This window comes from Struthio camelus, chromosome 2 (genome assembly GCF_040807025.1).
Source record: "Struthio camelus isolate bStrCam1 chromosome 2, bStrCam1.hap1, whole genome shotgun sequence".
NCBI lineage: Eukaryota > Metazoa > Chordata > Aves > Struthioniformes > Struthionidae > Struthio > Struthio camelus.
This window is the reverse complement of record NC_090943.1, coordinates 24,462,052-24,583,947: the sequence shown is the minus strand read 5'-3', so window position 1 is coordinate 24,583,947 and position 121,896 is coordinate 24,462,052. Positions and strand designations below refer to the sequence as shown.

The window sequence follows — 121,896 nt, the reverse complement described above, 5'->3', positions numbered from 1 at the left end:
TATCCAGAACAGAGTTAGAAATTCAGTAATTAGCGCAGTTGCCAGTTGGTGAGTGTTCACATGCACAGAAAGCAGAGGCATAGCAGGAACACAGGTAGTTCTAATAAGCTCCTCTTATCCTTCTGTTTTCAGTTTGGAATAAGTATCACCGAACCTGGTTTGTGGGAACTAAATTTAAAAAGGAAAGTAGTAACGACTCCAGATTGCCATCAGTGCTAAAACCTGTACGATGGGCAGGAAGGAATGAGAAGAAGGAAATCTCTTTCAAGCTTCTCTTGCCCCCAGGGTGTTAGCATATTATTACATTTCCCAGTCCCCTTTTCCTTCATTTTCTCCCCGTGAAGGGAGAAGAGGCTGTGGGGTATTGTCTATCTCCCAAATCAATTAAAGCAGGTAACCAAAAAATCTATCTGTTGCATCTCTAAAGCAGACAAATAATTAAAACTGTATATTCTTTAGGTAACCAACAAACTGAATCATTTCTCCTGCGATCTACTGAGTAACAGCAGGGTTAGGATCTCCGTATATGGAGAAAACTCCTTAGGAGATGCCGAACAAGCAACATAGAACTGCAGCTGGCAGCTATTTCACTGGTTTCCTAATTACCCATCAATAATGAATTCAAAAACACAAAATATGTTGCCTCTGTTTTTCTCATATAGCTTGAGTTCTTGAACTCCAAATATACAATTTAAGAACACAAGTATGATGGCATTTGTCTTCATTTCTATTTTGTCTAATTCCAGTAATAACTGTCCTACCTTTTTTTCTCCAAGCGCTTAGCCCCATTAGATCTCAGCACAAGCTCTGCAGTTCTATCACAGTCCAACCCAAAAAGCCGTGCTGGCTCACTAGATCCTTCCCCAGGTGCTCTGAGCTGCAGGAGTCTTGATCGTGGCACACTGTAATGTCTGTATAGCCCCTTTCACCAGATATTTCACAAACCAGAATATGTCTGCATCTAAGTGTACTAGGAGTATGAAGTGTCATTATCTGTTGCAGCACAAACACCTAAGCCATACTTCACATCTCCAGATTTGAGCTAGTCACTTCTTCATTTAAAAAACTCAATAGACACAGCACATCTTTTCCTGGGTTCTTTTCAGGATACTATCCATCAGTGTAGCACCTGCTATCAAATAATTTTCATACTTACATCAAAGTCCCTTGTGGACTTGGACTATTTGATGCTGATAGACACTTTCTTTGGGAGGATGCTTTTTAATTTTCATATGCATTGCTGATTTTTTTCTTGGTTTGCTTCAGAAAGGGATGCTAGTGCTGTCAACATTGTTCTGATGGTAAAAAAGGTATTCTGAAGAAGGTTTTCCAGTGTTTTCCTAAATACTCTGGACTGTTCTGATCCTTGGAAGCGTCTTGGTTTCCCCAGACTTTAAAACCCTTTGGACCAGACTTTGTGATCTGCGTTGTTCAAGAGGTAAGCAGCTGTCCCAGTAATTCATAGACTGAAGTTTGGCCTCTTGCATACCCAAGCCCTGATGTGTTGAATATTGGCTTTGAATATTGAACTAAAAAGTCTTAATAAGCTCTGCAGACTGACTTGGAGCCAGGATAGAGAACATTTATAGGAACACTTAGCCATAGACTCCAAAAGTCATTGTACACCTATTTATCCTACACAATAACTGGAAGGTCAGATATGGAACCAAATAATTTATATAGACAAAATGCAAGATTCTTGGCATGAATTTTTACAGCTTATATCATATGCAGTGGGTGAAGTTAACAGATCAGTATGGTCTTTTCAACCTTAAAAATCAGTGAATGAAGCCTTTACCGAAATTTCTGCCAATATAAAACTTAAAGATTAATATCTCATAGAACAGTCTATTTACAAAAGCTTTTATCTTATTTATGCCATTATCTAGTAATCTGTCTGCTAGCAGAGGAAGGATAAATATTTCAAAGCATCACACAGGATTTTAACATCATGAATCTTGTTAAAATTAATGGCCATAAATCCTTCCAAAACACCTCAGTAACAAAGCACAGGCATCCAATCTGCATAGGAAAGCTTACCTGTTTGCCTTTGCTATTTCCTAGTTATGTTTCTGTAGTAAGGTGACCTTCTCCTGAACACTACTTATTAGAAGTAATTAATATATGAAAAGTATTAAAGCTAATTGGAGAAGGAGCAGACTAAGTCATCTAGCCATCTACGTCTACAGCCTCTAGAAAAATGTTTCCTTTCAAGAGATCTCATGCAGATACTATTTTTCTTGGTTTACAAATATTAACTAGTTTAATCACATAATATCAAAGGAAAACAAAAACTAATAAGCCAATCTCCCGTCTTCACGAAAACATAGGCTGGCTGCTTAGTGCATGAGACCTCAAAGGGTGAAACAGTAGGGATGCTGCAGGGGAGGATCTGAACCTGGCGTGGCGGGGGCGACCAGCCTGAAAGCAGTTTCGCAGAGAAGGCCCTGGGGGTCCTGGCAGACAACAAGTTAAGCATGAGCCAGCAATGTACCCTTGTGGCCAAGAAGGCCAAGGGTATCCTGGGCTGCATTAGGAAGAACATTGCCAGCGGGTGGAGGGAGGTGATCCTGCCCCTCTACTCAGCCCTGGGGAGGCCTCATCTGGAGTACTGTGTCCAATTCTGGGCTCCCCCGTACAAGAGAGACATGGAGCTCCCGGAGTGAGTCCCGCGAAGGGCTCCTAAGATCATTAAGGGACTGGAGCATCACTCATATGAGGAAAGGCTGAGAGAGCTGGGACTGCTCAGCCTGGAGAAGAGGATTGGGGTTGGGGTGTGGGGGAGCAGATATTATCTGTGTATATGTGTATAAATATGTGATGGGAAGGCATAAAGAAGATGGAGCGAGACTCATTTCAGTGGTGCCCAGCGATAGGACGAGAGGCAACGGGCACAAACGGAAACACAGGAAGTTCTGTCTGAACATGAGGAAAAACTTCTTGACTGTGAGGGTGACAGAGCACTGGAACAGGTTGCCTTCCAGAGGTTGTAGAGTTTCCTTCCCCGGAGATATTCAAAAGCCATCTGGATATGCTCCTGGTCAATGTGTGCTAGGTCCCTGCCTGAGCAGGGGGGTTGGACTAGATGATCTCCAAAGGTGCCTTCCAATCTCAACCATTCTGTGATACTTTTGTCTAGCAATACTACCGTTGCAGAAGTCTTTTACCACCAGAGACAGATGGAATACTTGTGTTCACAGAGACAGATGGAATACTTGTGTTCTAAGTAAAGTGAATCAGATAACATGACCTAAGAAACCTTTTCAAATTATTGTCTGTAAAGGAATTTTTTTTTTTTTTTTAGGAAAAAATCTTAAATATAAGATACACTACTGTCAGTTTCACATTCGGTAATGGTCATGGTAATTTCTGGAGTTACATTTTTAAACAACTAATGATTGGAACTACACTGTTCACCCATTTCCAGATGTAAATACAGTAGATATAGTCTAGAATCTTGCAGAGGAGATATTTGCAAGTGTTATGCAAAGGATTATGTTTTCTTTCTACCATTTACAGTGCAAATTCTCCAACAATTGTTCATCATCCCCACTACCTAGCTCATTTTGACCAAGGCAGTTTGTTTTCCTGCATCACGGTCATTCTAGTCTCACACTGTTATTTGCACAGAAAATGGAAGTTTTCGAAAAGAGCACATAAAGCTGAATGTGAATTCTCAGCCTTGCTGGCATTAATGTAAGCCCTGCATTCACAGTTAAGATACAATAAATTGTTTTTTTCTTTTATTTTTTCCTGAGATGCGTTCATTTCAAAAACTGTCATTTCTAAACCCAAGATCCCTTTTCATCCTATTACAGAAGCAGTGAACAAGCTGGACCAAAAGCAAACTTAAAACACTATATCATGAGTTGAGGAAAAGATTTTATTTTAGAGCTAACAAGTTGATAATAAATAAAGGAATATAATAATGTAATAACAGATGTTCTCATGCACTTAACACATACAATAAAGCTGGCTTACACTGCTGTTTGGACAAATTGAGAAGAGGTATTTGGCAATATTATAAATTTGAACAGTTTAAAGATTATAGAACAAGAAATTATTTCTGCTGTTGATTTTTTACATTTCTATTATACAAATTCAAATAAATATTAATATATCTATTTTTTCTTCAAATTTTGTATTCACTTTTAGCATGCCTGATAACAAAGCCACAGCAATATACAACTGCCAAGAAAGAATATTTATGAATTATACTTAGTAATAGTCCTAGAAATGTATCTTATTTATATCACATTGTGCAAGCTCTTTAGGTAGAACTGGATTTTAGGAAAAACTGCAGAAAGTTCAAACTCCTTTAAACATTTTCAGTGCAAAGGCCAGTCTAGTCCACAAATTATGGTACTGTAATGTAAGCCAATATTGTTTAAATAATAAAACATGCCTATATGATTCAGAGGAAGCTGAACGTGTTTTATGCTTTAAATTTTAAATATCTGATCTGATATGCAGATTCTGCAATATCAGACATTTTTCAAATCTTCACGAGATGGCAAAATAATTTTAAGACTTTATAAGTAGTTTTTTTTTTTTTTAAGATAACTCACATCAGCAGTACTACAGTGGCCAAAAGAGACAAACTATTATAATAGAAATCAATCTGATTAAAAAATTAAATATTCCAATTAACACTGAAAAAGTGTCTGTAATCATTATTTACAATTTGTCAATGATACCAGTGTATAACTTCACACAGTCAAAGTATACCACTTTCCAAGTAAATACCAATTCTTATATCCCCATTCAAGCATTCGATAGTAGTATGTTGTTTATCTATGAAACACATCAGTTTAAAGAAGGAGATCGATCTGTGGTCCAGAGTAATTCTATATATGGCCATTTGGTTTGCAAGCAGCGTTTTATGGGAGTATCATCAGTCTGTAGCATCGGTTCTTCAAAACCCATAACAACTGCTGTGCCTTCTACGTACATGACCTGTCAAAATAAACCCAATTATATCAGCCTACGTTTGTTTAAAACCTCTAACATGAGATGACTATTTTCACATGGTTAGGAAGTATTTGTTATAAAAAAGTTTTTACAACAACAATCAACTTCATAAAGTTTTACACATTTTCTTTTTTCTAAAATAAAATGAAATATGAAATCTAAGGAACCTAATCTCTTAGACTCTACTGTCTGAAAGTCCTTATCAGGCCATATCCACTCGATGGTTTACATGAATAGATTGTAACGTGTAAAACTGGAAAAAAAATCTAGAAAATGCAATACACAAGTTCTGTGACAATGGATCATCCAACTTCAATTTGCTTTTCTGCTTGTCAGAAAAAACAATGTAAAGATTATCAGTTAATGTCTAGAAAGTATTCCCCTATGATAGACTGTGCTTTAGGAAACACAAAGTTTTTGCTGTGAAAAGTATGGTTTTGAAATAAATATTTGTAGTGCAATAAATTGTCTCTGTTTAGACTATATAATTTCAAAAGTGAGGGACTTTTTGTACAGGCAACTACTACTAGAAGTTAAAAAAAATTACTGATTTTTTTTCCTATAATTTTCATCTAACTGGGAAGAGACTGAACATGCACAGAGGGCAATACAAAAGAAAAGTTAAGAAAAATAACTGCATGGAAGTTTTAATAAAGCAGAAGGCCAAAAAATTAAATGAACATTAATTTCATGTATTCATATATTCATATATGAATACATACATACATTCATATTGATGTGAACATAGGATGCAATTTCAGGACGTATAGATACTCAGCATTGCTGGATATCAGACAACTTGTTTAGATGCCCTGATTTAAGACCAAGAAGTTTGAAATGTTTTCATGTAAAGTAGACCAAAAGGTACTGTACAGAAATTATACCTTAGACTTAACTTTATGGAATTAATCCTACACAAAGTGAAACTTGTTTCCAGTAAGTCTATTCATAAAGCAACGTTTAAAATGGTGTAGGCAGAATTCCCTGAAAACAATACAGAAAATTTAAACAAAAGTTTATGTATACAAGTTGAATATTAAAAAAAAACGCTTCTTTGAATGTTTTTGCTTACATTTTGGTATACAAAAGTGCTGGAGATTTCACAATGGTAACTGTAATGACTTCGTAACTCCAAGCTATTCTGGTGTCTGAATATATCCATTTTCCAGAAGAGTTTTCCCACTTGTAGTCATTTCTTTGTTCCTTATGTCTATTCATTCCTTACACTCTTCTATACTAAATGTTTATTCAGAACTAATTTAGAAGTGGTCAAAACATGTCATGTATACCCCTTAAGAAGACTGAAACTGATTTTTTTTTTGTCCCCAACTAAGTGGTTCCAAAAAACTCTTGACTTTGGTGCAAGTTTGGAATACTAAAAATACTTCACAAAAAATTCCAAACATCTCAATTCAGTTATGTAGTTACTCAGAGAAGTTACAATTTGTCTGTGCTACACCTCCATTGCTGTATTTTATATCCCACTTCTCATGGATGAACTAACTGCTCTTATTGAAAAAGCATAGCTTAAGAGATGTGATCCAGCCAACTGATCCAGTATATGAGCTAAAATAGGACCAGGAGCACAAGGCAGTTTCCAATCCAAATATATCATTTTGGAAGAAAAATATCCGAAGAATGATTTTGTAAAAAGCCAGTTTCAAGTAAAAGTATTTTACCTGCAATTATGGCCATTTTTACATGTCAGTACAGGGAGTCAGTTTTCCACGCTAATTGTTATCTAAGGCTAGATTTACGTTTCTCAAATCTTACCTTTTCATTATAGTTAGATTGCTTCAGTCCATTGTAATGGTAAACAGTGAATGACTCTGAAACCCTAGAGTCCTAGTAGAGAGAAGATAGTTAATTTCATGTAATATATACACTGTGTCTTGGTAGTGTCTTTCTTGTCTTTACAACTACACAGAAGCATTTAAGCAGGAAGACATAAGCAGACTGTAAAAAAAGCATAATTTCTCTCAGGTGACATCTTGATGATTTTGGTGATCTTGCCTTTCTCACCAGAAATAAAAAAAAGATGTCAGTAAATTATCAGATAAACCCCTACATTTTCAAGAACAAGCTGTGATTTTCAGTGCTTGTCTGGACACTTGAAAATTATAACTTAAGCACTGAGCATGCAGAATCTGTCCTAGTTATTCAAGTTGCACGCTTTAAGTAGTAGCCTCACTTGTGTGTATGAATGACGAACTGCTTGGATGCTACTAAGTATTTACTAAGCACCAAATCCAATCCCCTACCCTCCATTTCAGAGCTACAGTAATTTACACCTTAGTCTGCCTAAACTAATTCTGAAAATACCTATTTAGCTGGTGCTTAACAGCAGAAATAATGCATTTGTCAAACAATCCAGCTGTTTAAATGCTTTAGTCCTAAAAAGATCTGAAAAGCTTTGCATTTAGCTGAATTGGGATACAGAACTTAAATGTTATACTATCTCTTTTATACCTACTGGACCAAGCTCCAAACAAAAGCTTATCTCCTTTTTAAAAACTTGGGGGTAAAGGCTGGAGTGAGGAGAGATCTGCTCAGGTTACAGTACATTCATGAGAATAAAAAAAGCCCTCATTTATTTTTTTCTTCTGCTTGGAGGGATTCAAAAACCTTATCTTGCTATGGATCTCATACAGCAAGCTAGGCTATTCAGTGCAGGAAGGGTACAGAAGAAAAAGGTAAGGGGGGGTAACTCTAACTTACAAAAGTTGCTTCACAGGGATAGGTAAAACTATCCTGTGAAGGAAAAAGAGCACATATTCTTTTTTGCGATGAAGGCATCATCACCCTGAAGGCTGAGAAGTGTTGTTTTCCATTTCTTGTCCCACTCATTTTGTGACTTTTGTGCAGTAATTTTTTCCAAAAAAAAGTGCATAGAGGGGAATTCAGGAATCCCTCTCTTCAGGTGACTGCGCTAAGCCCTAAAGAGTCATGATCGGTCTCTCAGCCTAAATGATCTTTGAGTATTTTTCTCCAAAGCCAACAGCTTCGAAAAGGAAAGCTGAGATCTCTTCTTTCCTTCAAGCTGGTATTCAGCACTTTTTAGGACAGTGAGAATTTGGATTTGAATATTCTCAGCAAAGGAGGAAGTGAATCTGGATCTCCCAAGCGATATGTAAGTGTTCAAACATCGTATGAAGGGGAACAGCAACAATTCCAACCGTTATTGGCATCCTCTCTTTCCTCACAATATTTTAAAGTAAGATATTGATCTTCACTTCTGAAGACTCTCACTTCTGGAAAGAATTCTGAACTAATTCTCAATATGGGGAAGGGCTCCTGCTATCTGATCTAGAGAACACAGATGATTTGACACATATCCTTGCCCTCAGTGCTAATTCACAAATTGATTCTGGCAGCTCCCAGTCCCGAGTGTGTTGATTATTCAGACTGTACTCTAAGGTAGAAACACTTCCCTTTTTTTTTTTTTTTTTTTTTTATCAGAGCTAGAGAAGGTTCAAAAGCACAAGCAAATCTCAGTGGTAAGTAAGCACGCTGCAACAGTCAATCTGTGCCTGATGGACAGGCCTCGACTTGGGGCCTCCGACTTCACAACAGGTAAAGAGTTCTTTCACCACCACTCTCTAGATTATTAAGGCAGGGATCTGCCCACGACTCTGCTATGCTTCCTTCCCTATTTCCCCTTATTCAGTCAGCGATCCACTCAGGAACAGGAAGTAGAGGCAGCAGGACCATGGCAACCCACATACAAAAGGTGCTTCCTCCTCCAGCTATGTGTGGCCCTCCGTACTGGATGGTTTAAACACAGCCAACTATGGAGGATGTACTTTGGCCTTCTAAGCGCCATTCTAAGCAGCTGGGGCCTAAAACTAAACACAGCAGACTTACCAACTTGCAAGTGTAAAATCATTGCAAGAAATAAGATTATATTCTATTGTAAAGAAGTTTTGACTTCTGGATGCAGAAACAAAAGGAGGAAGAAAGAGCTGACAAATAAGATGCAGACCTAATTCTGTAAATCCCAAAAAACCAAACACTACAACTCCTGCCTTTTTGTCTAGATGCTGAATCATCCCTTAATGATGTATTCAGTCCTTACCATCTTTAGCTACAGTATGCTGTACTTCTCTAACACAGATTCTTGTCAAAGGTATCTTAAAAATACTCGTTTCATGTTTCCTTCATTGTAAAAATTAGGCCATGTAGTTTCAATTACATGGTAAGCCAAAAAAGTGAAAAAAAGAAGCACTCCTCTCAGGCCTTCCCTTGCCACCACCAGCCAGTCTTTCTGCCCCTAGGGTAACCCCTCCCTTCTGCCAATACAAGCACTTGTATTGTATTGCCCAAGAATCTGCAAAAAGCGCTCTCATCTGGACCAACTCCCTGTTCTGCTTTATCACATGTCTCTGCAAAGGTGTTCCTGGTGGCGGAAGGCAGGCAACATGGGGGCAGGAAAATGCAACCAAGGGGAGAGGGAGGAAGAGGACAACAGTGCTAGGCTCACACTTGCTCTTTTCAGTGGTGTGGTGCTGTCTTAATGAGTATTTATAATAGACAGAGTTGTAAATAAATTTCCATAATCCTGGCAGATGCTGACTTTAAAGTATTCTAAATGTAACTCTCTAATAGCTTTTCAGTAAGCTCTCAAAAATTTTAAGTAAATAGAGATCTACACAAAAAATAGTTTTAGTTATGTTTGCAACCTTTTCCTATTTGCTAGCCACTTACAGCAGTCTTTTGTAACATTGATAAACGCAATATGGCCATTTCATTCTCATAAAAAAAAAACTCAGATAAACTTCCTTTTCTGGGTTCAATTTCAACAAGTTCAATTTCATATGCAAAACAATTATATATTTCCTGAAGTTAATTTTAGAACTTGTCACTACAATAGAGTTCCTTCCAGTGTAAAGCTTATAAAATCACGGACACCTTATGCAAATGGAATTCTACAATTCACTCTGTAGTGCAAAAAGTTATTTGCTGGTCATTTGCATCAAACAAAGGCAATACTTATTATTAAAAATATCTCTGTGATATTGAAACAAAAGTTAAATGAATCTCAATGACAGGCTGAATACACAATGATCTGCAGCAATAAAGCTGTAGTTATTACCTGCTCAGGGAAAAATTCTTGCAGAAAGGGACCCAGTAATATGATGCCCAGTCCTTCTGGGTCTAATTTGGTCTTCATGAGGTTTACGCTATGACAAAAACATTGGATATAAAAGCATGAGTAGGGCATTTTTGTTCTTGCATGATTAAGTTGTGCTATGCTACCATAGTACTGGCTGCCAAGTATATCAATACTATTCTATTTTTAAGTATAAGTGACAAATGCAGCAGAATGGCATGCAAGTTGCCAAAACATAGTTATTTTTAAATAAAAGTAATCTGTTATTTCAAATTAAATAAGTGGTAATTCTGAAAGACCACCGTATTTGGTAAAGCAATTTTAAACCCATATAATCTAAACCCAGGTTTTACAGTCCAAAAGGCATTTTGATGCCTTGTAAACATTCTTGAGCTTAGATACATAAAACAATCATCTTTTAAAAACAGCTCTGTTAACTGTCAAGCAACCTGTTTTTAAAGGGAGATTCAAAATGCCTCCAAGAAGTACTCAGTACATCGAAATAAAATTAACAGATACATTTCATATTTACATGGTGCCCTTGATATCAAAGAAGCCAAAAACTATTAAATAATGAAAATATTAACAATACACAGGACTAAGCTGAAAGCCTTACTGACATGAATATGGTATAACTTCAGGTCATTATAAATGAATGCCAATAAAACCTTTACGCTTCTATTTAAGCAGTATACTTCTACAGAAATTAGAGTGTTTAAAGATTTATTCATATTTGTCCTCTCCTTTTGCCTAACATTACAAGCTGTACCATACAAGAATGTCCACACTGGGTCAAACCAACAAACCATCTTGCCCAGTATCCTGTTTCTGACATTGGTCAGTAGTGAATGCTTACGATAAGAGTACAACAGGGCAAACATACAGTGATATCCTTAGTTTACCCTCCCCACTTCCAGCAGTCTGCTGCTCAAAGACTTCTTCAGTGAGAGGCAGTATCTAAAACACAAAGATATATATTTTTTCTTTCCGTGCATATGTCTAATTGGCTTTGAACCCATATACACTTGTGGCATCAATCAACTCCATTCACAAATTAAAATTTAACTACAGACTGTGTGAATAAGCATCTCCTTCAGTTTTGAACCTGCTACCTGATGATTCAATTTGATGACATCTTATTCTTGAATTGTGAGAGACAATGAACATTCATTTCCTCTTTTTTTTTTCTTTTAAATGAAAATCTTAATTTTGGAAAATGCTATTACATGCCAGCACAGCTGTGTCTTATTTCCAGGTCAGATAGTCCTAACCTAGTTCTTCCTTGAACCGCAGCCATTCTGCACCTTTGATTAGCCTTGCTGTCCTCCTGATACCTTTCTACAATATGCTTGTTGAGATGGGGTAGAACTAGAACTACAGAAACTGAGGGAATGTCACAGACTCATAGGATGGCTTAATTCCTAACAATTCCATTCCGTATGTGTGACTAAAAGGGCGTATCAGTTTAAGTCTGAGATCTCTTTTTTGAGTAGTAATACCCTAGTTCACAGCCCAACACTGTGCACATAAAATCAGGATAGTTATATTCCATGTGCATTCTATCTACATGTACTGTACTGGAACTTATCGGTCACTTTATCTCCCAGTAACTTCTGCTGCTCTTTCAAGCCAGTTTTCATTTTTATTACCTTGAATACTTTTGTATCAGCAGTTAACTTTTTCATATTGTTCTCTACACTCAAATCCACATCCATGCCATGACAAACTATACAGACCTAGTACAAATTCCTGTTAAGAGTCCTCTAATGACCTCCCTCCATTAAGAAAAATGACATTTATTTCTATACTTTGATCAGTTATTAATCTACAAGAGAAAACTTCCTTCTTAATCCCACGTTTACAGATAACTCATTCACTAGTCAATTTTCCCCAGATTAGCCTTCAAATCCTTCTCTAAGTACTGTTTTCCATTTGTCACCTTCTCATTCCTCTGGTATCGAGAGACTTTACAGTGGTATATAACTTAAAAACAGTACAGCAATTTCATACTGTTCTTTCCTCAGAATTCTGGGGTGAATATCACCTGGTGATGGCAATTTGGTATCACTCATTTTACTTACTAGAATTTCTTCTTAATGCTTCAGAGACTTAGCTCTTCTGACAACCTATAAAAAGGCTTAGGTATAGAAATCTCCCTATAATCTTCCACACTGAATACGGATGAGGAACAAAACTCCCTAGTGAAGCCTTCCCCAATGAACATGAAGAAGAATTCACCTCACTTTTCTTACGGACTTAAATTACTATTTTTAATACTGAGGTTCACCTATCAGACCTACAGACCTCTTGCAAGTCTCTTAATTCTGAGAAGTTTAAAAGAAAATATTATTAGCTTTTATTTCATATCTTTACAAAGATATGAAATATCTTTGAAATCTTTCAAAAGATTTTCAACTCTGCCTTGTTTTGTATTTACATTTAACTTTTCATAAATGTATGTTTTTCCTGTTTTCTTCACTTAGACATTACATTTTCTTTTCAAAAGACAGTCTTAGCCTCCTATTGCTTCCTCTATCCTGCTTTTAACCATTTAGGCTTTTTTCATTTGGGGGTAGGGAGAGGAAGTGTCCTTTTAAGGTCTTTTTTGGTTACTGCCGTATGTAGGCATCTTATCCTTTTCGCTTTCAACTATGTTTCTTCATTTTTAAGTAGCTCCCTTTCTTGACGTTATCATAGTAGTAGTAAATTATTTGCCTTCTTTTTGCTTTTGCCTCAATACACACAAATGTTATGCAATTGCTAAAAGAAGAGTGAATCTGTTAGGGCCCTTAAAAGGGCAATTCTATAATTCATAAAACTGAATGAGATCTCCTATAAACAATATTCATTTAATATATAAAAAAACGAATGTTCATGACTTAGGTGATATTACCACTGAGGATTTACATGATACTGGACTTTAAAACCTCTATTGCTCACTCTTGTTGCTTTCAAATTACAAAACTAAGATTTTAAAGTAGCTGTCTGCAATACGCTCAAAGTCTTGAAATGCTAGAACAGGCTCTAGGAACACTGGGATCATAACAAGAAATAAGATGTATTTAAGATAATTTTGAAAATGCTCTCAAATTAGGGTAATGAAAACAAAGTAATTTATGTACCCACTAATACAAAAATTGTTTAAAAAAGTAGAGTCTTGCTAAGCCTTTAAGTCTAGACAGTGTACAGAATGCAATCAATTAAGCTAGAAGGGAAAGTTAATAACATTTGACAGCTGAATATTTCAACTGAGGCCATCTTCTTCATTCAGCAAATAACTGGAACAGTTTAGACTGTTACTATTACTGACATTACCGCAGAGTTAGCAGAACAAGCGTGTGCACGTGCTTCAGTCACTTCAGTGCAAAAGTGTAGCATCTTAACTAAACAGGTTATGAATGTCAAGGTACTGATACTGATGGTTTTTGTACTGCAATGGCTGAGATGTGCGTGGGGTCAAAAACCTCCAGCAGAGGTTAGATGTATGGCTGGGCTAAACTGTTTTGAATGAGCTAAATCTAGAGCGTCCTAAGGAGTATCAGATAGTTTTTAGAAACAAATAGACAAAATAAATTGAGCAAGAGAACTGGGTCCTCAGATCTATTTACTAAAAGACTAAAAATTTTTACTAAAGTTACATGCCATTTTCCATAAACTGGCTCAGTACTGAAAGGGCTAACCCACCTCGTGAATCCATGTCTGCTCTGTAAAGTTTTCACTCTATACTTCTTAAACTCTAAGCAGATCTGACCGTTATTCACTTTCAGATTTTGAAAAGCTTAAAACCTCAGATTAGATGATCACAGAAAACGAATTTTCATTTAGTTCTCAAAATCAAAAGCACAAATAGCACACTTGCAAGCAATACCTTTAATTGTATTATAAATAAAACAACAGAAAAGTCTGTATCACCCTTGAAATGTGCTATTTATACTTCTGTTCTACATCAAATACACAAGACATCTAGAATCAAAATTGATAGGCCCTCAAGACAATAGTATCAGATATTTTTATTTAATAAGAGATGTTTCAAGGATGAATATTCTGTGGTTTGATTGCCAGTGAGGTCCTTTCAGTACAGCAGGCCTCCCGACTGACTCCTCCTACATCAATTTATATATGATGTCCTATGCACAATAATATAGGTCAGGGTTATGCCACAAGTGCCCTGAAGCCCAAACAGCCAACAGAAAAAAGGATGAATGCAGAAAAAAGATACTCTCAGATTTATTGAGGTAGCAGAATAAAGGCCAAAAGGAAGCTTTTCAGACCCTCAGTTTAACTAAGGCTTTTTTCTCTTATTAAACTTTTGCAAGTGTCACCATTTACTGACATGACAGGAATGCTAGCATTTTTGTCAGGTATTTTCTTTGGTTTTAGTTTCCTACAGTGTCTTTTGACTCCCGTTTTCACCCCTACTCTCGATAGAGAACAGATCAGTAACCCTAGCTGTACTTTATAATATTCGAAAGGAAAGAAAATTGAATCGAATTTCAGATATCTGTGCTAAGGAAACTTGCAGTCTCCAAAGCCATTCTACAGGAACAAGTGATTTAGACTATAATAAAGTACATCCTGAGCTTATGAAAGAGCAGAGTCATCTTCTGCAAAGATAAACCTAGGTTCAAACACATAGCTGCCCTTTCTGGGTTTAGCATTTAGTGGTAAAATATGCTTAGTAGGTAAGCTTTGGCACTGAAGATGCCACAGAATATTAGTCCTGCCTGTCCATATGAGAATAAAAATAAACTACCTTTCTCACTCAGTAGTTGCAACACTAATCCTAGGAATCAAGGATGCCATTTCTGGAAAGACAACTACAACTTGGTACACTAGGTGCCAAGTGTTGGTGGTAACAAAAATGTAAGTGGAGTAGTACATAGAACTGATGGTAATCTGCCTCAGTACGTGTTGGTTCTTCAGGTCTTTTGGCACACAGTCACACCCTGGTCAGCATAGGGGAATATATTCACATGTGATAATGCAAATAGCCTTTTTTCCTTTTTTCTTTTTCTTTTTTGGCTTCCAGTTATCACTACCAGAATTAGAGACATTTTAATTCCAATTCCTCCTCCATTTCATTTAAAGCTGACTTAAGCACTTTAAAATAATGTTTTGTGCCCAGACCACAATCCAGAAAAAGCTTAAATTATAACCAATATGTGGTTAATTAGAATATATTTATATTTATGCTATTATTATTTTAGAATATATTTCTGTAGTACTTAAATTTTATTACACTTACTATTCAGGATCTGAAACAAGGTCCAGAGCTTTCATTACATCTTCTAGGAGAGTGTCAGGTATAAAACCATTATCTGAAGAAGTAACAAAGGTTCTAATTAGGAAAAGAAACAATATGCTTTCCAGAAGTACAAATTTTACTCAAAAATAAAGTACTACACATCTTTATCTTCAAAATTTAAAAATAAAGGACAGAATTCTAGAATGAACACATGGTTTTCATACACTTCTTGCAATTTCTTTCTTAAAAATTGAGCGATATGATACAGAGACTGTGGTTTTGTTTATAATTCATGCACTCTGAAGTTCAATCCCTGGTCAGAATTCAACCTAACTATAGGTAGTGCCACTTGATACCACAGGGATAATGATTATAAAACCTTTTTTTTTCCTTTTAGCTGGTTAAAATTATACTTGAATGTCAGACATATTTTCCAAAACATAGTAACATTTTCAGCATGTGCCACATATATTCCAGAACAGAAATTCATAACTAATGCAATCACAGCTGGTTACATTTATTTTATGAAAATGTAATATAAGAGAAATTGTATATAAGCCTTATGTAAATTACAGATAACACTCCAAGCTTAAAAAGCTTGTGCTCCAAGAACTCTTCTTCCTATTGCACTGCTGTATTTAACCTCCTCCACTGCAAAGTTTTCAGAAAATTTCATTTCACTTGTGGATTGACTACTGTAAGGAAAATTTCTTGTCTTATTGAGCATTAAGCTATTGATCAGTACTGAGCCCAGGCGTAAACAGCACACACCTCGGCATGGAAAGGACAGTGCTTTTGAAAGTGCAATATTAAGAACTGTTTAAATAAAATAACGGTTCTGTTTTCTGAAGACATTAACGCTACACAGTGCAACATTCATTACTATTTGAAACTTATCTTTACTGAATAAGTACATTTCAATGTAAAAAATCTCACTTCAGCAAAAATTACAGCTCTTACCCTCCGGGTCATACGTTTGGAAAACCCTTCTGGCTTGTTCTGAAGGCGCTTCAGGAGCAACGAGAGCCGTATCCTTAAAAAAAAAGAAAACTTTCATAATATTCTTAATTCAGATACACGTTACTAAGGAAATATTTAGCTATGCTACACAGGGTAGGACCTTAAACTAACAAAAATTCAAATAAAACAGCAGAAAAATTAACTTTAAAGTTAATTCCAATACATTGGCCATAGTGACTTAAAAGGATCAAGGAGTATGTTGAGGATTAGTTAACAAATTTCTACACAAAGTCATAGCACAGAAAACATGGCACAGTCCGTTTCATGGAATGGCAGAACACATGAAAAGCTTGTTAGCTTCATGAAAAGGTAAGATTTCAATAGCAGCTGTTGTATTGCATTAATTATCCGTGACTTTTTTCAGCTCAAATACAATTATGCTTTCCAAAACTTATAGGCAGTGAGGCACAAGTCTACCCACTATTGTAAAACCAGCAAAAAAATAAAACCATCCCTCTAGTTTTATGCCAAAAATTTTTTAGGAAATGAAGTCAGTTAGTGATTTATGCGAAACAAAAGGTGGCAAAAGGGTAAGAAATACACATACTCAACATATACTTCAATTTAAAGAAAGTATAAAGCTCTGATGTTCCAATGGAACATGAAACTTCAAAACGGAACTCCAAACACTGCTTGTTAAGGGTACCTGAAATCCTACATCTCATCTGGCAAATTTGTGATCACCTAAGTTGTTTTTTTACATAGAAAGGAAAACAAAAAACTTGCACAGAGGGAAGCACTGCATTTGACAATGTTCCCTCTATAGTTTCTCCTACTGTCAAAGTGAAAAATGTTATTTAAGATACCTGCCGTGTTACAAAAAGTAAATAAAAAAAAAAAAGAAGTGGTAGAGTTGACATTACTCTGAATGATGTTACACCTTGGGAATCAACCTCTTGGTCACGTTGCATTAACTGTAAATCTATTTGTCACCAATTGAAAAGTTACCTCAAAATGTCCTTTAAAGTATACGTGATTTTTTTTCTTTCTGAAGATTACTCAGAAATATTTTCTTGAAATAGAAAATTGCAACATCTGCTCATTGTATCTGTATGTGGCAACACTGAACTTTGGTCTAAACTTTACAAGTCAGCACTACTTCATTTAAAAGAAGGCAGGGAAGAGAAATCAGAAAATGTAGAATTAAAATACGCATAGTGACCTATTGCTCTTTAACAGACAAAGAAAAATGCTTCAGGGAAAGACCAGAAGTAAATAATGCATTGGACTAGAATTCCACTCCTATCCAGTTTCTCTTAATAGCTGACTCCAAACCAGCCAAGAATTTTAAGTTTATACCTATTGAAAGCTGGTGTATACTTAAAAACTTTCCTGAATGAAAGCCAGCTGTCTGGGATGAACAAGCAGGTGTAACACTGAACACAACATAGACTTAAACAATAAGAGGCAACAGTTTTATTTTTAACACATAATGATACAACTATAACTGGCATATGCTGCATATAATAGGTGGTTACAGAGTACCCCTCATTTCCACGTACAGGAGAGACCAATATCTGGTCTTATAAAGGACTATATCAGACAGAAAGTTAGGATGAGATATTTGCCCCACTTTCCAAGGTTCTAGATCACCACTCAATTATATTTTGACTTGTAACGGCTACTCCATTGCCACTTGACCACAACATGGAAAATTTACATTATCAAGCAGAACAATGCAAGGAGGGCAAGACCAGGGTTCAGTCTGCTATGACCTGTTTAGAGATGTCTACATCGCATCTTCACTGGCAACAAAGGTTGCACCAAACATCAGTCCTAGATGCACACTGTGCAGAAGCAGAGCTAAGTGCTGGAAGACGCTGTGTCCATACTGCAGGTGAGGCACTCTAAAAGGTGTCCTCGTGTGTAACTTCAGTATTGGTTTCACCAGGAGAGAAAAAGGCTTGAGCACGTCTGTTGGGCACCTAATTGCATGCAAAAGGATTCAAAGTATAGATGTAATGCAAAATTGCACCAAAGAGCAGCTCTCCCACCTGCTAAATCACTAATGTAAGTGAATTAAATGAATCATGCCTGCTGGAACTCTCCTAGTTCCTGAGAAGTGACAGACTGATCAGCACTGAATTACTTCCTAGCTCCAGCTTACTGGCTCTTTCACAGCACAACTGCCACATTTTGCTGTGATGCGATTGCAGAGCCCATCCTCAGACCAGAAGCAGTCTAGCCTGCAGATAAACTAGGGTTATATGCCTTTGCACTACGCAACTTTTCCAGTCACCTTGTACCTGAGTACTCCAAGTGAGGAAGGGTACAGAGGAAACTAATTTGGGAGAAGCCCCTTTACCTGCTAGCCTCTCGTGGTGAGAGCAACTTTTAAGTTGTAAGTGACTGGACCTTTTCTAGGAGAAGAATAAACTGAGGGATGGAAAGATCGTAATGGCTATTTTCCTCTTACTTGGGAAAAAAGGTGTATCCATAAAGAAGGGTAGCCAAAGAGCTGGCTTACAAGGCACAATAACTATATAGCATCAGAACTCAACAGCATTTTATGGCAATTGAGAACTACTGTAATTAGTTCTCAGTTTAAAATAGATGATGCCATAGCATACAGAGCTTGTCAACAACAAAATGATCAGTGATTTCTATATTCAGGATATTCTCTCCCTAAATTATGTGGTTTAATGTCATACATTTCACAGTTCACATGATTCAAAACAGATTTTATTAAAAGAACAAAAAACCTAATCTCCTGCAATTACCCACATTTTTTTTGATATTACAGTTACAAACATTGTGTAGTTCTGTTGACATCTTAGTTTTTGCAGTCCTTAGTTGTTTTAGCACATGTGTATATGGGAAGAACTTAGAGAATAAGTCACTGAATGCATTACTTTTAACCTAAAATTCCCCGTTTTTCAACTGAGCATTTAAATGTCAAAAAGGCACCCAGTTACTATATATTAACAACTTTTTATTCATAAAGTGTGGTATGCTAATGCTCTAGGCAAGACATTTCAGGAAGAAAATCATAAGAGTTACCTGCCATGGAGAGATGACCAAAAAATGAACTAACTTATATCTTCAGAATAAGCCTAACTTTTCAGTGGGACTACTGTCCTTTAAAACAGCTAAAAATCCAAGATTTAAACCAGGTATATACAAATGCCACGCATCCCCTAACTTAGCACTATCATTCCTTTCCACTGCCCGGAAAACTTATAGTTCAAATAGTCCAAATATTTGCATTAAGGAAAAAATAAACAAGTAGCACACCTACTTCAGGCAGCAAAGCTGAAAACGTGAAAAACATTAACAAAAATGTACTTCAGCTGCCCAAACTGATTCTTCATCAGATGTGCCAAAATATGCACCCCCAGCCTTATAAATTAAATTTTGATGTATCCCCCACACTGAAACTTCCATATAAGGGAATCTCATCAACAGTTAATTATAATAATTATTTTCAATACTAAGTACACCATGTCCTAAAAATTTTGTTTCACTTGTTGGCTCCTGTGATATACAAACAAGCCATTTTACATTACTTTGAACAGTTGTTCTCTTGAGTAGTACCAGTTATTTTAAGATCCCATGTTTACCCTACGAGGCAAAAAATAGCCTTTGTAACTTTTAATGAAAACATTCCAGAAGTTTTCATTCTACAAATCAAAACCAGAACACAATGACTAAGCTACTTGACATCCTGGCCACGAATTTTCACAAAGATCCCTCATTGAAAGTCTTACGGTCTTTGAAAATGAAATCTATTTTCATATGGACTACCTAATAGTTATACACATACAACTGTTGAGCGATACATGGAGGAACTACACAATACAGTATTAACCTTCTTCTTAAAAGTTTGGCTAAATACCAGATACAAACACTGCAAATTTAACAATTATTCACCGAGTATATCTTATTCAGATCTACAAGCATGATGATTATTTAATATGGTCTTGTATTACAGAGAAAAGCGTACATTTATCAGCCCTATAATCAGTGGCTTTCAAACCAGTAATTTTCTCAAAATGGTTTCCTAAGAAAACAGGCTTGATGGGACTTCTGAAACCACTTTCCACAGCTCTACTGACTTCTGAATCCATTGTACAATTTCAGTTTTATTTGACAGTGGAATTGGAGTCTCAAGACCAGTTGCTGAAACTGGAAGCCAGGCACAGAGGAAATGCACAAATTTGCAATCCTACTAAGAGAGGAGGCAGAATTCACCTGTTATTTACTGCATCTGGCAAGAGGTAGGCAACCATTCAACCAACACGTGCCCAAGTTCAAGCTTGCCACTGCACGCCAGCTTGTTGAGTGGACTATCACAGAAAACAAGTGATGGGTAGGTATTTGTTTGGAGGGTGGGGGAGAAAGAAAGAGGTGCAAGAGAAAGGGAAAAGGAGAGAGTGAGGAAGTGTCTAGGAGACAAAGGCCTGGTGGAAGATGGGCTTCACAAGTTCTTGGTCTTACATAACATCCTTCAGCTTAGAAGAGCATTCGCACTATGGGATTACGTAAATCTGACTTGAACGTTCGTAGTGTACTACTTGCATCTTCAGAATGTTAAAAGTGTCAATATATATCACATTACCTTTGCAGAAAACAGTCGGGGGGTCCTCATAGACAACAAGCTGAATATGACTTAACATCGTTTCCCAGGGGCAAGGAAGGCCAATAACATATGGGTCTGCATTAGGAGGAGTGCAGCCAACAGGTCGAGGGAAGTCACCATCCCCCTCTTTGGCACCTGTATGGCATCTGGCTTACAGGTTTGGGCTCCCAGGTTGTAGCCATTTAGCCCCCATAGCCCAGAGAAGGTTCCAGTAACTGGCCATCAATCAGGCTGGCCTTTACGTGACCCCAGGGCTGATATCTCCAGCCTGACTGGCCAAGGGGCTACTCCGGGTGCTCTGCTATTTTGGAGGACCTTACATCCAAATCCTAAAACAGCTCTGCATTCAAATGAAGGATCGGCAACGGACCAACCAGCGCACTCCACATGCCTACAGGTCCGCCTACAGTCACCATATGGCTGCCTACAAAAGGGCTGCAGCCATGTAGGGTGTGTGTGGTGGTGGCAAAGTGGGAGGGAGCCAGGAAGAGAGCTGAATCACTGCAGCATAGCAGCCTGGTTAAAGGCTTGAAGGTGCTAAGCGCTCTTTTTCAAGGCCTTCACCAGAAGCTGCGGGATGGCAGATGGAGAGGCCGGGGCAGCCGCTCACCATCCTGATCCAGGATGCAAAACCAGGAGCTGCTGAAGGAGCCACCGGAGGAGCTGCAACATCAGAGCCAGTGGACATGCAAGAGCTGAAATGGGTGGGCAAACTACTGGGGGGCGGCATGCTTGAGAGCGTGGCCTGAGCAGGACGGCATGCCCAGAGGCATGGCCTGAAGGGGAAGGCACACCTGTAGAGACGGCCGGATTCACAGCAGGGACAGAGTTACTGGGGAGAGGCGTTTGCCCTGCGTGGCCTCTTGGGCACCCTTATTATTAGTAGTAGTACATACACCCATATATAATGTATATTTTACCTCAACGTTTCCTTTGAACTGATTTGTCATCCCCTCTATATGTGTATCTTTATATTGTCTTATGTGCCCTGCTGTAAGTATTGTACATATTCAGCTATCAAAGTTTCAAGGTTTCTAGTTATAATTGTTCCTGTTATTGTTAAACTGTCATTAAAGGGTTACTTTGTTATCGGTATCGTAAATCCATTCATTGACACACAAACACCTATACCGCCACCTCGAATCTGATTAGTTTGCAGTCCGTTATCTGCCATTTCCACCATGCCTTCTGAGGTGCCTGCCCCTCTGGGTCAGACCGGGACACAAGTACCAGATGCTGAGATGCTTCAGCAGTCCAGAGGAGGACAGCCAAAACGATAAAGGGGCTGGAGCACGCGAAGTAGAAGGGGCTGACAAAACTAGATTTGTTTAGTTTTAAGAGAAGGCTAAGAGAAGAATCTTAGTGTTGTCTTCAGCTACCTAACAGAAAGCCATAGAAATGAGAGCCAGACTTGGGGAGAAGCACAGCAAAAGGACAAGAGAAAAGGGACACAAGTCACAAAGGAAATGTTTATTAGGTATTATTATTTGGAAACTTCCTTTTTTTAAATGATAACGGAAGTCTAACACTGGAATAGATGGCCCAGAGAGGATGCAGAGATACTCAAAACTCAACTGGATGATGCCCTGAGCAATCTGACACATGCAGGCCCTGCTTTGAGCAGGGGGCTGAAACAGAAGATGTCTAGCAGTTCTTTCCAATCTAATTTATTCTATAATTCTAAGAAGTTCTGAGTTTACTGTTCTGAATGTATGACTTTGTCTGGTCTTGGTAAGTAGTAGACACTAAACTTCTGCTTAGAGGTAACAATCTCATTGTATAAATTACCTTTTCAAAATGGTCTCTTATTTCCTGTTAATTTAACCCAATAGCTTCAGGTCGATTGTTTCAATAACAGATCTAAGTATCAGAATATAATTCTCTGCCAGTGACAACCATCACTTGAACCCAAATACCGACCTTGAAATTGCTGTGTTGTTTCTGTTTAGAAACAGTGTCTAAGCAAAGTGTTAAGCAAGGGCTAATACTAACATCGACTGTAAAGTTATATCAAGACAGCAGGGAGACAGGGAGGCACCTTTTCCTCATTAGTTTCTGCTTTTTGGTAAGCAAAACAAGGCACAAAACTCTGGAAAATGAAATCAACTCGATAGCACGAAAAATCTAATGTGCTCCAACTTACAACTGTATTTTTCTGATAATACAGTACAGCTACAGATGCAATCTGTACCATTTGTTCCAAAATGCTGCAATTTATTACTGGAAAACATACCACCCAGAAGAAGGAGTGCTTTTATAAAGACTTTTGTTTCCTAGCATTAAATTTGCATGGGGCGCAGAGGGAAAGGGAAGGAAAAAAGGCTAACGGAAGTAATGCCGAGTAGAGTAAAAAAGAAGAAAATGTTAGCATTTCTTGTCCTGTGCATTAAAATAGTGGGCAAGTACTCAGACGCTTATGATGTAAATCCTGGAGTTCTAAATATTTTTTGGAACCTCGAACAAAAAAAAATTACGCAACTTCTCCAAGTATAAATAAGGTACAACTGAGGGAAAAGCTTACGAACTTGAACCTGAATTCTTAAGTTTAGGATTAGAACAAGGTATAAGTATCATCAAAAGGAACGTTATGCAACAAACTGCATCAAAACCTTCCTTCCAATTCTTTCAAGTTATCATCCTTTAAATGAATGAATAGCAATATTCATTTGAGGGGAAAAAATTCTGTTTCAGAACTCTGATAACTATGAAATAACAAAATTCAAAAGTAAAATCCATCTACTTCTCGCATTTGTCAGATTAGCAGTCTTTCTTACTGATGATGCTTTCACGGAAAGCATCTCTCAACAAAACTTAAGCGCTCCTTTTATTAAAACAATCAAAAACCTAAGAGCCATACAACACAGACTTACTAATGCTCTTACTAATGTCACAGAACCTATTCATTTTAAAAGGACAAACTGTTTTTCAAAATGCAGGAAACTGAATTAGACCTTTGATTTTTCTCTTGACATTAATGATTGATAAGTTGTTCACTGAAAAGGTGTTAAGAACAAAGACTTGCATTAGCACATTTTAATTTATTTACTAGAGGGGAATTTCTGATTCACAGAATTCTTAAGCAATCTATAACGATCCCCCTCCCTCCTAGCACATATCCCTGCTTAACATCAGTCATATGCTATCTGAAGTCTTCTGATATAAACAAACCAGCAGTTCTGGCTCTTGCTGAAGTAGATCACAGGAAACACTGGAGCACAGAACAAGCTGGAGACGCATTGATTCTGTGCAAATGAGTAAAATCCTTAGAATTAAGCACATAACTAATTTTGGGGTATATTTTTTTCCCCCCATCTTTACCTTCCGAAGGAAAGTTCAAGAGGAAGCCCACCTCCCAGTCCTCTTGTACAGATTTTTCCCACAGTAAAACCAAAAATCAAGATTCTCAATTCAAGCACAAGGTATATCTACTGGGTAAAACAGTTTGATTTACTTACTTGGCCTTTACAAAGTAGAAGTAGGATTACAGAATTGTAATGCCTAACATTAATAGTGTATAAGAGAGTAATAAAGCAGTATATAATCATGCAAAAGGATAATAATGTATTCCAATACCTCATGGGGACCTCAAAGAAATGACAGAAAACATGGACTTTTTTTCCCCCCATCCCTTAGTTTTTTTTACCCCTAAGAGATCTTAAAATGGCATATAGTACTACTTGGAACCTGAGAACTGTTTTTTCCTCCTTTGCAGTATCTACAGAGGACATGCTGAAATACTGTCATTTATATTCAACACAAGTATATAGTGGAGCATTCCCACTGCCTGTTCAATTTTCTTACAACTAGGGATACAAAACTTCCTCAATCTTCTTAACACAAAGTATAAAATAATCATCCTGGAATGCAGAAGATTCAGAGAGAGGTGGGAAAGTAGGCAAGAAATAGACAGTTGTGTATATAAACTTGACAGCTTTAAGAAATTTGATGATCAGCATGCAATCTATCATTAAGTGGCAATCCATCTGTATTTTCAATCTAGCTTGACTTACAGTAACTGCTAACTACCTAGTGGAGCAACTGCAAACTCCTTTGCACAAACAACACTGCTTTATTAAAGTGCACATCAGTCTTTGAGGCTTCAGAAAAGACAGAACATTTGTGGAAGGTACAGATGGAGTTCTGAGAGATGCTGGGAGCAGGGGAGACCACACCACAAATCCGATAATCATTTAGTAAAAATATAGGCCCAGGAAAGAGTTGAGCAGAATAATGGCTGGCACAGCAGCATAGCCTCTCCCTTAGCTCTTTTCTCAGCTGAAGTGGATATTCCAAATAATTGCAGTTGATATAAAAAGAACAGGCTGCTGGGCACAATAAGGTGAAATTTTGATCCATCTGGGACTCTGGAAAGGACTCTATTACATATTCCTATTATTTATGAAGATCTCAACCTGGAGAGGAACAGAGGTCCTCCTCCAAAGACAGCTATTCCCCTATCCAATGCTGCGGAGATTTTTTGAGTCCAGATGAATCATATAGTCTAGTTATTGTTTTCAGTCCAGGAGCAACAGTGGGGACTCGAGAACTTACTGAGGATCATAAGAGGTCCCAATATCAAAACTGTCCTGACCATGTCAAAATCAGCAGGGTCCTGTTCTACCTTACTTTCAACAGGACTCAAGGGACAAGTCAAACAGTGCAATTCAACATCTGTCTCTTCAACTAGAGATGCCATCAGAAACACAACCAAAAAAGAGGTGGAACTTCTTAACAGCACAGGAAGTAAACAGGTCAACTCAGATCAACCCTAGTATTGTGAGACTATCCAAGCAAGCATCCCATGCATGCTCTAGAAGCAAGAATCTCATTCATTTAATCTCCAGAAGAACCATACTGACATTTAAGGTCATTTTTATTTATGAACCAATTCCATATTGAGATCATCTTTTGAAAGGAGAAAAGGAACTTCATATGAATTTATTGATGTACTATGTAACTATAACAGCATCATCTGAACGTGTAGCTCTTTCACACATGTCCATAATGCATTTCAAATCCAGTACCCTAAAGCTTCAGTTCATCCTGTGGCTGTAATCCATTTGCAATAACTTTCCAGATGCATAAGAGCGACATCTAATGTCACTTCCCTGGGGGTCAGAGGGACATAGAGAAAGATTCTTTTTCAAATGGTGAAGGGATCCTGTTACTAAACCTAGAACTGATGAAATAGTCTTCACAGCCTGAGAAATAACAGCCTACCTACTGAGAGAGAATATACCGAGTGCAGCTCTATTTGGAGGCAATGAACAAAGCGTCACAAGTAGAATCACATATGCAAAAGAGGTCAGACTTCTTAAAAGTGATAGTTACTCTTATTCTTGTGGAGACTGGCAAGGCGGACAACCAAAGAGCACAACTTAATGTGGACTGAGATCAGTTCACAAGCAGGAAAGTTCTCATCACTAGAGAAGCAAAAATCAGTTCAATGACTTCCAGTGATTTAAAATTCAGCTTTCGACTGTTCACTGAGATAAAGTTTGTGAAACAGAACCCAGGCACAGCTTGGAATAAAATATCAGCTTTCACACAGGTCTTCCCAGGAGCCAATTATCAAATTAAGGAAAGAGTGACAGTCCTTCAGATTATTATCAAAATAGGAAGCATTGAACCGGTACAGAAAGTCCACAGGAATGGCTCCTGAATGGAGCAGTGACCCCTGCAAGAACAAAAACGGAGGCAAACTTGTGTTTCAAAATATGCAATGTGGATATTAAAAATAATAAAACATCCCCCCCCTTTAAATAGCCACAACAATACTGGATAGTGTCAATATTTGGAATTTGAATGCGCAATTATAGAAATCCAATTTGCTTAACTTCCAAATGTATCTTTGATCTTGCTTCCTCTCTGGCACCCCTAAATAGATGTTATTGAAGCTGTCAAGCTGTGGAGAACTTTGTTCTAAAATACTCACCAATAAAGCACCTACTGCCAATTTAAGAAGACTTCTGTCTTCTGTGAAAAGGGAGAGAGCTGGAGGACTATGATGAGGCAAAGCAAATTAAATACTAGAGCCATCGTCTATTATGTCCATACCAAAGCACTTGATGTCATTCGATACAAAAGTAGTTTAAAAGAATGCCAATCTGGCTCTAAATAGAGAGCTGGCCAACGAAGACTAGTTCATGACCCCCATACATACTGAAAGATATAATCCATGTAACCAATTGGCCGGAAGGGCCACTGCCCATGTTTGTCGCAGCCATCTAAGTACCCTATACAGACTGCTTACAACAGCTTCTCTTGTTCCGGTTGATGGAATATGAGATTGCTCTGTGGCACATTATCTTCCATGGGAGAAGGTATTAAGAGATGCCAAACAATAGGAAAATGCCTGTAGAATACTTAAAAGGAGCACAAGATTTCCTAGATCGAGAGCCAAACAGGGAGGAACTGAAGGAAAAGTCCTTAACTGATCTGACATTAGGCTGCAGCTCTGCAGCTACGACTGTTTCCACTTCAGAATGGCAAATGTCAAAGATCATGTATTGCTTCCTCCTCACCCCAGAACAGGGCTGGGGTCTATCTGGGATTCAGAAAAAGCCAAAAGGAAATCCTTTCCTGGACTGAGGGAGAAAGAGACACAAAAGGAAGTACGTCCCTCCCAAGGCAGCAGAAAGTTCTTATTATGGGTCAGAAAACAGAACATAGGCTTTATAATTCCGACCTGAAATGGCTTTATAATTCAGATATGAATGAAAGATGACACAACTTCTCTGAAAACTATCAAGGGGTAGAGGTGGTGGTGGTGAAACATTCACAGTGAGCAATTTGTTTCAACAAGACACTACTTCCGCTCTGCCTCACTTGTGAGTAAGGGTGAAATGCAAGGATCACATTTCTCCTAGCGGACCTGCAGTGCCTTGCTGGTACTGCAAATAGAAAAGTGGTCTCAACAGAGCAGAATGAAAAGGCATGGACTACTTATTCAAATCTGTTTTCACCTCCATCCAAACAACGCAGATAGAAAAGGGAGCCTGCTTGATCCAAGGGTAGGAAGAGGCTGGGGAGAGAAAGCAAACAGAAAACAAAGAGTAAGACTTCATAACAGAAATCTACAGTGAGCACCACGCTAGACTATCCATCCGGAAAGCAGTGCTCTTAACATGCACTCAGCTAAGTTATAGAAACCACAGTATATCCTCCATTCCTGTGGGAGAGGATGGTTTAGTAAGACAGGCAGTAGAAAAGCCATAGCATTGCACAAATTTTCAAACTACACTGAGTATACGCTTAACAGTTACACTGCCACAGATTTTAGTGTTTTGTTTCAAAACACTACTGAAGGCAACAATTCACTTGTTGACACATTAAAAAATGGAGCTTCCTCCTCATGTTTCCTGCTTTGAAGGACAGATTATAAGAGATAATTGTAAAACAGCACAGACTCAGTCATTGTCTTTTTTCCCCCACCTCTTGCCAGTTACTAAATTATTTTTCTAATCAACACAGAAGAAAGTCTTTGTTTAGAAAGCATAAAGACATTACTGGAATTACAGACCAGACATCAGCAAATTGCGTTTGCTGGAGTTCTTATTTAAATTCTAAATTAATTATCACCTTCCAGTCAGGATTTTAATCTGAAAGGACAGCTTTTGCAACTACCTGTTGCCTGCCATATTTAGAAATCCTTCTTTTATTTGAGCATAGACTACCGTGCCATACAAACACCAAACTTTATTCCTAAGAGAATCCAGATTGAATGTGGGCAAATTCTGCAGTTTGTAACCTGCAGATACTTCAAAATACACTTCACTTAAAATAAAATGGTAACTTTTACTATCATGCTACTTTTCTACTTTAGAAAACTCTTCTAATACTATTTCAGCCTATAGACATCAAGGATTTGCTACACAACCCTTGCTGGGCTTAATTCAGTCTGTTTGGCAACTATGATAAGTATGTGGGAGATGAATAAATGTGACAGATAGCAAAGTTCAAAGCCAGTGAAGTTGTACTTCAGAAATTCAAATCCTTTTAAATACAGCTGAGCTTGTTATATTACAGTTCTCACAGTAACGAAAGCTACGCGTCACACAGGAACCCAGCTTCAAGTGTAGGTCACTTTTCCACTTAGTTTTTCAAGTCGCATAATTCTCCCTTGAGATGATGAAAACCCTCTGGTTTGCTTCAATCCAGAATGATGAAATATTTTTGAAAATGGACCAGGTTAATTATTTTATAACTCAAGTATGACAAAATTATGTCTAAAGGAGAAATCTTAACCTGGCTAATTATCCTGCTAACCTTAATATATTATGATTTTACATGTGAAATATATGAGCTTTACAAAGTAATTAAGAAAACAGTACATTAATAAGGTCATGCAGTCCACTGCTATTTTGCACTGCTGAGTGATATTTCAGGGAATCTTTCTATGCACATGTGTTGATATATGTACAGTACAGAGAAAATACTAAATATCCAGAAACATCATAACAAATTCATTTTCACATATTACAGAAAAGAGTATTGCATTTAGGTTCATATTTGAATTTGGTATTCCAGGTAGATAATTCTGTAGTAGTGGAATTGAACAATTAGCTACTGAGAAAAACAGTTTGGTCAGTCTTTTAATTAATACAAAAATTGTGTTATTTCCTTCTTTAAAGTTGTATTACACACTAATGCCCATCTCACACCATACCAATTATCAGTACTTTTGTAACTACAGATAGGCATTACTCAACTTATTTTCCACGTACATCACAACTGTCCCAATATCTCCATATCAAAGTATCTTTAACTTATTCATATCTTCTTTTGGCAACCTTGGCAGCTCTCTATAACACAACAGTTATTTTTAAAGTACATATATAAATACATATGCATATAAAGATTCCCTAAACCATCAGTCAGTAGAGCAAAATGGCATGGGACTGCCTGGAATACAAACTCAAATGAGAAAACATGAATAAATTTCATAGCCTCCTCATGTAAAACAAAAGAAACCAATACTGGAAGATAATAACATTCAAGAAGTGAAATGAGGTTACTTCAGTTTTAAAAATACAAACATGTCATCCAAATACTTATTCAAATGTGACTTCTGATGTTACACAAGGGAGAAAGAAAAAACAGACATCAATAAATGTACTGCAGCTCAGCAAAGAAGGGTTAAAAGCTTCCTCTGCCATAGACCATTTTCTCTTTTCTTTCTTCTGAATTCTTTTTTCCCCCTCTCTGTCCATATTTAGGTTTACAATTTATTCATTCACATACCCTAACCTGAAAATAGAGCTGCCTTACCAGAGAAGGTCAAAGGTGTTATTCTGTACACAACAAAATTGCTATCAGCATGGAAGGAGAGAACAAAGGGATGTAAAACTCATTTCCTACCACTTCAACAAGGGGTTAGAAACAGATTTCTAAGGGTATTAGTGATCATAGCTGTAGAGATGAAATCAGAAGTAGTATACACGTTCTTTCTAATGTTCCCAGGGTTCAACAGCTGTCATATGCACTAAGGTTCTCTGAATCAAACAGCTAAAAATTAAATTGATTTTAATCCATTTCCTACCATGTGTAAAACTACCTAAAGTTTCCTGGAAACATACAGACTCTGCACACAAATTCAGTCTATCATGTCACATTTATTACCTAGTGGGAGAGTTTTGAGCAGAGTTTGACATAAAGACTCAGGACAAGACTACAACTGTTACTGTTTTAAAGAACATTTTTATTATTGAAGCATATGTTGTCACGTTGGTAGTCTCATTTGGTGTTTCTAGTTCCCTGCACCTAGCCCAGTAGGGTTGGGAGCATGGGGGTGTAGTAGGCTGAACAGAGACAAGAGTAAAAACGTGTGTGTGGGGGGGTGGAATCAGAGATAGAAAATGCTCACAAAATTATTTCCTTGCTGTTTACACTCCAAGCACAATTTACTTTAAAATATCTTGAATGGGCATTCAATAACTATATTTAAAGCTCTCTATTTCATAAGCTCTGTAATACATTTATGACTTCCAGGTGAAGAAAAATTCCAAGGGAGAGGAAAAGAATCTGAGGAAACAATCTGGAACATGTATTTATAAAAGGCAAGCATAGATTAACAGCCATTCACACTGACTCATTTTCTGAATCAAAAGACCTGGTTTAGACCATCAGTTCCCACATTAATTCTGGACCTGGTATTTGGTCATGTAGTGCATACTGGATTTCCATTTCTAAGCCTTGCTAAAAATTGGTAAGATAATATTCTTAATATCACTATACCGTAAACAATTCCGGCAGCTAGTGGGCAGTAATTAGACAAGAGAATAGCAAAGGAGGTAGTCTGTGGAACAAGGAATAGATGGCGTACGCCTGACACTACTGCACTTTGCAGTCTCTACATATGGCCTTGTATAAGGATATACGGAAAATGGGGAGAAGTTATACATTACACTTCACTTATCTCTCTTCATTGTGATACTACAAACACATTAGAATTCCATATTTTGGAAAACAAAACCAGAGTTTGGGACCTCCTCTTTTAAAAAAAAAGTACATTGCGTGTGGAAATATAATTTCGCTTTTAAAATTCCATCATCTGCTATGATTCCATGAAGAATTAATATATTGAATATATTGACCGACTATGAATATATTATTTGCTGATCTAAATCAGTTTATTTGTTGACTCGTGTTAGTTTAGCAACTTTGATAATCACGCATATACTTGTTGAAAAAGCATGCAGACTAAACCTAGCTTTTTCCTCTACATGTGCTGAGGCAGCATCTTATGACTGAAATAGTATCTTTCACCTCTGTCTTAACTCTTTCATAAATACACAGTCAAGTCAAAAACTGATGTGGAACACTGGAACATACTATGGCATTCATACACTTTATGAAAATGAGTATTCTACTGCATTAAATCGACACTTCTTTCTATTCTTTTCACTTGATGCCAATTATCTGCTAAGAAAAACATTATTTTCCTCATACTGCTCTGTGTATATGCAATAATTTGTAAACTAGCAGGAAATGAAAGCGTACTAAATTTATGAAAGCCATAGCTTTTGGGCTAAGGTTTAAGAAAGTCTTCTGAAGGAACAAAAGAGAATTTTATGCCTCTCTCCTCCGCCTACTCCCAAATACTGAATGAATTACAAATTCATTAGAGTTTAATAATACTTGCTCCATTATCAACAATAATACTTGCTCCATTATCAACAGTGCTCATGTAAGAAAAATGGCATTATAATTATTGTGGGTAAATTTGAAAAATATCCAAATATACTCAGAAAGCTAAAGTGTAAAGTAATTTTGAACACTAAAAAGCCAAAACTTAAACATACAAATGAGAGTAAGACTTTTGAAGCAGAGTTGTATTTTCAGGCCAAAATCTACTGTAAGCTAATCACAGAAACATATGCAACAACTCAGAAGCTGTCAAGACACCGAAAGGATTCTAAGCTGTGCTGCATAGTACTTGGTATCAACTAGCCAACAGGAAGAAGGGGTCTGTAAAACAATTACACAAAGACATAAATAAAACCTAGTTTCAAAATGTCACCTGCAAACCAGAACAGTTGCAAACAAAGCATGTGCCAAATGCAGAATCAAGATATCGGTACATGTTGATGCACTGAGTGAGGCGAATATGCTTTGCAACCAACAAGTAAATTTGTAATGCAATATATCAGAAGATATTTGTATACCATAAAATCAAGTTTCTACTTGCTGGTGGCTGAATCCTATTGCGTTGCTATCCAGGCAAGAGCATAAACAGTGCTTTGCTGTTTACCAATGGAAAATGGAACTAAAGTGGTAATTATTGTAGATTTGAATAGAATTTGTATCTGGAAAAGTCAGGGCACCTGTCTAGTGGAAGAAGCAAATGATAGAGAAAAAGCTATCAGTATTTTGTTTTTCACTGGCGTCGGAATTAGGAATAAAGCTTCATTTTTATATACCAAGTTCCTGTAAATATCAATTTGATTGATATTTTAAAAGTGCAATACTATAAACACTGTATCAGTTTATTCATCATATTTTAATAATGCGCTGGGATTCCTACTCCTCCAAATTTGAAAAATAGAATATCTACCCGTCATGTGATGGCTCAGGCCCAATGTCTTCTCTATTGTATCAAATATAGCTGGAACCAACATTGGTTTCACACCTAAAAGGGATAAAGATTGATACAATGACGCTCTCACCCTTTATTTCTATGAGGTATGTTGACTTTTAGAATTTACTTGATACAGTGACTTACAAGTTATAAAATTACATTTAGCAGTGGACTTTGTGTTCACTATTTGCAAATTATTCAGCATATACTACCCCCCCCAAACCCCACCCGCCTGAAATGTGTTTCTCTCAAAATCCAGCTTTTCTAACGAAAGGCTGAAATACAAGCTATGCCGCTCATAACCTCCCAAAATGGGAAGCTACAAATCCTCTAGACGCTAATAAGTATTCTTATGGTAAGAACCAATCCCTTACTTTCCACTCCCCAATGTCAGTTTATATATGAAAATCACATTCATTCTAACATGAATAAAAGGAGAACATAACCTTCAGGACCGCTTTGCCTATAAATGGGTAATAATTGACCCATGATTTCTGTACTGCTTTGTATTTATTTGACAGTAGTATCTTTACACATTCACCACTACAATCTATTGCACTTAACAAAACAGAATAAGTTTTGGAAACCACATATTTATGTTATAGTAAAAATAATTACTTTGTGGAGACGATTCCACACCAGTCTTAACTACATTCCCATAGGCTATTGCTAATCTTTAAAGCTCAGACAAGTTTATTTCTTAACCGTCTGAATTGCAAATTGAGACAATATCAACTGAAAACATACAACAATATACTTTGAAGAAAAACAGAAAGTTGGAAAACTGCATAAACAGATGACTACTATAATTATTTTTCTTCCTAACTGTATTTAAAATAGACTTGAAATGATTAAGGAATACAATTTTTCTAAAAATTCTTAGTGAAATATTCACAGTAATTAGTTAAGAACATGAAATTGATCACTTAGCAGTTCACAGGGAGTTTCTTCATTTTTCATACGTGGGTTACAAAAAGCTGTTTGTTGCTTTTTTTTTTTTTTAAAGGGAAAGGGCATCTCATGCAACAAGTGTTATAGTGTTTTATTTACTTATTTATTTTAAGATTAAATTTCATTGGATCAAAAGTTTCTATTGGAATTGTTAGGACTATCCCTCTCCCCCTTACTTTTACAAGTTTTCATCTAGGCTTGGAAGCAGTGTGGGAGGAGACAGTAAAAAGTCATTCTCTCATCTACCTTAGCACAAAACTATACCAAAATGCATAACGTTTAGGGAGAAAGAATTCAATGACACAGACATTTGAACAGCTCAAATACATACACATGAAAAGTAGTATCATCTAAGTAGTCCTACTCTCAACTCCTTGCACTTGAATTTAATGACTTCACACACAAAAACTAAAACTCCACTTCTGAATGAAAACAGATAGATGAGAAGTCTTTTCCTTCCTAAAATAATTTATTTGCTTAGAGACATATACAATCACAATTCATGGTCTATAACATCCAATCACAAGCACCGTCCTTAAATGACCATAGAGAAAGCTGTATGTAATGTGATGCATGTTAAAAATTTCTAAAACTTCAGAAAATTGATAAATACTAAGAACAACTTTTAAATGGCTGGAACTAGTCAGAGAATCACAATAAACACAGTGAATATATTCCTCTATAAGAATAAATCCCAAATAAAGGGTTAGCTCCATATTCAGAGCCTTATGTCCTCAGCTTAATGCTCTATATGTTACAATTTCTGTATCTGAACTTTAAGAATAAATGATACAAAAACCTGATAACTGAGTTACCTCTTTATGATTTAAGCCACGGTTCCTCATGATTTACTACTTGTTATTAGGGGATGCACAGCGCTTTTGACAATATAAGTGTTACAGTAACCTGACTTAATTCATGTAAGATCTCATTTCAGAGGGTTCGCTACTAATGCCCAAGATATCTACCACTGCCCAAAATTAATTTTCCAGTGTTTAGAGACATCAACTTCCTTAGTATCCAACCTCAGGAAGTGGAGGACCACCAGACTGCCCTTTAATTTACTTTTCACGTACTATCCCCTCAACATATATGGGTGTATTACTGTACATCAGTCTAGATAAAATTCATTCATGATAACCTTAGATTCCATGGTTATGATTTGCTCTTTCTAGTTTTTTTTTTTTTTTTTTTGGAAACTGTAGTAGGTTAAAGATCTATCTATATGGGTGAATCTCTGCTTCAAACCACTTTTATAACTGTGTCAGGGGGACTGAGATCATACTCTACCCTTCTAATAACAGCACAAAAAGGTCAAAAATCCTGAGTAACCCTGAGTTGTCCCAAGTTCCACTTGGCTCTGGAAGAACGACTGAAAATCCCATAACACCAACCCTAAAACTGCAAAATTCAAGTCAGGTCTTCTATAATCATGACAATTTTGGTAGACTCTCTTGACTCTTTTTATGTATCACAAAACAATGTATGTGGTAATTACTGTTGTGCTAATTACTTTTCAGTCCACTGCATTCGAAGATGATCTGGCCTCTGTAACATCTTTTACTGGATTTTATGGTGCAACGATCTGAGCCCTAACTTTCCAGCTCTGCTGTCCAGCCCTGCCTACCTATCACAGATGTGTACACCTCAACCTTCCCACTCAACATCTCTGTTGTCCTCTACACATCTCTGTCCCCCTTGGAAGTCCAGAGTTCTCCAAGATTCTTTGTAGGCCCAACGGGGTTTGGGGGAAGTGGGAAGGAAAAATTAGTCATTTATCTCTCTTCTAGGATTGGAAAGGGCACGACCAGCCCCTTCAGACCTTTTTCTTCTTTCTCAGTCCACGTGCAACTAAGATAAAGAGAGTATTTCCTGTAGAAAATTGGGAGAACCACTCCAAGGAACTAAGCTCTCTTTGGTTTCTCCACTATTTAAAAATGCTCTCAGTACAGTTAAAGTACAGACCACCAAAAACTAAGAGGAGGCAGACGGACCTGCTTTTTCCTTGCAGCAATCACAGCTGGCTGCTCATTCCAACAATCTGAGAAAAGGGAAAATGAAAGGAGGTAGAAGCGTTTCTCCCGAATGCCAAAAGCCAAAAATTATGCGATGGCTAAAGCTTCTCATGAAAGCTAGTCCCACTTAAAGCCAAAACTATATTACCAATGAAAAAAACTGAGAACGTAAAAATATCACAAACGACGATGCTCCAGATTTGTTTTTAGAGAAAATAAAGTTACCATTGTGTTTGGTACAATGATGTCATCAGCTTGTTTAATTAAAAACAAACCATACACTACTGCATCACATATAAGGTCTCTTTTACTACAATGAGAAGTTTAAATATTTTTCCTCCCACAAGATTATTTACTTCAAGTTGGATGGTTACAGTCTCATTTATAAAGCTAGTGCATAATTTATTGCAAGGCTGAACTAGACTGAGTCAACATTGTCCTGAGGTAAAGCTCCTTAAAACTCTTATGTTCCAAATACAGGCACACTTTCAGTGGACCAGAGCGGTAACTCTGATATATCATGGTTCAACATAGCGTGGATAGAGGTTATAGAGCAGTGTCTTCAATACTTTCCACAGTTCCTTTGTAATTTTCCCCACTATTTATTAAGATTTTAAATCAGCCCAGTTGGTTTACATCCCTGGATGCTTCCCTAGAAGCAATGGCCCTGTACCAGTACAGACCAGTATTTACTGAGGCAGTAAATTGTTATTTTCCATAGAAACACTCCCACAGGCAAAGCTAGCTGGAAAAACAAAACAAAACAAAAAAACCTCTGTGGTGGCACCATTTTCAAAACCTGTTTTTGCATAAAAGAAAATTTACTAGCATGCTAACATGTTCTTTACTAAAATTAAGTTTGCTCAAGTACCTTTGTAAAGATTTAGATGTGAAAAGACTCTGCAAAGAAGGTAAAACCTAAATTACTCAGCTAGCAACAATTTTTTAATTTAACAAATGTGATAATTCTTACTCTAAACATTCTTTGAATGGCAAGATGTTTAAAGCTGCTCAGTGAGCACTACAGCCAGCTATATACAGCATGGAGAGAGAATCAAATATACTAGTCTTTGACAGGAGGGAAAGCCTTATCTCAAGATGTTCTTCCACCAACGTCAAAGAAATTAAAATCTAGAATTTACCTAGGTAAATACTGCTGTGAGAATTATTTACCTGAATGAACAACAGGTTTCCCCAAAGAAAGCCTCCCAAACACATACAAAACTAAGAAACTCACCAGAAGGTTTAGTCTCAGGGAGAAAAATGCATCCATAGTAGGAACAAACTCACCGAAAAGTAAAATTGGAGTAGAACCGTGAAGAGCAGAATAAGGTGTCAAAGTCATGCTCTAAGATCTTGCAAAGTTAGAATAAGATAGATACCTTACAGAAATACTTTATTTTGAGGCCTCCCTGCCAACTGAGACCATTATTCTTAAAAGGCTTGGCCCTTTTGCTAGGAAACTATACAAAGCAATCCTTGTGAACTAGCGTGTCATTCACAAGAATTTAAACCCATTTGTTTAACAACAACATTTATACTACAAACTTTAAACCAACCAGCAGAATTACTCTCTCTTTCGAGCCCCACAGGCTCCACAGGGAACATCATGCTCTAACATTCACTTTAAGCGTTCTTCTTCTGCTGAAAATAACTCTTACATTAGCAGCTGACAGAGATATCTAAAGATGCACTGTTGATTTAATCAAGCGAGAGCTATTGTCTAAAACAGAACAGCATTTGTCTCTCTGCTGATAATCAGCATACAGAAAATTAAAACTCTCCTCTAGCCCAGAATTTTCTCTGCAGATGCCTTACCCATCTGTCTTTTCTCTACCAGATATCTGGACTGTCCCAACCAGAACAATCAATTCCACTACTCATTTAATTAAAAAGCTGCAATATCACAAGCTCCGTACAGATTTCCTGTGAACTGCAAAGACATCTTCAAAATCTGATTCCCTGCGTTCACCTGTCATGGGAACACAAAACAAAAGGAAGGGTGTGGACACTTTTCAGTACCTTCCTAAGGTAAAAGAGTTCCTAAGGTAATGGATAAGTATAATTCATTTGCACATATATGAGGCTACTTTTATGAAAGATCAGAATTGTTAACACACACCATTAATGGTTGAATTTTTTTACACTTCTGCTTTATGTTCCTTCGTAACCATCACCATTCTCTGTTGATGTTGTGAGACGAAATATTGTAGCCAATAATATTCCTCCTTAGCCCAGTTCTAGTAGACATGATTGACCCAAATTCAGTATCTCCTACAATAATATCAGTGTTTGCTCAGATCTCCCTCTACTGAACCTTGTTTAAAAAGATTGTTTAGGAAGAGAAGCAAATGTAGAAGTGAATGTCCTTTCTTCCGAGGGACAACATTATCAAGAATGCCGAAGAATATGGTGGACCCTGAGAATATGGTAGAATAGCTAACAGTGATTACAGTCAAAAAATCATCTGAAAACATAAGAACAGCCTGAATACAGCAAAGAGGGAATACTTTCCTTGGAAAACACTAATTTGCAACTTAGATGTCTCAGCTAGGAGTTTCCTCTGCTCATCTGATTTTTCAAGTCCAGAAATGCTACAATGCTGTAACTGAAAGCAGATAGCTGGATAGCTGATTCTGTCATGTGCTCCCTGAAATGGGTATGAAACAGGAAGTTTTTGAAAAATCTCACACAACTGAAAAGTAACCTCACAGACAGTTTGGATCACCTGAAGTCACTGGACACATTCTGTGTTGTCTTTTCATTTTCAGAAAACTTGGATTCAAACTTCCAGAACACGTAGGCTGGCATTTTAGCAGGCAGCACTTAGAAAGCAGTTCTTTCTATTAACTTGTTCTTTCCGTTGTCTGCGCTGAAACATTTTTTCATTTTATTTCACATAACATTTCAACCTGCTTGTATTCTTTTCCACAGTGATTGAATAGTCTCAGCTTGTCATAACTTCTTAGAATATCATTTAAATAACCAAGAACTGACTGGAGCATTTGATCCAAAGCATCATAGCCTTATTTCTATATTTAATAAAGCAGAATTGCCTCAATTCTCTCCTGCTCTTTTCCCTTCAATGGAAAAAAAATGAGACTGTAGTTTTAAAGTTCATTTTTAGAGGACATTTACAATATTGTCCCTTTGTGTTAGCACTATCTGACAGAGCATGTAGGATTCTTAGCATGTCAAATGAAAGCTTCCTTGTTTATTTTTGTTGGGCTGAGGCCACTTGAGAGTTTTCTTACACAGCAAAGGAAGGAAGGGCATAGAAGGGCAGAAACAATGTCTGCTTGGATTTAGCAGAACAATCTGCAGTATTTTTGGTCAAGACAGCCTATCTTAGAAATTAAAATGTGGTAGATGTGGGGTAAAACTTCATTTCAGGTGTTTCCAGAGAATTCTACTTTCTCTCCCCTAGAAAGAGTACTTCCACTGAAGTGGCTGCTTGTGGACCAAAACATGATGGGTATTTTCATGTTTCTGTGTTTTGGAGAAGAGACTATCCACCGCATTTCAACTCATTATGTCGGTGAGGTGGCCTCCAAAATATCTGAAGATAAATAATTGCCTGAAGATAGGCTTTCCAGAGCTGTAACCACACAGCTTAGGATGTTCAAAAATAATCTGTAAAAGATACATGACTTCTACAGATTTGTGTATCTTCTGTAATCTAAGAGTAAGTTTTTTATATTCAGAAAGAGTGAGGTAAGACGGGAGGGACTGCATTCACTCATGTCAGACCAGAATGGTCTTGGAAAACAGTTAAGGCTGCTTAAATTCCTGACTTTTGAGCCTAGCCCCAGGAAGAAAAGCAGTTTGCTCTTTGATAAAATGTGCTTGGATCAAAATTATTATTAAGGAATAAAATATTTCTTAAGTCATTTCTTTGTATCCCCTTTTTCTAGTAGTAAAATGGGAAAATAATACTTGTGTACATCCTCAATGAGTTTTGCTGCAAAACTAAAGATAATGATGTGGTAATAAAGACCATGTACACATATAAAAAAATATAATCTCTACTATTTTAAGTACCTAAAGTAATAGAGGAAACTGCTGACCCAGTGGTAGCTGGGTAGTTTTAAAACTAGGAATTGACTCAGCTGTCACTGTTTAAGGCTCTTTCAGGCAACAGCAGTTAGACAGCTTAAGCCCAACTATGCAAATTTTTCTTTTCACTTTAAGACACTAAGTGTGATCTTCAGCACAAAGATGCTGTGTCACATTCTGCTCATTCAGAAAAATGCACCAAGAACGTACAACGAAAGTTTTAGAGTGGCACCTATAGAAGACTATTTACTCTAGAAAGAATAACTGAAAAACATTTCTCAGCTACAGGAGAAAAGTTCAGATTTAGAGTAATACAAGTGTTACAGACAGCTGTTGCTGTCTGCCAGAAAATATTTTTAGTATGTAATCAAAAATGTTCTGAGGTAAAAAAACAGGGTGGCTGGTCTTTCATTCCACAGTTGAGAGAACACTGTTTACTGCTGTACTTCAAGTGAAATTTAAAATCTGAACGAAGCACCTCTGTACTGAAGGACAGAAGCCACCCTTGCTTGAGTAAGGTGGTATGCAGAACTGGAATAAAACATTTTGCTTGTTGAACTTCCGTTGTTCAAGGAAGGGCCCCAAGACAGGGGAACACGACAAAATCTTCATTACTATTTCCCACTACTAGTCTACAGTGACAGCATTCTAAGACTCTTTTCCACACTTCTTGGGTAACCTACTCAGCTAGCTACAAAAGCAACAGCTACTCTGCTTACTGCAGCCTAATGCTCTTGTACTTGAACATAAGGATTAGGCTCTTGTAAATCACACACAGCTTGAGAGAATTAAAGCTGTATTTGTTTTAATTTTTCCAAAATTAATCTGCACTGCTTTTGGCTCCTCTCTCCATTTTTCTCTTTCCATTCTGAAAGTCTGTCTCATGTAATTAAACTCACCATCAAGCTGGAAGTACCAAGCACCATCTAGAGAACTGCACATGCTCATCAACTTGCCCACTAACCCTTTGACAATCAGCTCAAATCCTGTGCTGTAGGTTTTGACACGCAGCCTCAACTGACAAAATAACACCTCACCAACACTGCAATTACCACTGTGACATCTCACTTTGACTTTAGAGAGGGTGAGATCAGACGTGCAAAGTATGCATTCAAGGACTTTTGCAACTTTCACACACCTTCAACTTAGCTCTTTAACAAAAGACTATCTGGGAGACTCTTTGCCAAGCTCATGTTGCTTATTTTTTTCTGTTTTATAATTCCTAAGATATTAATCATAAGGTGAAATTGCCCACAGTGTAAATGGAGTTTGGTGAAGAAACAGGAATCAAGTTGTATTGGAGATATCAAACACTGATGTCCAGTTACTTTACACCCAGCTAACACCCCTCAAAATCCTAAAAGAGCGAACATTATGAATAGATTTCTGTCTGGAAACGGTCACTGCAGATACAGAACACTGCAAGAGTAATAACATTCTGGACACATACAGCTGACTTGCAGAACAGAGTGATTAGGCCTATTTGCATCAGACTGGCATCTGTACAATGAGATATTAGCTTAGATGGTATAATTATTCCCTTCGGAAAAACTATAGATAAAATTTCAAAATCTGAAATCCAAACACTTCACTAGAAAAGATTGCCTCTGGTGAGATAGTAAAGCAGAAAGCCAATATTCAAGGGAGGATATAAATTCTTCTATTAGTACGGAATAGTGGAGAAAGAACATTTATCAGACACAAGAAATTTGCACAAATTCTAGTATGTCTTTTGCAGAAAATAAGCAAGAAAAAACATGGACTAATTCAATGAAAAGAATTTTCATTTGCTTTTTTTATTTGAAGTTATAGAAATAGTACTGCAGGAAATAACACACTGCTAATATGTATTTTTAAGAAAATCTATTACTTTCGTTACCTGTTTTTAAAGATTAGATAGGCACAAGTGCATATTATTTTTAAAGGAACTTCAACAGCTGAGAAAATTATAGCTTTAAATTTGTCACAGATTTTAGTATTTATTTTCAAGATTGATACCTAAAAATAGTTATTAATTTGTAAGCTATTGATGAGAGAAAAGTCTACCTCTAATAAGTACTAATAAATGTACTAGTAAGTATCATTTTTAATCTCAGTAAGTATTTTTTACGCAGAAAGAAGCTTGCAGAAAGAAAAAAGTTAAAAACATAAGGAAAATAATTTACTATCTGTGACCAGAGAAATATAAATCATTTCTTGAGAAAATTTGGTCTAGGGTTATAAATTGAGAACTTATCTCAAAGACTTTTTATATGATACACAGATTACAGTGTGCATCTGTTAGAATAATTATTAAAAATTACTGTAACAGTGCTAATATCTCTTTTTAAACTAGGATACAGAAATCTGTAGTTATATATTAAAAAAAGCATGAAAGTACTGTCAGAAAGATTAAGCTACAGACAGTCTCCAACACGTAAGTCTTTTCTTTTTAAGTCTCTCTTGTACTATAGACATTTGAGACGGAACACATCACAATTATGGTGTTCTAAAGCATACCATTCCCCCTACCACAATAAATTAAGCTAGAACCAAAAGATTTTATTAAAATTTAAGAGATATTCACTAAACCATTTGAAGAGATCTGCCTTCAAGGGAAAGCTTATTTAAAAGATTTGGTGGTGACTTTTTTTTTTTAAAATGTTAAAGCCACATGAAACTTGCAACTTTGGACTTACGTGGTGTTTATCCGCCTGAGGTCACATAAAAATTACATCTAACATACCTTTGCAAAAAAGACTGTGAGGTGTGTTTCACTGCCAAGTATCCAAATGGGGGCTTTTGGAGATTTCAAATAGGAGCCAACCTAAAAAAAGGTGCATAAAATCAGAAACACAAAGCAAACCCTAAAAGTCAGTTAACAACTAAGTTAATGACAATCGGGTTAATGAAGTCTCAAATGTTCTCAAAAACTATTGTAAAATTAGATTCTAATTTTGATCTCTGACTTCTGATTGACTTGGAAAGCAACCACAAAAATAAGACTTCTATCACTGAAACAGGAGTTTGATGAAAAAGTGGTATCAGCATTATTCCGTATTACAATCTTGGGAGACAATGCTTCAAAAATGCACACGAATAACTACTCTTGTGCTTAATAATCATACAGGGAGATCCAAAATGAGGTGGAAGTCCACTTCATTTATGATCTAGCCTTGGATGTATCAATTCAGAACTGACATTTACTTAATAAATGAAGGGATAGCTACAGTCAATACACCAACATTCTGTGAACTACATAATCCTCTTTAATCATAATCTAAGTCAAAGGAATTCAATACAGTTTGAAAACAAAGCAAAGAAAAACTAAAAAACTTTTTGAAAGTAACAGTATTAATCCTCAGTTTCAAAAGTGTTATTTGTAAGGCACAAGATTTCTTAAATAGAATCCTTAAATCAAGAAATTCTGTGTCACGACCAGAAGCTGTGATACAGATTAGGCTGCATTTCAGATATACATACGACTATTTATTTATTTTAAATGGAAGACAGTGATAGCATAAAAAGAGAACAATGGTACTGTAACATTCACAATAGCTAGTCACTTTGGGACTTAACTTGCATTGATCTTTATTTCTGTAAGAGCAAGCTTCTAATTGGTTATATAAAAATTGGTGCAATGATGTGTTAATTCAAATAGCAAACAACATTTACTTTGTAAGTTGCATTTAATAATTTTATTACATGGGTTGTTTTTATAATATTCTCAGTTTTAATTTGAAGTTGAAAGTACTTTAAGACCTTTGATTGTTCAAGCTGAAGCTTTAAGTAATGCTGTCAGCAAAGAAACCCGCAATGCCTTATTGAAAGAATCATTTTCAATTACACAAAAAAGCTTACCTTACAGTATCTCAGAGACTCCATCAATGTCAAAAAGCCTACTGTTGCCTGTTTATGTATACCCAGAAGTTCTGTTTAAAAACCAAACCCAAAGTTTATGTTAGAAAAAAGCGGCAAAGTCTCTTTTAAGTCATTTTCTCTTGCTTTCAAGATCAGTCAAGTAATAACAATTCTAGAAAATCATGCAGTTTTATCAACAATGAATGGCAAATCATTAAGGTATGGTCAAAAAAAACCCACAAAACTTTTCTGTTTTTCCTCTTTATAAAAAAGAGCTAAATGGATGGTTTTAACATAAATTTGCTGTTGACAGCCTGTTTTCAAAAGTTGTTGGATTTCTCAGCAGAGGTACTTGTAACTCGCACCAAAACTATTCTCTGGAATAAAACAACTATCACGAAGGAATATTTTGTTTGGGGAGAGGTGGGGGAAAGATTTCCATGGCTGGATTGATCTTTATCATGCCACTTTATGAATAGAAAATGATACTTTTTATATAATAGAGTTTTATTAATAGGAAGGAAAGAGCTCACTGAATCTGATTTTCCATACTGACTTCCATTTAACATATTAGACTGCTCCAAAGCACACACAGCTGTCAGGAATAGCTGAACTGTTTATGTACTTCTGACTAAAGAGTACTTACAGAGCCTCATTTGAGGCTCCCTAAAAAAGAACGAGAGAGAACACAGTTCTAACCATAACGATTCAAAGCAGCTCTGGGCTTACACATGCATTATCTCAACAGTGCAATTAGACTGTTTGAAACAACTGTAAGTTACTTAAACAAAGAGCAGCACATACCTGATACTGCAAGTCCACCCAAAACATACAACATAAACTGATCAATTTAACAGGATCTGCATTTCCTTTTTCAGGAACATCGATTTTTTTTAAATTTGAAACTTCCTTCTGAAACACTAATTTTCAACGGTATTTGTCAACATTGATGATTCACGTACACCAGCAAAAAGCTATGAAGTCTGTATCCATCGGCTAAAGCCTCAGGACTCTAGTAAGTGAAAAAAAACTGTTCCAAATATAAAAGATTTTTCCTTCTGCTGAACTCAACTCTGCATTTTGTTACAACTCTACAGCACTAAGCATGGCATGGCATGCTTCTTCACCAGATTCAAGTTTAACTCCCAGAATTTTGCAACAGTGCAGAAGAGTTATTATAGTAATGGTTTAACTTTTTCCTCTATTGCTAAGAAAAAAAAAAACAAATACAAACAGTCAAAGAGTTGGAATAGTTTGCCCTATTTGTGTCTAACTTACTAACACTGACTCATTCATTACCTCTGTGGCAAATAAGTACAATTCTTTCCTTGGAGTTTGTGTCTGTCACCTTGCATGGTAAAAAGACTCCTTTGCTTCTCTTTAGCTTCTCTTTGGAAATGTTTAGAGCCCTTGGTCTGAGACTATGCTCTCCAGGATTATCTTCAAACTTTCCTGGAATTAAGACATTTAGGGGTGCACAGATCACACTTCGCAGAACCCCATGACCTCATTGACTAAGAGCTGTGTTGCTATAAATGGTAGTATGCTTAGATGAAACGCCGAGAGCAAGACAGCTATCCCAATTCAAAAATTAATAAAGGAGCCTTCAAACTAGGGAATAGAAACTGTTCAGAAAGATGATGTACAACAAAGGGAAATGAATGGCAGAAATGAGCGACAGTACACTAACAGACCATCATTTCAGCTAACTTGTCAAATGAATTTTGGGGGGAAAAAAAGATGAAAAACATTTATCAATGCAAAGCTCAGTCAGCAAGACAAAGGCTTCACATTTTTGGAGTTGATGGCCACGACAAAAGAACAATGAAATTAGTTTCAAGTAATATTTATTATTCAGGAAAAAAAAAAAAATCAAATGATTAAATATTTTGCTTCCCCTGACATATAACAAGGTGATAACTAGGACAGATAACTAAGAGTTGAGATCCTGGCTATGATAGTACAGGAAAATGAATATCCTAAATAGCTAGTAGACAGCTAAATAGATTGTGTATCTGAAAGATATGAGGCTAACTTTAGCCTGTGGATACTGGTCTACCAATGTCTCCTTCAGAATCAGTCAACAGAGAAGTGGAGAGATAAAAAGGCAAAAACCACTCTTGAGTAAGTTTCGAGGAAGCAAAGGAAGCCTGTTTTCCCTAAACCAAAACTAGTCCTTGTACATACTCCCTCCCTGTCCAAACAGCCCCACTGGAAGAGATCTAATAACACCAAAGGTCACTTAAAGAAAAATGAGTAGCTCTGCCTCTTGTCAGAGAGCTAATTTCTCCTTTTTTAAAGGATTTTTGCAAGAGTAATCCATTTCAAAAAAGGAAGAAAATCAGAGCCTTAAAGTGCATGCCCCAACTAATGATGAAGGTTTTAAAGTTTAATGACATTGTACCAATTGTATCAGGATACTGCCACCTAGTGACAATCTGAAACAAAAGAAATTCTTGACACCACTTGAAAAAGGCAGGTTACTACAGCATTGTTTTTCCACATTAAATCACTGCACTTCACAGAAGAATGAAGGGAAGCTTGTTCTAATGAGCTAAGTGCAATAAAATATGAAGTTTGTGATTTAAATAAAGATTAAAGATTTCCATCTTCAGAACCTCTCCAAACACCATAATCTCAGCTTCCCCCGTACCCACTCCACTATATTTTCTGTCCCCTGCTTCTCCTCAACATTCCCAATTTCCTTTATCCCCTTTACTCAGCATATGCAGCCTCACTTGGCTGGTATGTTATAAGCTCTGTGTGTGCTGACTAGTCAGCTCACAAGCAAAACTTAACAACACTGAGTTCAGCATACCGTCTTTCTCACAGGAGGCATTAATCCGGGGTTCTCTCTCTCAGGCAGCTTGTGGGAGCTTCTCTCTAAAATGCCACATACAAAATTTGATCTAAACTGGCTGCATCCAAAGTTACTTCATGAAAGACAGAACAGAAAGATGAACAGCAACGGCCACATAAGCTTCCTTTCTTCAGGAAACAAAAAACCCTACAACCCCTTATACTTCCTCCTATGGATAATTGTGATAATAAAAGAGATTAAAATAAGAATATTTTAAAGCACACTATGTAGATAGGGGACCAAAGGGAAGGCTAGAGAGTCAGAGAAAAGAGATAGTTTCAACGTGTTAGTACAAGTAACAGCTAACAGAAACCCTAACTAATAACTCTTTCTCTATTTGGACACTTTGCAATACCACAAAAGTTAGAGCCCTGAATAGCATCTGCAAACTACTTATAAACTCCTGGAGTTTATAATTCAGTATCTTCTTTGTCACTAATGAAATTAGTGACAGTAACTTTAAAATAGTTTCAGAGTAATTTTAAAGATTATTTACTTAAGTTACTAAGAAGACTTATCTGAACAGTTAAAACAGGAGGTAAAGTGCCTTTATACACAATTTCTGCATCAAAATGCAAAGCAAGTGTCATTTTGAGAATTCAGTTTCATAAGTGTATTTACTTATGATAACAGTATCACTCATCTAGTATTTTTCTTGTTCCTGCAGTGCAGGTGGAACCTTCTCGCTACGGTTTCACCACTGCCCCTGCAAATATGCTGTGAACCACTTCATATCCTCTGTTTTCTGCAATTTCCATTATGTTTATACATAGAAAACTCAAGCAACACTGGCAATCAACTCTCACTAATGAATAAGATCTCTCAGAAAGAATCTGAGAGTCAAAGGAGGGCAAGGGAACTGGAAGCTTTTGAAAACAGTTATATTAAATATTTCTATATTTATATTCTATAATTTATATTCTATAATATTTCTATAATTATATAATATTTCAGCAAGTTATCTCAATGCAAAGGAAAGTTACAAGTACCATTCAGTTTATGATTCATAAACCATAATCTGAAAATCAAAAAGAGAAAATTAAAAACCCTGAATGGAATGCATAGATAAAACTAGAAAGCCTAAATTACAGCATAAATTTCAGTTAGCAAGTGGGGGGGATAAAGGACAACAACATTCTACACATACAGCAGGAATCAGTAGTAAGTGACTGGCAAAATACAAAAGAATGATACAGAGAAAGTACAAGTACTCAAAGCCATCTTTGCTTTAATAGTCACAAAAAGGTAAATGATGTTAGGATACTCAAGATTAACAAGGAGATAATGGTGTCAGCTGGAAAAAACAAAATCGACTAAAATACTATAAGACAGAAAAGTTCAAGTTTGCAAATCCAAATGAAATTCATTATATAACATGTAAGTAACTAGATAAAAAAATCTCTGAACCATTAATGATTACCACATATATGTGTAACACAGGAGGTGCCAATAGAGTGGAAAAGTGAAAACAAGAGTCCTTAACAGAAAACAAACAAAAAACAGGACAAAGGATGACTTTTACCTCCAAAAGGTCTTGAAACAAATTAGTAATCAATTTACATGCACTAGAAGGATAAAAATATAAAACCAGCCAATAGAGGCTCATCAATAATAGACTGCACTAATCCAGTCTAAATGCCCTGGTAAGTAGCCCAGCAGGTAAGAGTGAGAAGAGCGAGATACCATATGACTTAACTTTTATTAGTCCTTGACAGCCTCCAAATGTCATTCTAAGAAGTCTGATATGGAAGTACAGCCTGCACGGTATCACAATCATATGGATGTCTAATTAACTAAAAAGGCTCAAATGAGTTTAATTGTTGATCGTCAAACCGGGGCATTTCAAGGTCTCGCAAAGATATGTCTTAAACCTCAGTTTAAGTCAGTATTTTCAATGATGACTTCACTAATGGAAGTATGTGGATGAACCAGACATGGAGTATGTGGCAGCAGGAGAGAGGATGTGAGCACTTTCAGAATTCAAAGCGTTGCTGGTTTCAGACCATCTTTTCTACTTGCAACATGAAATTCAAAGAACACAAAAGCACAATAACTATATTTAGAAAAAAGATAGCAAATGAGCAAATACACAATGAAGGAAGATCCGGTCAAGAAGTAGCATATTGATAAACGAATCTAAGAGTCAGCAATGCACTGCCATCACAAAAAGGTCATTCACATGCCACGTATATTAATAACTCCTGTGTATTAGAGGCTTGCTGTTATGGACATCATACTCGGCTGTCTCCAGTATGCCTATACTTTCATGGCATATTGGCATATACTTTCTAGATCTCTGAAGAGGTCTAGAAAACACGAGCTACAAACAAAGGCTTAAATAAAAACTCAGTTTGCTTTGTCAAAACAAAAAGAAAAGGCCCAAGAAAAGAAATAATAGCTTTATGAAATAAACTTAATACAGAAAAGGGTGACAATAGCATGGTGAAAGTATATGAAGAATATGAAAATAGCCTACTGTACAACAAAAAGGTTTATGCTGGATATTGGAAGAAAATCTGTACAATTCTACAGTTCTGTCACTCAAAACCGGGCACAATACTCCAGACATGGTATGACAAGCGCCAAATAGAGGGCAAGAATCACTTTCCTTGACCTGCCGGCTACACTCCTCCTAATACAGTCTAGGATGCAGCTAGCTTTCTTTGCGATAAGGGCACACTGATGACTCTTGTCCAACTCTCTGTCCACAAGCACCTCCAGATTCCTTTTTTACAAAGCTGCTTCCTAGCCAGCCAGTGTCCAGCCTGTGCTGTTACACAGGGTTAGTCCATCCCAGATGCGTATGCCTTTGGGGAAATTCATGAAGTTTCTGTGAGCCCATTTTTCCGGCTTGATTAAATTCCTCTGAAAGGCAGCGTGCCCAGCCCATCAGCGTGCCCAGCGACCACTATCCCCAACTTGCTGAGAATGCACTCCCTTCCATCACCCAGCTCACCAGGTATTTTAAAGTTTGACCCTGCAGGAAAAATCCTGTATTCACTGATACTAATATCAGAGATTTTGTGCAATTATGTTTTATTTCCATTTCAGGTCTACTTAAATGAAAAGACAATAAACAAGCAGACTATCAAAGCAGAAACGTGGCATCCATTCCAAATTTGTAAGCCAGCATTTCATTGCATGTAAAAATTAGGAAGACATATGAAATAAAATCAACTTACTCATTCCTGAACATTCTCGGTCTCCATCCCACACATTAGAAACAGCATGCCCCGTCAACAGAAGGTTAATCAAGCTTTGGCTGTATAATACAAAGAAATAGTCTATTAAAAGGGACACAAAATTTATGTTTGAAAAGTGGTCTAAATAAATTAAAAAATTATTTTATTACCTAGGGAACTAAGCAGACATTTTCTACTTATACTCTTTTAAAGTAGGGCACATATGTAGTCTGGCCACACTAATATGATTTTTACTCTTTCAGTCAACAATTTGATACAAGAATTCAGCCCTGAAATCGAGAACTCTTCCTCAGAAAACTCAGCAATAAAAGAACCATTTCCTCAGAACCACTCATGCACAAAATGGAATAAGTAGGGAAACAGGATCCTATATTAAGTGTTGCTTTTAACTATTATAAAGTTAAAACTGCTGAATCCTTTTTGTAACGTCAATAATTTCATAAAAGAACAATTAGTTATAGAAACATTATATTAGCCCACTAATCTATGCTAAGTGCAGCAACCATACTTTCCAGCTTACCTTCCATGACCATAAACAGGGTCTATCAATGGCTCACTTGCATCTTCAATTTCATTTTTTATGTTTTCAATTCCCTGGGAAAAAATTACAAGTATTTTTGCCCTCTTAAAGAATGAACAGCAACATTTACAACGACAGAATGCAACAGTAAAACATCACAGATGGTTGAGGTTGGAAGGGACCTCTGGAGATCATCCAGTCCAACCCCCCTGCTCAACCAGGGTCACCTGCAGCACATTGCCCAGGATCACATCCAGGTGGGTTTTGAATATCTCCAGGGAAGGAGACTCCACTACCTCTCTGGGCAACCTGCTCCAGGGCTCAGTCACCCTCACAGGAAAGAGTTTTTTCCCTCATGTTCAGATGGAACTTCCTGTGTTTCAGTTTCTGCTCGTTGCCTCTTGTCCTATCACTGGGCACCACGGAGAAGAGTCTGGCCCCAGCCTCTTGGCATCCTCCCTTCAGATACTTCTACACAGTGATCAGATCCTCCCTCTCCAGGCTGAACAGGCCCAGCTCTCTCAGCCTTTCCTCATAGGAGAGATGCTCCAGCTCCAGGCCCTTCATCATCTTAGGAGCCCTTCGCTGGACTCTCTCCAGTAGGGCCATGTCTCTCTTGGACTGGGGAGTCCAGAATTGGACACAGTACTCTAGGGGAGGCCTCCCCAGGGCTGAGGAGAGGGGGACGATCACCTCCCTCCACCCGCTGGCAACACTCTGCCTAATGCAACCCAGGATACCCTTGGCCTTCTTGGCCACAAGGGCACCCTGCTGGCTCATGGTCCACTTGTTGTCCACCACGACTCCCAGGTCCTTCTCTGCAGAGCTGCTTTCCAGCAGGTCAACCCCCAGCCTGTACTGCTGCATGGGATTATTTCTCCCTAGGTGCAGGACCCTGCACTTGCCTTTGTTGAACTTCAGGAGGTTCCTCTCTGCCCATCTCTCCAGCCTGTCCAGGTCCCTCGCAATGGCAGCACAGCCCTCACACCTGATATATCAGCCACTCCTCCCAGCTTTATAACATCAGCAAACTTGCTGAGGAGGCACTCTGTCCCTTCATCTAGGTCACTGATGAGCAAGTTGAACAAGACTGGGCCCAGTATTGACCCCTGGGGGACACTGCTAGCTACAACCAATTAGAGGCTGATTCTATTCTAATATAATGAATTGAGACCTAAACATACTTCTTTCTCTTTATAGCAAATGGTCAGAATATGTTAGGCAGGATGTTTCCAAAATTTGCAGTTCTTCCAGATGAAGAAAAAAAAGAGACTGAGCTTTTCAAGGTTTTGTGCTGTAAATCTATTACAACATGCATGAATATACTATTCCATCCACATATCTAGTTTTGATTTGGTTCCTCATGCAAGTTTAGTGTTCACCTTTTATAGAAAAAAGGTAATATGATTAACCTTTCTCTTAAAACAAACAAATAAAAAACCCCAAACCTTTGTTAGTATCACAGAATATAGGAAGAGCAATACTCCAAATCTGTTTGTCCACACTGAATATTGATCCCAAACTGCATCCTTCAGTTCAGGGAAGCTTTTGAATGCTCGTTTGCTAAAGAAAAAGAAACAAAACAAAACAAAAAAAAAAGAAGGAGAATGTATTTAGATGAAGCATTAGAATAGTGTCAGCAAAGCACAAACGAGAAATATTAACATCTAACTTTGAATCGTCAAAGTAAAAGCAGAGCAAAACTGGTGTTATATACACAATAACACAGCAGCTATTCTGCAGTTAACGTAACGGCCACAGAGTCATTAGCATTTATCCATGAGAAGATAGTAAATAATTCTGGAGCAATGTGCAGAAATGACCATAGTTTTCATGTGCAACCATTAATCATAAAGTTACACACATCTGTGATAGCGCTGAATGGCTTGAACAGACAGTTGTGGAAAACACTGTTAATAATGAAGTTGTGAATAGACTGTACGTCAGCAGAATAACGCTTGCATTATGTATTGTTCTGACAGACATTCAGTCCATGAACAGTGGGAAAAACTTCCAGTTAAAGCTCTTTCTCGATGACACGTAATGTTCATCAGACACTACCATATTCACCCTCAGACTGCTTTTCAAAACACGGCTTTTGAAAGCACTTGTTCAGCCTTTAGAAGCAATTATAATAATTCTAATTTTGTTAGATTCTAGCTTTGGAAAAAGTAAACTGTTCAAAGCCACTAGTTGCAAATAAACATCTAGGAAAATATCTGGTTGCATAATAGCATTGCTGCATCGCTGATAAGGTAAGGCTAGTGGACCATATGTTTAAAAATAAGAAAGTAAATAATAAAAAACAGAGGAAAAAAAAGTGATCCTTCAAATTCCAGAGAAGTGACACTCTTGCTCTTTCTTGGGATATTCAGAGCTAAATACCACTTTTCAGAACACAAACATCAGTGTATACTGAGTAATTCAAATTAGATCACGTTCTTGGCTTATTTTACAGAAACTTCAGTATCTTATTTTATTTTTTATTCTTTGCCTGTTTTTAGTAAAACTTGTTTTAAAAAAATCTGTATATCTGCACAAATATATTCATATATGGGTCTAGTCTACCTAACACATGAGATTTTTAAACTACCTTTCTTCATCAACAGGTAAAGACAGTTCTCAAACTTCATTCAACTTGCTCCAAAGATATATGCCAGAGTGTTCATTTCCAATGGCACAGGTTGAGAAAAGTTGAAGTGGGCACCATAAACCCAAAGGTCAGGGAGAGATCAGTGTTCGGCTAGGACTAGGCTACAGAAATTACATATTCTCTCCTCTTTTTTCATCATATGATAAAATATATATATATTTTATTTATATATATATATATATATATATATATATATATATATATATAAAATTTTTAAAGAACAGAACAAACTGAAGACAGTAATCAGAAGTTATTTCAACTTTAATCAGTACCTTTTCCTATCTCAAGTGTTTTTGAACTTCTATTAATCTTTTCTTCTTCAGGATTTATTTTTATGAAGATTAAATTATTCATTGTGAAAATAAATGGCAGTTATCATCAAAGACAAACTCACTCGAATTGTAAACTGTGCATTTGCACCCAAAAAACAACAGTGCTTAAAAAAATCAGCCAGGTACATGAAACATCCTTTAAAAAGTTTCTTCTATTGTCTCAAATCAGAAAAAATAGTAGAGGTCAATTTTTTTTTTCTCTGCAGTATATGTCATGTAAGTATTTCAGTTAGAATCACTGTTTTAGAAGATTCTGCACAAAAATTTGAAGGTTTAACATCTTTAACTTCATTAGATACACATCTTAATTAGCTGTGTTCACATACTTGAAATGCATGAGTTATTTGGGCAATTTCCCACATTACATAGCTCCAGTTTTTTTTTTTAAAGTCTAATTTTTATGCCTAAAATTATATCCCATTTTAAATTGCAAAATGCAAATAAAATAAAAATTTGAATTCCAAGTTTAATCTGGTGAGAAACATTTTAAAAAGCACCTTGATACATCTCTTTCAGGGGCTGTGAATATTAGTGTAACTTCAAAATATTGTATTTTAAATGTTCCAACATGTTACTTACTGAATTAATGCATGAAATCGCTCAAAGCCAAGCTCTTCGACAGCCAAGGCAGCTATACACAAGAGACACTTTTCAGCACTACACATGGCAAAAAATGACACAAGATACACACAGCAAGCTAGTATAGTTTCAAGCTTTAATTATATTTTTAATTTTTAATCCTGCCTTGACATTCAATTTTTTTTTTTTTTTTTTACTGACTAGTATAAACTAATTTACTGCAACATTAAGAGTCCATCATACAAATCTCTGACTACATCTCTATTTGGAGTAATCAATTAATTAAGAGCACAAAGCCACTGGAGTGTGTAGCCTTGAAAATATTTGTCAAATACGATGCTGTTGATTTTGTGTAAGTTATGACTGTTACCCAGTCATCAAGCATAAGCATACTGCAGATATAATTTTGCAGGTCAACAAGAAGTACTATTTCCTACCGAAAAGCAGGCAGGATTATTTGGACCATTTTAGAGCAGTATCAATGTAGGAAAGCTGTATTTTTTCTTCAGATACACATCTATATTATCGGGATTTTTTTTTACTTTTCTCTTTCGATGCTTATTTATTACATGAGTAGAATTATTCCACACAGCGTTATACATCCTGTTTTTAAATAAGCTGTTCATTGTTTTCAATTAAAAATGGATAAATAGCCTTGTAATATAAGTGTCACTTCAAGAAAGAAAAAAAATACAGCATCTAGTGTCTTCCCAGGTTCAACACACGCTTTATATCTTTGTTCCTCTCACAACATTTTCAAACCGGGCAGATGACGTGAGCTTTTAAAAAACAAGTTTTCTTTTACAAACAGGAGGTTATACCTGCCAGTTGTGTCATTACCTAATCCTTACAGGCTTTTGAATATTAAGAATTATAGCAGTTTTTAGTGTCCTCTGTGTAACGATTTTATCTTACTGCTAGGGGAGTAATACAGAAAACAGATAGATCCACTTTCTGAGAAAGGCCACCTAATGCTGAATTTTTTAATTATGTCTGATCATGCAGCTACTGAATTTGACAGCATACAAGTCACTGGATGCCTGGAGCACCTTTAACATTATTGATCAATTCTTCCCATGAATATTCCTTGTTATAGCTTTTATGCCCTTTTTGACTGTATGTTGAAAGGTGCATTTCATTTGCCTACATGCAAATACAACTGATTTTCTCTCCAGCAATAGAATGACACTTTCAATTTATTTCTACCACAGAGATAAAGCAGCAGTAGTCTTAGAGTGATAGTTGTTGTGAACTTTAAAAGACAAAAATCAGAAATTGCAAAAGTTAAGTTTTGAAGAGTTACAAAAATTGTAGGTTTTTTTTAACAGTTCTGAAAAATGTGAAACAGAGTATGAATCTACATTGCAGCAAAATTCCAAACAATTTTTTCTTTTTTCGAAACAAATTTTTTAATAAGAAAAGTTGTAATTGCTACAGGAACTAAAAAACCCTCAGAATATTGGTTTTTGTAAGCAAAAAGTTAGAAGGAATAAATTATATAAAGCAATCTTTGAACCTGAGAACTTGCACTATTACAGCCAAATGCATGGCCAATAACAATTCATTGATATACACCACAAAAGCAGATGAAACAAATGCAACTAAATTCAGTAAGTGTGCTCAAATCCACCTTTGGTCCACACAGCTGGATTACAGACAGTTTAGACAGCTTCATTCTGTTACTACAGCACTGAGTGGAATGGTAAGAGAACTATTGTTTGAAACAGACAAAGGGAAAGAAGCAGAAACCGTACAGAGAAGTGTAGATAGACATAACCCAAACAAGCTTAGATGGAGACAACATTTTATGGAAAGGAAAAGAAAGAACAGCAATAGAGTATGAGCTGTATCAGAAAGATAATTACATAGAATATAATTTTAAAGAATTTCTATACTGCTGTGTCTAATCGTATTTCATGGACTTGCTATAAGTACATTCCCATATTGCATTCCCAAGTAGCAGTTGCCTGCCACATGGAAGCGAATCCATAATACTCCCTCCTAACTCTACACTCTCTCTGAAGTCTTGCAAACTATGACAATGCCTATTTCTATTTCTGTTGATTACTGCAGCCAAATAAGAAATAAATTTATTCTTTCAGGCTAGCAACGACACAACTCTGCATTACCAATACCTTATCTATATCCTTGCCCCTAACCCAACCAAGAAAGAAGCCGAATTTCCTTCTATAGTTAAAGTAGCAGGACAGAAAAAAATTCAAAGAAATATCTTAAATTAGAAAGTGTATTACATTATACCAGGCAAAAATAAATACTGTTTGAACTACAGAGCACGTGCAAGAGATATGTTCAGTGCGTAGCAATGAAAGTAGAAAGTGAACAATTAAACAGATTAAGGTGACAAAAGCACACTGTTCATGGCAAACACATCCCGTTCTTCCTAAGCACATCCCAGTGCATAAAGCACAAGGTCAGGCAGAACTGGTAGACTTGTATAGAAACATGAAAAATATAGATATGTAACAGTACGGATTATTTGATTTAGTGTCAGAGCTGAGAGTAATAACAGAGCTTGAGTCAAAAAAGACTTCCTGCTGAACACATTTTCTACAGTTAAAATTCCTTAAAACAAGGCAGCATATTAATAAACAGGACAGTAAAAGACTACTGGTAACTAGACTGTTTCTTTTTTTTCCTCCTCAAAGAAAACTTCATAATATGCGCCAAAGCTTCATAGACAACTGGAAAATCCATAGAAATCAGTAATTTCAAAGTTATAACTGCCTCATTATCTTTCAAAGAAAGATGTTTTAACAGAAAAGTTGCAAATACAGCCTTCTGCTTAATACTTGTTCTAAATTAAAAATAGTGCACTTTGTCACTCCTAGCTGGTGACCTGTTTTTTTCAGTTAATTGACATTCTAATTATTTGAGTAGTCTAAAGCACATGGAGCAATTCACAGAAGCAAATAAAGATGGCTTGTACCATAAAGAGCTCCAGCACTATTCATCGCTAAAGCTAGCGGTTCATGTACAAACCTACTGGTACAATTATTATGTTGAAGTTATGCCACAAACTGCAGAATAACATATACCTTCCATCAAAACATGGCACCTTTATAAGCATATTCTCATGTGAAGAGTTTTTCATACTTCTGAAGGGGCACATTGGGAACAAAAACTAAAAGAAAAAGAAACTTATCTTTTAACATCACAGATATCTCCTATTAAAAGGATTAATAAACATGCATCTCAATGATCATGTGCACACAGATTAAAAAAACTGTCCATGTTGCTGACACCACAGTGGTTAGATGTGCGTAGATGCTTTATCTTAGTGCAACAGATGATGTTTACTAGGTCCATGAGGCCAGTAACTAATGAAGGAATCGAGACATTAGCAAAAAGCAGGCAACAAAAAAAAATTCTAACCTACAAAAAAATTCCGTTAATCTAGCAGAAGATGAATTGGTTAAAAGCTGTCCTGGTACTGTATAGAATCAAATATGAAGGAAAGAAGGCTACTTCTACCTAAAAGGGGATCCAGAGTATTATAGATCAGCTGCTTTGTAGAATTTCTTACAAAGGCTGAAATAAAACAACAATGAGTAACAATTTAAAATATTCCTCCCGTGTTAAGAAGCATACAAATATTTCCAGACTAGAGAAACTTCAGGTCCCAATAAATTATAAAATAAAATTGAAAAGATTAGGCAAATTGCTCACACTTGAGAGAAACATACATGAAAGAATTCCAGTGATACCACATTCCTTTCTACAAAAAGGGTCAATGCCTCATTTTGCAACAGACAAAAACCCATCTATTCTCAATGGAATTACAAAGGCAAACACCTCATCTGTATAATAATAAAAAGCTGCAGTCCCTCAAAACAATAAAACACTTCACAAAAGGATAGGTAATTTTAAACAGAAATACATCTTACAGGGTTGTTCCTCTTGACGACTAGATTCTGCAGGACTTTCAGAAATGCTAGCAGTTTCTTCAGTTGTTTTTCCTCTTATCCATGTCGCCAGAGAGTACGACTCAGAATTATCAGAGCAAGCCATTTCCAAAATATCACATAATGTATGACAGAGAAGGTTCTTCTGCTCTTCTTCTGAAATATCAGAGACCTGCATGAGCTGAACCGCTGCTAACAAGTATCTTAAATATGCTATTAGTATCTGATATATATATATATATATATATAATTAATGCTTTCTAAAAATTAATAAATTGAAATAATTATTTATCTTATTAATGTTAATTACTAATGTTAATTGCTGTGCAAGTACACTGGATCAGAGAATTATAAAGCTGTCTTTAGAAAAGTGTTTTACTATGATTTCTAATCCATCTCTTTTCCTAATAGTGGATTTCAATTAATCTAATATTATACAAGCACATAAATACTACAGAGTGGCACAGATCTCCCAAATGGAAATTTAGAGACCTGCAGTATGCATACTGTCTACCTCCTGTAAAATTGAATAGGAGTACATTTAAATAAAAAGCATATAGACATTTAAATTCTTTGCACTATGACTTGCTTCACACATTATTGAAAAAAGAAGAAAAAAAAGAAAATAAAAAGAGGTCTCGGTACCTGGACAGTCTCTCCAAGTCGACTTCTCACTGGTAAAAAGCCTCTTCAAAAGGAATGCCTTTGTTATCAAAGCATCAAATAATTATTAAAATATAGAACACCACCATCACAAGTTCTACACCAAAGCATTTTTGCATGGTGCTAGAAAGGCTTCCAGCCTGTCATCATTCAGTAAGAGGACCTGAGCCTGGACTGTTTACTGATTTTTCACATTCAAACTAATTACAATAGTGGCCTTATTTATAAATAAATTCAACATAATTGAGTTCAAAGCTCAGGTATGCCTCAAATGCACATAGAGTACACATTTACAAAAACAGCTCTGGATTCAGGGGACTGTAGTAGCAGAGGTATAAATATTTGGCTACATTCAACCGACAAGATGACTCCGGTCACCCAGAGATCAAACAAAACTTCTCTAGCAGTTAAAAAGTCCACCTGTTTGAATCGTTTCAAGTCATAACTTGAATAAACCTATACATCTCCATATCTCTGTTTCATTTTTTCTCAAAACTAATGTTACAATTCAAATATCTATAACTGGCAAGTTCTAAGTTACAAAGGAACATGAAAGAAGAAGCTTCAGGAAGCAGGTTCTTCCTCTCTAATGCCTCCGTTATGTGCAGTTTCAGATATTTGCAGCACCTTAAAAATAGCTGCTGAACTTTCACTTCTTCCCTGACAGACTCACTCACTCAGCTCTCCACCACAGCTCCTTAGCACACCTCTTGTTTTCAGTAACTTGCAGCACCAGTAGGCACTACCAGCTTTCTGCGTTTCAACTCTTCCTCCTTCCCCAACTAAAATTCAGTTGACTTTTAGATTTGCTTTAAAATACTAAATTTAAAGGAAATTAAATTACATATAAATAAGCTGGCAAAAACACCATCTGCAAAAACATTTCATTTGACAAAGGCTTGGCCTTTCCTTAATTTTTCAAGGAGCTGGCTGACTTGATTCATGCCGCCCCAAAAGCCTGCAATTCTAACATCACAAACCAGACATGCTACACACAGTCTTAAGACCAGAGACAGACAAAGAACTAAGCCATGTTAGAGAGCGCAACCCCTGATAAAATACAGAAGTCCTACTCATAGTTTACAGCCTGAACAACGGGTGGAACAAGCCTTTCGGTGTGATCAGCGTTGGAGCATCTTGAGGGCTACTTACAGATTATCACATTGTGCACACCAGAGATGCAAGCAACCCCACAAGAGCAGTTCTCTGACTCGGGCGCTTCTCATTCCATGATCAGGTTCACCCTGATACAAGACTTAACGAAGAATATCCCCCACCAGGGGACAAGGCCTCAACACAAATCTAGACATACCTGCACAATTTGATCTGTGTGTAAGAGGAGGCAAGAGCAGGTTACCAGAAAAAGTAATCTGGTCCATGACTCGGTGTCTGCCTGTCTCTACCTGGCACTCCTAAGAGAATAAAGAGTAATTGCAAACTGGACAGACTGCTCTAGCAGAGCAGATCCAGCCTACAGGTCATAGCTCTAAAGCAAAGTCAGAGTTGCCCCAGAAATAGTATTTCAAAGAGTACGCACATAGCCCACAAGATACGACGAACTAACAAACCCAAAATTCTCCATCACAGATGCTTGAGCATATTCAAGCATATCTGAAATTCCAAGCAGATGTCCAGAAGAAAATACATTCATCTGACATGCTTCTACTCAATTATTTTGCTAACTAGGATTGGGAAGTTTAATACTTCTCTTCTTCTTACATAATAAATTTAGACAGGTTTTAAAATAAACTACTTCAGATATTTCTAATAGAATTAGCTAAAGCAGCGACTATGACACAGATACTGCCCTTCTCAGGAAAAGAGAATGAGATATGAAAAAGGATTAGGCTTTCATTTCCACAACAATTTCATTTATATCTAATTTTTAACTGCTCCCCTTTATCCTGCATTCTCCACTTCAGAGTCGTCTCTGTTTGGATCTGCCTGCCACACTTCGTCAAACAAGCCCAATCCTGCAAAATTATTTTCACAATCAGCCCATCTCTGCCTTCTCTTACACTTAACATTTTGTCTCCTCCACCCTACAGTTATGAAATTGGATAGAACTGATTTGCAATAATTTTTACATTGAGAAGAAAATATGACATTTTGGGCTTATAAATTTTAAACTATTCCTGCAACAAATACATCTTACCTGTACAGGTGCAATCACTGCACAGGGGCCACCTTCAAATTGTTCTAATGCAGTTGATTCAGATTCACTAAAGACAAATCCTGACAAATGAAAACAGCCCACATTTAGTAAAATATGTAAACAAGCATGCTTGTATGACTATTCCTCCTTAACCGAAATGACACCTGCTTTATTTATTTTTAAAGATGAAATAAGTTTTCTAGTTTTGTTTTTTTTTTCTGATCATGCAACAGAATCTGGTTAAAGTACCTGAAAATAAAAATAAAAACAAACAAAAAACAAATCTTGGATATGGGTAAGGGCAAAGAGTTGAATTGTTTATCTCAGCAGTGAAACCATGACCACAAATGGCCAGTAGCTAGGGTTTTAAAGACGTAAAAGGATTTTTAAAAGACTGTCAGTATAGTAAGCGTGGTTGGATGCTGAAGTCATAATATGGATCTTTATTTCTTATGAATCAATTAAAATCTGTTTGTAAGTGACAATATTTGGTCTTGCAACATACGTAAAAGGTCTCTGGAGCTTCACTGAATATGTGTAAGGCATTTCTATTCCCTATTAAGGGCACAGTAAGCCTCCCTCTGGTCTCAGTTTTAGCCTATCGGTGCTTCCCATTAAGACTGAAGTATGCTGAGTTAACTCTAATATTCACCTGTAACCACAGAAATATGCCTCTTAATGGTGTTTTTTTGCAGAAGATACACCATATTTATTGATATTCAAGATCGCTTTTCCCCTCACCTTTCTTTAAGGTGTTTATACATCTAGAGATGTATCTTATCTTAAGAGTCACATAATACAGCAAACGCTGGAATCACTACTGCAAAGCTGTTTGCAACTGCCTTGCCCTTAAACTTTCCCTCTTTGACATACTTTGCATCATAGCTTGCATTTCTCATGGATAAAAACATGCACATAGACGATTACCTTGATGAAGCTGATACATAGCAACTTATTCATAGTGAGTGATATTTTGCATTATACTTAAGTGCTGATAAGATTGTGCTCAAGTGATTCTAGTTCAATGTAATCTAAAAACCATGCAAGAGTAGCCAGCAGCTGACCGGCAAGGACAAGCAAGTGGGGGCAAGGAGAAAGACGAGGATACAAATGCGTATTTTCTGAGCAGCGCTAGTCTTGGCAGAAAGAATATTCCCACCACTTCTCCCTTCCCCAATTCCACATCATTATCATTCAGCCATATCAGAAGAGACCCTAATCCATAGACATGAATTTGAATTGGGGAAATGCACCCCCAGTGCAGACTTCCCCACTACTGCATGACAGGTACATCATACCAAGCAGCACGAGCGAGGACTACTGCATATCTTTGTAGGCTGTATTTCAGCAGAGAAATGATAGTCAGTCAACAGCAGTGCGGGGGGGGGGGGGGGGGGGGGCAAAATGTATCAATGTAGCCACAGCTCTTAAAAATTGGGGTTTCCCCTGTATCTCACAGCAAGGCTCCAGGTCTTTCTGAACCCAATGTTAAATGTACATTACGATGATGTATTTCATGTCCAAGGCTCAGATGCACATCATGCCTATTAACTTTGATCCAGCATCAATTAATTTAGCAATGAAGCTCCATTAATCCGTACTACAGCCAAAGTTTGCACTAGTGTCAATTCATTCACTTGTGCACGTGTCCTAATAAGAAGTATCACCAATCATTTAAACTATCTTAATGAGTTTGTGCAGGTTTATCCATATTAGAAGCTAAATTTTCCTCTAACTTGAAGTGTTATCACATGCATCTTAGCACACTGCAACAGCACTTGTTTTTAGTTGTTTTAATGATTTAACCACTACAGTAAAACAACATACTTGGATATGGTACCATTTAACCACACAAAAGAAATATCTTGGATTTATTTCACATTCTTCGGGGTTCTGAAAGAGAGCTTGAACTGTCTCAGCTTACCACTGCACTGTTTTTCAAATTGCTTCCTAAAAATAAAGAAAATCATGTGTGACCTACTAGCACGAATACAAATTTGGGACAGACAATACAAAACCAGCATTATACAGAATTTGACAGAACACAACCATAGAGAAAAAATATATACAATGCCTAAAGCAATACGTCATTTCTTTTCATCAAAGAGTTGTTTAATGCTTAATAAATATCAAGATGCTAAAAGCTGTTTAGCGTATAATAGACTCAAGAATTTTGGTCTGGCTTTCTTTCTTAAAACTGCTACAAAATCTATAAAAAGTCAGCTCAGGCAGAATTTCAGAAAGCAGCAATTTGCAGTACAGTTGGGTTCAAGGCTACTCCAATCTGCAACCCTACTTTCTTACTTTTCCTTTGCTCTCCACAGCAACCATGTCCTGGACAATCTCTGTAAACACCCATCCACCCAATGCCCTTCCCTTACAATTCATATGGACATCCCTCCTTTAAGCTTTCAACCAAGATTGTAGTATGTCTGATCCAGCCTAGTTTCTACTTACTCTCAGACTTAACATCTCATATCTATCACACATCTCCCTTCACTCCCAATATCTTTTTCCCTGTGTGCTTGCCTTTTATCCATATGTATTACATCATTTATCTATAAGAGGCGTAAAAAAGCACTATCATCATTCACCATCCTTCTCACTTTAAAACTATTAACTGTTCTGTTAACTCTGTTTCTTAGGGATCTTAAGTAGATCTTAACAGCTGTTGACAATCAAAGCACCGCCAAGATTTTCACTTATAGCGCCTACATATTCCCAATTTGTCTTTATAGCCTTTGTGCACTATCAGCCATATAATAAAAAAGTTTTCTTATTTACCAAAACTTAGCATTTATAAAGGCTCGTGTGTCTTTTCTTACAATAACTAATTCTTAACCTTTCTACATACAGTTTATCAAAGCAAATGTATGACTTATCTACTCTTTCATCTTATACTCCTCGCTGTGGTCCAAATTGCCACAAAAATCATTTTCTCCTCTGACCACCTTAACTCTTCTGTACATCTTCTTATTATTTGCTCATTTCTAAAAAATGCATTTACTTACATCCAAGACATTCTAGACATTGGTGTCATTGCCGTCTTACAAATCTTACTGTATACCTTCCATATTTTTTGCTCTGTGCAATCACCAGTTCTAGCCACTCCCCTTGTCTCCTTCATCCTGCGAATGAGTTTGTGACTTCAACTGCATTAGAAAAACAGCTTGTTCCATCTGTGATACAGTCTAACCACAAAGACGCTGTGCTATTCTTTTTTTTTTTTTTGGTCCTATTTATGCTGAGCCAGCGTCTTCTCTCGCTGTGGAATTGTATCCCATTCTTTTTGGAGGATACAAGAACTATCTCACAGAATTACTATAATTTTTATTTTACCATTATTACCAAAGTACAAGGCTTATAACATGTCTTTATATTTCATCCTTTCTGTAGAGCTCTGTATAGAATAACATCATTTTGCATGGGGCTTTGGGTTATAAAAGTGTAGTTTTGGAGCTAATAAAATTTCTGAAGTTTTCTGTGAGAGAAAAAAACGTTTCCTGATACACAAAGGGAAAGAAGTGTTTCTTAAAGCAATATCGCAACAAAACTCTACTTAGTGAGTTGTGGATAAGGAGCCAGGACGTCCTGGAAGGGTTTGAGCAAAGAAAGAAAGTTACCTTGTAGGCTACCAGTAAGTCAGGCATCAAGTCGCCAGAAAACATGGTGAAGTTCCAACCTGCCTGCCTTTCTTCACACTTTTGCCAAAAAAACAGCTCTGTAAAACTTGTGAATTTTGACAAATCTGTACCCTGATAAAAGTTCTCGATAGGCGAACTCCTCAAGAGCTTTCATTTTCTCTAAGCCTGTCAGCCTCATCCACAGAGAAGAACAGACTTATTAGTACCATAGCCTTTCTTAAAGTCCTATCAATGTCTTTTTCTTTTTGGAACCAAGCAACCAAGGAACAAATGAGAGTTTGAGATATTTCAAATTCTTCCTGCCCTATGTCTGTTCCAACTACATTAGCTACCAAGCCCATCAGCCAGAAAAGGTATTTTTTCTCATTCACTTAGCAACTTAATCTATATGCTCACACCCCATTTTTGCACAGTGAACGGTGTCTTCTATTCTTCCTGTTTAATAGTGCTGAAAGGGCTGTTACTTACACATCATGAGCCAGTCTCTCACAAAACCAAATTTTTCCCCCAACGCCTAACCTTTCATTCAGCAACCTTCCCGGCAGGTCTGATTCCTCCCATCAGGTGCACAACGCAATTCACTAAGGTGGATGGAGAAACCAGCAATAATGCTAATAATACTGGGCAACCATAAGGTCAGGGAAGGTCCTGGTTCATGAAATTTCTGGAAGCTTAGGTTTCAGTTTGATTTGGACTTTAATCAAGCGAATGAAATTTCCTATGAACCAGGAACCCTGTAGTTCAGTCAGCTTTAATCTCTTGCCAGCGTATGACCTATCAGAAGATCCTTTCCCATCTCAATTACATAACAGCTCTGGCTGCTCTCCAGTCAACGACCTCACAAGGGGTTTTGCATTCTACAGAATGAATTCATTATTTTTATGACACAACTCTGTGCGTTACAGAAGTATGCAAAATAAACACTTACGTTCTCCATGTAATAGAAAGGGGCTTGACAGCCCTGACATTTTCTTATCATTCAGGTGCTGTTCAAGACAGCAGGATGTGATTATTTTGCCTATAAAGACAATATCTGTACCCCAAAACAAATATACTGCTCCAATGGGAAAAAAAGTCTGCCAGTATAAAGTTGAGAACAGAAATCCTTCTCTAGAGAAAGCTGTGTTAAGTCGCTGTTCTCAGTGCAGCATCAATGCCTCTTCTACAAAACTTACTATCCTCTCATATTTAATAGTAGTATTGCTTCTGTTAACAAGAAAGATCAAATCCTGTTGGCTGAATGAACAAAATTTTCTATTTAAATTGAAGTTCTAAGTCAGTAGTTCTATGTCAGTAGTTTTCAGTATTTTTTGATTTGGAGATCCCAATACATTTTCAATTGATGTGCAAACTCCTGACAGCAGGCTTGACTTCTAACTTCTGAGTTAATTTGCACAGAGCCCTTAAATGCATTCCACAAATCATGACTTGAAAACCACTCACCTAGGTTTACCTGGCTAATTTTGACAGGCTTTGGTAGAGCAGCAACTTTATAAACACCTCCACCAAAAGACCTGAAGAGGCAATAACTTACGGCAGACAAGCAGTAACAAGTAGAAGGTGGTGGTGGGCCAGTAGGTGTAATGTAGGTGTAATCGCTTCCTCCAGACCAGCTGTTTACATAGTCAGCATCTGTCTATACCCTGTGAATATTATCAAAACCAATGTTCTTTTCCTCCTGATTAACTCTGTTTGCTCTGAGTACTATGGGACTCGCAGAGGTAGAAAGCAGACAGAAATGCAAATGTTCTATAATATCTCAATATCAAAACATAAAAAAACTACGTGTACCAACCACTGTTTCTCTCTAATCACCCAAACCAATGAAAGGTTATCAAATTAAACTCAGAGCAACTTTTCAACTTGCTACTTCATTTCAAGAAGAATGGCATGTATACTGCTTTCCCTCAAAATATCTGCTCACCTAGCAGAAATATTTTTTCCTAGAAACCTTGACTTGATAATGCTATAACAGCATTACAACTCGAATGAGTCAAAAACAATACTACAGGATTTAGTTCCTCAACTAAGAGTGTAGTAAAAGTCAATCTGGTGATGCTGAGTTGTACTAGACCAGACAAACAGTTTCAGCCATGTAACAGGAGAAATCCAAAAAAAAAAAAAATAGGGGAGAAAGAAAAGGAAAGTTGTCAATCTACCCATCCAACTCAACACAAAAGTTGGAAGAGACCTGAATAAAATGGACCCCATTGAAGTCTACGTAAGACATATACACTTGAACAATAGAATTTAATACCTTCATGCTATGCCACAAGCTTCCTGTTGAAATTAAATATTTGTTTCGAAAAGACTGTTTCATAATTTTCCTTCTGAATATGAGTAAGAAAGCATCTTAGAAAATTCTGAAAGGACGTTGCATTCAAACTCAAACCTGCCAGACATTCACACTTGTGCAGAAGTAATGCCGCATGCCTTAGGGCAGATCTGAAGAATGGCTTTACGAATGGAATCTGTCAGCTAGATTAAAGAAGAAAAATCACTCCTAACACAGGTATTTTCTTTAGGGTTCAGTCCTATGCCTAACTCCTCCCCACATCATCCTATCTGTTGCAGGAAATGCTGATGGCCAGACCAAGCCTTTGTCATATATTTCTCTGAGTCCACTTTGTGGATTTTAATAAATGGGATTCACTAGGTTCAAACTGCACCTTCTGATGCAACCACACGAAAAGATTTTTCTTAAAGAACAGCTTTGCAGCCATATCTTTATGAAGTTAACAATCAAAACAGTATAGCTGCCAATGGGCCAAACTGAGGGAATAACTTTCAATTTTTGAGCTGTCACTTTAACTTCAAACAGCATACCCATACAACTAGGCCAGTTCTGCTGATGACCAGCCAGTGATCAGTTTATCTTCACTTTTGACCAAATGAATACGATAGTTTTAAAAAGTTTGGTGCATGACTAGGATTCCCAAACTATAGCTGCTATCCTTACTAGGAAACTGACTGGTTTGAGTCTTACATTCCTTTGCTGGAGTCTTAGTCTCCTTTCTAAATATAAATTACAGTTCTCAACTTCCAAAAGGTTTGAGAAAGATCAGACCAGGTCTGAAACAAATACTAGTGTTTTCACTACATTTTAGAAAAAATAGTCTGTTCAAGTGAAGGAATGTCATTTATACTTCTTTTATCCTTTTCTCAACATCTGATGTGGAACAAGGTGCGATTTTCTAACTTTAAAGTCTTTGGAAACAATAAAGCTTGATTTCTTTTTAAATCAGTGCTCACAAGACTGCTTTGCAGAAAGTAGATAAATGGTTTTGTACTTTTTGGCATAGGAACTGAAGGCTGCGTAGCAGCATAATATCTTCACCCAATGTAAGGGATTCAAAGTAAATTTTCTAAGTCCCACCACGTGACCTCTAAACACATTCCAACTCACTGCCATGTGCTCTTACTAAGCAAAATTGATTATATTAAATACGATATAGAGAAGGGAACATCACAGTATAGTTACATGACATTGTCTAAAGACAGATTGGAAATGATAGCAGTCTTTCCCGGAGCCACTAAGAATACGAGAGGTCTTTTCCATTAATCTTCCACAGGGACATAAGTTTTGGGCATTAGAGTACATACTTCAACGAATTTTGAAGCTCAGACTATTTTATACACTAATAAAATGTATCTTGAAAATCTGAATTTAGGTAATTAATATTACCAGTTATGGAAATAATTTTGCTTACTGACAGCTCTGGCTCCTTCTAGATGACTTTGTAAAAAACGTCTTGCACTAAAACAGCAGCCCTCTGCTAAAACTTAAAGAAATATTTGAGAAAGAAAAGTAATTATATTCTGGTAAAAAACAGTAATTCACTAGGAAAAATAATGGCTTGAGCAGCTCTGTTCAAATGCTAAAACTTCGAGAGGAATTCAGCTGTTTTTTTCAAATATTTCCCACTCAATCATCTAAACACCGATTAACCTAGGGAAAAAGGTACGAGAGCCTATTAACGCACTGTGTCATGTGGCAGGGGAGAAGCTGTGCAGCTCCCAAATCAACATCACACATTCCTCTGTTGCAACTACACCATGCATACAATGAAACTCTCATGCTAAGGGGAAGGGAAGGAAAAAAGAGAGGGAGAGAGAACCTCCAACCAAGCCAACCTTACCCTGAGGTCTGTACCCACTAAACAACAACAACAAAAATCTATAAATTCCACTAACATTTGTCAGCTTTCTCTAAGAGATTAGAGGTTTGTTTGTGATCTTCATAACCATTATTAGGATTCTTCAAAGCCATTAAGTTATAGAGAAGGCTATTATTCCTTTCTTTCAGCCAGGACAGGAACACAGACTAACTTCTTATATATCATTTTTATCAGTAGATCTCTGGATTACCCATTGCAACTGTAGTTTTGAAATAGTATCAGAAAGTCTCCATCAAGAAGAAATTATATACAATTGCTTTATTTGTTGCCATACCACAGCAGAAATCCTAAAGATGGTACGCACCTGCTTCTCTTTCTAAAGACCTAAATCGGTTCAAACCTCACGGGTCTCTGTCCCAAGCTTGTCCTCACTTTTGAGGAGGCGATTTGTGATTACCACACCAAACAAAAATAACCATATGTCCTTGTTTACACAAACTATGCAAGGTGCTGTGTGACTGAAATTTGAAAATATATTTCCTTCACCGCTCCTTTGATTTCCTGTGGGGATTTGCGACGAAAGACAACCAAGCTGCCAAAATATACGTCTGCATAGGTAACAAGTGAATCTGCTGCATCATTTTTCCTGTGGGCCACAGGCTGACTTGGCCGCGACACTGTAGGATAAAAGCAGCTACGACCCCCACCCCCACGCCCCTTCCCCAGCCCGCCGCGGCCACCCAGGCGCAGGGGGGGCCCGCGACATCGCCGCCCTCCCTGCGCCCACCGCTGCGGACAGACCCACGGACGCGCACAGACAGGCGGTGCCCCGGCCGGGCCGGGGTGGGGGGGGGCGGCGGGGCGCAGCGCGGGCGGGAGCCGGGGGCGTGTCGGGCGCGGAGGGGGCGCGGAGGGCGGCGGCGAGGCCGGGAGCGCGCCGCGGGGGTGCAGGGACGGGACGGGACGGGAGCGGCGGGCCTGGCGGGGGTGGGGGCGCCGCGGCACCCCCGGCTCGCAGCTACCTTGCGCCCAGCGGCAGAAGATGGTGTCGGCGAGCCCGCGGGGCCCGGCCTTCTTGCCCCACACCAGGTGGACGAGCTCCTGGCCCGCCTCCGACATGGCGGGGCGGCGGCGGCGGTGGCCCTGGGGCCGGGCGGGTGAGGCGGCTCGCGGCGGCGAAGGAGGCGGCTCTGCCAGGCGCTGCCCCTGCGCACGGGAGGGGCCGGGCCGGGCCGGGCGAGGAGGGGAGGGGCCGGGCCGGGCCGGGCCGGGCCGGGCCGGGAGGGGAGGAGCGGGGCGGGGCTAGGCGCGCCGCTTGCGCCGGGCCCCTCGGGGACTGCGCAGGCGCCGCCGCCTCCCCAGCAGCCCCTCGGCTTCCGCGGGAGGCGGAAGGAGCCGCCGCCGCCGCCGCCGTCGCCGCCGTCGCCGGGCGTTGGTGGCTGAGGCCGCGGCGGCGCTTGGGGAGCGCGCTGTGCCGCCCAGCCGCGCCGTAAGCGGCCGGTCAGGCCTGCCGTGCAGCGCGCGGCCGTTGGGCACCCAGCGTGGGCGCGATGTGAGGGCGGGAGGGGCTGCCGCGGCGCGGCGCGGCGCGGCGCGGCGCGGTCAGTCAACACCGCGGCCGGCTGTGAGGCCGCGGGCACCGGCCCGTCAGCAGCAGCAGTTAACGGTCCCCTGAGCCTCCCCGCGTCCTCCCGGCTTGGGCCCTGCCGCTCCGGCGCTGCCCTGGCGTTTGCGCCGCTCAGCCGCGGCGGGTCCAGAGGTTTTGTGAGCGCTGAGAGCGGAGGTGTGGGTGAGGGTGGTGGTGGAAATGGCCTCTTAAAGCTTAATCTGAAGCAGATTTCAGTCAATTTAAGGACTTCTAATCTTGAATATAGGCTGGAGGTTTTAAGAGATTCCTGGACTTCAAAATCGTACCAACAGAATAATTTGATTAAATTAGAACGGCATTAGATGTGCATCCTATGAACTGCAGAAGATTCACATTTGGAAAATAAACTTAACTTGGGTTTATCTAGTTTAGTAAGTAATTTTTAACACTCGCGGTTTTAGAAATCAAATTAGGATTTTTTGTAAAAGGTATGTTTCCATTCAAACAGGAATTCCTCAAGGAGGCTTTGTGGTCAGTGTTGTGCACAAGGTCAGTGTAGACTTCAGTAAATAAAATTGTATAGAAAAGCAGTAATGGTACCAAAAACCAGAGTAAGGGTGTTCTTGTCCTAAGAAAGAAGCATCTCTGTCTACACGTTGCCTAGATGCGACTGCCATGCATACGCCACTCAGCATGCTTCATGTGGAGTACAGATCAAATTGAAATTAAGCATAGTATTATATCTACCTACTCTGTGTTCATCATAGAGCTATTTGTGACTTTTGTGGAATTTGAACATAGATTCATACTGTTAACAAATGCAATGATATTCTGAATTACATAGTAAAATAGCCAGTATCTGGGTGTTTCTGAGCTTTTTTTAAATGTAATACTACAAATTGATCAGAAGATGGTGTGGTAGTACTTCTGACTTTTTAAGCATTTTCAAGCACTTGCACAATTGAGCGTTTTCTCAAAAATTACTGACAAGCCATCAATGTTTCCTTCTATATAGATTAAAAGAATTGATTAGTTGTGTAAGTAATGCTTATAATGGACACATGTTGATTTTAGCATAAATTGGCAATAACTCCAAATAAGCTAAAAGAATTTTATTAGAATCAAAGGCAGCATAACAACAAGTCAGACTCTACATACAAGAATAAAGGTCTTCTATGTTTTTTAGTTCTTATATGTGTTCTGAATCAATATACTGATATCAATATACTTATGTATAATATATAATTTCCTGTAGTGGTAGTATTTTGAATGCAGTATTTTGAGGTGTAACAAACCTGTAACTGAAAGTGTTCCATGAGCAGGAGGTAAATATAGAAGTATTTCAAAATGGTGCAAGGAAAAAGCATAATTCAGCTGGCCCAGTGAAGTTTAGTCTGTCCGTTGACAGGCTGGCTGTATGAGGAGGGTGGAATAACTGTGAGGTTTGGCCCATCTCTTCACGTGTCTAGGCTTGTTCTAAGGAAGCAAACTTATGTCAACATGGAGGCTGAAGGGAAAGTCGCTGCAATCAAAAAAAAATGCATTCAGTGAAGCAAATGGAAAAAATTGAGGGGAGAAAACACTTTAAAACAAAGATGTTAGGCATAAAACCAGACCATGACCAGTGCTGCATGTAAGAGGAGTCTAATAACACTACCCAGAGGCACCGAAAGGCCAGATACATTTAAGGAATGAAAGTAGACATGCGCGTATGTTCCTCCTCCTCCCCAACTTCCTTCCTTCTGGGGTATTGGATAACCATTTGCTTATTGTCCAAAGCAAGTTGATTAGAACAAGAGTGCCATCCGATTTCAGAAGTGCAAATGGATATTCACACAGAAGTAAGGAGAAGTTCAGTAACAGCCTCAGGAGTTTGGGAGGAACCAAAAGAGGGACTGCAGTTTAATGGACTCCAAATAAATGCAGCAGGTTTTCTTTTTCACCATAGAGTAGAAAACTCATTGTCAGCCCCATACCAGTGCTTGTAGACCCATAAAGGAGGTAACAGCTAACGTTCCTGCAAGGCCACCATATCAAGTTAGCCTGTACCTGTATTTCCCACCCCAAAAGTTCAAAAGAAAGAAACATGCTACTAAGTTAGAATTACAAATAGCCAGATTTCAGCAAAGTAACACTGTTGTTGCGTAGCAGTAACAATGTGGTTTTAGGTTAGTGTCCTATGTTGTCTGTTGTGTAAAACTGGTTTCACTGTTAAATATTTCACCAGCTATTCGCTGTTGAATAGTACTGATGTTGTTAATTTGCTCTACATAATTTGAACGTGGAAATGAAAAAACATGTCTTCAGAGTTATGCACTATATTGACATTGGAAACAAAAACTGTAATGAGAAGTACCTAAGACTTAAACCCGTTTGACCCATTTTGATGATTTGGTTGGCATATAGCATGTAGAGTTCAGCACAGACAAATAGAAATTAACGAATCTGGGAACAAGGGAGCAATCTTGAGCTATGTGCCAACCGGAACAATCTGCCATGTGCTGGTTAGGAAAAGCATTAGGAAATTATTTTGGAAATATCACTGAAATCATCAGCCTCAGTAATACAAATGGTAAAAGGCAAACATAGTGAGTTATAGCAAGCTGTATTGAGTACAAATGAGGTGAAACTGGATATCATCAGTTATGACTTCATCTCTCACTGATCATCTTTTTATTTTTGTGCATTTATAAACTAGTATTTGCATGTTCATACAGAAGAATCTGGACTGGAAAACATATTATGTATGTGAATTTACATAGGTAGGTAGGTTACAGTCAGAAGGAAACTAAAAAAGGCAGATTTAAGAGAAAAGCAGTGATCCAGAAATCTGCTGTTTTGGAATTAGGAATGTACAGGCACTTATTTTTTCAGTTTGTTGGGTTTGCACACTAAGGGGGAAATTTAAAAGCTCACTCGGGTCTAATATCCAGGTTGATCTATGTTATGTGAAAGAAAAGTATGTATTGTATTTCACAAAGAGAATATACCTGGATTGGAGTCTGAACTCTGAATGAAGTGTGTGCAAACCAGCACGCAAATATAAGGAAATACTGTTTTTTAAAGTTCCGGCACAGTGGTATTTAAACCTGGTTTCTGTGGACCTTTGGGATGTATAAACTGTACTATAAAGTAAAGGGTTCTTGGAAAATAGATAGATAGAACAGTAGACTTAAGTTCTCTGCATATAGGTCTTTACCTCCTTTAAAAATGTTTAGAGGTTTGTGAACCAAAACATATTAAAACCCACTGCTATACAGATTGCTTTGATATATCCTGAGTAGTATGCACAAATAGGAATTGCTTTTTCAATCAGGTTCTATTGAATGCACAGTACTGTTTTTCTTTTTTTTTTTTATTTTATGTTGGACTGCCACCATGTGGTTGGTTTGGTGATTTAAAGTGCACTGCTTAAAACGTCTGCAAGCTTTCTGTTTTTCCTCCTAAGTAAGGTGCACTATTCAGTTATTTTTTTCCCTATATGAGATACTGTTAATTTACAGGCTAGTTTTGTGTTTTTGATTTTTAAGGAAAACATAGCAAAAAAAAATTTCTTCTCATCTATTGCAAGGTCACTTACTTTAGCTTGGTTCTATTCATTTCAAACTGTAGCATCTTAGAGTATTTGTTTATATTCTTTACTTCCTTTGTCATTGTGGAGACTTGTTCTATGTGCAGTCCCTTTTATTTAATCATAGTGTATTTTAAAGGATTAAGCCTATTTCTGAAAATTCTTGGATTCTCTCCTTTGCATCAGAGGTGTGCTCTGGACCATTGGTAAGTAGAAAGAATGGGTGACACCCGTTCTTCCTTCTTATTCTCAGTAAAGAGGTAAAGATCACTGTAGCAGCACCAGAGATGACAATATGGTGGTTGTGGGAGGGACGCTTGTCCCTGCTTCTGGCTTGGGTCAGGCAGTCAGATGGCAGAGAAAGAACGCAATGACATGCTCTTCTGCTCAATGTCCTCACCCAGAACTGGGGTAGCCCTGCAGAGCTTGTTGCCTGGAGAAGTAAAAGGCTTCACAGTCCAGGGAATGAACAGAATATGTTGCTTTCTGGCAGCAAGAGGATGGGGAGGGAAATGGGCACAAAAGTGAAATTCTTCAGGTGCCAAGGAATGTGCTACAACTCTGAGACCTACATAGTTCACTTCCTTCTCTCCTTATGTTCCTTACTTTGAGAAGAGGATCTTCATGGCTTCTTACCTGTACGTCAACCCCAGGTCAGAATGTGGACCCTGATGACATGAAACAAAAAGCTCTGATTTCCTGTCATTTCTTCCTGTTTGAATGATGAATGAATGCTAGACTTGAATCCTACTGAAATCAATGATAAAATGGGCAATTTCTTGGCGAAAATATTTGTTCTCAGCATCTATCAGTAAGACAAAACAAGCTACCAATTGCCTTGAGTGTGAATATTAGCTGTTAATATTTGTGATTGACATCCTTGTGGAATGGAAAGGAATTCCTGGAGAATCACAACTTTCCATGATAGCCAATATAGCAAGCAAAACATTTTCTTGCATAGGTATCGTGTATAGTGCATATGCATAGTATTTTAGTGCTACAGACAGTTGTTCAAGATAAACTGTTCAAAATTGATGGACCTATAACTCCATCATTTGCAGAAGCACTGGCAGCAGTAAATATCCATATATTCATGGTAAACCTATATTGGAGCATTGTGCTGGGAGGCCTCGGCAGAACAACCAAAGCAGTTGGTAGGCATTTTGCCTTGGTAAGGTAATTCAGCAGGCTCTGTGCACTCAACAGGTTCAGGTGGTTGCATAAGTGTCCCTACTCCTTATGGATGAGTTTACAATTGTAGTGGTTAACAGGTAAGTAACAAAGTTTAATGAGTTGATGAATGGTAACAACAACAACTATAATATTGATAACAGTGTACAATAACCACAAGGTATTAACTTACTTACAATGGAATAACTGAAGCTTCAGTCTAACAGTAAACAGAAATGATTATATATTTAAACATACACACACAGAGCTTTGAGTTTAGAAGACAATCAACAAATACAAAAATGGTAAGGTCAGGGGGAAGGGTTAAGCAGACCACACCCAGAGTGGGGAGTGCTGCTTTCAGGTCCAGGGACCTGTACTCTAAGCAGGCCACCCTCAACAGAGGGTGCCACCACACAGCAGGCAGCTCTTCATCTTTAAGCAGGCTACACCCCAAGGTAGGGGGGGAGGGAGAGTGTGCCATCTCATGGCTAGAGGTCCTGTGATTAAGCAGGCCACACCAGAAGGGTGTGCCACTTAAACCTTACAGAGTTAACTCACATGTCCACTGATAAGTCAGGATCCTGAAGGCCTAACCTGATGTCCCAGGTCAGGAGGGGAGGGGGGAACACAGTGAGCCCCTGAAGCCCAGCACTGGTGCTGGACCTCCTCTACTGGCTGTCCCACAGCCTCCAGCAGAGCTGTCTTCAATTGGGGAATATACCCTTGGTTTCTTCAGGTCTTGAGAAAGACCACCCAGGTTTCTTTCTCCCCCATGCCATTCTTTATGATTTCAGCTCTTCTTCTGCCCTGGGTTACCACAAGCAAAAGTCCCCTCACCATGTAAGGGCACGCGGCTCCTTATAGGTGAACCACGTTGTGACCACAGGCATCAAGACCCTGCCATTGGTCACACTTTGTTTGGATCTGCGTTCTTATTGGTGCGTTTTGGATCCTTCGTCGGCATGTGGACCTGCTTGCTGATTAGCGCCTAGGCCTGTTCTCTTTCCAGAATATTCCCATTGATTGACAATCACTTCCTACCAATGATTTGATAACATAAAGGTGAGGCACAAGGGTTAACTAATTAAGGGTCACACAAAGGGCAGTATGATTGACAGAACACACCAATTACAAATAAAACTTTTTTACCAGATTTAAAACATAACTTTCAATCTATTAAGGGTCCTACTATGACAACATAACAGTTCTACTCACAGTCAGGGTTGAATTCATTCAAGGTTTATAAGTATAAATGGGGAAAAAGTATGACATGCAAATGGACTGTTTTAGAAACCATTATTTATTCAATTTTTTTTAAAAATACCATGGCATTTTTATGTTGTTTAAAGAGAAATGGTATATTTTCCCCCCAAACCAGACTGAAATTTTTCTTTTCCTTTCAGATAAAATTACCCCGCAGAGATAGGTAAAATGTCAATTTCCCTTATACTTGTATGATTGCACCGTGTGTAGCCAGTAGCGTATCATTTTGGGTTATGGACTGCAATTTGGGGGAAAAATAAGAGAAAATTTGGCACTGTAGTTGTCAGAAAAAGTTTGTAATCATTAAGACTATTAGGAATATAATTAAATTAAGAATGTCAAGTACCACAGAGTAATGCTAATAACATACGTCTGGCATTATTAGTTACAAGGGACTCAGACAAGCTTTGTGTGACATGAATTCGCTAATATGTTGATGTGCAGTCAGTACTCTCTGGTTAATTGCCCTGTTTACCTAGCAGTGACAGTATGCAGAAGAAAAGATAAAAAGAGACAGTAATGCAGTTAGCTAAAAGGCATTTACAGGCATCAATTTCAGTACTGCATTTCAAACTGAAAAGTTACTTTAAAATAAAAGATTGAATTTTTTGATTTCAGTAAGGCTGAAATGAAGTTTATGCACTATGTTGAAATGTTAAAAGGATTAAATACACACAATTTAGTCAAAATTTACAGGAAAGTTTCCGTTTTGCAAAAGGAGTAGTTTCCTGCAGAAAATTACACTGGGATTGATTTGACGAGGTTTACTTTCATCTTGGTGAGGTTGAGGAAAAATTCTTTTTACTGGGGGAAGTTTTGTTTTCAAGAAGGTGATAGGATGTGTTGGAAGAATGCAGAATGAAAAGAGGTATGAAATATCTGCATGTTTAGATGCCGTTAGGAGGAAATAAGTATACTGGGAAGATGTTCTATACCAACAGACAAGAACCTTTTTGTCTCTCTAAATGCTGCAGGCAAAACCATGCCTAAAGTCATTTGCCCATTTTACATTGTCTTCCTCTCTAAGTTCTTTTTCTTACTTGCTCAGATTTTGTCTTTCAAACTCCTCTTTCCTAAAAGCCTGAAACATTTGTACTCCTCTCTTTGTGTTCCCAGTTCCTTTCCACCTACAGTACTTACTTTTAATGACCGTTGTCTTCTGTTTAATTTTCTATTCTTAACCGTTGTTTTATCTCCTTTAGTATTAATATAAATGCTATTCCTCTTTTATTCTTAAAACAAACTGTCTTGCCGTATGACATTTTGTCCTTCAAGCCTGTTATGAAAATTCATTATTTCATCTCTTTTCACAGTGATAGCTCTAAATCCCATTAACTTCCATATTGATACCCGTTCTGCCAGAGTTGCTCAGGGGGTCTGCGAGTTGCTCAGGCCTGTGAGGGGCTGATTTCTGCTATGGATTCTGCAAAGTTACCACCTACTTAGGACATTTTAAGAATACATAAAGAATAATGCAAGGACGAGAGTTCGCACAGAGATCAGACATGTTGGGAAGAATGATTTATGAAGAATGTGTTAGAACTCAGAGGAAATGTTGGGCAGTCCTGAAAAAAAGCACCCATTAAATGAGAAATCTTAAGGAAAGGGACCCGATAAGCAAGCTACTGTAACTTAAAAATTGACTTGGGATTGGTCTTCCATGAGAACATTTGATGCTTATTTGTTCTGAAATGAATTCCAGCTCCCACTTCAGATAATGTTATAATCACACCAAAATAAATCACAGAGTTGTATGCATTGTTATAGCCTATATGACCGTACGTTTGTGAGACACACTGAAGCCTGACATTTTGAAGAGTGCAATCAGTTGTTACTCCAGGTCACCCAAATGACCTGATCTTTAACATCTTTGAGTAAAAATTCTTTGCCCAGTAGATGGTGTTATAGTTCTTAGAATAGCTAAAATAATGCTATTTAATTTAAATAAGTTCAGTGCAAAAAATCCTCAGCAAAATCCTGCGGTTAAGAAATTAAGGGTCAGGGAGCTCTGCTGATTTATAGCGGCTGAACATCTGCTTTGGAACACACAAAGTGAAAGATTTCAAGTTTATGATTTCCCACAACAACCATGACTTTTTTTACATGGTGCTGGCATTTTTACTGACTACTTTTATTCTTGAACATATAATGCAATCTATTCTTTTTTCTTGCATTTACTTTTCTCCACATACAAAATTATGCTAATGTTTTTCCATTCTTTTGCTTTCTTTAAAACAAAAGAATAAAGACTAACAAAATTTCCTACCCTTTGTTCTCTCATTTTAAGTAGCAATTTATAGGCTTCAATGTTTCAAGATATGGTTATGATCTAAAACTCTCTGGATGGATAGGAACAGACCTTCAATCCTACATTCTTCTGCTGGTTAAAACAATCTGTTCCTGAGATAAATACTTTGACTGATACGTGATCCTTATAGTAGGGACCATAAAAAGATGTACTTGAAAGATTTTATTTTGAATTTTTGCCATTAGATAGAAACAAGTATGCTGGGTTTTTTTTTGGTAGGGTTTTCTTTGGGTTTTATGAAACTGTCTCTTCCAGAAATATTTCAGCATATGAAGATAATTTTTCTTTCATCTTACTTCCCCTTTGCCTCTTTGAAATACATTGAATTGCTTTAGGTATCACATACTCTTAGAAAAGGTTCTTAGTGAGATTTTAGCTTTGCTCTGCTATGGAAGCTATTTGCAATTCAGTGTATCCCTAAATGTTAATGTTGCTTGTTGTTCCTCAGGCTTTAACGATCTGTTCGGTCTTCTCATTTGATTGTCTCTTATGCTGTTCTTAACCATCTCTTGTGCTTGGTGAGCCTTTGCCTTGCAAAGCAAACATACTTACTTGCCTGTGAATCTTTCTGTAGCCTTATGCTTTCACCCAGCTCCCCATAGCTTACTAATGCTAAGCATCCCCCATTGTTATATTTCCAGCACCGTGTGGCCACGGTAAGCCTCCCATGATGTGTTTGCTATTATGGCATTTGCACGGCTATTATGTGGTCCTCCACTCATGCTATATTTCTATTTGCCCTACGTGTATAATGTGCAGTACCAGGTATAACTTGTTTATAATACAATGTAATAGTCTAATACTAAGGAGACCTAGATTCCTAAAGCCACATTTCTTCATTTGTACCCGGTACATTTTTTATTGCTAAATCCATCTTTCAGATGAGAAGAAACTAATGACTTACAATCATTCAGGCAGAAACTTTATGTAACTGTGCTTGCGTTTTTTACTCTAATTTGGACATGTAGTCAGAGTAATCACAATTACCGTGACTGTATGAAAGGACAGTAATTGCCCATGCAAATTAGGCACACAATTGCAAGCATTTTTTTCTGAAAATTTATGCTTAAGATCACATAGTCCCTTTCATAAAATTAGGGGATGACAATCTCCTAGTAAAACACAAAATTATTAAATGATACACTGTTTAACCTTTTTTTCTCTGCAGTCAGCTGAATGTATTTTATTTTCTTTGTCTCCTGCTCCAAAAGCTGCTCATTTTTGTTACTTTCTAGCGATGATAATATTTCACTTTAGTGGCAACTATAATACATTTGGTGCTATAGTGCTATATGCACACATACCTCTTTAACTAGTGTTTTATGAAATGTAAATAACATTTATTAAGTGTTCTTATATACATACTATTGTATAAAGCACTTTCTGGAATATATTTAATCTGGCAAAAGTCTCTTTAAATGGTTTGCACTATTTGACAGCTAATAATTAGAGATCCAAAGCATCTGAAAGAATCTAAACTGTCTTAAAATGTGAAATATTCTGCATATTCTGCTTCATAGCCAAGCAAAATTTTGCCAGACTTTTAAAATGTCATCACTGCTGGTGTTATTTTAAAGCTATCAAGAGCTGTCCAAAAGCATGGGACATTTTAGCCTAGTTTTCTTTTAAAAGTATATGAACACGTGAAAAGTAAGGTTAGGAAGAAAACTGCTCATTCAGCACAACAGTAGGACTGCTACTAACACCATTCTTAAAAAAAAGAAGGACTCAATAGACAAACCTAGAATATTATGGCAACTCTCACCCCGAGATGGCTGGCTGTGGAGAACAGAGGAAACTGTGTGATATTCAGACATCTTGTTGACTCACTGGAAGTGATTGAAGTTGAAATGCCTGTTATTGACTTGTATGAAACTGATAGTGTCAGAGCACGTACTTTCACTTGACATATGGTATATTTTTGTATAGTGTTCTAGAAGTCTTAGCATAACACAAAGAGAGTATGGATGAATTTCAGAATCCATACATCTCTATCACCTCACCAAATTGTTCTTTTAAAAGTTATTGGAGCAGTGCAACTGAAGGCAAAAACCAAGAACTTGTCAGGAACTCTGAGCGTAGGTTTGCGCTACAATGCTTCAGATGAAGACAGAGGCACGTTTTTGGCTTGGCACCTTTTTTGCATGGTGTTGAAAAGAAAATTCAATGTGCAGCTAAATGCAGAGAAAAAACATTAGATATGCCTGGCATATTTGAGGGAAGAAGTCCGTTTCAGGCAATTAGCTTTGAGGATGTCTACCCTAAGCCTTGAACTTCTGAGGTTCCAGGGGTGCCATGTTTGCATGAGAAGTTGCTACACAGACAGAGCCAATGAAAACCCTACCTGCTTTCTTTGAATTTCAGAGGGCATTGTGTTTGCGATGAGCAGAATCTTGGGGTCAAACAGACCTCACAGATTTCTTACAAAACTCCAGAATAAAAAGTCAGACCAGCAGGGAGCTGGTTATGGCTTCCCAGGTTTCTAGCATGGATTTTTCTGATTTGCATCAGCTGGCAAGAGTTGCCAAGCAACCGGTTTCTCTGTACTCCAGCTACTCCTCATCTGTCACAAGCCTTCTTTAAGTTAACTATGTGTCCTTTATGTGACATGCTCTGGGGAGGGACATCTACATTGCATGCTGTGATGAGACACCTAGCTGAGTGGACGAAGGGAAAGCAGTAGATGTTGTATACCTTGAAATTAGCAATGCCTTTAATTGATAGTCTACCATATATCCTAATAGCCAAATTGGTGAGCTATGGACTGGATAAACAGATGACAAGGTAGGTGGAAAATTGGCTGGAATGTTGAGCTCTACGGGTGGTGATCAGACAAACAAAGCCCACCTGGCCGTTGGTTACTTGTAGCAGGTATTGATACGGGTATGAGTCCTGTTTGTCTTCAGTAACAACGTGGATGATGGGGTAGAGTACATTCTCAGCTAGTTTGCAGATGATATCAAATTGGGAAGAGTGGTCAGTACACTGGTGGGCAGGGCTGCCTTTCGGAGGAACCTCATCAAGCTAGAGAAATGGGCTGATCCCATGCAACAAGTTCTGTGTATTCCTATTGCTGAAAGAGGTTTGTTTGTATTTTTTGAGGGCTCATCTTCAGTGAAGAGGTAGAATCGTTTTATTGAACATAACCTGGCTTGAGTCAGAACAACTACGCACACAGATAGCGTAAGCTATATATTGAGTGCTTTGATTAACAGCCTAGCAGTTGCTTACCTGGACTGAAGTCTCTAGGTGCCCTCCCACTCCATTACTGGCTAGAAAATTAACAGGCACTGAGATTTCCCTCTCTGACAGTCCAACTAATTCAAGCTTAAAAAGGAAAGGTTCATATGCAGGTAAGAATGAGTTATGGGATCATCTTTGATGTCACAGGCTAATGCTGCAGAGATGAAAAGCACGGAAACAAAACCAGTCTGTAGTGTATCATCCAATTTAAAGTCTGATTTCAGATAGATTGACTGTGCACATTGATAGTTGAACTGTTTCTAGCCTTCCTTGGTTTTGTCTCTTGGATTTTTTTTCAAAGTTATATATTTCTTGTATTGAATAATTTTATTCAGAAATAAATGGTAGTTATAGTGACATTATAGCCTCACTAGGGGACTAAATACACAGACAGCGCTGGGTGAGGACATATAAATCATAACAATGTACTCCATCAGCTTCCATTTTTATGCCCATAAGATAGGGCATTAAGTACAGTTTTACCTTGTAAAATGAAGAAAGAGAAACAGTAAGAATTTATTGCATCCAATAAACAAAAAAAGGAAAGGAAATAGAATTTAGAAATAATGTGCTAACTCAGAACAATCAAGAAATGAATACTAAATATATATGTTATATATCTAAAGCCATTCAGTGTAATAAATAACATTGAAAAAACATTGTAAATCATAGAATCTAGTTCAGTTTCCACATATTATTGTTTATGTAAGATCAGCCAAGCCTTATAGGAAACCACAGAGTCTTTTATTATAAGGCACTCCTTACAACTGGGTTTGCGGAGGAAAAGATTGTGAGGTAATAAATGCTGAATGTTTTCCATATTACCAAATTCTATAAATGCCTTGCTATTTTTCTGTAGATCTTGCTATAGCTGGATCTTTTGCTCACTTGAACTTCATTTTTGTTGAATGCTTCTTAATAGGCATCATCTGCAATATTTGATCTCCCTGATTGACTCTAAGTTTTGATACATCAGGATTAATATTTTAGATTACAGAACAGAATTAGGATTCAGTGCAACTGAGTCAGATCTGGAAGCATCATCTCCTGCAGTATGGTTTTGGAGCTTTTTTCAAGTAAAAATTTCCAGCCATTTTTAAAGTTCTTTAGTGTGAAAAATATGTTTTTCTCTTATATTTAATAACAAGTATAGTACTACCAAATTGCATAATCAAAATGTTATCCTTCTGCCACGCCCAAGGTCTGATGGACTTCCAACAAATGATTTTTGAAGGGATGGAATTTTTTTGTACTTACTTATGACTTGTAAACAGAATTTCATGTTATAAACTGTTTTTCTAGAAGCAAAGTGATATAGATTTTATAGGGGGGAATTTTTTAATTATGCACATAGGGCCTATATATCCACTTTTTGTAATAGTCCCTCAAATGCTAGTAGCATTTCTTTGAGCAGAAGAAGGGTTCTTTCCTGTTTCAGAATAGTTGATCTAAAAAGCTTGGGTGAAATTGTTTTGGAAATGTTTTGATATCTGATGCCAAATACATAATAAAAATCATTGTCTTCAGTGCCTGCCCAAATTTGTCTAAGTATCAAACTTGGCATGAATGCCAGAGTCAGATCTTCAACCTTGCGTCAGCTCAAGGAGGCAGCGGCAGACCCAACAGAGTTTTGCCAAATGTTTTTCTAACAGGTCACCTGGAAAACTGAAGGCAGTAGAGATGCTCCTTGGTTTTTGGAAATATAAGTCCCATTCTCCTTGGTATCAAATGCTGTCTTCATCTGTGCAAGCTTTGGGTATAATTGCTTCATCACAGTCATCAACAGCCAAAGAATAGGAGAGAGGTCTGATTTATTTAGCATCTAAAAGCTAACTGAGAAGCTTTACCAAAATGATCTCTTGCATAATATATTCAGGCCCAACTAGAGTCCTCTAAGGCTTCTCAAAGGCATACTAATGTGGTATGCCTAAAAGAAAAAAGTTGGAGATCAGTCATCCAAAACACATTATCATCCTACACAGGTTAATAACTGCCATATCTGATCTCAAGCGGGAGAAACAAGCAAGGAGCTACACAGCATTAGCCTATTTAGATATTTGTATTATGTATATTTCTGACATAAAAAACTAACAAAGAATGTAAGGTCAAATGAAAAATATAGTCCTTGTTACAGATAATTTTAGTAAAGTCCCTTACTCAGTGTAAGAAAAATATTTACATAACTGTGAAAGGTAAAAAGCTTTATTCTAATTGAGAGGCAATGAAACTGTTTCATGCTTAAGGAGAGAATAGAATTAAATTGGTCAAATCAAAGAAGACCAATCTCATCAAAAGAGAAAATAACTCTAAGACCGATGGTACTCCAAAAGTGGAGGAAGAAATGTACAAGCCTGGAAAACTTATTATGATTCTGCTAGGAGGAAAATAGTTTAATAAGGTAAAGGTAGTGCTTTGTGGGTTGAAACAATTGTAAGTAAAGTGTAATAGTTTTCATTTCTTTGTCTGTGTATTTTGTAAATATTGTTAACTGTATCGTCTGTTCTGGAGGTCATGAAGGAATGCTTTTTTGAATTTTACCTCAACCTGGCTTAAGAGTGATTTGAAGTTAACAAGGCGTTCCTCACCCGAGGGTGTGAAGAGTATGTACCAGGGCTTCTTAACAAGTGCCCTAGATGTCCAGCACGCCCTCCAGAGTTTCTGAAGTTTACAGACTTGTGCCCTTTTGAAGTGCCCTGAACAAGCAGAGAGCCTCTTCACCACAAACATCATGGGCAGCAGAGTGACTGTAGGTGACACACAAAAAGATATTGCTGTGCACAGATGAACTTTAAAGATCACTAGTACCTGATTTTATTGCTTCTGTTCAGCTTGAATTTCTAAGGAAACAAAACATATGCAGTTGTTCTTTTGGTCTGTATATCTTTCATTCCAACCATCCCTAACAATTTCGGAATCCAAGAGTCAGTTTCAGGCAACTTGGGCAGTGTGAATTTGAGATCTTAAAGGTGATGGATTTTGAGAAGCTTTGTGAAAATTGGTATTTAAATAGAGCAGATTTCCTTCCTTTAGAGAAAAACAAAGAGAATTTATATGTGTAAGTGTGTATGGAACTACTAAATATACTGGAACAGAAACTGACTGATCAATCACTGTGCGCTCTGTGCCAGCCAGCCATCGTACTTTTTGTGCAGACAAACCACTGGGAGAAAAGAAGGAGCGGTGGCTGTGGGAGGGATGTAATACATAAGCTTCTAGGAGAGAAAGATGTCATTAGTCCTGTTGTTCATGAAAAAAAATGTTTGTATCATATAATACTTGCTATTTTTCAATGTCATATTTAGGATCACAGTTGGAAATACTGATGGAAATAGACTAATAAGACTAGCAGACTAACTATTGTATTACAATGATACAAATATTGCTGTTTTAGATAACTTTTTTCAAATAAAAGATTCACAGAGGGTCCTGGCGTAGTCAACTGAACAGTTTTAAGAAAATAGAAAGGCAACAAGTGGTTTTTGTTGTTCATTAGTTGTATGAGATCTCCCCTAAGAAAGTCATGTGCTTTTCGAGCAGTACATTTGATCCTTTTTTCTACAATCGTGGCAAACAAGGGAAAGCTATTTCAAATATAACTACAATTCTCTCTATCTTTTATGTAAAGATCATTTGAACAGAAACTTTTTAAATAAGAAGATGCATACATGATTCACTTTTGTCACTTGCAGTACTATAAGCCATGCTGCATTGTATTCTAGAACTTCAGTGGATATACAGTACACATTTTATGGTCCGTTTGCTGCATGTATATGTCTAGTTAAGCAATGGAAAAGTTAGTGCAGTCTATTTTTAAGTCTTCCTAGTATTAAAAAGGGAAGCAGAAAAACAAGACCAAAATGTTTTGCTATTGCTATTTAAGTAATTTACACTGCAGAGATCCATTTCCAAACTTAAGTCCCCAAATAAAGCCACTGTTTTTCAAAACTGGGAGAGTACGTACACCTTCTGGCTTAGTTCTATTTTGATGAAATGTGTCATTGACAAAAGAGAGTTCAAGCTTCACTAAACCAATTAAAATGTTTTTGCCTCAGGTGGTAAATAAAAGCACATGATAGAACTAAAGCAGACTGGGAGAGTGGTAATCAGTACAGTAGTTCAGTATTGAACAATATTGAACACTGTAACAATAACACATAATACATCATTTTGAAAGGTACATTGGATATATTTTTTTCAAGGACAGATAAAGTATACTCACAAGGATCAAAAGGAGACTTTAGTTATTTTTGTGTTCTATTTTAGAAATTATGGACAGTTCCTTTTTAAAATAACTTTAGCTTCTCTGACTGTGCAAAATATTCCTGAGAATAATTTTGAGTATGGGTAAGTAAGATGTAAGTGTGTTTTATTGAAAACTTTTTTCTTAGAAACATTATGGAGCTTTAATATTTTAGAATTCAAAATTATTTCATTGTATATCGAGGACTATCTTGAATTTTATGAATTAGATTAATAACTTGATCTTACTTATACATGAGAGATGTAGCCAACCCACTTATGATCATACCACACAACCCAATGATAGAATTCAGCTTGCACTGCGGTAGCTTATTTCCTTTATACACTTTATGCACTAAAAAAATCATATGTTTTAGGAGAAAATTTTACTAATTCCATGACAAAATTCCCAGCAGTTCCAGCATAATCAGCATTTCACTCAGAAGAATCAGCAGGAATGCTGGTCACAACCCAAACAAACTGTGTTTTCAGTAGCATCCTACATGCTCAGTCAGTTCCATGCAGCTTGTCCACCCAGTCCATGAAAGATAACAGCTGACAAATAACATGCCAAAATATCCTGAAAAACACATATCATATATATAAGTGATGGAAGCAGTAAGACAAAGTAAAATTCACAGCTTGAGTTTTGGATTCTGACGTCCTTGAAACCTAACTTCATTTTTTTCATTTCGATTAAATTACTTTTTTTCATTCATATCATATTTTCAAATATAACTTCCCTTTCCTAAATTATGGGACAGCTTTGGGATAATTCTTGTCAATTGTAAGTAACAAAGTGTCTGTTTTGGGGAAATATTTGCATGTGCCAGTGAGGTAGACCTTAAGAAAATGGGCCTGCATGTTCTTGTTTTCCTTTGAATTGTCCGAGATTTCTTATTTGAATACAAGCGTGGTAAAAAACTCAGAGCCCATTAGCACAAGGCTATACAGAGCCTAGCTTTACCACAGTCTCTGCAGTGGGACTGAAATCTCTTACTTTAGGCAAAGAAATATTTTACTTATTTCCGCTGTTAACCAAGTGACTAAAACCATGGTTTACTTCCTTATAACCAGACTTCTGGAAGTTCTGCCATTGTATCCCTTATCTTCAGATTGCGGGTTTAGGGATAATAGATTTTTGCTGTGACTAAACCAAAGCCTACGTTCTCTTCCAGATTTAGTGTGTTGGTAAAACATTAGAACTGTAAATTTCTAAAATGTTCAGGAGACATTATAAGTATCGTCCTATAAAACAGGATCTGTACCTCTCTGGGCATATGAGAGTTAATGCCTGATCAGAATGTTATATGATTTTACTTCCAGCTTTTTACTAGCTACTATTTTTTCTCTATTGCCAGAGAAACTTTTGAGTTGAGTTACAGGAGCTGAAGGGCTAATTAGGTCCCCGTGAACAAACTGAGTAACAAGAAAAACTCTTGCTCTTGTCTTACTTGAATAAATTGACTGTTATTCATTAGCTGCCAGCTTCTATCTAGGCAGTGACACTGTGCTCAACAAAGAATCATGCTTTCTGCACCCTCTCAACCTAAGATGAACAAATAAGAAAAAAGAATACGCATCAAGTTCTATCAGAGCACAGATTAATCTTTTCAATTTCTTGAAATCGAAGGAAGCCCCAATTGCTGCAAAAACTGTGCTGCATAATTGCCAACTTTTGTTTACCAATTTCAATCTCTAGCAGAATTTTTCTACTTTAGCATCCATGCACATCTTTAATTCCAGAAGATGGTTTGTAGGTATGTTTAAAATTTTACTATTTGTGTTTAAAACTAGAGTTGATTTGAAAGGAAAATATCAGTTTTTATAAACAAAAATATTTGGATAAGGAGATTTGGAAAAGTAAAATGTAACATACCCCATTAGAGTCAATTTAGGCTCCTTTCATCATAGCAACATGTGGTTAGGGCACCAACAGGATCATCGCTGCAAAAACTAGCTTGTGTTGGCAACGTAGCCCAACTGCAGTGAACAGAAGAGCTGGTGACTCTCACCAGGTAAGTGGTGAAGGCAGAAGTGCTATTTTGGACTGCAGCAAGGAGAGACCTAAGCTGCAGTTGCCACTCTTTTCTTCCTCCCGTTACTATCACCAGGAAAACCACGACCAGTGGGGTCCCTGAAAATTGTCTCTGTAGACTGCCTCTGTGCAGAAGTTTATCTCCTTGGCCAGTCTAAAATAATTTTATTTCCCGTATACTGAAGCAGACAATAGTTTAGGCAATCTGATATCTAAAATGTACACTGCCTAAGTCATTACATAGTCAGAAGTTCAGTGTTTGATCCTGAGCGATCACATTGCATAACATGCTATCTTGAATTATAGCTGAATATTTCATTACAGTCTTGTAATAAGAGAGAAAAGATTCACTACCAACTGCCAACTAATAGTTTAAATAGGCTTAGAGCTGTAATTAGCTGAAATTGTTGGTTTTATCTGTGAGTTTTTGACCATTGCTATAGCATTTGTTTTGTCTGGAACCTATATTGATTAACTATGAGAAAGATAAAGTCCTATAGCTCTGTAACAGCGAACTAATTAGTATCACCAGTGACATTATTATCCAGACCTTAATAAGAATTTTTCACTTATTTAATGAACTTGTGGATTTGAATAATGGGATAATTTAATGCTAATTCATTTCATTTAAGTATATTCATACTGATTTTGCATTATTCTTTATCTAAATTACCAAAATATAGACATCTGGAAACATATAGTTTGGGTATTTTTTTTTGCCAGATGCCAGCATTATAAATCTGTTAGAACAGAACTTCTTGTTCGTGATGGTGATCTTGGTATCCTCTAGTTATAATATGAACTAAGAGAGGAAAGAATGGGTTAGAAGAGGAAAGCTTACCCAGCAACTATTTGATTACCAGAACTCAGTATTGCTGGGCAATAACGATTGCTTCCCGAGTAGAGAATAAGCTAAACTTCATCACAAGCATCATAGGTCACTCCCTAGATTACCCTTTCTAGCTGTCTCTGAGCTCTTTGAAATCATGGTTTGAAGTCAGGCTGTACTGAGATTTAATCTGGTGCAAATAATAGCCTTATGTGTGCATTTGTGAGTACATAAGTATCAGCCTATAAATAGTGCTATAAACAGTGTTTCTGTTTGAAGAGAAGTTAGAACAGGATAAAAAAAAATCTTTCCCATTGGAAAATTTCCCCTTAGGCCGAATGAATTTACTATCCCATACTTTTTTGCTATTGAAAATTTATTATAAAATGTAAGGCTCTTCAGGTCAAAATATGACTGAGATTTTGAAGGTAAGTTCTGGAGGATGGCAGATTAGCTAAAAGTTAGTTGACATGGGCTTATTTGCTGTGACAGCACACCCAAAGATCCTGTGGGAAATGTCTCAGATTTGGGTTAAGCTCTCAGGGGGCAGCAGTCCTCATCGTAAAGTAGCACACATGCTATAAAAGGAAGTGAAAGTGAGTTTGATTAGCTTTTGCTACTGTGTAGGAAAGCTAAATCAGAATTTTCTACCTTTCACAAAGGACTGTCAAGGTCAAGGGCAGTAAGCGTCTTTTGAAAAGGCAGTTTGAAGAAGTTCTTGGTGCAGCATTATACTATGTAGGATATTCTGGTTCTGTTATGAAAGTTAGTTGACCTCTCAGGATAAATACTTGTCTCCACAGGAAGAAAACAACAGCAGCAAAGATATAATAACCATCATCTGCAGCTTTAAAAAAGCTTTTCATGCAACTGCAAGATAATACTCTCTTTCAGTACCAGTGCGTAAGGACCTGAAAGAGAGCCTAAAGTTTCAGTGTTCTGGATGTTGTATTAACAAATGAAGAAGGCAATCCTTATCCCAGAGCGTTTACCAGAAATTTGCTAAGCTTCATGCAAAAGATGGGAGGCAAGTGTGGTAGATCCAAGAAACAATAAAGTGAGGAATTTTTGCCTGAAGAAAAAAGACTCACTTTATAGCTTACTAAATGATACCTGCATTTTAGCTTATGCTCTATTTTGTCTATTGACAATGTAGAAATGGATAAAGTGATAAAAATCAAAAAATTATAGAGGAAGAAAGGTTTTCTTCTGTCCATCTCATTTGCCAGTGCTCTGTTTGGACTAATTTTAAAGGGATTCAGTAATGGCAAACCTATTACTGCTTTTCTATATCTATTCCAAACTCCTACAGAGCATTAAGGGATTTCTTATATTTGTTCCATATTTTTCCAAATTTTAAGCATCGTACCAATATTATGTATTCTAGATTATCCTGAGAAACAGTGCTTTATATCCTTCAAATGTCTGTGGACAGCTTTCATAGCTTCGTGCAAGGCTTGATTTTTCAGGAAGTGACATACTACTAGTAGTCACCAAGCGTTTGTATATGGTATTCACATGGGTCCTGTCCAATGAAACATGAAAATGTTTCTGTTTTCTGAGCAGTTACAGAAATGTAGTCCTGAAAAGACAGACACCTAAACTGAGATTTATTTTATTTTGCCATATTTAATGCACATTTCTTTCAGTAGCAATCTCAACTTCTGGATCCCTGGTGCCCACTTTCAGCTTGCACCCGTTTGTTCTGCCCGGTGCCTCCCTCGTAGCTGTGCCAATAGGTCTGGTAATGGGGTTTCCCCTGGTGAGCCAAGTCAGGAAGCTAATCTAGGTTGCAATTTTTATTTTTGCCAGGTTATTTTTAGAATGTCATCTATGTGTATGGCACCAGCCGGTGATTTGCTGTTTCAGATGCTGACCTGATCTTCCAAGAACAATTTTCCACAAGTTACTTCTTGCAGCTCATTCCAGCTATGTTTTGTTTGCTAAAGAACTGAAAAAGGAAACAACTTGAACCTTAAAGATTCGTAAATACAAAAAGCACTTTAAAAGCACATTTTAAAGCATCTTCAGCAATGGCTGTAGCACGGAGGAGGCCTCTTTGACCACATGCTTACTAATTTTGCATCAAAAGCTAGGAAACAGAAAGTCAAGCCTCAAATGGTTTTAAAAGTACACTGTAGTGAATCTGCTGTGGGTGTACACAAAACATAGCTCAGTACCTCCGGATGTCTTTGTCGCTCAGATAGCTATCCTATATAGCTAAGCCTTGGATTCTTCTTCAAAGGTCAAGTCCTGCTACTACTTTCTTATTTTGTTCTTCACTTGAGTCTTATGTTTTATAGAGCAGGATATGATACTGTTGAGTCTGGGGCAGGAGCAGGGTAGCTTATTGCCATCTTTCTATTTCCTCTCTCTGTGTACACCTCAGATCCCTGCACAATTTCAGAACAGCTCAATTACTTTGTGGGTATGACTTTTGAAGAAACATGATTCCAGCCTGAGATATCTAAAGCATTCCCATGCTTAGTAGAGTGGAAGACTACATTACTGGCTTCACGCCACATACGGAGTTTCATAGGCAGGTGGGATCCCTTACAATCTTTCCCCAGACCTACATTTAAGATAGAGCAATCCAGATCATGTTTCATCTGCTCTTCAGTGCTTCTTGCAGTTGTTATAGTGTTGACACCGTCATTGATCCTGCTGCTCCTGGTCCTACTGCTGCTTTTGCTTCTGCACTGGTCAGGCCTACTTAACTCTGTCTGACTAGTCTGCTTACTTGGCATAGGGGTAAAGACAACATATGGTCAGCAGTGCAAAGAATACTCCTGCATCTCTTTTTTTGAATTGAGCAATTAGTCAACGAGATGTTTCTTTTAGGAGGAGAAATTGTTGACAGTCAGGTATCCTGAAGTCACCCTTTTTGTTTATAAAGAGTGCACAAAATGACAGGGATTATAAGCCTCTTTTAGACAGCACTTGGTGTAACGCTTATTAGGCTTTTTTAAGAGCTATACTTCCAATGTTGTTCAGGACATACTGTTGATGTACTGATCCTTTCTCTTCATGTCTTTGGTCTTTTTGCCTCAATTGCACACAACACTATTCTGCAAAAAACATTCCACCTACATAACTGATGTGCCTTTGTTTTGGTCTGTGATACGTGCTTGCTCCTAAGTCAATGCAACTATTGCTTCACATTATATTGTTCCATGGAGGAGTTAAATGGCATCTTACAACTCTCTTAAATGCGGAGTCATAGTTAAATCCAGTTCATAAGACTTCTGTTTCTGACTGCTAAGAGCCATTCAGGAGATTAAAGCGGAGCCTTTCCTACAAGCGATACTACCTGGTGGAAATTGCAGTAGGAATGTATGGTTGGAGTGATGGGTTTTAATATTTCAGAGTAACCTAATTTTAACAAAATTAGTCATTATAAAATTGATAAGATGCTACAGGTTGGAGTAAACAGGAATCAATAGACGAGTCATTCAGGAGAGGTAAAATAATGTAGTTTTTGTTTTTAAATGAAAGGCAAGGAGAATAAACAGAGGGGAAGAGTCCTACGCTCTTAGAAGATCCTAGTGGATCAGGTCTAAGGTTCAGGTCTACTAAGTGGAGAGAATGAGACATATAGATTAAGTGTCCTGAAAAAATCTCACACATACAAGTTTGTAAGTAGAGTATCATGCTCTTTTTATCTTATCTTAGCCAAACTGAGGGGAGAATAGGTGAAAAATCAAGTTCATACAATTTGTTGACTGCTAACCTGACTACTACGTTGTGCGGGTTTCGGGCTTTGAGATACAAGGCCAATTTCTGTTCATTTTGAGCATTTCAAAGCTATGTGTCTGTGCCGTCACCTCTCATCATTTTTTGCCATTGCTATTTAATTATGAATTATGTTCAATTCTTACTGTTTGTTCAGAAGAGACAAGTTCTCCAGCAATTCATCAGGAAAGTGTCCTTAAATGGCCAAACTTGCTGTATTGCTAAGAGCAAGGGAATATGCACTTTGAAGCTTTTTTAGAGTCATACTTATTTTTATAAGTATGTTACCTGGGGAGACATAACTACTCAAGTATTGTTTCATGGTGAGGTCTTCCTCCCACTAATTAGGCTCTGTTGAGAGAAATAACTTGAATTAGCCCTACAGTGAAAGCTAATAGAATACCTGAATAGAACTTATGGCTCTTGAATTTTTTTAAAGAGCTGTAATTCCTAGGTTGTTACCTCACTTTTTTCATGGAGCAATGTTACTTTTCAGGTGGAGGGGAATGAGAGGAAAAATATTAAATATTATAAGGATTTTTTTCCATCCACATTTTCTACCATTTTTATACAAGGAAAAGATAGCAGTATATCTCTGGCTTTAACCCATAATTTTTAATCTAAATCCTACTGTCATTGACATAAGCACAACGCTCTTATTCTTCAGCAGACAAAAATGATAATCAGCTTAGCACTGAACTCAAGTATCACATACGGACTCCATTTATAGATACTTGTGCAATAACTTAAATGCAAAGAGCAGCAACATAAACAACCAGAAGAAATTTGAGAGAAACATGGCTTTGTCAGTCTCCCAAATTACCAGAAATTGACTTTTTTTCATGTATCATCAGTAATGCCAGGAATATTAAATGTCATGAGATTTTAGGAACAAGGAAAATACATGACATTATTGTATATGTTGACTAAAAATAGTAACACAGACCTATGCTGTTTCCAATTAACAGTGGAGTGATATTGAAATATATTTCATTAGTACACAGGTAAAGGTGCTTCACCACTAATCAGTATAAATAGCTGCATTCAAAGCAGAACTGCTACAGGTCTTTAAATTGCTTCTGCCTTGCCTTATGGATATGCCTGAACATAGTTTAATACATTTTTTACATGATGTAATTTTATCTGGCCCATACAATGTCAGGGTAGTAATAATGATATTCTAATATTAATGCAAGCACAAAATATACATATTGATGAATAATGGTCATATGTTTTTGGATCTCCTTGCCAAGTCATATTAAAATGACAAATAATTGCCATTGCTTCAGAGAAATGGTACAGGCTCTGCAGTCAAAAAGCACATTAGGGACCTACGGTGTCCATTTGTTATCCTTTGTCAGGAAAACATGGTTCTTAATGAAAGTGAATGAAAGGACACTGATTGAGGACAGTGACACTAAACCCCTTTCTCAACAGGAGCCATGACATGAGTATTAATAAGCAGATTGAAAGGTTAAGACTCAGCTTTGAAACTCTGGAAGCACAGCAGAATCGGAAATAACTCCCCCCTCATAATATGGGGAAAATCACAATGTAAAATGCATTGTATAAGCCTTTGGCCCCAGGAGGATAGAGTGGATGGAAATTGATTCCCAGACAATTCAGGAAAATGCCGTTTAAAATCTTAACCAAAATACATTTTTTTTAGACTCTTGTTTTAATTCTCTGTCTTGATAAATGATCTCTTTCCTTCTTGTTATCTTCTCTCCCCTTTGCTCCCAGTACTATACAAATGCTAACAATAACAACTGAGGCATTACTTGAGCATTACAGTGTCTGGGAAAGCGAGTGCACAGTGTGCTGTCTAAGAGTAAGACAGTAAGTGTTGGTATCAGATCCAGTACAAACCGGGGCATTACAGTTTAGGCCAGTGGAGTTATATCTATTTGGGCTGCTGGAGAATCTAGCACAGGGCTTTTAGTAATAATTCAAAATGTATGTCGATTGGTTGGGAGAATGAAGAAGAAGGGAGAATATCTTAGTATAAGAAAAAAGATTTCTGAAAGTCTAATGCATTACAGTGATCACTTATTAATTACTGAGAACAGAGAAAAGTGAAAGAGTCAATCCCTGATCCCGCTGAGCTGTTTAGGTATGCGTAGTCTCACTGGAGTCAATGGTACGTGTACCGGGGTGATGCAAACCTACATCTCTGCAGGACAGGGGCTGAATCTCCTGCATCTCTGTTGATAAGCTTTTACCTCTCTGAAATCATACAAGCTCTGAATGACCGCGATCTCTGACCACCTTCCCAGATTTATATTCTTTTTTAAAGTCCTACTTTTTTATGCACTGAAAATATCTTCCAGGAATTCAATGGTTTTATTGTTATAGGAAAAATGTCTATAATACTAAAATTTCATTTTCTTCATGCCAGTAGCAAAGTTGGGCAAAAAGCCCAAAGTTTGGAGGTGTTCCTATGCAGGGGCTGGTTCTGTTCATCACAGAGATAAAGTCTGCTGAAGAATTAGTTTTCATTTCTCAAAAAATGGCAATTTCCATGTTTCATCATAGGTTTGCTTTTTGCATATCTTAAACTAGCAGGAAGAAGCAACTCCAGGACTGCATATATAGGACTATATGTATGTATTTATGCATGTATGTGTGTATGTATGTATGTATCTATAGATATGAAGTCACAAGACATCTTTCTTTAAACTTTTTGCAGTTGTTCGCGTATATTCAAACAAGGTTAGCAGACTGTACCTGAATATTTCACCTTCTAAAGATCTGATAAAACGGTAAGCTGTTGCACACTTTGAAGAAGTATATTTAAATAAAGATTTTAGTGCATTTGAGTGGTTGCAATAGTTCCAAAATGATTTTGAAGAAGCACATTTATCTCTGAGCAAGGTTAATAATGGCGTACCTCAGGTTTTCCTCATTGAGGCTGTGTCTATACAACAAATTAAGAAGGCTTGGTACGATTTTCTGATGCCAACAGCATGGAACAATGCATGTCCATATAATTAAACTCTTTTAGTCTTCTAAACAGATTGCCTCCACGCATGCTGCCTGCTAGGAACATTTGTCAGCTTGTGATGAAAAGCTGCACAGCTTATAGCAGTATGTATAGCTCCTAAACTGTGCTTGGGAGTTATCTGAGACAGCTAGTTGAAATGGGGCAGTTATGTCAAGGACTTTTCTAGTAAGTGCATGGTGTAGATGATCCAGTTCCACTGATCACTGCTGCCATTTAGTTTAACAGTGTATCTGCAGCCTGTGGTGGCAGATTTCTTCAGCCAATAGTCATTGTCTCGATGCAAGTCAATGTTATTTTTCATTTAATTTAGGTAAATAGTGGAGATTTTAAAGAAGAAAATAGTCTCAGGGGTCACTATAAGATGGTTAAAATTAAATTAAATGGAAGGAAAATGTGAAAGTAATTTGCATACTCAATGTTTTCAATTTCAAGAGGCAATTTTGAGAGAACAAGGAACGAACTGTGGTGAAAAGCTCAGTGCAGACAAGGCTTGGGATATAAGGTACAAGGATGCAAAAACTAGCTGAAATCAATTTTAGTCAAAGGAAAAAACTTGGGATGTGTAACAACTCCACAAAGAGTACTAGTGGAGCATGAAGATGTAGAATGGAAAAAAGGGACTAATCAGCAAAGAAATATCTTGGAGGTCCAAAACATATGTCCAGATAATACTCTGCAACTTCTCAAACATCTAAATTCCCCTGCTGTTTACAGAGACAGATAATTACTTTCAGGATGATTCAGACCTACAAAGACTGACATTTTCCTCTGGGCAGAATAGGGAGGAGCTGCCTTTTCTTCACTGACTAGAAAAAGAGCTCCAAGCGCTGAAAATCTTGAGCATTTTAGTTCACTTCCTAGTTAGATGAATGAATCTGACCCACGGAGACCAATAGCAGTGTTTGCTCTCAGGTAAGGGACCATCTGTTGGAAGTAGCAGAGGAGAAAAAAAAGATGCAGGTGAATCAAAATACATGTGCCCTGGTGAAATAATGGAGATCCTCAGCTCACTTCTGGGTCTTCTCTTGATCAGCTGAACTGCATGTATGTTAGTTTGCTTCGAAGCTCGTTTTTGGATCTTATTATTAGTTCCTTCCAAGGTGAAGTCCAAGTGTGCTGTTATCTAACAGGTACAGTTCACTCCAGGGGCGACTACTTATATACAAATAGGGAGAGTCTAAACCGCTGTTTAATTCCCTCAGCCCTGTGTAGCCATCCAATGCTGTTCCAGCATACTTATTAACTCCCAGATGCCGCACGCACTTTCATGCCATGGCCTTGGTCTGATAGCACACAGCTGCTAAAAACAAGGTGCTGTGCTGTAAAATCTCTGACTTTACTCTGACAGACTGCAATTTAGTCTATTTTTAATTTTGGGTGCCTTCCTTGGAAAAACACACAAGAATCCGTCCTATTTCTTAGGGCCACAGGAATATCACGTGGGTGCCATAGGAAAGCCAGACCAAGTGCTGTGCAATGTGGACATGGTTGGTCCTCTCTAGAAGAAGGGATTGCATGTCCCAGGCAGGGTGGACATAAGTAAGTCTGCATCATTTGACACTGTGTCCAGGGATTGCTGCCTGTAGTGTCTGCCTCTAGCAATGTGGACACAACCTTAGTCAATCAAAGGATAACTCCGAACAGTCAGCTGGATGCAAGTTGTGAAAGTTAAGTGGTCTTAGGGTATATCAACTGAAATGTTTTCAGGAGAGAGAGAAGAGAATATGAATGTCATTTTACAGGGTCCTAGTGAGAACTTATGTGGAGTACTGATGAAATTCTGCTCACTTATATACAATAAAGTTGAAATTAAGTAGAAATAATTGGAGAGAAAGGTTCCGGGGATGATCAAGGAATTGGAAATCAGCAGGGCTTTTTTTTTTAAACCTCGCCAAATGTGAGCTGGAAGACGATATGATTCCTGTCTTTAAATACCTCAGGAAGGGAGTCATGAGGGACTAAAAAGAATTACCTAAACTCAAGGGCACTGTTGACACAAAACGAATGAGTACAGATGAGTAGATATATGAATGAATAAATTTAGGCTAACAACTGAAGAAAAACTTCAACCTTTAGAAGAGTGGGTTTGTGAAAATCTTGTATAAGACGCGCAGTTTTCAAGGAGTATGATGAATGTACTAAAGGAATTATATGACTTGGTTGCTTATGATACCAAGGGCCTTGACCTGATGTTCCAGAGATCCTTGTATGATCATCTGCTTCATCTGTTCCAAATATTGTAGAAATCTTGCTCATACGAAGTACAACAGTATGACAGTTTGTGTTAGCTGCTCTTTAAACTCATAAGTATTTAAATGATTTTCATTCTTGAAATGATTTATCATTTTTACATTGAACAAGAAACCTCTGTGACTTCAGTGTCTAGCTTTATCTGTGATAGGGTTAAATACAGATAACTGTACCTTAAGTGGGAAACTGGGCACAGACATTCAAAAATGCCTCACTGATGTATGTATGCATGTATTTTCACAAACTGATTGTGTTGCGCAATTTGAACTGTATAAATTTTGAAAATTTAGCCCGTGATAATGGGGATGTTTGACTGGAGCATCTGTTGTCCGAGATTTCTTAAGGTTTTTGTTTTGTTTTACTTCATTTATGATCTGCAGTGAGGCTTGTTCTGGCAATGACAGCAGGGACAAATTGTTCATAGATCTTGTGTGCCATTCCTGACACGGTATATTTTCAGTACTGTAGTTCTCACATGCGGTGTTAGAAGTAGTTGAATGAAGAGACAGAACGCCAATATCTTGGTAAATAATGGGCTTATTTTTCCTGCTTATAGTCTGATCTTTCTGGAACTCCCTCCCAGAATCTCCAGCCCTAATGAGACTGGCCTAGATCATCCAGTAATAGCTTTGTATTATGACTAGCTATATTTCTTCATGGAGGGATTCAACTGTGAGGAAACTTAAGAAACCTAAGTGAAGGATCTGAAGGTGATTACATCACACTGGAACTCATTACAAAACTTTTTTTACATTGTCTTTTACTATATACTTATACATTCTCCTTTAAAAGCAATAGTTATCTTTATTGCTGTGAGGTAAACTCATTCAATGCTGAATTAAATTCAAGCAATATTCTGATTCTTCAGACAGACTTTAGCGGTAGCTAAAGACATTCAGAATATGGTTTTATATGGGTTTTATATTTGCAGGGATGATATACATGTAACATAGCAAACAGCACCACAAATTTCTGTAATTGAAAGGGATTAGATAGAAGTGTATCCATGGTAAGTATAAACAATACTCTGCCTTAGTTAGGCAGTCAGTTGGGCCTTTACCCAGTGTTTAACAACATCAGCCGTCCTCCTTTACCCTTATGGCCCTTTGTTTAGTCAGTCCTTGCTATTATATTGAACCCAAATAACAACCTTATTTGTGATTGTTGTATTCTGCCATTTATTATTCACAGCTTCTTAGAGTGGGAGTTAAAGACAGATTGCTGTAGCTTTTTTGTTTTTCATGGAAGTTAGGCAAAAATATTTCATTCTGTAACCAACACAGAGTCACACTATGGGAGATGGTATCACCTTCTAAGTTTTGGGTCCAGTAACCAGAGAGTTACCTTTCATTTTGTCACAGCTTGGGAAGTTATCCTTCAGCTGAAGGGATAGTGCCATATGCATCTGCTGCTCATGATCTTGGATAGCATCTCCGGGGAAGATTGTGACGGTTTGTTACCCCAGGAAGGCAGGAATAGAAAAAGGCATGGACAGAGCCTGTTCTTGAATAAGCACTGCTGCCTTCCACTGGGTCTTGGAGATAGGCACCGCTTACATACCTGAAGTCATACTCTTGCCCAAAGGCACCATCTTCATTAACTTTATAAAGAAGTGGTAATGCAGTGCTACTGCTACACCACAGAGCTAATGAACATTCCTGTATGGCTAGACTTGGAAAGTTTCAATTTGTAATAAGCAAACGACTAATACTAATGTTCATTTCCAATAAATATTTTCTTAATGGCTTAATTTTTGCACTAACTAGAAAATATGTTTTAAATTTCATGCAAAGGTGGTTGTTTTGATGCAAAAATACAAATTGTCAAAATCAAACTCAACATATTTGAATACCAAATCACAATGTTTTCTGATTATATTGATCACATAAATTCATTGAAATATCATTTTGTTTCAGCCCTAGTTATCCAAGAAGCCCAGTTGAACAGTTCCTGAGTAATGTCCAGCTTCTCAGATAGACTTAGGCACAGAAAAATCTTTGATGTTCTTACATTAAATGCCTTAGTTTAAACATACAAGTAGACTTCAGGAAGAGACTTCATTTTGCCCTTGTTTGCCCCCACCTGCTTTGATTTTGCCATGTCTGAAATGAGACTGCTTTTATGCATGAAGTGTGTGCCTAGACTATATTCTTGCCTAAATTGGGACCAGAATTTTGAATTTTTACCTGAAGTCAAATCCTTGCACTGTCCCATCTTGTTTCTACTTAAAATGTATTTTTGCTTTTGATTTCAGAAGGAATAGAATCAAATGCAAACGCTCTTATTTGCCTTGAAGTAATCTACACATATCACTTCAGTTCAATCTCCATACCTGGGACAAAATTAACAATTTCCTTTGGCTGATTTTGAGCGGATAGAGAAATCAGCGTCTCTGCTTGCCAATGAAAACAGAACCTACTGAGTTTGCCTACAGACCCCTGTCCTGTACAGGCAGGCGCTGCTCCCCTTTGGAGGGTGCTCTATGTGGGAAGGCAATGAAGGTTATGGCCATGCTGCATGGAACTAAATAATTAAAGAAGCTTGCAATTTACGTTACCATCAAATGCTGGAATATTTGGTCCTACTGCAGGAAAAAGAACCGACTCCCACATATCTGAGGAGTTTTTCAGGAGATTTTAAGAAGGCATATTGGATGCATAATTAGATTTTCTTGAAGATATGCTAGTAAATTAGAAATAGATCACGCAATAATTTGTATTATTCCACATTACCAATAATTTGATAGCTAAATTCTATCACTACTTGGATTTCTGTATCTTTGCTTGATATTTTTCTAGAATAAACGTGTTTAGCAAATAGAAGATCATAGTTGCTCTCCACATGCAGCATGCCTTCTTTTCTTTTCTTTCCCTTCATTTTATTCCCCTTCCATATTTCCCTTCCCCGCTTGAATTTAATGGGAACCATACACGGATGCCAGGCAGACAAATGTACTGAAGTCCTGTTAGCATTTAATCTCTTTTTAGTTAAATGCAAATATTGCTGTCGATGGTACTGGAACTTTGTCCAGCAGTCATTTGAGGAACTTGCTCATCCATTTTTCACAGAGTGTCCATTACTATCAGTCACTGAAAATTGTGATCCAGAATATTCGTTCTTGACGAAAACAATAGAATTAAGCCACAGGGCTTCAGAAAATTGCTTTCATATTCAAGCAGCGCTACACATATAGAGACACCTTGTTGATGATTTTCCTGCTCTGAAGAAAATATATTGCCGCTGCCACAAACCTGTCTTTTGGCACTTTGTCACTTACAAGCGATGATAAAATTGCAACGAAGAGACTTCTTTTTAATCTCATAGGTCATCGTTTGTACTCTGGACAGTCCTGCCTTTTGTCCTCTCATTTAGTTTAGATAAGGTGGAAAAATCCTTTTAGTTGCCTCTAAACTTCTCTAAGCAACACAAATTCCAAAAAGTCAGCCTGAATGCACCATCAAATTTTTAACATGACAATTCGTTTCTTCACTTTGTTCTTTTGGACTGGAAGTTCTGTATGAATTTTAAATACATATTTTTTAGGCAACTGAATTTCAGGGAGTCTTTTTGATTCATAGATTCACATTATATTGTAAACCTTATGAGAGAAGTTTAATACTTTTAATTGTGTGAGAACCCCAGAATCACGCGGTAGTTGTATTACTGAAATTCCGATCATTATTATATGCATTTGTTACTGCTACACATTCACATCCTGTTTAAAAATCAGTTATCCAGTCCGGCAATTAAAAGTTTTAGAAAACTTATGATGGAAAGACTGAGAAATTCTGAATAAATTCCCATATCTGTTGAATATTTTAAAGAGGGACTTTCACATTAGAACACATTTGGAAGAAAAAAGAACTTTTGTGCAAATAGCAGTTCATCTGGCTACACTTTTTGCTACTTTTTCTTCGTTTGCTGAGAGCTTTTTCTCTTCTTAGTCAGCATCTTCTACAGCTTTATACCTCACTGAAATCATAAACCTGCTCATGACATGAAAAGTCTGCTGTTTTGGAAATTTGATGCAGCAAATACAGTATTTTGTCTCCAATCTGCAATCTCTTTCAGTGTGAGTCTCTTCCAGTTTGAGGTATGGAAAGAACAAAGAGGAAAAAGAGGTTTAAAACCTCCTGTAAAGGGCAGCAGGAGAAGAAGGTACTGTTGCGGTTTGCTTTCCTCCTCTGCATGTCAAACGCATCTGCTTCTGTCCTGTACCTCTGAGGGCAGGTCTCCACAACCTCGAGAGGGCTTGTAGCAGTAGGGATGAGGTGGAACTAATACTGGTGTCCTACTTTTTATGCTGGGGTTGAACATACCATTTCAAAAAATTAAGGGGTACTATCAATATCTAGGACAGATTCTCTACTATTTTTGTCTTATCTTGCGCCCCTGAGTAGTGCAAAGCAGAGGCTGTAGGGGCATCACACAGTCACTAGCACATGGGAGGAGTCAGCTCTTGTGGTCCTTTTTTCACACAAGGGCAATGCAAAACATGTTGGGGCGAAGAGAGAAAAACAGGCTGACCCATTTTCCACTGCTGCTTGAGGAAACTGCTGCCATCTGATATTCTGACATAAGCAAAACCTCCATGAAAAGCCAATGTTCATCAGGTTGGTGTGTGGCTACATATTGGCCTACCCCGAAATTCACAGTTAACTGAAATGAATACAAGCCTGGAGGAACCTCGGTGATTCACAGTTCCCTCTGTGAGAAACCTAAGCACTGGGAACTACAGAAATGGACACTTGGGTGCCTGAATAACCATTAAGGGCTAAACTCTCTGCCAAGATCCAGGGGAAGCAAGCCTCGTTACTCCAAATGAAGGGATATTTGCGTTCAAACCAATCACTACTGAAGGTAACAGACAGCTCAATCACTTACCTGGATTTGGCCCCTACGAATAGAAACAGCCCAGGCCAGTCTCCTGACAGTTGCGTTGCTGTAAAATCATTGCGCCTTCTCTAATCCCCTAAAATCCCTGCAGATTCCCTAATATGAACTGGCAAAAGCAGAATAAGCTCCAGTGAGTGTTCTGGCTTCTATATGGCACTTTTCAGTCTGTTGCTGAACATGAAGATAATGTACCAGTGTTGTCTAGCTTAATTTTACTGATTGAAAACCTTCACACTAAATTAAAGATGCAATCCTAAATACATAAGTTCAGAAATGTATTTTTCCACTGAGCGAACTACCCTGTAAGAGTTACTAATTATTCTTTTTCATGCTTATATTTGGCTTTTTCTTCTAGATTTTCTAATAGGATTTTATAGCATAAATACATCTAGACCCTCTTTCCTTGTTCAGGTTTTACATTATGGTAATCTTCAAAACTAATAGATTCAGATATAAATGATTTAGAAGGAAAACAGATTTGTATGACATTCTGAATAACTGAAATGGCTAAGAGTACGAATACAGAAATGTCCAACATAAATTTCATAGCCAAAGAAAATGATATAGCAGAGCAGCTTATAGTGGAGAATTTGTAGGAATTATTAGGCCTGAGAAGTTTGTATTCATGGTATAAAAAGCAATTCCTTAAAAAAAGGTGTAAATATTTTTGATTGAAGTAATTTCCCAGTATAATATTGTATCACAAGTACTTATATAAATGATGGTATGTTACTTTTAAGACAAGTTTTCTCTCAAACTTTTTCATTACATGAGTCACCTCTTTCTGACCTTATGCAGATCACACAGGGTTTTGCAAGGGAAGCATATAAACGTATGTGCTTCCATGTAAAAAAAAAGGGCAAGGGCAAGAGAATTTCTGCAATGACATAGTATAAAATAGAAGCAGAAAATTATGGAAAAAATTTCCAGAATGATGAAAAGCATGAGCAGCTTTAAGATGCTGATTGATGGAATTTTCTCAACATTTTAGGAGGCTTTCAAAGTGTTAGTGCATTTCATAGCAACCGCTGGTAGTTTCTGAACTCATAATTTCATATATAAGGCTATATTTATACTGGGGGCTCAATCCTCAACTCAGATATGAGCTATTTTATCCCTGTGTATGTTATAAAATTAGTCACATGCAAGCTGAGACTCGCTTGCTGGCTGTGCTCACCCAGGCCGACCCACATGCTCATGGTGAAGCTCCGCAGCGCAGCTTTGTGTCCGCGCTCCCGTCTGCTGGTCCAGCCACCCCCTCTCACACACACCTGGTATGCCACGAAGGGACCATGAGGGTATTTTTTTTCCTCCAACTGACAGTAGCTGTCCTAATTCAAAGCGTAGCTTACACTTGGACATTGACTTAATCTGCAGCTCAGTGTGAAACCTCCTGGAGTGAGACCGTGATGGCCAAGTTCAATAGGAGTTCTGCACTTGTGCTGAGCTGGCTTTGGTGGCCAAAGCTAGGGACTTCATCTTACCATATATACCAGCAGCAAGACGTGTTGTCTGAAGGCAGTTAGCTGGGATAAAGAGCAGCATGCCATGAGAGTAGTAGAGGGTATAACTGGAGGCAGGAAAGCTTAACGCAATTGTGTTGTGCTGAAAATTCCCACTGGGTTTATAAAATATATATTTTTAAATCAGCAGGCAATTCAGGATTTAGCAGTCATTTTATCAGCTCTGGCATTTTGCCTGTATATAGATATTAATGTTTTTATTATTTTTAAAATTTATTTCTGCAATAATTCTCAATATTTTTTTTATATTTTGGTATTTTCTTGTTTAGTGAAGTAAACCTCCTCCATTATAGTCTTGAATCTTCAGACTGAGCACATGGGATTCCTGTGGTAACCCTGGCAACCTCTCTAGCATGATGGGCTACCGCTTTGGTAACCCTTGACTGAACAAAGCAGTTTTGTTTGACCCAAATCCACATAGCAGGAGCAGTGAGCTGCTTCCTGCACAGTGTCACCATAGCTGGAATGCATCACAGCTGCTTAAATATCACCATCACTTCAGCATTGAGGCCTCAAGTCTGAATGCAGTTTGCCAGGATCACACAGTGCTTAAAAAAACCCCCAAAAAACCAAAAAAAAAAAACAAAAAACTGTTGGAGTTCAGCCTAAAATATCATTTTTGAGAGATAATTAAGGTGCTACCCCATAATCCCTTCCAGCAATTGATGGCAGGGCATAGCCCAAATTTGCTTTGTTGACTTCTGAGATTTTTCTCATTTTGCTCATACTGGAAAGTATAAGGCAAGCTGTGTTAAATCATTATTGAAACCACTAATTGAGTAAAAAATTCTGTCTTTGCTATAGACAAAAAGGTTTAAAAAAGGTATTTTCTATCACATTCTATATGGTTCTCAAGTACTCGCTCTGTTAGCATACTCCGTAACCTATGAACATAATCTATATTACATACTCCAGCATCATCCATAAGGGCATGTGAAGTCAGTATGCACCATACAAAGCTTATCTAATTTGATTCTGCAAGTATTTACTTTTTCTACCCATTTCACCTATATATTCTTTAAAATCATTGCTAGGAAGGAAATTTTGGACTGTAACAGCCACAAAACGTGGGCTTTCCTCTTGAGAGAGATTGCCAGTTGCTGTGACTTCAGGAAGGAGCTTTCTCCATGGCTAAAATGCCTTCAAACTGAACTACTGTAAATTTTTAGAATTCTCACTGCAGTCCTTCAGTTCAGGCAATATTGCTATGTATACCATGCCTTGTTTCTAATTTTGCTGCAGTTTATAGTTTGCTTTGGTTTTGTTGCTTTCCAGCATTCTAAGTTTAGGTGCACACTTCTCCAGATCTAGCATTTCTCAAGTGAATTCCTGCTAGAAGGCTCCTCAAACAACTGAGCATTCAGAAGAATAAATGCATTCTGGAGAATGTGTTAAACTTTTGAAACAGAACACATTGGTTATAAAGTATGTTAGAGTTTTAGTTTACCCTTTATTATTTTGTCCCAGTGGACAAAAGTTTGCTTTTACTTCTGCTCTTCAAAGTTCAATACGACAAACACATTGATTTGTTGGTGTTAGTGTAGCCAAACGCAGAATACACTCAAGTATTGGGGCTTCCTGTAACAACTGCATTGTAATTGATTTATGATGTAAGATTAATAAATTATTTCATGTTAGTTTATTGTTATGGATGGGAAGGACTGAAGTGATAGACTTACTGTTCAAACCCATAAGTTGTACAAGCTCTGGATGAAACTGGAGTGAGAAACAGACATGAATGTATGATTTATTTGACTCAAGATTACAGTTTGAATTGGGCTTGAGACTGTAATTAGGGCTAATGTCTGAGCTGCTAGTTCTGCTCTTTGATTCTTTGAGATCTTGTCCATGTTGGTTTATGAGCTAGGTAAGCGCTGCTCGAATGGAAGCATATATAAGCTTGTAGATAGTGTTATGCTTTATTACACGTGTTTAATGGTTGAATTTATTATATCTCCTATAGTTAAGGTGATGGCTGGGACTCACAGGGTCTTAGGCATCATGTGGTTTTTGTCATAATGTAATAGTAAAGCTAGGATCAGAAGTAGATTTACAGTTATGCTCACAGATGTCTCTATTGGAAAAGAGGACACTTCGTATTTTCTGATGATGTAAGAAGCACTCTGTAGGATATTTTAAGCCCAGGGTTAGAAATGACACAAGGGATAAGGTCATGAAAGAAATGAAATGAAAGGGACTTGGAGTGCAGTTTATTTGGGCAAGTGGAGTATAAAAGTCTGTGATGCCTTCTGGTTCTTACAGATTTTTAGCAATTTATGACTAATTCTTGCTGTGCCGAAGATCAACAGGGTGCAGTTGTCGGGGCCCTGAGTGCATCCTCCCTAAAGGTTTGGCTAGCAGCTTGAAGACCATATGACTGGTGGCCTTGAAGAGCAAACTCGGCCAAGAAGCCTCAGCCATGGCTTCCCCCTCGAGTTCACGGCTGGGTATGAGCCTGAAAGAGAGAAGACAGCTCGTAGCAGTGTTGGACAAGTTTGACTGAGCCTGGGCTTGGGGTGAAAGAGGACTTCAGTTTTGTGTGAAGTGTTAGATTTGTTGCTTGATATTATTATTGATATTGATATTGCATGCAGATCTAGGTTGAGGACTGATATGGAAATTGTGAAACAATTTATATTCTTCTCTGAGCTAGATAAGAGCTGTAAAATATAGATAAGTGAGAATTAGGTTTGAGGTCTGGTACAGAGTGGCTGAAATGTTGATTTTATTACTCATAGGGCCTCATATTTAGCAAAAACAATCTTTTCAAAATATGAAAATGGCTGCTGGGTGATTCTAAGCTGGGATAACTTCACCAGCTAAACCTGTGGATTTGGTAAGATAAGGAAGAGCACTTCAGCCCCTGCCGTCTGTAATCTTTTTTGCTAGCCTTTGTCCTAATCTTAACAATAATCCTTAATAGTAGTTTGGAGACCTCTTGCTAGGCCAAAACCAAATGTAGCTTATTTCCTTTTTCACGTTCACTGTCATCTTATTTCTACTGGCTTTAATTTTCTTATCGTGATAATAGTAAGTCAGCACCTGCTATCCATGGCACTAATTGAATCCTGACTTCAGTGCTAACAGAAGCAAGGGGTAAAAAACATAGGCTAGTGAAACAAAAAGCCCTCTTTTCTTACGGCCCAAATCCTTATCCTAGATTTGTGTTCTTTCAGGATCATGTAGTAAAAGCAATAATTTCTCATCTACATTCTGTAAATCTGATCACACCCTTTACTATTGTTAACCATAATCCAGACACAGCTACTGGGAATAGAAATATTAACAAGTCATATGTTTCTTGCTTACTACAATTCATTTGAACATCAAGCCAACAGAACCAGCATGTTTCTGTGACCCCAGCATGTTTCTGTGGCTCAGTCCTAGTCCTGAACTTGACAATCTAGGAGACTGCTCTGACACAAGAACAAAAAAAAGCTGTTTTTTCCTCTGAACATCAGCCTTCATCCTACTTCTGTGGTTCTTGAAGGAGCACTTCAGCTTCTCCTTCGATAATCATAGCCCCAACCCCAACACTAATGATAGCAACTCTGTCTCTACTGTTAAAATATAGCACAGATCAAAGCAGTGCCTGCACTGTTGATGAACTCTCAGCCATCATGTTTTAGTCAAACTGAAACATTCCTTGAAATGAATCATCAAAAGACAGGTGAGACTGGTCATTTGTGACCATCTTTCACTGTAACCACATACCTGATAAATCAAGAAATAAACATTGAAGAAAACAACTTTTCTTTAAGTTTTATATTAGAGGGAAAGCATAAGCATTTCAAACATAGCTTTTTATGTTTTATTCACTTCTAGGCCCTACTTCTAAAGTATTGTATAGTGAAGGATGAATATGAGACATTTAGACTGTTTTGGGAATCCCATGAATGTCTGGGATTAGTCTGAATTAAGGCTTTGTTTGAAGGTCATGAGAAGACTTTATCATTCAAAATCAGCACTCCTGACATGCACTCTTCAGAACGGGTTTTGCTTCATATTATTCATTGTTCATCATTCTGGATATACAAATGTTCATAATCGATGCACACTTAAATGATCTCAAGTGATGTTACGTATAATGTTAAAGCATCCTTCTAGAGACAGCCGTAGGATCAGAGATAATTATAATCAGGGAATGTTTAAATTGTGAAATGCCTCACAGTTTAGAAATTTTTTAAACCAAACGCTGACATGGTTTGGCATAAAATAACAGACTGCAAACACTAATGATGCTCTAGTACTATCAGCGTTATACTGATGTCACCTAATAGCATTGCTATTGTAGTACAACGTTTGGAGTCAGGAGAGCTCTGTCTGGAGCACCACTGTGCTGCCAGCGAGGGGATGTGCAGTGGCAGTGTGACGCCCATAGCCATAGCTAGCTTTAAGCTAGCCGGCTCCTTAGCAGTCTAACTATAACAACACAGACACCAGGAAACCAAACATACCAGAAACCAGGATAATCATTTGTTAGATATATTGAGTTAATATAATAATCACGTGACAGTACCGCACAGTAATATATCAAAGTTTGGGCTATTTTGTGTTTCATAGCCTCAGCAGGACTGGTTTCTCAGGCAGGCTGCGCAGCACATGTGTTGTCTCAGACTAACTGTTTTAATCCTGGCTCAAGTATGTAGATATGCCGTAGTTTTCATACCCTCTTGCCATATGTATTTAGCTTTTCAGGGAACCTTTAACTCTTATAATTTCCATGTGAAAATGGAAATGTTCATTTAAACAACATTACTCCCATAAAACTGTAGTATTATTTATCTGATTCCTACAATATGTTTAGTGTTTTACCGACAAAGACGACAGTCATCTCCCTTCAACCATTTGAATATCAGGATACTTTAGTATGAAGACAGAAACTCCCTGTTCCCTATTTACAGAGAATTCTTTTATCTTCTTGACAGTTTCTTGAAAATTTGGTGACAAGATTTGCTAACAGATTGTCAATCAGGGCATAATATACCACCTGTAGCCTGCCATTTTATAGACACACCAAGGAGGGGAGATCTATTATACCAATACATCACAGGGTCTTTCAAAACAATAGTGCAAAACAGACTTCCAGATACATCTGTTCCCTCATTGTAAAAACGTAAAGACATTGGAAAAGTGGAGGCATTCTTAGATCATGTGCGTATAAATGCGTAGGGAGCTCGTCATGAGGCGATGGTTTTAGAACACAAACTGTGATGCACAGTCATTGCTTTGAAATGTTAAAGAATAAGTTGGGAGGGAAAATATAATATCTTCTGTCTTAGGGTGCCAGAAGGCATGAAAAATCACCACCCAATAAATCTTATAGGGTTAAAAAATGAGTTTGTGGCACCTCTAGGACAGAATACACAGGATTACCTGATTTATGGGAGTTATGAAGTTACAAGGTGCCACTTGAGAAGCCCAAGGCAGGCAGCTCTGAAGGTAGAAGGCTAAAGAGTGATTATATTTGATTTTCAGTGCTGAGACAGGAAGGAAGAGAAAGTTCCGTCAGGTCTCAATTGCTCTTTGAGACCCTGTGCTGAAAATATCTTTCTACCAGAGACACTGGCATTTGGACTTTTTCCGGTACCACTTCAGGGTGACCCTTTGCTGAAAAACACTGTTAGCAAAAAATGAAATGCTTAGTGGAGATGTGGATTTTCAAGCCATCAAACTAAGCAACATTTTTTTCTTCTGTAAGATTAGGAGCTTTGGGGTCCTGGTGAAAGTGGAGGGAGAGTTCTCTAAACCCGTGATCAGGCAGCTCAGCAGGGAAAGAATTAGTTCTCAGATTTCGAATGTGTATGTGTGTGTGATTGGTAATGGAGCCTTCTAAATGTTGCTGAATAGTGGACCAAATCCTGCTCACTTTACTCCTGAAAACAGTCCCAATAGGCCAATGTCTAATAAACAGAATAGCGGTGAAATGGTACTTAGTGCAATTAGCTCGATTATCAAAAGTTTTGTGGAAAAGAGTATATACTTTCCTTTCCTTATTTCCTGTTTATTTATTAAGATCATTTCCCCACTTTCTTTGAGATGCTGTTAACATAAAGCAGTCTTAGCAGAGAAGCTGCTGCCTTGGGGTAGGGAATGGAGTAGGTGACTTCTTCAGCTCCTGCTTCCTATGCTTGCTCTAGCACTGGAAGTACCATTTGTTTCTGTTGAATCAGTCAGTCACTTTACAAAACAAATATGTCTAGTGAATCGCGCTAAATGAGAGAAAAAGTATGTAAGCTTTAAGAATTATTTGCTGGAAAAAAATTTAGAGTTTTCTGCTTAAACTTAGGCAGGAAAACAAAAAGACTCGATTGTGAGAGATGCTGGGCACTTGGAGCTCTCAGTAACTCCAATGGGAACAGTTGAAACTAAACGTTAAGGGAAAACCAGACCAGTTTCATTTAGCTACCTAGTTTTCACCCCAGAATTTGTTCCTTCCTTTTTCCCTTTTCCCACCTTCTGGGAACCAGTGTTGTTTAAGAGCCTCTGCTTGGTAATTTGGATCCTTGTTAGAGGCACAGGTGATAATAATAGCTACACTTAGCATTGTTTTGCACCATGAACTTCTGGTTTCAGCTACCCGTGAAACTCCAGTTGTTTGTCAGATTTGAAATGTACATGCCATAATTTCCCTCACCTCTGCTTCTGACCCCCTACTTTCTCTCTCTTTCCCACTTTTTCTCTTTTCTTCCTTCTTTCCTTCCTCCTTTTTCAATAAAAAATGCTCAGTTGCTTCTGAGAACAGAAATAGAGGCTTTCTCGGCTGCTGCTGGCACCGGGGCTGGCTGCCAGCCGGGCAGCAAACTCAGGAGTAGAGAGAACCTGAGAAGTGGGGGCTGCCGCTGCTGGTCCTCAGGCAAAACGTAGCTTCACCACGTGAGCACAGGCTGAATTGGCTGAGACTCTTATCAGCTAGGAAAGGGGAAAACCATTGCGAGCCATGGGGTAGATGAAGAAGGATGTTTAACTTTGCTCCTCTCTAAAGCACAACTGCATCCAGGTTTAGGAGGAAACCTTGTTTCAGCATTTCACTGGCAAAATAACTTGTTCTCTTTTCTACTGGAAGTCCACATAAAAGATCACAGTTAATACATGAGCTCAGAGAGGACAAGTCTGTGCTGTGAATATAAAACTCCCCTCCTTGCTAAGGAGCTATCTGTGGCCAGTGTGATTCTGTGGCAGAACTCCCATTCTTCCATGTTACATTAAAAGAAAGTGAATAAGGAAGAAATTAAATAAAAAGGAAAATAACGGGAATATAGTAGTTGCAAAATACAAAGCATACATTATTACGCATTTTTCATTATATTATCACATACTATTTTGTTCTAAAAAATCCTGACTTATTCACAGCTGATATATTGTTTTTTTTGAACCAAGTATTTCAAGCAGAATTAAATTCTCCTACTAAGCTGAGTTAAATTTTTCTTTAAAAAGGAATTCATTGGGTTTGATTCTAGGTATTCTAGGTGTTCAGGAAATTGTTATAATCCCTCAGTCAAAATAAGGCTTGATGGAAAATGGAAAATCTCTGTTATTCCTGCAATTTTATGATCAAGTTTAGTATTAAACTTTATTAAGCAATGTTTTGTTTTTATAATTTAATAGGTTAGTGGCTTAGAAATGTGCTATCATTCTACAGTTGGTTAAGAAATGTATCTTGTGCCTCTCATAAATAATTTTGGCAGGTAAGAGCCAAAGTGCTGTTCTTTCTGTGGGCACCTACGTATAATTCTGCAGTGGACTTCCCCAGGAACAGCATGGCATTATTGAAGATTTGTCTTGAAAGATTTATCTTACTCTGTTAAAACATGTCATTAGATTTATCTCTTTCAGTATCATAGGTCTTCATTGAGTCAAATAAACCATATTTTGTTTACCGCCCTGGAAAGATATAAATGCTAAATACTCTTTAACTTTATTTTATGAGAGTGAATATTATATTCCTCTTTCTAGTGACCTTTTATTGCCTTGTGAATAAAAAAATAATTTGCCAGACAGAAATAACAGCCAGAGAAAGGTGGGATTTATGAGCATGCCAACTCCAGTAAAACCAAAGGATAAACATAATAGTCTCAGAATAAAAATAGTGAATTATCTAGTGCCCTATTCTCAAAACTTTAAAATAACTTTACTCACAAAATTAGAGCTTTACTCGAATCATCATCTCAGAAGTAAGAGAGTACAGGTTTTTTTTCTTCCTATTTTCAGTTCCTTGTGTCCTAACGTATCTTAGAAATAATTAGATATATTGTGTTTGTAAGAGGGAGAACCTGAAAGAACTGTCAATCAAGACTACAATATGTCATTAAATAGACATCTGCAGAAGAGCTCTAAACTCTGAAGTCAGCAGATTTTTATATTATCATAGAAGACAGTGTTAAGTATTTCTTTGCTGTAAATTATTTTATGAAGTTTACAACTTTTCAAAATAGAGTAAATATCAAGTTTACGTACTGGAATCTGTTTATTCTAAAGGATCTTTCATGTTAAAACGTAGTCTGCTTTGAAAAATGACAATGTATAATTGCAACTTTGTTTTCCTGAAATCTGATCTCAGTACTTTTTTTTACTGCACAGTAATATTATTTTGGCAAAGTCTGTGTTTTTAAACAGCAATTCCTTGCAAAGTTGTTAGTTGTTGTTAATTCTGGTGTCTGAGCACGTTCAGATATTGTACAGTGCACAAACAACCCTCTGTTAAGTGAACTCAGGAAATCAGAAATTTATAAATGCTAGAACAGGGAGGTGGCTTGTGAAACCTTGATTCAGCCTTGTTTATGTTCACAACAGGTACCTCTTTTCTGCTGCAGAAGTCATCCATTCAGTCTCATGGTCTTAAGCACACCTATTTTTAGCTAAATGTATGAAAACTGTTTAAGATGCTAGATTGTCACAGGGCTTATGTGGAACCCATGACAGGAAGAGACCTCATGATCGGTGCTTTCAGTCTCCTGCTGTCGTAAGTAACTAACTCACACAAACTGTATCGTGAAGTTCAGAATTTTGCCTCTAGCTTTTTCCACTGGAGTGCGATCTGAAGAACTTCTCTGTCCTGGTGCTCAGAATGTTCTAATGTTATGCTCATTTATTCCTTTTCTGTAGCTTAAATAGTTCATTTCTCTCTCTAATATTTACCCTACTGATATAAGGAAAAATCCTTTTTCAGAATTCATGTTGGTATGCTACAGAAGCCATGCTCTTTCCTTCTCTGCTCATAACATTGTCTTTTTATTTCCTTGATCACCTCAGTAGACCTTCTTTGAAGACTATGTAGGTGACCAGTATTGTACAGAGTTTTCTACATGAGTCCCTCCAATACCTTGCACTGTGGCATTAATGCTTCCTGTTTTCTCTGGAGGGAATTAACATTTTTTCTTTTTGAAAGCTATATCCCATTGGTTGCTCGTTTATCCTACAACTGACTGATACTCTAGGTCTTCTTCATTGTCCATTTCTGCCTGAAGAGCTTCCCTATTCCTTGTATTAATCTCTAATTTGTTTTACAGCAAATACTTTTCATACCATTTCTAGTATTCTGTTCCTCAGAGTCACCCAGTTCGTCTTATATGATGACCTGATCCTTTTCTTTGTTGATGATGCTTTTCGGTTTTGCATCAGCAGCAGATGTCATTAGCACATCTCCAGGTTTGTGTCAGAATTACAAATGACAATATCACAAAGTAACTCCTTTTATGTGAGTTTTTCTTGAAGAAACCATCTAGCAACCTCTCTAACAACTGCCTTTAAAATCATACGTTTTTCTTGCTACTTTACTAACACAAGGCTTTGCATGTGGAGACTCATGTTCTCCAGCTGTAAGGATTTGCTGAGTGACATCGTACCAAATGCTTTACTAAATTCCAGAAAGACTAGATTTTCTGTGGGTGAAGAAAGAGTTATCTTGTCAAAATAAATGGTTGGTCTAGTCCGATAATTTCTCTTTACATTTTAACCTAATTCCCATTTATAGTTAAATCTGACTTCTATTTCATTCAAAATTCTCATTAAAACCTTGCCCATGGACAGATCAGAATCACAGGTATGTGGTTGTTTAGGTAATTTTAACCCCTCCATCTTTTCTTAAATGTGAGAGACTAGTGAGTACTGGTCTTGCTATTTTTCCAGTCATCTGATGCTGCACCTTCACTGACAGACAGATCAACATAAATGCTTGGCCTTTGATTTCATGTACCAGTTCTTTAAAAGTTCTAGGATAGAAACCATCTTGTTATATTTTACGCTTTGAATCTGTTTCCAGCTGGCATTTAGTAATTTCCATTTCTCTGCCCTCCCTCCAATTAGCCAGTGGGATCCTTTGGAGCAGGAGAAGATAGAAGATAGGAGGAGGCCAGAGAGGTGGGAGACAGCAAGGCCTTCCTTCGCGAGGTTGCCTTCAAACCTCCTATTTCAGGAGCCCTTGGTTTCAGGTGCGACATGACAGGGAAGAGAAAAAGGAAGAGAAAAAAACAGCCTGTGCAAAGGTGAGAAAGAGAGATAGAGTTTCAGGGGAAACAGGAGAGGACAGGGCCTTGCTGCACTAGATCGGAGTGAAAGTTATGTCTGGTATTAAGTGGGATTCAGGACAACTAGTGCATAAACATCAGATATCTGCTTCCTCCCAGAGAGGGCATGGTTCCAGGGGGAAACACATAGCAAGGAGTTCCTTGTACCTTGCTCGTTGCCAACCAAGTTGCAATCTCCAGGTTCCCATCCATCTCCTTCAGAAGTGCTTGGGATGGGGCACAGGAGCTTCACAAGCTGCTACAATGGCTCAGCTGATGACCTTTTCGTTTCTTCGCTAGGGTTGTTAATTTATAATCATTGTATTTCTTATTTAAATTACTTGTCTTATTTCATACTTCAAATGTTTTTTCTTATTACCAGCACACTAATGCTTACTGATGAAATTTCACAGCTGCATATATTTCCTATGCACACATGTTCTTCAGTAGTAAAAAAATCAACTCATTTTTAGTGATCTCTATTCTAGAGACAGTGCTCAGTCATAAATGATGGAGGAGACTGGCATTCCTGGCACGGGTGGCATTCATTCCCTCATACTTTCAAGGGCCTTCGATCATCATCTGCTTTGTGGAAGACTGAACTGAATGAGTAACTTTGCATGTTACTCTTCTCAAAAACAAGCACATCCACTTCCGAGTATTGCACAGAATGTGCTTTTCAACTACACCAAATCTTTTCAGTTACACAAAATAACAAAGACAAAACCTCAAGTGAATTATGATTTGTCTCTTTTTTTTCATAAGATGAAACAAGAATTCTACTGCCCTAGCATTTCATAGATCTTTATGCTAAGTTAATGACAAAAATATTTGTGAAGAGAATGTCCATTTTACACCTGTAAGAGAATTTTCTTGCAGCAGCAGCTGTATCTGTTTCATGTAGATGACAGGCTGACAAATGGAAAGATTATTTCTGTTCCTTCTTTCATTTGAGAATCATAAATCTGAAAAATGTGGAATAGATTTTTTTCTTACAACTTATAAGATTTTATAGGAAGATCCAAGATGGCAGAGAGGGCACAGTTCCAGAATATAAATTAAGGTCTGTACTGGTACATCCAGCAGTCACTCAACATGAGTTGGCAGTATCTTTGTCAAATCAATATACAACGCTTTGTTGAACTAGTGGAGTAAGTGGATATGTCTGATAAAACTAACAATATGTTGTCCGTGTCATTGACGTGAATGCATATTTAATAAAAATCAAAGTCAGTTTTCATATTTATACTATTGCAAACCCTGCAGAAGCAGCTGTCTCAGCCGTCTGTATAACCTCATGCTCAGCAGAGCAGCTCTCCTCAGCTTTGTCTTCAGGCATGTATATGTTGCTACCAGACTGAAAGTAAATACTATGAAAAGTTTTATTCACCCTGCATAGTCAGAGATAAAACTTTATCTTTTCTCAGTGGTGACACAAAGACCAGCCAAACTGGATGTTGAGCTATTGATCAAGCGCTCTTTGTGTCGAGGCATTTCTCTCCATGCTGCTCTGGAGCCAGCTGATTTTGGCGGTAGTAATTACATCATGATCCTATAGCTCAATAGATTTTTTTTTCCTTGGTTTTCAGTGCATCTGTCTCAATGCAAAGTTTTCCCCAGAAAAAGCTGTTAAATTTAACAAAAATATCCCTCCATACATATCTGTGGCAATTCACAGGCCGTGGATTAAGTTGTGTTTGTGCTGGTGAGCAGCTAAAGCCAGTGAAAATGTCACCTTGGAACGCACCGCAAAGCATCTTCAGAGGACCATGGTGTAAGCAGAGGCTTATCTTTCAGATCGTTGACATGATTAGACTGTCAAATCCTTACTAAGCCTTAAATAACATATCTCATAGGTAATTTTATTTAGCTAGTGTGATGACTAAATAATTTCTTAATGATAAATTTTGTCAGTTCTATCTTTTTCTTCTTCTCCTCCTCCTCTACATATATATAAGCACAAATGCTCTTATATTTTCAATCAAAATAGTAAGGTTATATAATCAGAGGACACTAATATCTTTCAGTGCATTAAAGGTCATATTACAATAAGGATTTATGATAGTCTGGTTACCCTGAAGATTTCCTATTATTCATAGTCTAAAAATGGAAACCAGGTGGTATGGCAAGCTCTGTTCTTTAACTATGTGATGACTTCTCCATCTCTATAAGCTCTTCTTATCTGGTATTCTAATGGGGCACTGGTTGCTGCTTGAGTATGGATGAACCAAACTATTCTCTGCCTGGACTAGCTGGATGTAGCAAGACTGATTCTTTCTCACATGTACAAGCTTCAGCAGAGCCAGGAATGTCTCCTTTCTGCACTGGATATCCTGACGTCTTTGCTTTTTCTTCCTTTCATCATAACGGATAGAGAAAATCATCTTTTATATGGGATCCATATAAAATTTATACGTGACAACAGTCCCTCCTGGAGCCTTACTTTTGAGGCCTTGAGCACAACCTAGGATTTGTGTTTATGTTTTGCACACACAGTTAGGCAACAGCTTGCTTAAAATTTTATCTGCAACTGTAAAATAACTGCATTAACTTGAAAGTAGAAGGCCTTCTCTGGTATAGCTTCCTGGTCTTAGTTAATATATGAGAGAACAGCCTAAAGTGGGTAGGGCAAGCTTATTCAAGTGGCCTGGAGTGTCTGATGAGTGGGAGGCACAGAGCTCCCAGCGTGCCTCCCCTCTGCCTCCCACTCCCTGTGTTCAACCTCCATCTCCAGATGGAGCGAAACAGGGAAGAAGCAGCGAGGTCATTCCATTCCTCCTCTGTAGCGTGTCCGCCTTCTCAGGATGATTCAGGAGAGGATCCTTTTTCATGCATTCCACCTTTTGGCAAGCATCTCCTGCACGGAGGATGACAGGAGCATTTCTACTTCCAGGAGGAAGGAGATAACATCATAAATAACATTTAAGAGTTAACTATTTTTGGCTATGTTGCATAGACCGAAAGTCCTATTTTCTCCCTCAAAAATTCATTTTGCATGATTTGATTGCAGCAAGTCAGGGAAAGAACACAGAAGACATTTCTGTGATTATAAGTGCAGCAGACCAGAGATCAGCAGCACAAGTGAGATTCAAATATAACGAAAAAGGGGAAATCACAAAAGGCAGAGCTACTGCTGCAGTCTTTACTGGCTGAAATCCCACAGGCACTGCAGTTTCTGGAACACCAAACAAACCGGTGCTGCAATTCGGATGCGTCCCACGGCACGCAAACCACCACCTCCGCTGGGCCGGCACTGCGCCAAACCAAGCTGTGACAACATCCTCCAACAAAGGCACTTCTACCCTGACTTCAAAGAGAAACATTTTGATTCTCTCTGCTGACAAATATGCTGAGGAAAGACAGCTCTCCGGTTATTTACAGCCTGTTATAACCTCGTACCACTCTGAAAAGACGCTGGTGAAATGTGAGTAGGTTCTACAGGTGGTCCCATGTTCCCCTAAGCCAAAAGACTCTGGTCCACCGCTGTTCATAGTTCTCACCTTTGCATTCTCCCAAATATGGAGACTGAGTTTGCCTGTTTTTTTAACATATGCAAGTCTTCAGGCTGGTACTTCAAAAACAGCTCCCTACTCACAGGCTCCAGGAGCTCCTATATGTTCTTTTATGTTATGTCTAAGTGTTAGGTGTGACCTGAGGCTCCACGCTGCCCTGAGGCTTGGGCTAGCACCTTGCTGCCTCCTCATGCCGTGGGAAGAAACCCAGGTACAAAACCACAGGGAACAGGGTTGTTTGAAGGTGATCTGGACTGCAGCCTACACTTGCTTCATAATCTAAATACAGCCTCTGAACTCCTCCTTGGGATCCAGGAGTCTTACCTGAGATGAAGGATATGGCATACAATAAAGTGAGGGAGTTTCAGCAGAAGAGTTTCTAATTCACAGTCACATTTAAGAGAGCACTTCACTACAGTAATGTTTACAAAATAGTAAACAGCACTAAGGCATTTCCTTCCCCTACCAAGGAGGACATAAAGCGTCCTCTCAGGCTCACTTGGTACTTCCTAATGAGGCTACTGGCTTGGTACGTACAGTAATGGACTTTAGCTGATCTGATATAGGACAATGTTTTGACTAGTAGGATAGACCTATGCAACATATACACATGTATGAACATAGCACACAGGAAATGCATTAAATATTGGTTAAATCATTAACTGTTATGGAGTGTAATTATAAATAGAAAATCATTGCAAAGCTGTTACGTTTCATGTAAGCATTCTGCAAAATCTGATTCTCTCTTATTATATGAAACCTAGAGGACATGTTTGGAAAATAAAATGGGGCAGATCCAGAACCAACAGAAGGAATTTTTTTTTAAGCACTGCATATTCAAACAGTTAAGCTCATTAGTATATAGTATTATAGACACCAAAAGCCTATGCTGGTTCAGAAAATAATGAGATAAGTTCTTGTAAGTAAGTCCATGGAGCGCTCTTGAGCACAGCAATGTCTTTATTTGCCATAAAGCTGTAGGCTGGTAAAGGAGTCCAGGAAGTATCTCTCTCTTCTTTCCTTTTTTTATACTTTCACCAAATCCTCCACTACATATCATGTCACAGACAGGCCATTAATCTGCACTGACCTTGGGTCTGATCTAGTGCAGCTAATCACATGTTGCTATGTTCTTACTACTGCTATATTTAGCATGCTATTTAGCATGCTGAGGTATGATCAGTTCTCTAATATTGTATCCAGTTCTGATGTTCATAGTTCAAGAAGGAAACTGAAACATTAAAGGCCATAAGAGTTATTCAAAGTATTAGGAAGCAGGTTAATAATTAAAGGAGCCTGACTTACTTCCTTTAACAATGAGAAGGTTAAGGAATAATTTGCTCATATTCCAGAAGTACCTAACTGGGAAAGGCCAGACTTTTCAGCAGAAAAAAGGTACGCATCATGGTAGGATTCATCTCACTAAGCATGGAGGTCTATATATGAGCTGGTCAATCTAGAATCTCTGTGCTGTCAATGGAGAGCTAAACAGCATTGTCAGAGGATTGTAAAGCCAATTCATCTCATTCTAAAGTAGATGTCTAAAACAGGTTTAGATGAATCACTCCCTTAAAGTTTCTATTTGCTCCACTGTCTATAAAAGGCACATAGTGTGACTAGCACACGTAAATCTCTATTGGAGGTGCCCAGAGTTGGGTGAATCTTCCCCCTAATGTCTGTAAACTGAAGCTAGACTATTTAGAGTACAAATTACTACTCTGCAATTAGTGATTGGAACACAGTACTAAGGACTGAGATGGCTTTTCTTTCAAAGGCTTTTTAAGAAATGAAGATTATACTTTTTTTCCTAGAAGCTATGCCTGAGTTGAAGCACAGCTATTGGCCTCACAACAGAGGAATCCTCTGGCCAATGTTACATTAGAGGTCACGCTGTAGAACCATAATGGCTCCTCCTGGCCTTAAAAATCTATGCCTTCAGTCATTGCTAATGAATACTGGCATGTTTTCAGTTTCCTACTAAGTGGCTCTTGATCAATACAGATATGCCATTTACCTGCAGGGTTTTCCCCACAACTGTTAGGCTGCTGGTGCTGTATTTGTTTCAATCGATGTAATGTTACAAATCAGTTTATGAATCTCAGACACTCTGAAGTTTCACATCAGGACCAAGGGCCGATTCAGCAGTGGCTCGGGAGTTGGTAGCTTTCCCCCTCAGCGCTCTGCTCCATGCCTCCATCCAAAGTGAAGCTGCAATGCAGCACAGCCCTCTCTATCAATATCATGGCACCCTCCAGCCCACTGTGTTGTTTGCTCCCCCTAAGTAGCCAAATCTATCTTTGCATCAGCTTATTTTGCAGTGAAAATGGCTGAGTTGAAGCTCAGAGTTTAAGGAGAGTCTTTCCAACTAGCAGGTTTATCTGTGGGCTAGAATGACACTATATCCATCAGTGTCATACATTGTATGGTACCCTTGTTTTTGTAAAGTAAAATGGCAAGCAAAACATTGATTAAACTTAGCGTTCATAAATACAATTTTACTTTACTTTGTATTCTTGCCATTTAGGATGACTAACCAAGACTTGTACACAGTAGCTGTGTTCTTAGAGTAGCTGATATGAAATCATATTGTGAGTCAATAATACAACCACACATTTGACTGGTATGAAAAATTTACCAGCTAGGAAATTTTCTAGTGATTTTGTCAAGTCTGTGAGAAGCAGAGTAGTTCCTGACACTTTCCCTGCATTATTACTGGTGTTATTAGAAATCCGGCTTTTGTTGATCAGGAATGGCATGAGGGGAGGGGGCATTGAAGAATACTCTAAAACCAGAAAACTCTGTTTCTCAGGGACTGGGCAATGCCCAGAATCACTGGCCATAGTCACTACCTCATCCCATTTGTTTTCATCTCACAAGTGAGAATTGCTGGGAGAGCTGTACCCGAAAGGTTTAAATCCCTGGCTCCTAAAGCTGCATCTCCAGCTGCAGGTGCTCAGACATCTCTAAGGTACTATCAGCAGGCCCAGCCATAAATCACAGAGACTTGCTGTTTACCACTATGACTGATCTCCAGAAGTAGGATCAATGCAGCTCATTCCTGAAATCTGAGAACAAGTGTACATGTAAGAGAAAGTGTCTAGGAAGACAGTATTAAAAAGAAGGTCAAACCTTAATTCACCTTGGTTCCCAGAAACATTCCTTACAGCCTCCTAATGAGAATAATTTCACAGCCTGTGTGGATTGCATTATGCTTACCCTTAAACCAAGTCCTTTAGAGATAGCTGCTGACTCATTTTTATTCTAAAAAAATCTTTACTGTGGTGACATCCCTTATCAAATAAAGCAAATGCAGATGAATTAAATGTAGCTTTCAGTTGTGTTTTTGCTGCAGTGAGGCTCACTCAAGGTTTTGCCACAATTTTGGGTGAGGGAGGGGCATCTTTTTGCACAATTGCAGGAGAAGCTTGAAGAAGAGGAAGCGTGTTGTGGCAGTGATACATAGTGCAGTCTGTATCCCCCATAGGCTGGCAGGGGGAGCTGGCTGGTGGAGGGGAGAGGGTACAGTCAGAGCTCCTGCCAATCTAATTCCTTTCTCCTTGCACAAAGCAAAGTCATTACTCTGCAAATAAAATCGCCTTCCCTCTCATAATCTGGTCTTTAGCTCTGGCACCCAGCACTAAGACGCAGGAGGAAGTCTCACAGCCTTTTGCATGTCTTTGCTGTGTGCTAGCTGAACCGCAGTTTA

At 37.8% G+C, this 121,896-nt stretch overlaps 1 protein-coding gene across 4 annotated transcripts; it reads right to left on the bottom strand.

The window, feature by feature from the left end:
• Positions 1-3,862: 3,862 nt before the first annotated feature.
• Positions 3,863-69,754, bottom strand: MINDY3 (MINDY lysine 48 deubiquitinase 3). Of its 4 annotated transcripts, XM_068934687.1 has the most exons (17): positions 69,539-69,664; positions 62,582-62,704; positions 60,755-60,834; positions 58,582-58,639; positions 57,919-58,092; positions 57,506-57,562; positions 54,014-54,065; positions 51,898-52,012; positions 50,450-50,523; positions 49,909-49,988; positions 43,867-43,937; positions 42,752-42,832; positions 16,287-16,359; positions 15,327-15,399; positions 10,064-10,151; positions 6,745-6,816; positions 3,863-4,956 (listed from the first exon to the last, which is right to left on the bottom strand). In XM_068934687.1, the coding sequence occupies exons 2-17, from the start codon at positions 62,595-62,597 to the stop codon at positions 4,807-4,809; spliced, it is 1,314 nt and encodes a 437-aa protein (XP_068790788.1). In that variant the 5' UTR covers positions 62,598-62,704; positions 69,539-69,664; the 3' UTR covers positions 3,863-4,806. The 4 variants fall into 4 exon arrangements, with proteins under 4 accessions (XP_068790788.1, XP_068790789.1, XP_068790786.1 ...); XM_068934688.1 differs by lacking the exon at positions 57,506-57,562 and having other exon boundaries at positions 69,539-69,737; XM_068934685.1 differs by lacking the exon at positions 62,582-62,704 and having other exon boundaries at positions 69,539-69,736.
• Between the last annotated feature and the right edge of the window lie 52,142 nt (positions 69,755-121,896).

What these genes read in the sequence shown, in the direction of transcription:
- MINDY3 (XM_068934685.1), bottom strand. Translation starts at nt 69,635, where the DNA reads ATGTCGGAGGCGGGCCAGGAGCTCGTCCACCTGGTGTGGGGCAAGAAG. An exon ending in CTTCTGCCGCTGGGCGCAAG is followed by an intron (nt 60,835 to 69,538) that starts GTAGCTGCGAGC and finishes TTCATTTGTCAG; the next exon opens with GATTTGTCTTTAGTGAATCT. An exon ending in AGTCTCTGAGATACTGTAAG is followed by an intron (nt 42,833 to 43,866) that starts GTAAGCTTTTTT and finishes ACCTTTTTTTAG; the next exon opens with GTTGGCTCCTATTTGAAATC.